The sequence below is a fragment of the Loxodonta africana genome, chromosome 16 (genome assembly GCF_030014295.1).
Source record: "Loxodonta africana isolate mLoxAfr1 chromosome 16, mLoxAfr1.hap2, whole genome shotgun sequence".
Taxonomy (NCBI): Eukaryota; Metazoa; Chordata; class Mammalia; order Proboscidea; family Elephantidae; genus Loxodonta; species Loxodonta africana.
In genome coordinates this window covers 68,843,274-68,987,452 of record NC_087357.1, presented here as the reverse complement: position 1 = coordinate 68,987,452, position 144,179 = coordinate 68,843,274, and the positions used below count along the sequence as shown (strand labels likewise).

Genomic DNA, 144,179 nt, shown 5'->3' with positions numbered 1-144,179 from the left:
TGCCACCAGGGCTTCATTTAATGAAGGCACAAAAAAAACCAAAACCTGTTGCCATCAAGTCAGTTCCGATTCGTGGTGGCCCCATGTGTTAGAGAGTAGGACTGGCTCCACAGGGTCTTCCTGGCTGTAATCTTCACAGAAGCAGACCACCAGGCCGTTCTTCCACAGCACTGCTGGCAGGTTAATAGTCAAGCGCAAACCTTGATCAGTGCTCTGATTGAGACAGGGCTGATGGAATTATTACCATTGTGCTGATAAAGGCACAGGGGCTCAGAGAACTAAAATGACTTACCCAAGGTCACACAGCAATGGCAGGGTGAGGACTTGAAGCCAGGTCTCTGGACAGCCAGTGCTCTAATCAGGGCTGCAGCTACCCTTATCTATCCCATAGCTGAGTTGGAATGGCTCTAGAAGCACTGAGATTCGGCCCAGTACCTACGGGAGGGAGACCTTATTCTGTTGTCAGGAAGAGACCTGGGTCCTGGCCCACTCCGCCACCAGTAGGCAGTGATCTTGGGGAAGCCTCTCACCCTCTCTGTGTTCTGTCTCCTCATCCATCCAGTGAGGGACTATCCCTAATATCCCTCTAGCCCTGAACCCAAAAAACAAAAAAAAAAACCTGTTGCCATTGAGTCGATTCTGATTTATAGTGACCCTGAGGAGGGCCCTAATCCCCTGTGGCTCCCAGGGGAGCAGCCTTCGCAATCTGGGCTGATTTGGGGCGTGCAGAGTCTGATGCAGACATCAATAAACGCTGATCACTGGATGTCCTCGAGAGGTTTCCCGGGGCTACAGAAAGGAGCCAATTATGTCGTGTTGGTCTTCCTTCAAAGGCGCTGGTCCCAGAGCTGCAGCCAGGGCACCCAGGCCTTGGGAGATGTGAATGGGGAGGCACTGGCAGCCCAAGTCCCTGCTTAATGAAGACAGATGGGCTTGCCTGGCATGCAGTGGGAGGCAGAGGGTGGACAGGGCTGGGGCCTAATGGGAACTGCTGAGTCGGCAGGAGCTGAAGGAGAAGAAGTGACTAATTATCAAGAAAGAGGAGGAGAGGGAGCTGACGTGGAGAGACGATCATAAGGCCTCCTCCTGGGAAATCCACCTGCGGGTTAACACAGGGTGGCAACTTTGTAGGGTCTCCAGTTGGATGGGGCCTATCCTGCCCTGTGCCCCTCTGCCTTTGGGGGAGGGAGCAGGAATAGACAATTTGATCTCAGACAAACGGTCCAGAAGCATTGGGGGAATAAAGCCAGCCACAGCATCCCCCAGCCCATCACTGGGCACAGCCCTTCAGAATTTACAAATCATTTTTACAGAACTGATCTCTCTGGAGTCTCATGGCCATAAGTGAGGCAAGTAATACCACCTTCATTTTAAAGATGACAAAACGCAGGCCCAGAGAGAGACAGGGGCTTGACCATGAACTTGTTGACCCCCTACCCAGAAAGCTGACCATACCTGATTCCGGATCTATAGTCTCAGCAAGCAGGAGGTCTGTGTGCCCACTGCAAATCCCTCCTCATTGCTGCTGGCCCATGGGGGCTCCCCCTGGAAGATTCCTGCCCCTGGAAGACCCCTGTCCCTGGAAGACCCCTGCCCCAGACAACTGGGCCAGGCCAGGCAGGCAAGCCCCGGGAAGAGGAGTGTTCTATCAAGTCCAGCAGGTCAGCCTCAATGTCCAAACCCTTTTGTCACCCACCCTATAACAGACATGTAATTTCTTGGGGGTGGTGAGAAGTGAGGCAAAGGATGGGACGAAGTGCAGTCTTTTTCTAAGGAAATATTATAACATCATACAAAAGTGACTGTGTTGACAACAGGGTTAACGATGCCAGTCGACTCTAAGTCAGATTCTGAACTCAGGATCTCGACCTGAGAGATGGCTGCAGTGCTGGTGGCCTCTGCCAATGAGTTGGGCATCAACCAACCTTGCTCGCTCCCCAGCTTACATGGAGAATGGGGGTGGGCCAGTTCTCTGGAACCTGGAGGTATCCGTGTGGGTCCCTGGTTTGCCCAGTCCATGGGAGAAATGGCGAAGCCTTGGATGGGTAGAGCCTGAGTTGGGGACCAGGAGAGGAAAGGCAGGGAAGGGGAGGTGCCATGAAGGCATGGAGAGTTGGTTGGATTCCTTGGTGTATGGCTGGCAAACCAGTTAGCTGGATGCCATCAAGCCGATTCTAACTCATGGCAGCCCCGTGTGTGTCAGAGGAGAACTGTGCTCCACAGGGTTTTAAATGGCTGATTTTTCAGAAACAGATCGCCAGGCCTTTCTTCTGAGGTGCCTCTGGATGGACTCAAACCTCCAGCCTCTCAGCAGCCGAGCATGTTAACAGTTTGCACCACCCAGGGGCTCCATGTTGCTGGCTATAGATTAGAAAAGGCGTACCCAGCCCCTCACCACCTTCTCCACTCCCCCATGGCCACCCATGGAATTTCCCCGGAGGCAAGCAGGAAATGCCAGGGCAGACAACCCCTCACTCCACACATCCAAGCAGGAACCAAGTTCTGCTGGTACCACCTCCTTAGCATCCGCTGCTCCCTGCCCTCCTCCCCATTCTGCTGCCTCCCCAGGCTGCCGGGAGGCTAGGTGCCGGGGCTTTGGGAACACACAGACCTGAATCTGAACCCTTGCTCTGAGACTTCATAGCTGTCACTCTGAGCACTTCAATCTCTCTGAGCCACAGTCTCCTCACCTGTAAAGCGGACGTGGTGCATTAAGACCAAGTCAAGATCAGTCAGGAATTCTTGAAACAATATCCAGATGTGAAAGAAATACTAGCAGCCTCAGGAACATGTGCCTTGCTTTGTTTGCATTTTCTAGCTTGCTTTAAACAAGAGTATAGTTCAGACCTGTTTGTTCATCAAATATTAAGTGATCAGCAACAAACTGTCAGCCACGATCTGTTTTTGCCTTACAGCTCCTGGGCCTTTCTCCTTGCTGTCTAGCTCTCTGTGATTCATGGTGTGAAATTAGTTCCGTGTTATTGTCAGTGGGAAACCCTGGTGGTGTAGTGGTTAAGAGCTACAGCTGTTAACCAAAAGGTCGGCAGTTCAATTCCATCAGGCACTCCTTGGAAACCCTATAGGGCAGTTCTACTCTGTCCTATAGGGTCACTATGAGTCAGAATCGACTCTACGGCAAGAGTTTGGTTTGGGAGAGCATCTGCAACTTGGTAAGCTTCCCACTTCTCCTATTTCCACAGTTTTGCCTTCAAAAAAAAAAAAACCTATTGCTGTCAAGTCGATTCCAACTCATAGTGACCCTATAGGACAGAGTAGAACTGCCCCACAGAGTTTCCAAAGAGCACCTGGCAGATTTGAACTGCAGACCTTTAGGTTACCAGCGGTAGCACTTAACCACTACACCACCACGGTTTCCCAGTTTGGCCTTAGCCAAGTTCAACGCCTATTGTTTTTCTCCCATACCCCAGTAAAAGTCTCCTGACTAATGCCCCTTCTCTCTATTTCCTCCTCTATACTCTTTGCCAGCGTGACCTTCCTCTAGGAAGCTGGTCCTGGTTCTCTGGCCTCCCCACAACAGAACTGAACACTGCCTCCTTGGCGTCCCCACAGCCCTGCAGGCTGGGACACTGAGGAGCCAGGCTGTGTGGGGTGGGGCTCGTCTTAGTGTGTACAGGGCCCAGGAAGGGGCCTGAAGCCCCAGAAACATCCACTGACTATTGAAAGGTCTCACCTGAATCTTGGCTACCTAAACCCCAAATTATGGGCCTCATTTCCCGAGGCCACCCTGCCCCCTGTTGGTGGAAAGAAGTATTGCGGGAAAGACTGCAAGCAAAAGGGGACCCTTCAGGCATTCTGTCCAAACCCACCATTCCCGCTCTTTATTGAGCAGAACTAGGCTTTACGGGCTGATCTGCCATAGACATCTGTCACCTGTCACCATCCACTTCTTCAGACCTCTCCAGTTCTAGCTCTGACAACGCCCCCATGCATGAACCTGGCAGCCTCATGGACAACTTGCCACAAACTCACACCTGCCTGATTTTGCTCAGGCCACCTTCACTGCCTGGAGTGCCCAGACCCCACATACTCCCAGTCTTGGCCAGGCCAACTCCTAGTGAATCTTCAAGGCATACATCAACCCTCACCTCCCATGTGAATGCTTCAGTGTCGCCCTCATGTAGAATCACACTTGTGTCACTATTACAGCCCGACACCACCCCCTCTATTGTAGCGCCTCTCACCCTGTCTCAGCTCAACACCGCCCCCTCTATTATAGCACTTCTCACCCTGTATCAGCCCAATACCTCCCCCTCTATTATAGCGCCTCTCACCCTGTATCACCCCAATAAAAAAAAACCCAGTGCCATTGAGTCCGACTCATAACGACCCTGTAGGACAGAGCAGAACTGCCCCATAGAGTTTCCAAGGAGCGCCTGGCGATTTCTAACTGCTGACCCTTTGGTTAGCAGCTGTAGCGCTTAACCACTACACCACCAGGGTTTCCCATCAGCCCAATACCAATGTATCCTCCATGCATCTGTCAGTTTGTCATACTGTGGGGGCCTGCGTGTTGGTGGAAGCTATGTCACCAGTATTCAAATACCAGCAGGATCACCCATGGTGGACAGGTTTCAGCTGAGCTTCCAGACTAAGACAGACTAGGAAGAAGGACTTGGCGGTCCACTTCTGAAAAAATGAGCCAGTAAAATAGTAGCAGAACATTGTCTGATATAGTGCTGGAAGATGAGACCCTCAGGTCGGAAGGCATTCAAAATATGACTGGGGAAGAGCTGCCTCCTCAAATTAGAGTCGACCTTAATGATGTGGATGGAATCGAGCTTTCAGGATCTTCATTTGCTGGTGCAGTATGACTCAAAATGAGAAGAAACAGCTGCAAACATTCATTAATAATAGGAACACAGTATGTATGAAGTACGAATCTAAGAAAATTAAAAATTGTCAAAAATGAAATGGAACACATAAACATCGATGTCGTAGTCATTACTGAGCTGAAAAGGACTGGTATTGGCCATTTTGAATCAGACAATCATATGGTCTACTATGCTGGGAATAACAAATTGAAGAGGAATGGCATTGCATTCATTCTCAAAAAAGAACGTTTCAAGGTCTATTCTGAAGTACAACACTATCAGTGATAGGATAATATCCATATACCTAGAAGTAAGGCCAGTTAATACGACTATTATTCAAATTTATGCAGCAAACACTAAGGCCAAAGATGAAGATGTTGAAAATTTTTATCAACTTCTGCAGTCTGAAATTGATAGGACATGCAGTCAAGATGGTACCGATAATTACTGATGACTGGAATGCGAAAGTTGGAAAAAAGAATTGGTAGTAGGTTAAACATGGCCTTAGTGATAGAAATGAGGCAAGGATCACATGTCAAAATTTTGCAAGACCAATGGCTTTTTCATTGCAAATACCTTTTTTCAACAACATAAATGGCAACAATACACGTGGATCTCACCAGATGGAATACACAAGAATCGAACTGACTACATCTACAGAAAGAGACGATGGAAAAGCTCGGTATCAGCCAGAACAAAGCCAGGGGCCGATGGGAGAACAGACCATCAATTGCTCATATGCAAGTTCAAGCTGAAGCTGAAGAAAATTAGAACAAGTCCACCAGAGCCAAAGTTATCCCACCTGAATTTAGAGACCATCTGGAGAATAGATTTGATGCATTCAACACTAATGAAGACCAGAAGAATTGTGGAAAGACATCATACATGAAAGAAACCAAGAGCCAATTAAAAAGAGAGGAAAGAAAAGACCAAAACGGATGTCAAAAGAGACTCTGAGACTTGATCTTGAACTTAGTGCAGCTAAAGCAAAAGGAAGAAATGATGAAGTAAAAGAGCTGAACAGAAGATTTCAAAGGGCAGCTCGAGAAGGTAAAGTATTATAATGAAATATCCAAAGACCTGGAGTTAGAAAGCCAAAAGGAAAGAACATGCTCAGTATTTCTCAAGCTAAAAGAACTGAAGAAAAAAATCAAGCCTTGAGTTACATTACTGAAGGATTCTATGGGCAAAATAGTGAATGATGCAGGAAACACTGAAAGAAGATGGAAGGAGTACACAGAGTCATTGTACCAAAAAGAACTGATCAACATTCAGTTATTTCAGGAGGTAGCATATGATCAAAAACTGATGGTACCGAAGGAAGAATTCCAAGTTGCACTGAAAACATTGGCAAAAAACAAGGCTCCAGGAATTGATGGAATACCAATTGAGATGTTTCAACAAATGGATGCAGCTTTGGAGGTGCTCACTCATCTATGCCAAGAAATTTGGAAGACAGCTATCTGGCCACCTGACTGGAAGAGATCCATATTTGTACCTATTCCAAAGAAGGGTGATCCAACAGAATGTAGAAATTATCGAATAATATCATTAAATCACACACAAGTAAAATTTTGCTGAAGATCATTCAAAGTCAGTTGCAGCAGGACATCGACAGGGAACTGCCAGAAATTCAAGCCGGATTCTGAAAAGGATGTGGAACAAAGGATACCACTGCTGATGTCAGATGGATCCTGGCTGAAAGCAGAGAATACCAGAAAGATGTTTACCTGTGTTTCACTGACTATGCAAAGGCATTAGACTGTGTGGATCATAACAAATTACGGATAACATTGTGAAGAATGGAAATTCCGGAACACTTAATTGTGCTCATGAGGAACCTGTACATAGACTAAGAGGCAGACGTTCGGAACCAGGGGGTACTTTGTGGTTTAAAGTCAGGAAAAGCGTACATCAGGGTTGTACTCTTTCACATGCTTATTCAATCTGTATGCTGAGCAAATAATCCAATAAGCTGGACTATGTGAAGAAGAACATGGCATTAGGATTGAAGGCTTATTAACAACCTGCATTATGCAGATGACACAACACTGCTTGCTGAAAGTGAAGAGGACTTGAAGGACTTGCTGATGAAGATCAAAGACCACAGCCTTGAGTATGAATTGCATCTCAACATAAAACAAAATCCTCACAACTGGACTAATAAGCAACATCATGACAAATGGAGAAAAGATTGAAGTTGTCAAGGACTTCATTTTACTTGGATCCACAATCAATGTCCATGGAAGCAACAGTCAAGAAATTAAATGACGCGTTGCATTGGGCAAATCTGCTGCAAAAGACCTCTTTAAAGTGTTAAAAAGCAAAGATGTCACGTTAAGGACTAAGGTGCACCTGACCCAAGCCATGGTGCTTTTAATTCCCTTGTATGTATGCTCTCTTAGTTACCTAGTGATACAATAATAGAAACACCACAAGTGGATGGCTTTATTTTTTTTTTCAATTGTACTTTAGGTGAAGGTTTACAGAACAAACTAGCTTCTCATTAAACAGTACACGTGTTGTTCTGTGACACTGGTTGCCAACCCCATGACTATGCCAACACTCTTCTCTTCTTGACCTTAAATTTCCTGTTACCAGCTTTCCTGTCCCCTCCTGCCTTCTCGTCCTTGGCCCTGGGCTGGTGTGCCCATTTAGTCTCATTTTGTTTTATGGGCCTGTCTGATCTTTGGCTGAAGGGTGAACCTCAGGAGTGATTTCATTACTGAGCTAAAAGGGTGTCCGGGCCAACTCTCAGGATTTCTGCAGTCTCTGTCAGGCCAGTAAGTCTGGTCTCTTTTTTGTGAGTTAGAATTATGTTCTACATTTTTCTCCAGCTCTGTCTGGGACCCTCTACTGTGATCCCTGTCAGAGCAGTTGGTGGTGGTAGCTGGGCACCATCTAGTTGTAGTGGACTCAGTCTGGTGGAGGCTGTGGTAGTTGTGGTCTATTAGTCCTTTGGACGAATCTTTCCCTTGCGTTTTTAGTTTTCTTCATTCCCCCTCGCTCCAGACAGGGTAGGACCAGTGGAGTATCTTAGATGACTGCTTACAGGCTTTTAAGACCCCAGATGCTCCTCGCCAAAGTAGAATGTAGAACATATTCTTTATAAACTATGCTATGCTAATTGAGCTAGATGTTCCCCAAGACCATAGTCCCCACAGCCCTCAGCCCAGTAATTTGGTCCCTCAGGGAGTTTTGATGTGTCTATGGAGCTTCCATGACCTTGTCTTGGACAAGTTGTGCTGGTTTCCCCAGTATTGTGTACTGTCTTACCCTTCAGCAAAGTTACCACTTATCTATTTAGTGTCTTTCCCTCCCCACCCATCCCTTCCCTCTTAACCATCAAAGATTGTTTTTGTGTGTAAACGTTTTCATGAGTTTTTATAGTAGTGGTCTCATACAATATTTGTTCTTTTGTGACTGACTTATTTCACTTGGCATAATGCCCTCCAGATCCATGCAAGTTTTGAGAGGCTTCACAATCATTGTTCTTTATTGTTCCCGTCTTAGTCATCTAGCACTGCTATAACAGAAATACCACAAGTGGATGGCTTTAACAAACTCACTCACTCTACTCACTGCCATTGAGTCAAGAAATTTATTTCCTCAGTAAAACAGGCTAAAAGTCCAAATTCAGGGCATCAGCTCCAGGGGAAGACATTCTCTCTCTGTCGGCCATCTCATTAACGTTCCCCAGGACTAGTAGCTTCTTCACTCAGGGACCCTGGGTCCAAAGAACAGACTCTGCTCCCAGTGCTTGTTCCTTGGTGGTATGAGGTCCCCTGTCTCTCTGCTTGCTTCTTTCTTTTATATCTCAAGAGATTGCCTCAAGACACAATCCAGTCTTGTAGGTTGAGTCCTGCCTCACTAATTGCCACCCATTGTCCCTCATTAACATCATAGAGGCAGGATTTACAACATACAGGAAAACACACAATATCAGGAATCACAGCCCAGCCAAACTGATACACACATTTTTGGGAGGACATAATTCAACCCATGACAGTTGCACAGTACTCCATTCTGTGTATGTGCCATAGTTTGTTCATCCGTTCATCTGTTGATGGACATCTAACTTGTTTCCATATTTTTGTTATTGTGAACAATGCTGCAGTGAACATGTGTGCATATGTCTACTCCTGCGATGGCTCTTAGTTCTCTAGGATATATTCCTAGGAGTGGGATTCCTGGATCATATAGTATTTCTATTTTTAGCTTTCTAAGGAAGTACGATATCATTTTCCAAAATGTTCATACATTTTGCATTCCCACCAGCAGTGCATAAGAGTTCCAATCTCCCCGCAGCCTCTCCAACATTTGTCATTTTCTGTTTTTTTTGATTCATGCCAGTAATACTGGAGTGAGATGGTATCTCATTGTGGTTTCAATTTACATTTCTCTAACGGCTAGTGATCTCAAGCTTTTCCTCATCTGTCTGTTAGCCACTTGAATATCTTCTTTGGTGATGTCTCTGTTCATTTGCCCATTTTTAAATTGGATTATTTGTCTTTTTGTTGTTGACATTTACAGATTAGCCTTTCTGGTTCCCTGTTGTAAATCTTTTAGTTTTGATTAATCCTTGAGAGTTCACTTCCCAGGTTAGTATCTGGTCGGTGCGGTCTTTCATCCTAGATTCAGGCTGTTGTCTGATGTTGTTTGTTCTCTAACCAAAGGACTCCCTTTAATAATTCTTGTAAGTTTGGTTTGGTTTTTACATATTCCCTTAATTTCTGTTTATCTAGAGATGTCCTAATTTCACCATCTTATTTGAATGAGTTTTACAGGGTATATTCTCCTTGGTTGGCAATTTTTTCTTTCAAGGTTTTATATATGTCATCCCATTGTCTTCTTGCCTGCATGGTTTCTGCTGAGTAATCAGACCTTAGTCTTATTGTTTCCCCTATGTATGTGGCTTTTCGTTTTTCTCAAGCTGCTCTCAGGATTCTTCCTTTGTCTTTGGTTTTAGCAAGTGTGATCATGATATACCTTGGTGATTTTCTTTTGAGGTCTATCCTATATGGGTTTGTTGAGTTTCTTTGATCAACAGTCTTTCATCTTTCATGATATTAGAGAAGTTTCCTGTCTGCAATTCTTCAATGATCCTCTCTGTGTTTTCCATCTTCTCCCCCTGTTCTGTAACTCTGATCATACACAAACTTTTGCTTTTGATTGTATCTGACATCATTCTCAGGGTTGCTTCATTTTTCTTCATTCTTTTTTCTGATTTTTCCTCAAACAAAGCAGTATACAAGTACTTGTCTTCAATTTTGCCGATCCTGTCTTCCATTGTTTTGAACCTGCTCCTCAGGCCTTCTTTGACAGTGTCTATTTCTGAAATCTTGTTATCTTTTAGCTTTCTAATTGTTGTTTTTGTAAGATTTCTAGTAGTGAATTTATTTTGACATTTTGTTCCCGTATTATTTTCCTGAATTCTTCCATTGTTTTTTCTGTCTTTTTCATGATTTTTTCTATTTTGTCCTCATTTTTGTCTGCTTTTTGCTTCAGCTCTTGAATACCTCTGAATATTAACATAACTGCTGCTAATTCCACCTCCTTAACATCATAGATACGGGATTTACAACACATAGGAAAATCACATCAGATGGCAAAATGGTGGACAATCACACAATACTGGGAATCATGGCCTAGCCAAATCGATATACATATTTTGGGAGGACACAATTCAATCCATGACACATGTGAAAGCTGGACAACGAATAAAGAAGACTAAGAAGAATTGATGCCTCTGAATTATGGTGTTGGTGAAGAATACTGAATATATCATGGACTGCCAGAAGAATGAACAAATCTGTCTTGGAAGAAGTACGACCAGAATACTCCTTTGAGGCAAGCATGGTGAGACTTTATCTCACATACTTTGGACCAATCCCTGGAGAAGGACATCATGCTTGGTAAAGTAGAGGGTCACCCTCAATGAGACGGATTGACGCAGCAGCTAAAACAATGGGCTTGAGCATAACAATTGTGAGGGTGGTGCAGGATTGGGCGGTGTTTCGTTCTGTTGTATGTGGGATCACTATGAGTTGGAACCTACTCCATGGCACCTAACAACAACAACTACAATGGGGCTGGTTGGACCCCATGGTGGTAGGGGCCAAGTGGCGGCACTCAACTGACAAAGACAAGGTGGGCATGGTAACCATAATGAACAGCAAAGTCAAAGCAGTAATCAGACTGGCCTGATTTGTATAGACTTATGGCATTGGCTACTTAGTCATGGTGTCCCTAGGAGTGAAATAAATGGGAAATCTACTATTCATTTGATCTGTACAAGTGAAAGAGTTTTAGGTCAAATGAACAGCAATCTAACTCAAACTGCCAGAATAGAGAGTCATGGCCTTCAATCAATTCTCAGACTTGAGCCAACCCCTTGATAGAAGAGGAGGCTGGGTCCCCTTGAGGAAGGACCTCACTACACTGCCAAAATTTTATACTGCTAATCATTCTCCCAGCCTTCCCCAAAGGGATCTACGGTCTTTTAAGAGTGACCGTTCATTGAGGAAAAGGAAATAATCAGACTTTCCAGGGATTACTGGATACTGGCTCTGAAGTGACACTAATTCCAGAAGACCCAAAACATCACTGTGGCCCACCAATCAGAGTAGGGGCATACGGAGATCAGGTGATTAATGGAGTCTTAGCTCATATCCATCTCACATGAGATGGACTCCACTGTTCCCAAACCCACCCTGTAGTGATTTCCCCAGTTCTAGAACTGTAATTGAAATAGATAGACTCAGCAACTGGCAGAGCCCCCACACTGAGGATCTCTGACAAATAGAGTAAGGGCTATTACGGTAGGAAAATCTAAGTGGAAGCCATTAGAACTGCCCCTACCTAGGAAAATAGTAAACCAAAAGCAATGTCGCATTCCTGGAGGGATTGCAGACACTACTGCCACCATTAGGACTTGAAAGATGCAGGGCTAATGATTCTCACCACATCCCCATTCAACTCACCCATCTGGCCTGTGCAAAAAACAGGTGGATCTTGGAGAGTGACAGCAGATTAGTGAAAGCTTAACCAGGGGGTGACTCCAATTGCAGCTGCTATTCCAGGTGTGGTTTTATTGCTTGAGCAAATTAATACATCTCCTGGTACTTGGTATGCAGCTATTGATCTGGCTAATGCCTTTTTCTCCATACCTGTTTTGAAGGACTACTGGAAGCAGTTTGCCTTCAGTTGGCAAGACCAGCAATACACCTTTACTGTACAATACACCTTTACTTTACAGGAATCTTGTTCGTTTTTCCCTTTCACAAGACATCACACTAATCCATTGCATTGATGACATCATGCTGATTGGACCTAGTAAGGAAGAAATGTCTATGACTCTGGACTTATTGGTAAAATATTTGCATGCTAAACCAAAAACCCATTGCCATCAAGTCAATTCTGACTTATAGAGGACAGAATAGAACTTCCTCATAGGGTTTCCAAGGAGCAGCAAGTGGACTTGAACTGCTGACCTTTTCTGGTTAGCAGTAGAGCTCTGAACCACTGTGCCACTAGTGGGAAATTAACCTGACAAAAATTCAGGCACCTTCCACCTCAGTGAAATTTCCAGGGGCCCAGTGATGTGGGGCATGATGAGATATTTCTTCAAAAGTGAAGGATAAGTTATTGCATCTAGCTGCTGCCACAACTAAAGAAGAGACACAGTGCCTAGTTGGCCTCTTTGGATTTTGGAGGCAAAATATCCTTCATTTGGGTGTGTTACTCTGGCCTATTTATTAAGTGATTCCAAAACTGCTCGTTTTGAGTGGGGCCCAGAACAAGAGAAGGCTCTGCAACAGGTTCAGGCTGTCATGCAAGCCACTCTGCCACTTCAGCCGTATGATCCAGCTGATCAAACGGTGCTTGAAGTGCCAGTGGCAGATAGAGATGCTGTTTAGGGTCTTTAGCAGGCCCCTACTGGTGAATCACAGAGCAGACTCAGGATTTTAGAGCAAAGCCCTGCCATCTTCCCCTTTTCAGGAACAGCTTTTGGCTTGTTAATGGGCTTTAGTAGAGATTGAATGCTTAACCATGGGGCACCAAGTCACCATGTGGCCTGAGCTGCCCATCATGAACTGGGTGTTGTCTGACCCACAGAGTCATAAAGTTGGACATGCACAGCAGCACTCCATCATTAAATGGCTCGAGCAGGACCTGAAGGCACAAATAATTGCATGAGCAAGAGGCTCAAATGCCCATGGCCTTCACTCCTATCACATTATCTGTCCTCTCCCACTCTGCACGTATGGCCTCATGGGGAGCTCCTTAGGATCAGATGACTGAGGAAGAGGAAACTCGTGCCTGGTTTTGAGACGGTTCTGTGTGATATGCAGGCACCACTTGAAAGTGGGCAGCAGCAGCACCACAGCCCCTTGCTGGGATCTCCCTGAAGGACAGCGGTGAAGGGAGATCCTCCCGGTGGGCAGAACTCGAGCAGTGCACCTGTTCACTCACTTTGCTTGGAAGGAGAAATGGCCACATGTGTGATTGTCTTCATGGGCTGTGGCCAGTGGTTTGGCTGGGTGGTCAGGGACTTGGAAGGATCATGATTGGAAAATTGATAACAAGCGGGTGTGGGGAAGAGATATGTATTCAGAACTCTTTGAATGGGCCGAAGAAGTGAAAGACATTTGTGTCTCATGTGAATGCTCACCAAAGAGTGACCTCAGCAGAGGAGGACTTTAACAATTAAGCAAATAGGATGAAGTATTCTGTAGAAACCAGTCATCCTCACATCATTGCCCAATGGGCTCATGAACAAAGTAGCCATTGTGGCAGAAACGGAGGTTGTGCACGGGCTCAGCAACATGGACTTCCACTCACCAAAGCCAACTTGGCTACAGCCACTGCTGAGTGTCCAGTCTGCCAGCAGCAGAGACCAACTCTGAGTCTCCAGTATGGCACCATTCCTTAAGGTGATCAGCCAGCAACCTGGTGGCGTGTTGATTACATTGGACCTCTTCCATCACAGAAAGCACATTTTGTTCTTACTGGAATAGACACTCTGGATACAGATTTGCCCTCCCTGCATGCAATGCTTCTGCCAGAACTACCATCCATGGACGTTTCACTGATTTCGCTTTTCTAGAGAACCCAGCCTAAGACGGCAGGCCACTCCCTGAGCTTTTCTAGCCATGGTTCTTTCATATTGGGAGGACAACATCCCCCCTCAATCATTTTACCAGTCTAAAAGTCATTAACGATTAGTCCTTCAGTGGAGCAAAGAGTCCTCAGGGTGAGGTGACTCAGATACCAACTATTCAGGTCTGCCGTAGGTATCCATCTGATCTAGTCAGGTTCTCCAAAAGCCGTCTCAGTTTTACCCTCTCTGGTCTCTGATAAAATTTAACTGAGAGAAGATTATTCCCTTGCTCTGAGTCTTACAAGGTATCAGCATAGCACAACATTTAAGGGACTTTAGGTTTGACCACTATTCTCCAGTCCAGCAGTGCCTCCCCCTTAACCTACTATTTCACAGTTACTGTTTCTACAATTATGACTTTTACAATCACTGTTAAGCCTGTTAACAATCAACACTCACAAATGAATCATATCATCTTCAGCATTGTCTTAGTTAGCTAGTGCTGTTATAACAGAAATACCACAAATGGATGGCTTTAACAAAGAGAAATTCATTCTTCCATGGTTTAGGAGCCTAGAATTCCAAATTCAGGGCACCCGTTCCAAGGAAAGGTTTTCTCTCTGTATTTGCTCTAGGGGCAGGTCTTTGTCATCAATCTTCCCCTGGTCTAAGAGATTCACATTGCAGTGACCCTGGATCTAAAGGACACACTCCACTCCTGGCTCTTCTTTCTTGATGGTATGGTATCTTGATATTGACTCAAGATACAACCTAATCCTATAGATTGAGTACTGACTCACTAACATAACTGCCTCTAATCCTGCCTCATTGACATCTTAGAGGTTAGGATTTACAACACATAGGATAATCACATCAGATCATAAAATGGTGGACAATCACACAATACTGGGAATCATGGCCTAATCAAGTTGACACATATTTTGAGGGAGATACAATTCAATCCATGATATTCTACCCTTTAAAACAAAACAAAACAAACTATTTGGTGTCAAGTCAATTCTGACTCATAGCGACCCTATTAGGACAAAGTAGAACTAACCCGCAGGGTTTCCAAGGAGCACCTGATGGATTCGAAGTGCCGACCTTTTGATTAGCAGCCATAGCTCTTAACCACTATGCCACCAGGGTTTCCATCTACCCTTTGGCCCCCCAAAATTCATGCCCTTGGCACATGTAAAACACTTTCACCCCCATCATATCATCCCAAAAGTCTTAAATCAACTCCAAGTCCAAATTTCATCCTGGGGCAAAATTATTCTTCATCTGTGAAGTCTTGAACAAAAGTTATCTGATTCCAAAGTGCAATGGTGGAACAGGCACAAGGTAGACATTTCCATTACAAATGGGAGAAGTTGGAAGGAAAGAAGGGATAACAGGCACCAAGAAAGTCAGCAGAACACATTACATTAGCTATCAAGGCTTGGAAACAATCCTCTGTTTTCTGAGACCATTTAGGCAGTGGCCCTGCCCTCCAGACTCTGAGTGTTGGCCACGCTCTCCAGATTCTGAGTGGGGCCCCCCTGCCCTGGGCTTTAGCTCTGTCTTCCAGTCCTACTAGGATAACAACTCTGTTCCTTCAGTTTTAGGTGGTCCTATTCTCCTAGTCCATTGAGTGGAGACCTAACCTCTTAGGCCCCGGCAGGCCCATTCTTCTGCCCCTTGGGCATGGTAGCCCCATTCCCTCAGTTTTGGGCAGGGGATTTGGATTCATCCCCCTGGTGCTCATGAACCAGCAACCCCTCACTCTGGAAACAAGTTGGTGAAAATTTGACTCTTTGAAACCCAGGAGGCTGTAGCCCCACCCTTGGAGACCCAGCAGGCCACCCTTTGATACTAGGCATCCCTGCTTCCCATCCTCCTTGTCTCTTTAGCTTCTGATTCCTGGTTCCTTGGTCTCCCGGTCCCTTGTGCCTCTTGGGCAGGCCCGGTCTCTATCCTGCTTGGGCAAGTGTTACAAAGCTCTTTAGCATTACCGATAAATGCATGGAGGCATCCCGCTGCGCCGGGAAGCCTCCTGCCTACAGGAACTCAGCTCTCTTGCTCTGAGGGTTGGCTCCTGTGCTGTCTCGTGATGGTTTCCTGGTCCTGCTGCTGTCATTTCTCTGTTGCTGCTTCTTACCACCTGTGCCATCTTTAGTGTTATCAAGACCCACTGCCGTCGAGTCGATTCCAACTCATAGAGACCCTATAGGACAGAGTAGAACTGCCCCATAGTTCCTTTAAGCCCTCACCAGAATTGTCTTTGATGTCCATAATTCCACCAATGGTCTCTTCAAGGCAATCTAGGATTTTACTATTAGCCACTTCAAAATTCTTCCAACCTCTACCCATTATTCCAAAACTGCTTCTACATTGTAGGTATCGGTTAGAGAGGCACCCCACTCTTGGTACCAAATTCTGTCTAAGTTAGCTAGTGCTGTTATAACAGAAATACCACAAGTAGATGGCTTTAACAAACAGAAATTTATTCTCACACTGTTTAGGAGGCTAGAATTCCAAAGTCAGGGTGCCAGTTCCAGGGGAAGGCTTTCTCTCTCTGTTTGCTCTGGGGGAAGATCTTGTCATCAATATTCCCCTGGTCTAGGAGATTCTCAGCACAGGGGCCCCAGGTCCAAAAGACATACTCCACTCCCAGTTTTTCTTTCTTGACAGTATGAGTTTCCTCTCCTCTTTGCTCACTTCTCTCCTCTGTATCTCAAAAGAGATTGACTCAAGATACAACCTAATCCTGTAGACTGGGTCCTGCCTCATTAATATAACTGCCTCTAATCCCCCCTCATTGACATCATGGAGGTTAGGATCTACAACACATAGGATAATCACATCAGATCACAAAATTGTGGACAACCACACAATACTGAGAATCATGGCCTAGCCACGTTCACATATATTTGTTGGGAGACACAGTTCAATCCGTGACAAGCATCTTCTCCCACTGTCTCTTCCCCAGATCCATTGAAAAAGAAAAAACTATTCAGTGGGGATCCTCTCTTGTTCCCACTGAATGGCTCATTTTTAGTGTAAGCACACCCATGAAAGTGTGTAAGCCAGCCACTTCATGCCTTTATGTCCTCTCTTTTTAGATAGCCAACTTTTAAATTGCCCATCTCTACCAAACTTTTTTTTTTTTTTTTTTTACCAAACCAGTACTCTGAGGAGACAAGCATGTTCCTTGATCTGAAGAATCTTCTGTTCCAGTTGGAAGTTTGAGCATCTGCATCCATAAGCAAAGTCCAGTCCATAGCAAGCCATAAAATTGCAGCAATTTATACCAGCTCACGGTGTCACACCACTTTCACTTCATTCAGTCGTGTTCTGATCAGCTCATCCCTAGCCATCCAAGCTAGGTCAATGGGTACCAGTCATTGGCTCAGGAGTCCACACACCTCCCTGCACTTCAGACCAACCAGCCCTTTCTCTCTCTCTCATCCCTAGCCTCTATGGCCTAAGTCAATGGGTGCCAATGGAACATGTCCAAACTCAGCCTGTCTCTTCACTGCTGTACCTCCCCTACTTCCACTCATCAAGTGGAACCAGACAGTCACAATTGAGAATAGTAGGCTGCTACTTGCTGGCTCCCTTTAACTTGCAGTCCTGGAAGGGTATTCTTCTAATGGGCACTGATTTTTCCTGCCTTGAAGCATCCTAAGGCAAACCTCTTGCTCAAAATTCAAAAAGCAAAACAGTAATTTTTTTTTGCTCTGCAAGTCGTTCCTTCAAATGCAAATTTCCTGGTCTCCCAGAAGTTCTGAGTGGGTCTGCATGTCTTTTCAAGTGCAAATTTACCGATCCTGAAGGTTCTGGGTAAGAATCAGGCTTTCGACCTAAGACTCCAATACTCTATACACCGGGCTACTGCATTCATACAAAAGCCTGTTTCTTTTGTGAAAATCCTAGTTCCTCTTTTAGCATATCCAGTCAATTATTGGCTAAAGGCACAGTTACACTCTTTCTGTTATCTATAATATCCAACAGTCATTTCCATCGTACATGTAGGTATGTTTTCCAACACCACGTAGGAGAAACATTCAACATCCATAATACATTTAAATAAACACATAACCCTTTTAAAAACATTCCGGTTTCATCTTCTCTTCTCCATACCTTGATTATCTTCCCATTCATATGCAAGTGCCCTTGGGCCTCTGGCCAGGTCCAACCAGAAAACCCTGACCTCCATCAATCATCTTGCTTAACCAGCCTGGCTTTTGCCCCAAGTCACTCCAGATGCGCTCTTCTGCCCTCAGCTGTAGCATAATATCTGTTACTCTCCTTGTGGCCATTACAGGTAACAACAAAGTAACCACAAAGTAACCATCTAAGAAGCAAAAGTTTCACTTCCCACATTCCTTCGTTCTTTTTCTTACAAAGTCCCATGCTTCCATGAGTCTGGAGCAACTGGAACAAATTCCGCTTCTGATGCCAACTGTAGAAATGAGGTAGTGGCAAGGGCATCTGACCTCCTCTAACTTCACAAGGGGGAAGGAGAATCAAGATCAACAGCCCAAGGCTGATTCCTATGAGGCAGAGGTCAGACATGCCTCCTCTCTGCAAAATTTTTACCAAGTCTGGCACCAGCCACCCCTCCCACCACACTCTCTACTTCTCTGCTGGGTCCAAAAATATGCTGCAATGGCCACACAGAACTCACAGACCATACTCATAGTTATGGAATTTATGAAAGTAACAGGTTACAATTCAGGATCAGAAACGACTCAGGGTACAGTTCTTCAATCAGGACAGCCTCTTCTCAGTCGTACCCGCTGAGAGGGCTCTCTCTGGCCCTTGGTCCCTCAGCCTGGCTTCCACCCTGCTCAGCCAAGTATTGCAAAGCTCCTTAGCTCCACCAATAAGTGCCCAGGGGCACCCTACTCCGTCAGTGAGCCTTGGCCCAAAGGCACTCAGCTGTCTTGCTCTGTGGGTCAGTGAGCCTAGTTCCACCAAATGCCCAGAGGCACCCCACTCCATAGCAAGCCTCCTGTCCAAAGGCACTTAGCCTTCTCACTCTGTGGGCTGAGAAACCCACTGCATCATCTCTAGCCAGTTTCCTGGTTCTGCTGCCTCTGCTGCTGCTGTTTCTCTGCTGTTGCTTCTCGCTGTCTCTGTCTCCAGTGTTACAGCTCTCTGTCTCCTGGGTCTAGGAGGTTCTCAGCATAGGGATCCTAAGGCCAAAGGGCACACTCCACTCCTAGCTCTTCTTTCTTGGTACTAGTGAAGCCCCCCTTTCTGCCTCTGGGATGGCTCATTTTAATGCCAGCATGATGCCAAAACTGACCGATCCCCTTGTTAGGGTTCCATATACCTTATTTGCACAGCCCTACACCCACAAGCATTCCATGCACCTTCTTTACATTATTAGCAAGCTGTCCAATTCCCTTAGTGGGTCCCAAGCATCTTATTTGCATAGTCCCACACAATCATGCGGTAGGAGTTACAAGACCATGGTGAGAAAGGCCATATAAAAGCAATCCGTTGTACCACACAGGTTTCTTTTTACCTTTTTTTAATGTGGCTACTAGAAAATATTAAATTGCATATGTGGCTCTATTTTATGATTCCCATTATATTTCTACTGGACAACATTGCACTACACCAATGTTGACTGGCTCAACATTCTTCTAATACACTAAAAAATATTAGAATTAAGTAGAAAGTTCATCAGCGTTTCTCAATCTGACATGTGGGGCCAGATAATTCTTTGTTTTGAGGGACTGTCCTGTGAATCGTATGCTGTTTAGCAGCATTCCTCGTCACTGCCCCTTAGATGTCAGTAGCATCCACCTCCCTGGTTGTGAGACCTCGAAATGTCTCCAGACATTGCCAACAGTCCCCTGGGAGACAAAATCACCACCCCCACCCCCATCTTCAGGATGAGAACCATGCTCTAGGCCCCTCTGAGAGGTAACCATGTTCTCCTGGGAGAGGTGCGTGGGGGGAGGAAAGCAGCAGCCCTCGTGGTGGTTCTGTGGGCCTAGGAAGGGGGCCAGAGGTGGCCATTTGAAGGTTTCACTGGGGACAGGCCTGACCTGCTGCCCCTGCCCACCAGCTCTGAGTCTGCGTGACCTTGGAAGAGAACTGCTGAGAGGGTTCCTAAGGAGCAGCCTTGGTTGCTGAAGGAAAGGAGCCCTCCTTGGAGTACTCTCAGAGAAGGCAGTTGTTCATGGAGCTGCTGCTTCCAGGCAGGAGTCTGGGGAAGACTCTCCTCGAGCAGAAGCATCCACCACGGAAGAGAGGTCCAGGGCCCTACAGCTGCACTGTGCAGAGGGGAGCAAAGACAAGGGCAGCAGCCTGGGAAAGGCGCCGGGGCTCTTGGCTAGGTAAGAAGGGAAGCCCTTCCTTTTGGGACTGTGTGAGTCCCAGGGTTTCCTGAAGGATCTAGAGAGGGGAGGTAGGGGAGGAACCCCAGAAATATATATTGTATTTCCAGCCAACTGGGGGCAGTGGTCTCTACCACATTTTAATTTAATTTGAGAATATTTAAAGTGACACTAGGATCCCTGGTGGCACAGTGGTTAAGCACTCAGCTGCTAACCGAAAGGTTAGTAGTTCAAGCTTGCCAGCTGCTTGAGGGGAGAAAGATGTGGCAGTCTGCCTCCATAAAGATTATAGCCTTGGAAACCCTATGGGGCAGTTCTACTCTGTCCTGTAGGGTTGCTATGAGTTGGAATCAGCTCGACGGCAATGGGTATAAAGCGACACTGCCTGCATCCCAAGCGTGTGAAACACTTATACCTCCAACTATCATCTCAATAACCTCCTTCTCTGCTTTGCCAGAGCTTGACACAGTGTTTGGCATGTAGAAATCAAACAAAGTGCAGCTGAAGAAGGAAAAGAGGGAAGGAGAGAAGGGAACTTGCTGTTGACATCTTGTAATTTGGGAGATAGTGCATGAAAATAGCCACAGGGACCAGAATTACCAACTCTTAGAAATCTAGAAGAGGAAGAGATCTAAGGGTCATCTGGTCTACCCGATGCAACAGTCCCTATGGCAGCCCTAGTAGAGGTCAGCGGATCCAAATACTGTCATCCAGGCCCAAAAGAGCTCTCTGCTCTTCAGGGCAGCCCATCCCATGTGGAACAGGCATACCTGGGTCTAATCCACTGAAAAATATCAGAACTAAATAGAGGGATCATCAGCATGACTAGAGAGAATATCGACACATCAAAATGCACACCTTTCCTATACACCCAGCGATAAGCAATTAGAAAATGTAATAGAAAAATACCCCTTGTACAACGGCCAGCCCAGACTATAAAATATCTAAGAATAAATTTAATGAGAAATGGCCAAGTCCTATATGAGGAACACAATAAAACTTTAGTGAAGGACATAAAAGAAGGTCTGAATAAATGGAGTGATATATCGTGCTCTGGGATGGGAAAACTCAGTACTATGAAGATGTCAATTCTCCTCAAATTAAATCTATAAATTCAATGCATTCCCAATCTGAATCCTAAAAGGATTTTTATAGAACTTGACAAGCTGATTTGAAAGCTCATCTAAAAGAGTAAACAAGCAAGAACAACCAAGAATGTTTTGAAAAAGAAGAAAAATGAGATGGGACTTGATTTACCAGATATCAAAATGAACTACAAAGCTAAAGTTATTAAAACAAGGTAGAGTTGGCGGATCAAAGGAACAGAACAAAGTATCCAGAAACCAAGCTATGGGAATTATGGGAATGTAACATATTGCAAAAGTGCCATTTCAAATCAGTGGGGAAAGGATGGACTATTCTATGTATTAAAAAAACAGTACAGTATGATTGTTTTATCTATTTGGAAAATAAAATAATAACAAAAATTTTATTTTTAATATTAAAAACATTAATTAATTTTATTATTATATCTCACATCTTGCTCAAAAGTAAATTCCAGATCGATTAATAATCTAAACATATTTTATCATTGAATATATTTTAATTTTGGGGTGAGGAATGCCTTCCTCAGCAAGATATGAAATCCAGAAACCATAAAGGGAAAGTCAGGTAGATTTCATTGTTTAAAACTAAATATTTTTCTATGTCACTTACCTAAAAAGCAAATGAAATTGTGAGATAATATTTACAGCACCTATTTTTTTATAGTAGATAGGAAACCCTGGTGGTGTAGTAGTTAAGTGCTACAGCTGCTAACCAAAAAGGTCGGGAGTTCGAATCCACCAGGCACTCCTTGGAAACTATGGGGCAGTTCCACTCTGTCCTGTAGGGTCGCTATGAGTCGGAATCGACTCAATGGCAATGGTTTTTGTATAGTAGATAAGCAGCTGTTATCTTACAGATCAGTAAGAAAAAGACAACCCAAAAAAAAAATGGGCAAAAGATATGAACAAGCAATTCAAACAAGATAAAGTACAAATAGAAACTTATGAAATCACAGCCAACGCCATTTATAATCAGAAAACGCAAATTAAAATGATAGTGGTATAGCCAGTATTGGGCAGATATGCAAAATAGGCACTCTCTGCTGGGCCTGATGTAAATTGTATAACAAATTTTAGGGCAATTTAAAAGAACATTCCTCCACCCAGCAATTTTGATTTTAGGAGCATTTCCCACACATGCACAAATGTCTATGCACAATCCCCATGACTCTTCCAGTGCTCTGGAAAAACTCAAATGTGTTGACTTCCTTCTTAAGGTGAGGAGTCCAGCAGGATTCCAGCTCTCCAGAGGTGGTCACGGCTGTGCAGAGCTCACTGAAATGCTCAACTCCTTTGGTTTGTACGTCATACTTCTAGTAACATAGCCTTCTATGAAGTGGCTGTCCCAACCTTCTGTCACAGCCGACAGGGTTTTTATACAGGATAATGGGTCAACTTGTGGCTGCCCATTCCGTGCCAAGATTCTGCCTCTGCAGGGTTACCCGTTTTCTACTGTTACTTCCAGTGCCTCAGTTCAGGCCCTCTTTACCTTGTTCTGGTCTACAGATATTGATCCTAGCAGGTTACCTCCAATCCACACCCTAGATGGCCCCCGTGGATATCCATCTAAAGCAAAACTGTGAATGTGTCCTTCCCATGCTCAAAGCCCTCAGGGGGCCCCCTCTGGGGAAATTCCAAACACTTCGGTGTGGCATTGAGAGGACATAGGTGGCAATCTCTTCCAGTTGGCTGGCCAGGTAGCTGTCTTTCAAATTTCTTGGCAGAGATGAGTGAGCACTGACTGGAAGAGATCCATATTTATGCTTATTCCAAAGAAAGGTGATCCTACCAAATACAGAAATTATCGAACAATATCATTAATATCACACGCAAATAAAATTTTGCTGAAGATCACTCAAAAGCAGATGCAGCAATATATCGGCAGGGAACTGCCAGAAATTCAAGCCAGATTCTGAAGAGGACATGGAACCAGGGATATCATTGCTGATGTCAGATAGATCCTGGCTATAAGCAGAGAATACCAGAAAGATGTTTACCTGTGTTTTATTGACTATGCAAAGGCGTTTGACTGTGTGGATGATAATAAATTATGGATAACATTGTGAAGAATGGGAATTCCAAAACATTTCATTGTGCTCATGAGGAAACTGTACATAGATCAAGAGGCAGTTGTTCAAACAGAAAAAGGGGATACTGCATGGTTTAAAGTCAGGAAAGATGTATGTCATGGACTGAAGCATGTCCCAAAAATATGTGTATTAACTTGGTTAGGCCATGATTCCCAGTATTCTGTGTTTGTCCTCCATTTTGTGATTATACGTTTATGTTAAGAGGATGAGGGTCAGATTGTAACACCACCCTGACTCTGGTCACCTCCCTGATCCAATGTAAAGTGAGTTTCCCTGGGGTGTGGCCTGCACCACCTTTCATCTCTCAAGAGATAAAAGGAAATGGAAGCAAGCAGAGAGTTGGGGACCTCATACCACCAAGAAAGCAGCACCAGAAGTAGAGAGCGTCCTTTGGATCTGGGATCCCTATGCCTGAGAAGCTCCTCAACCAGGGGAAGATTGATGACGAGAAAGACCTTCCTCCAGACCTGACAGAAAGAGCAAGCCTTCCGTGGAACTGACGCCCTGAATTTGGACTTCTAGCCTACTAGACTGTGAGAAAATAAATTTCGTTTTGTTAAAGCAATCCACCTGGTGGTATTTCTGTTAGAGTAGCACTAGATAGCCAAGACAGTGTGCATCAGGGTTGTATCATTTCACCATACCTATTCAATCTACATACTCAGCAAATAATCCAAGAAGCTGGACTATATGAAGAAGAACGCAGCATCAGGATTGCAGGAGGACTAATCAACAACCTGCGTTATACAGATGACACGACCTTGCTTGTCGAAAGCAAAGAGGGCTTGAAGCACTTACTGAGGAAGATCAAAGACCACAGCCTTCAGGATGGATTGCAGCTCAACATAAAGAAAACAAAAATCCTCACAACTGGACCAATAAGCAACATCATGATAAATGGAGAAAATACTGAAGTTGTCAAGGATTTCATTTTACTTGGATCCACAATCAACACCCATGGAAGCAGCAGACAAGAAATCAAAAGACGCATCACATTGAGCAAATCTGCTGCAAAGGACCTCTTTAAAGTGTTGAAAAGCAAAGATGTCACCTTGAAGACTAAGGTGTGCCTGACCCAGGCCATAGTATTTTCAATCATATCATATGCATGCGAAAGCTGGGTGATGAATAAGAAAGACCAAAGAAGAATTGACACCTTTGAATTGTGGTGTTGGCAAAGAATATTGAATATACCATGGACTGCCAAAAGGATGAACAAATCTGTCTTGGAGGAAGTACACCCAGAATTCTTCTTAGAAGTAAGGATGGTGAGACTCTGTCTCACATACTTTGAACACGTTGTCAGGAGGGATCAGTCCCTGGAGAAGGACATCATGCTTGGTAAAGTACAGGGTTAGCAGAAAAGAAGAAGACCCTCAATGAAATGGACTGACACAGTGGCTGCAATGATGGGCTCAATCATAACAACGACTGTGAGGATGGCGTAGGTCCAGGCAGTGTTTCGTTCTGTTGTACATAGGGTTGCTATGAGTCAGAACCAGCTCGACAGTACCAAACAACAACAGTGGCAATGCCAGGCCCTTTACATAGATTATCTCCTTTAATCATTACAATAATCCTACAAGGCAGGGATTATTATTATTATCCCCATTATAGAGTTGAGGAAACTGATGCTCCAAAAGTTAAGTAACTTGCTCAAGATTCCACAATTAAGAAAGTGAAGGAGCCAGGCTTTTAGAACAGGTGTTACTTCCATAGCCTATGGTGGCCCTGGACCATGTAGGCCTATGGTGACCCTGGACCATGTAGGCCTATGGAGACCCTGGACCATGTAGGCCTGTGGTGACCTTGGGTATACAGCAGGGTGGGGAAGGAGCTTTACCTTTCTTTTTATGCTCAACCACAGCGTCCCTGTTTTGTTTTGCTTGCTCACTATGAATATGTTGTCCTTTTAAATTAAAAAAAATCCTTTTTTTTTTTACATTTTAAATTCTTAGCACAGGACCTGACAAAATATCAGTAATTAGTACTATATAAATGTTCCACCACCCATCTGTCAGCTAGTCATACCGTGGTGGCTTGCGTGTTGCTATGATGCTGGAAGCTATGCCACCAGTATTTCAAATACTAGCAGGGTCACCCATGGTGGACAAGTTTCAGCAGAGCCTCCAGACTAACACAGGCTAGAAAGAAAGGCTTGGTGACCTACTCCCAAAAATTGGCCAGTGAAAACCCTGTGGATCACGACAGAATACGGTCCAATACTGTGCTCGAAGGTGAGCCCCCTAGGTTAGAAGGCACTCAAAACACACACTGGCCGCAACAGTAGACTCGACAATACCAACAAAGTGTTAAGATGGCACAGGACTGGGCAACATTTCATTCTGTTGTACATGGGTCTCCGTGAGTTGGAACCAACTCAATGGGAACTAACAACAACAATATAAACGGTAGAGTCTCAGAGCTGTCATTGTCAAACAGTGTTTCTTAAACATCGCTGATTTTGTTGCTCAGTAGCTATCTCAAACTACCAAAAAATAATATACAAACATGGATTTGGGAAACATTTGCTGAGAAGGTACTAAGTGTAAGGCAGAGGACCAGACACACTGGGAGATTCAGAGATGTACTATTTTTTATCCTTCAGGAGCAAGGGAAAGGAAATACTGAGACAATGGACCAAATAAAGAGTGGTTAGGAACTGAGTGGGGTTCCATAGCAAAGGCTCCTTGGCAGGGGTGGATTCACTGGGAAGCAAACAAAGCCTAAGCTTCAGGGTCCTTCACTTGAATGAAGAACCAGCACTCTCATGGTTAGATGTTTTGGCAAAATTTTCAAAAGAAATACATTTTAAGTGCAATAGATTGAGACCCTTGTCTTTCTTCAGACAAATTCTCTCCATTTCATACTCCCCTCACGTTGGGTTGCATAGGAACAGATGTGGGCATGTTTAGGGTCTGGGTAAAGGCAAGTTGAGTTGGGGATCCATTTAATTTAGGTGCAGTGATTCTTAGTCACTCTCACTCATAGATAAGTTATTGCTAGCCGTCCTGGTTATAGGAATGCCTTTCAGGAATACTCCTGTCTTTTATCATTATTTCTCATCATTATTAGTGTGGAAGCAATGCTCTCTCCGGCTTTTCACATCCTGGGTGGAAGTCGAAAGCCTTCCTTCTACCTTCTTCCCACCACCTGTACCCAAACTAGCACTACATGTTTCAGGCAGCACTCCACTTCAGGTGCGAATTTTTCTACTTGTTACCTACTGGTGCAAGGGGAATACCCCAAAACTTGGTGGCTTCAAACAAAAAATGTATTCTGATTTCTCTTGGTTCCATGGGTTGACTGGTCTCTGTTGGGCTGTTCTCGCTTGGGGTCTGGTGTATGATTGCACTCAGATGTCTGCTGAGGGCAGAGGTCATCTGAAGGTTTGACTGGCCTGGATGTCCAAGAGGGGGTTCGTTCACGTGGCCAGCAGATGATTCTGGCCGTGAGCTGGGAGCTTCACAGAGGCTGTGGACCAGAACAGTACATGTGGCCTCTCCATGTGACCTGGGCATCTCACCACATGACGGATGGTGAAGCACAGTGAGCTTCTCTTATATATGGTCTTTCTGGCTTTGGGTTTATAATTCCACCAAAATGATTGGCTAGGCCAAACTCTTGCAAAGGGATTGGTCAGTTTACTATGCAAATTCAGTGACTGTGGTCTACTGAAGGGACTGGTCAGTTCATGGTCTGGCTGGGAGGGACGTGCCTTGAAATTGAATATAAGAGCCAATCCCACAGAGGTTGGGGGGGACCTCACTACCATCAAGACATCAAGAAAAGCCTGGAGTGGAGCATGTTCTTTGGACCTGGGGTCCCTGCACCGAGAATGTGCTAGACACAGCATAGAGAGAGCTGTAATACTGAAGACAGTGTGAGATGAGGGGAGCTGGCAGCAAGCACAGCACAGCCCAGCAGCAGCGGTACCAGCGGGAACCAGGAGACCAGCACAAGGCGGTTGCAGTGTGCTTGACAACCCACTGAGTGAGAGGGAGCTGTAAGCCTTCAGGCAGGGGACTTGCTGGTGGAGCAGGGTATCTCCAGGCACTTGTTGGCAGAGCTAAAGAACTGTAACACTTGCCCACGCAGGACGGAGGTACAGAGAATGGACTTTGTACAGGCACAATCGAGAAGAATCTGAGCTATCTTGGCTGGAAGCTATCCTGATTACAGAACCATATCCTGTTTCCTGAGTTGTATCCTGTTACTTCCAATTTGATCCTGACCCCGAGTTGCAGCCTGTTATTTCCCAAACCGCATAATCATGAGTATGGTCTGTGAGTTCTATGTGGCCACTGTAATGAATTATGGAACCCTGCAGAGAAATAAAGGGTGCAGGGGCGGGGGTGGGGGTTGACGGCTGGTGTCAGAAATGGTGAAAAAGTTGGAGAGTGGAGGTATGTCTGACCTCCACTTCACAGGAACCAGCTTTGTGCTGACCTTGATTCTCATCTCTCCTCTTGAAGTTAGACGGCTTCTGATAGTTAGGTTACACATGGGTTCTGACAAGGAGCAGCTCAAAAGTGAGAATTCCAGGAGACAAAGCAGAATTGATAAGGTTTCTTTTGATTAAACACAGAAATCACATAGTGACACTTCTACCACATTTAAGTAGTTATACGGGCAGCCCAGATCCAGTATGGGAGAGAGCCACTCAGGGTGTGAATACTGGGAGTCAAGGCTCACTGGAGAGCCATCTTTGAAAACAAGCTAACATACTAACTTACAAAAGGGAATCTTCATATGGTGGTCTTAAATTAGGTCCCTAGCTGGTACAAACAGTTTGCGCTCAACTGTTATCCTAAAGGTTGGTGGTTCAAACCCACCCAGCGATACCATGGAAGAAAAGTTCCAGAAATCTGATTCCGTTAAGATTAAAGTCAAGAAAACCCCATGGAGCAGTTCTCTTCAGTAACGCACGGTGCTACGAGTCAGAATAGACTCAATGGCAACCAGTGATGACAACAGGTCTTAAATTTATCTAACTGTAAAGTTAAGGGAAGAAAAGGTAGAAGAATATTTTTGTGACAGGAGTGGGAAAGGACTTATCGAATAAAGCTTCAAAAGCACAAAATCACAGGGCAGAGGAAAAAAAAGATGGATCATATTATATCACAATACAATATTTCTGGCAACGAAGGAAATCATGGAGAAGTTAGCATACAGATGGCAGGATTGAGGAGATACCTGCAGTATCTAAAACTGAGAGGCAATTAATGTCTAAATATAAACTCCCACAAATCAACTAAAAAAAGAGAGCATTCTACATTTTTTTAAACGGGCAAAGATATTAAAAAGCAATTTACAAACAGTAACCCTCAATACTAACAAGCTTATGAAGAGGTGCTCAAAATCATTCGTAATCAGAAAGGTGCAAAGTAAAACAGCGAGCTATCATTTTATACCTATTAGCCTGGCAAAAATTAAAATGCTGGATAATACCAAGTGTGAGTATGTTTGCATGAGGAACGTAGGGAAATAGGAACCCTCACACACTGCAGGTGAGAAGAAGGACTGGTACAGCCATCTGGACAGAATATGAAACTATTCTGGGATATATGTACCCATAAGAGGAACTGCTGGATTTATAGAGATGTTTTTTTATATATATCTAAGTCGCCTAAGAAACACTCTCACAGGCCAGGTAGCTATTAAAGGAGGATGTCCACTGCAGCATCATTTCTTGGTTGTTTTACTTTGTATGTGTGTGTGCATGTATTCAAGGCCTTGGGTAGTAGCAGTGATAATGGCAGACCGTTGGGGGCCAAGCTGAGTGTCCATCACTGGTAGAATAATACACCATGGTGGATTCTCACTATGGAATACTAAGCACCAGTTAGAAGCCACAGATTAAGTACACATAGAGCAGCATGAATGAATCTTAATTTTCCACTAAGCATTCTGTTTTGTAATGAACAGAATGATATATGTAATGCAATACCATTTACATAAATTGAAAATACATACAGATGAAACAATATGCATTTTGCAAGGATATGTACAACAAAAACACACATTAACACATAAGAAAGGTTGCTACTGGGGGCAGAGGAATAACAGTACAAGGATAAAAAGCTAATAGAAAAAAAAGTTAAATATTAGAGGATTTATATTACCCAACTTCAAGACATAATAAAGCAACAGTAATCAGACAGTGTGGTATTGACGTCAAGATAGACAAATAGATCAATGAAACAGAATAGACAGCCCAGAAATAAACTCACATATAAAGGGTTAACTGACTTTTTTACAAAGGTACAAAGGCAACTCAGTGGAGAAACAATTGGATATTGATATACAAAAAGTGAATTTGGGTCCTTAACTCCCAGCATATAAAAAAATTAACTCAAAATGGATCATACACCTAAATGTAAAACTGAAAACTATAAAACTTCTAGAAGAAAACATAGGAGAAATGTGACCTTAGGTTAGGCAAAGATTTTTTAGCAACACCACCAAAATAGCAATTCACAAAAGAAACATTTGACAAATTGAAGTTTATCAGATAAAATTAAGAACTTTTGCTCTTTGAAAGGCACTGTAAGAAAATGCAAACAAAATATTTGCAAACCATATATCTGATGAAGTTCTCGTATCCCAAATAAAATACTCTCAAAATTCAAAAAGGAAACAATCCAGGTTTTTGTTTTTTTTTTTTAATGGGCGGGAAATTTGAACAGGCAATTCACCAAAGATTTACCTATGGCAAATAAGCACAGGAAAAGATGTTCAATATCATTAGTCCTTAAGGAAACTCAAAACCACTAGACACTAATTAGAGTGGCTAAAATGAAAGGAACAGACCATAGGAAGTGTTGACAAGGATGTGGAGGAACTGGAACTCTCCTATGCTGCTGCTGAGAATGTAAAATGATAGAACCACCTTGGAAAATAGCTTGGCAGTTTCCTAAAAAGTTACAAACAGACCTAGTCACAATTCCACTCCTAGATATTTAGCCAAGAGAAATGAAAGCATATACCCATACAATGACTTGTACACAAATGGTCAGAGCAGCTTGACTTGTAATAGCCCCAAACTGGAAACAATCCAAATGTCCATCAACAGATGAATGGATAAACAAATTGTAGCATATCCATAGCATGTAATACTATAAAATAATTTTTTAAAATTATTTACAATAAAAAGGAACTATTGACACATGCTGGCTTTCTGAATGGTGCAAATAGCTTGCACTTGACTACTAACTGTTGGAATCCACCCAGCGTTGCCCAGGAAGCCCTAAGATTACAGCCACTGAAAACCCTATGGAGCACACGGGGTTTCCACGAGTCGACTTGACCGTAAAAGGGTACTGAAAGATGCAACAACATGGACGAGCCTCAAAACAATCATGCTGAGTGAAAGAAGTCGGACCAAAAAAAGAGAGAGAGAGAGATTATATACTGTATGATTCCATTCACGTAAAATTATAGAATATAGAAAATACAAATTAATCTACAATGACGGAAAGTAGATCAGTCGATGCAGGTGCGGGAAGAAAGGGCCTACAAAGCGGCAGGAGGAACTTTTAGGGATGATGGATATGTTCATAATTTGATTGTGCTGATGGCTTGACGGTGGCATACATACCTCAAAACTTCTCAAATTGTGCCCTTTGAATATGCGCAGTTTAACATATGTCACTTACACCTCAAAGTGCTTGTAAAACGGAAAAGGCGAGGTCATCCTGTGTCTAGGATCACGCAGCTGCTAAGCGGCAGAGCACGGTTCAGACGCAGAAGTCTGCGTTTGAAGCCCGGGTTACCACTCCCCAAACTCCTTGGAGCAACCGCACCGACGGCGGCGCTAAGAGGAAAGGCAGGCGCTGCAGGGACGCCGAGCCCCGGCGGGTGCGCCGCTGTGAGCGTTAATCATCACCTGGGTCGGCCGCTCTGGCGCGAACGGAAAGGCGGGCCGCGGGCTCCACCCCGGTCGGGGGCGGGCCGGGGGCGGCCCGAGCGGGTTCCGCCCGCCCGCTCGCCTAGTGCGCCTGGCCGCGGCGCTCGCCTCTCGGCCGGCTGCCTGCTGCCTGCCCGCGTCCAGCGCGCTCCGACATGGTGAGGGAGGGCAGGGCGGGCCGCGGTAGGCCGGCTGCCGGGGCTCGGAGGAGAGGAGGAGGGCAGCCTGTCCTGGCCCAGGCCCGCCGCGAGGCCGGGAGCCGAGGGGCCCCGGGAGCGGAGGGGCCCCGGCAGCCGAGGGGCCCCGGCAGCCGAGGGGTCCCGGGAGCGGCCGGACCCGCCGCTCTCCGCGCTGCGAGGGTCGGCATTTCCGGGTCTCGGAGCGGCCGCCTGGAGTTCACGCCCCGCTCCCAGCTCCTGGGGGTGCACGAGGGGAAGCTGAGGCTCCCAGAGGGGCGGTGCAGGGCCGGGTAACCGCGAGCGGGAGCCCAGGCCTGGCTCTGACTTCCAGGCCAGGGCTCGCTCCGCGCCGCGGTGCTGGGGCGGGGCTGTGGGAGCAGGGAACGGGTGAGGCGAGGCGTCCTAGGGAGCCAGCAGTTGTCGTCCCCGTTAGTGGCACGTTTCTGTTCTCTTCTGGGGGGAGACTGAATTTGTGTGCTTTTTTGTGCGTGCGTGTGTACTGCCCCTTCTCGATTGCGCTTCTGACCTCACCTGGGTACAGCGTCTGTCTGGGACCAAGGCCCATCAGTGGAGGCATGATGGCCCAGGACCATTTATTCCGGGCTGAGCTGTCCGCCAGGAGGGTCTGGGCCCTTGACTCAGCGTCAGCACTCCCACCCTCAGCCAGGGAGGTGACGGTGAGCCTGTGGGGGCATCAAGGAAGCTTTACTAGACACAGCCTATTTCGGCCCCAACACATTCGGGGCAGTGAGGACTGCGGTGACAACAGGGAGGGCCTTTTGAAAACTGTGGCTTGGGGGTGGGTTTGGGGGGCAGTGAGTAAGGCTGTTGTGAACTGCAGGAGGCCCCAGACACAGGGGGCGGGTAATCAGTATCCCTCTGCACACCCGCTTAGGCTGGAGGCAGAGTTCAGGCCTGACGGTGAATTTACTAATCAAACATGGCCCCTTCCCCCTCCCTGATCCCACAGGCTGTGGGCTTTGGGGGGTTCCAGAAGACTCTGAGGAGAGAGGGCGTTCTCCCAGGAACTCATCAGTCCCACCCACCCCTCTCAGAGCCAAAGGAGTGAACAGTGGATTTGGGTGCCTGGGCTGACTTCCGGCCATCTGGTTGCCTGGATACATGGACCAGGCTTATTAGCACTGAGAAGGGCAAGCTTCGGAATAGAGAGAAGGTTGCGTGGATGACGCCGAGTAAGCACTGCCATCTCGGTAACCACTGAAGAGGAGGAGAGGGGCCAGATCAGATCAGTTTGGCGAGGGAGGGGGGACACCAGTCTTCAGGAGAGAGGAAAAGATTGATCTATCAGTGCCTGGCAGTGCCCCTCCAGGCCTACCCAAACCCTGCCAGGCCCATTGCCAGCCCACTTAACCCAAGAAGTCTTTAGGAAATGCAGTAACAGTGCACTTTATCAAATTGTCCTGTTAACTCCTCGTGCTGATCTGTGAAGTGGAAGTTTTTGTCCGTATTTTCCGCACGAGTCCAAGAGAGGTGAAGTGCCACATGGCCGACAAATGGCAGAACTGGGGCTTGAACCTCTCCTGCCAGTTCAGCCCAGGGCTGTCAGGCTGAGGGCTGCAGACCACTTAACACCCCTCACATTCTCTCTCCAGACTTAGTGATTTTTTTCAGTTTAGTACTTTATCAGTTTCTGCCCTTGGGTGATTCTCTCTCTGGATTCTACATTCTGGGATCCCTTAAGCTCCTAGACCTAGACAGTAGAACTGACCTTTGCTTCATTTATTCTCTGAGGGGTCAACTCCTGGCCTGAATGGTGCCAGTCTGAGCCACCTGAGGGCACTTTGCACAATAGGTACATATGACAGGACCTGGGGTTCCAGGGCCGTCTGTGATGGTGCCCATAGCCTCACGTCACCCCTCAGCATCCCATTACCCACCTGCCATACCCCACGCTCCAGGACCCAGGCCTGCAGTCAGCAACCAGCTGCTCCAGACTGTGTCCCATGCCTAAGGCTCTTCCCCCTCTGAGTAGCATGGCTCACCACCCCGTCAGTGTAGAGGGCAACTTCTTATCTTGGCTGAGCTTAAGAACTCCTTCCTCTAGGAAGCTGGTCCTGGTTTTCCTCTGGCCTCCCCACAACATAATTGAACACTGCCTCCTTGAAGTCCCCCACAGTCTTGCAGACAGACACTGGGGAGCCAGGCTGTGTGGGTAGGGGTTTATCTTGGCCTTTGGCCAAATGACTTCCATTTCGGGTCTGAACTCTGTGGCCCGGGCTTCAGAAGCTGCCAGAATAAAAAAAAAAAGAAAAAACCCGTTGCCCTCAAGTTGATTCCGACTCATAGCAACCCTGTAGGACAGAGAAGAACTGCCCCATAGAGTTTCCAAGGAGCTCCTGGTGGATTCAAACTGCTGACCTTTTGGTTAGCAACTATAGCACTTAACCTCTACACCACCAGGTTATTCCCAGAATAGAAAAAAAATTAAAAAAAGAAGATGGAAAATCTGAGAAACTGAAGCCCAGCAGCTTCGGACTAGAAGCTGCGAGGTGAGAGTGACAGAGAACCTACTAGATATAGTGCCAGTGGTTGTCAACTGCAGTGTGCTAAGAATCACCTGGGAAACTTGTTTGAAATGGCAGTTCCTTCACCAGGCCCCCAGGAATGCCAATTCAGTGGTCAGGAGCAGGACCTAGGAATCTGCATATTTCTGCTGCAAGTGGTCCACAGACCACCCTGAGAACACTGCCTGCGCTGTCACTGACTAGGGGTAGGGGTGGAGGGAACAGCAGACAAGCCATTTCCCCTCCCTAGGCCTCAGTTTCCTTTTCAATACACCTAACAATGAGTAATAGCCGGGCCATGGGGGTGAACTAGAAAAGAAAGATAATAGAAAGGAAAGCTGGAGAGTTGGGGGTACTCTTTTCCTAAAAGATTGTGTTGTAATAAATACACTTGCATCTGGGTTTGGTGTTGCTTTTACTTTCTTATTAATGTAACCTTAGTTTGGGAGGCGGAGGGGCCCCCCTCTAAGACTTTTGTGGGGTTGGGAGGAGTGTTTCTGGGTCAGATAGCTTCCCAGTGATTTGCATTATACTCATGGATTTTCCCTCTCTGGGTGGAGTGTAAAACCCCAAACCTAAGAACCTATCAGTGAATGAGGAAGGACCCCACCTCCTGGGCAGGGCCCACCCTCTAGACCTCCCAATCTATTGCTTAAAGATTAGCTGTTCTTTGACCTTTCACCCAGCATCCAGAGCAGCCAGGGGAGGCAACATTCCCCAAATGGTCTGAGCCTTCTCATTTGACCTGTAAAAATAAATGCCCTTTGGCCTGTTTTTTCCTCTCCCAGGCTGGCAAAGCACACAGGCTAAGCGCCGAGGAGAGGGACCAGCTGCTGCCAAACCTGAGGGCTGTGGGGTGGAATGAGGTGGAAGGCCGCGATGCCATCTTCAAGCAGTTCCATTTCAAAGACTTCAATAGGGTATGGGGCCAGGGTGGGACAGAATTTTGACACTAGGGCTGATGGGGTCATGCTCCAGAACTTGTTCTCTTCCTTAATGTCATGGTAGCATGACTATCAGATACGACTCTAACCTAGTTTATTTGGGCCCTGTGCCAGTGAGGAAATGAACTTCCCTAACTTACTTGGAAAGTGTCATCTTTGGGGGTTGGAGAGTGGGGAGATGGGTCTTGGGCTTTCCCTACCTGGAACTCTTAGGAAAGAGCCTCAGAGATTCTAGGGCCCTGCCTGGAAGCAGGGATGTAGGTCTGAGGACATGTTCGTAGATGGCCAGAGATTCACCAAGAACCAACCTCTTCTGGCATGTCCAACCTTGTTAGTGGTCCTGGTAACATGACTTTCTTCCTGCTGCAGAAAGACAACCTTAAACTCAAGCCTCAGAACAGTGACAGGATGCCAGGGGGAGGTGATGACAGCTCCAGGGGTCTCCCTGTAACAGGCTAGTCTGTCCTCCTGCACCAAGGCCTTAAGCTGCTCCTCTCTCTCAGAACACTAATCTAGGTCTCTCTTCATTCAATAGGCTTTTGGGTTCATGACAAGGGTGGCCCTGCAGGCTGAGAAACTGGACCACCATCCTGAGTGGTTTAATGTGTACAACAAGGTGAGTGACATCCAAATTATGAGAACTCCAACTCTGCGCTCCTAGGTTGTCTGTCCACTCATCCTGCCCCATCCATCTCTTCCTGATCTCAAGATTGCAGCACAGACACCCCTGGAAAATATTCAGTCTCGTTGCAAATGGAAGAAATGCAAATGAAATCACTGGTGAGATATTTGTGGCTAAAGTAGACATTAAACCAAACCCGTAGCCATCGAGTCGATTCCAACTCATAGTGACCCTATAGGACAAAATACAACTGACCAATAGGGTTTCCAAGGAGCAACTGGTGGATTTGAACTACCAACCTTTTGGTTAGCAGCTGGAAGGCAAGGCTGTGGGAGACAGGCACACTTACTCATTGTTAATCACCATAAATAGCTTAAGTCTTCCTGGAGGTATGAAAGAATGGAAAAGTAATAAACCTGAATTAAGAAACGCATGCAGAGCAACCATCATTAAGTGCCTACCATGTGCCAAGGGCTATGCTGGACTGTTTATACTAACATTAAGGCTTGGAAAAGGCTATGTGTAAATTGATAGTATTTAGGAGCTGGAGCTGGCTTTTGGTCTTATTTTTAGCTCTTAGGTGGCTCTTGAAAAACATTCAAGGAGAGATGGCGTAGAAGACAGTTCTGCACTGTTGTTAGACCTATCACCAGTTGTCTGGAAGGCAGCCTGTGGGAGAGCAGTGACCATCTACTCTTCTGGAACTCCTAGTGTGACAGCCTGACAGCTGGTGACACTCCTCTGCTCGTGAGTTACATCAGTGGAGTCAGCTGGCTGTGAATTTCTGGTTTTGTTTCAGGTCCACATCACCCTGAGCACCCATGAGTGTGCAGGCCTTTCAGAGCGGGACATAAACCTGGCCAGCTTCATCGAACAAGTAGCAGTGTCCATGACGTAGGAGGCCGTCCTTCCTCTTTAATTCCTCAGGGGGGAGGGGTGGTTGAATAGAGAATCCAGGGAGGGAGGTGGGGAGCCCTTGGTCCTGAGGCCTTGCTGAGTCACCATTGCCAAGTCCGCCCTGCTGCCCCTGTTTGGGGGTGAGTCCTTGCCGTGAACAGGAGAGGACCACTTCACTGACCTTTCCCCCATGCCACTCTCTTCATCCTTGGGGCTTTGTTACGCATACACTAACTTGAATAAACTCTTCCCTTTCTTTGCAACTTCCCAGCAAATCATGATTTTCTTTCCCAGCTGTACCCTTTCTGATTCATTTCTCTAGAAGCTGTGATAGATAGAGGGGGACATGAAGTCTTATCTTAGAAACCAGGACCCCAAAGTAAACCCCACCCTAAATGATGGAAACATGTGCTTTTAGGCCTCAAATAAAACTATTGTGTCACTGGCTTGGTCTCAGGCTCTGGAACCTTCTTTTCTACAGGTCAGTCCAGTTGGAGTCAATGGAACAGGCACTTAAAGCACTTACTCTGTGCAAGGTACTGTCCAAGGCACTGTCCAAGGCACTGGGGAAGAAGGGTGGGCTAGACCACCATGCCTTTCAATGAGTCCATTATCATCTGGAGGAATCAAGCAAGAAAATGGCTATTAACTAGGCCGGATGAACTGAAGTTAATGCTAGGTGTCAGGGCACGAAATGAACTATGGAAATACAAAGTAGTCATAGTAACTAATGTTGACAAGGGTGAATCAGGAGACTTACATTTGAGTTATACCTTGAAGATGTTAGTAGGATTCTTGAGAGACTGAGATGGCTGGGGAAGCGTTGTGAACAGGCTAAAGGCACGTGTACAGTATATATGGTGAGACCTACAACTAGAAGGGCCATCTGGGCCATACTGTCTTCTTCCTGTGCTATAACACCAGCTGAAGATTGCTAATCCTGATGGTTTCTGTAGTTTCCACTTAGAAAAGGTTTTGAGGCTTGGCTGCTTGTACACTGCAAGAGAGAGAAGGCACAGGCAGAGTTTAGGTGCCGACAGGCTGTTTGCCATCGGAGCAGCTGGTTTGAGGAGCTGGTTTGCACAGCTGTTTCCCAGCCCAGTAACGCTCTGTTGTTAGTGGCAGGTGCCACCAAGTCGATTTTGACTTATAGTGGCAGTAGAACTGCCCCACAGGGTTTTCTTGGCTGTAAAAAAATTTACAGAAGCAGATCACCATGCATTCTCCCATGGAGCCTCTGGGTAGGTTTGAACTGCCAACCTTCAGTTAGTAGCCAAGCACTTAACCATTTGCACCACCAGGGCTCCTTGGTAATGCTCTAGGACAGAGTAGTCCCACTGATGTCCCATGACTAGGATAAGGGGCACTAAGATATCAATCCTCTTAGCCCTTGGCAGAGCTGAGTGGAAGCTCGGAGCACTCTTGTCTATCCCAGGATGTGTGCCACGCAGATATTATTTCATGATGCAAAAAAGATGGAGAAGCCTTCCTCCAGGGTTCTCGCCTGACGCACTGCCTGGGTACTTAGCTGACTTGCATATGCCAAGGTCAGCTGCAGCAAGCATCTAACAATGTCATAATTCAAGTCACCCTGGGTGGGTCAGTCCACCAACAAGGCCAGAAAAGAGGCAGAGGTTGGTGGATGAGAAATAAACATGTGGTCAACAAGAGAGAACAGCAGGAGCCCCTTCCTAGCCTATATGTTAGTCAGAAAGGATTATCAACATACACATAGGGTCACCATGAGTAAGGTAACTTGAGCTTTTTTTTTTTTTTTTTTTAAATGTTGATAACAATTTCTCTGCAAAGCTTAACATTAAAACCAACAAGGATCAGATGGTAGTCTCCCATCTGCTCCACTGCTGACTGAATTTTTTCTAAGTGTGCTTTGATCCAATGGCCAAGGACTGGGGGACAGTGACCAAACAGGGAAGTATGGCCTCACCTTGCTACCTCAGCTTACGGTTATGGACCAAGGGTTGAAACAGGCACTGTTGTATGTGCTACCTTTATGTAAGACAAAACACAAGCAACACTTATTAGAAATAAATACATTTATTCTAAAATTAACCCACATAACTGAAATTACAAGGAGGATGTTAAGGATAGATTATGAAAAAGAAGAAAACTTTATAAGAGAAAGTAAGGCAATTAAGACTTCAAGGAAACGCTCCCAAAAACCTGACTTTGGGTTATTCAGGCTATAGATGGTGGCTATCAAATCACGCCTCAGTCATTACTTCTGTCACTGCTGGGTCTGGGGAAAAGCTGCTCATTGCTCCCAAGAGCCTACAGAGAAAGCAGAGCGACGTGTAGCTGTCAGAAGCAGCTATAAGCACGCCAGACACCACTTAAATAAGCCAGGGCTCTGAATCCGAGCACACGCTGGCCCCTCTTTCTCTAGTGTTTACCACAAAAGCAAGAAGGTGCTCAGGAAACCAAGCCATCTGGCAGAAAACCAGAGCAGGGACAGCACTCCTTGGCTTGGTTCTGGCAAAAGTCTGAATGAGCTGAAAGCCAGAATGAAAAGCCAGGTTACCTGAATGGCCGCCTTTGGATTCTGAGTACCCTCAGAAAACACTTCTCATTTCTCCTTCATAATGGACCATGATGCCCTGCACTTACGTGTGCCAGGATAACCTAAGGGGTTCTGTCAGCTTTCAAGCCAAATGCAGTGGCCTACTCGGCTGCTGTCCAAAAGGTTGGCAGTTCGAACCTACCAGCTGCTACTTAGAAACCCTATGGGGCAGTTCTACTCTGTCCTACAGGGTCATTATGAGTTGGAATTAACTGGATGGCAATGGGCTTACTATCCTCTAACCCTTTCATGACCCTGTTATTTTCTGCTTTGAATGTTTTTTTTTTGGATACCATGTGTTTTCCTTAATGGAAGCATGCTGAGTCACTGAGAGTGTTTAAATTTTTGATTGGTAATATGGATTTTGAGAAATACACGGTTACCACAGAACTTTTAGGGTTCTCGGGTGCCACGATTGGTGGGCACCCATCTTTTTCCCACCAGAGACCTTGATTGCTGAATGTACTGCTGGTTGCCTTCCATTAGGTTATATGAGAAACCTCTGGTTTCCCATACATATGATACACACAAAACAAAACCCACCAGGGCTCCCTAATTATAACACAGGAAACCAAAAATATGTTTACAAAACTCATCTAGGGGTACAAAAGCCAAAAGAGAAAATTTTTTACCCAATCACACTTCCTGGATACACTACCTCACTTTTAAGCCCCATACCCCAGGTATTTCGCTTCAATGAACGTTTCTTTCGCCTTTCACCGTTACACAAGTCCCCACTGGAGGGCAGCAAATACTTTTAGTGGGAGATGCAGGGTCCCAAAGACGCTGAGATGCAGGGAAAGTGGGTGGGCAACCCTATAACCCACAAGTCATGAAAGGTTAATTAGAGCCAACCTGCCCAGCTGGCTGGAGACCACCCCTGAGGCTAAATCCATCATGAAGGTGTAAGAAAACAGAAGTGGACAAGAAAGGTAACAGAAAACAAAAAGCAGGGCCCTGGTTCTAAGGAACCAAAGACCTGAGTTCCAAACAGGTATAAAACAGGTATGACCACAGCTCCTAGTATAAAGACCAATCAGCTTCCTGTTAAAGTGCTTGGAAATTAGCTGCAATGTAGCTTGGCTGTGTCTCTCTTAAAAAAAAAAAAAACCGTTACCACTGAGTCGATTCCAAATTATAGCGACCCTATAGGACAAAGCAGAACTGCCCCATAGGGTTTCCAAGGAGGAGCTGGTGGGTTTGAACTGCTGACCTCTCGGTGAGCAGCCGAGCTCTTAACCACTGTGCCACCAGGGCCCCTGGGTCTATGTAGTGGTCCTAATAGCAATGGTCACACATAACCACTTCACCACAAGGGGGTGATCTCTCACCAGCAGCCAATTCAAGCACTGCCACCACCCCATTTGTGACCTCCCATATGTGCCCAAGGAAACAAATGAATGCAACCATCCACAGTGATTGAGATCTGGGGCATTTAATTATTCTATAGCTTTTTAAGACATTATTGCTGCAACTGGGAAAGGAGCACTGAGCTGGGAAGGGGGCAGTTAGAGAAGACAAGAGGCAGGAAAGAATTAATAGAGTAAAGTACCGTTTTCCAAGTATAAAACCAATAACATTAAAGGTGGCATGGCAGTGTAGGCACACAACTACTTCTATGCAGGAACAAAACAGTACAGTTTTTGCAGAGGCCAATGTTGTGACATCTGCTAGCAACACAGTAAGATACTCCACTCCCACCTCTGCCACAGCCCACGTACTACACACATATGCACAGATACAAATAAAAATCTAAAAAAATGGTAAGTCAAACTTAGGCTCTTGATGATCAAATGACTGCAGTAGGTCCCTTTGAAAACACCACCACCCCTAGTAAGTACCCAGGCTCCGGCAGAGAGACTGTGAGTGGCTCGGGGTCTGGTCCCAGGGAGACAGACGCTGGAAGCATTAGCACACTCTGTGGGGCACATGCTTCTCCATTTCAGCAGCTCACAAAGAACAGCGTTGCCTGCTGGGTGGTTCTGGGTCCCCAGAGCCCCTGCAACAAAGCACTGGAGACCCAAGAACAATTAAAGTACAGTTCTGACTACATATACTTGCTCAAAAGGAGGTGCCCACCACTTCAACAACTGGGAATAAACATGTAACTGCTATGTCCAAAGGATCCCAGCCTCTCCCTCTGATATGCACACCAACACCAACCACTCTTAAAACCCACAATGCACTGCAGAGCAAACATGTTTAAACACATACACACCTACCACATGAGCCCTGCAATGAGACAGCCAGCTAGTCACAGATATTGTGTGGAAAGTAGAGTGCTAAAGAACACTTCAGACAAACTGGCTGGGAGCTGGAGGAGGAGTCTGGTAGCTTGGCTCCTGGCCAGCAGCCCAGTGAGGGAGGCTAGGGATATACCATCTGGAGAGGCTGAATATTCAGGAGTCCCTGAGAAGGGGAACGGAACAGAGGAACATTTATCCTATCTTGTCCTAAGAACTCCCCAACCCAAATAAAAACCTCAAAAACAGACCCATTTCCCCTGGGGCCTGGGTCAGGAAAAGCTCACTGCTCCCTGCTGAGAAGAAAGGCACACTACATGACGTCATTAGAGAACAGTGGCTCAACTGGGATTGGGGCCCCATACAGTGGGCAGGAGAGGGCAGGAAGTGGGTGCAGGGTTTGGTCCTGTCCCTGCACCACCCTGAGCAAAGAGTCTTATGAAGAATTCCAGGTCCTAGGCCACAATTGACACTGGCCATCAAGCTCTCCTAATCCAGAGAGCTTCTCTCATCTTGAGCTGCTCCCTGTTAGTCAGGGCTGAGAAATATCCAGTAGCTGACGCTAAACTGCCATAGTACCTTTGGGAGCTGAATAAAAGGGAAACAGGCAGGAAAAACACATCACGGGAGAGAGAAAATTTTCCTTGCCATGAGGGCTCTCTCTTACGCCCTCCTCACCTAGGTTAGTCAAGGCAACTCGTGAAGGTGCTTTGAATTGTTCCTTCAAGCAAACATAATGGAAAGATTATTACATGATAGCTTAAAGCAATGGGGAGGGAGTACCACCAACTTGGGTGACGTGTATTTGAACTTGGGTGTTCATCCTACCCTGACACTCAGAGTATAGGAAAGAGTCTGGTTTCTGATCACCACCACCCCAGGAGAGGGCTCAGGTCTGCTCTGACCACTGCCAATCAGGGAGGCAGCACCAGGTCCACAAAGTCCCAGAGTCTCTGGAAACCATGCTCTCTTCCTAGTCCATGGGAACAAGAACAAGGCAACGGGAACCTTATTTCACATGAGAATCTCCCAAGATGGTGGTAATCGAGTGTCAGATGGAGACTACAAGCCCAGAAGTGGACCAATGGGCCACCCCTTGCTAGACCGAGCAGACATGCTCAGCCACTCTAGTCCTGCATAGTGGGGAACAACGGCTGGACAATCATGTCCTGGAAATAGAAAATGGATTACAATAAAAGTGCCTCTAAGGAAGACAACTAACCTACTTAAGAGGAGGGCTGAAAAAGCCTCCTGCTTCGAGTACACATGAGATCCATGAAGGGAAACGTTATATAAATGCTTCTTATCTGACTAGCCCAAACATCTGCTTGAGACAGCAGAGAAACACTTTTGCTATCTCATAAACTGTACCCCAGCTTCCCTAAGGAATCAGGACAGGTCAGAGTAGTCGCCACACAATGACTAAGGTGAAAGCTAGAGAGGTTAGAGAGGGAAGTGGTTAGAATTCCTAGGGTAGCGCTTAAAACGAGGGCAAAATGATTAGGTGATGAAATCCTTTACGGGTCTTCAAATTAAAAACCATGAAAAGGATGATAAAAGGTAGAACAACAATCCTGAGGACCAAGCTGACTTTTCGTCTGTCTCATTGTGCTCTGTGAAGTAAGACCAGATGTCAAAGTTGTACGTGGTCTGTTTCATACCCCAAGAACCTTCTGAAGGCCGGAAGCCCCCTGAGGTTAGAAGGGGTCAAGGCTCAGCGGGGTTTGGGGGAGCCGTTCATCTGGCTGCCCGAGGTCACAGTGTCTGTGCTGTACAGGCTGTTCAAGAAGACTGAGGACAACTCTGCCACCAGATTCCTGTCAACTGTTGCCTGGGCCATGCCATAGATGGCACCCTACAAATCCAACCAAAAATATATTATTAGTGATGGTAGGTACAGAAAAGCAAGGATAAAGCTGTGGTTTGGATCCCCTTTTCCCCCAATCCTAGCTTTCCACATGTCCTCCTTATCCCCCACCGTGTAATTTTCATTCCCACCCTAGGCATCATTCTATCAGAAAGACAGCTGGCATAGTAAATTTTTCACAGGTATTGGCCAGCACACCTTTCTGCCCAAAAGAACTATCCTACGGGATTTGCTGTAGAAAATTCCACAGAAAACACATTTATTGACTCCCCTGTGTCAAAATTTTCTTTTCAAATGGACACAACCACCACCTGCTTTTGTATAGCATTTTCTAGTTTACAAGCTGCTTGACACAGAGTATCTGATTTGGGACTTCCAGTCACCCTGGGAATGAGTGAGGCAAAGATCCTCAGTTTCAGTGAACAAAAAAAAAGCCACAATGTCTGTGGCTAAGGAGCAAAGCCAGGAACAGACTCGAGGTCATCTGAATCTTTCAACCCAACCGCCAACACCTCAACCTCCAAGGGAAGTAGAAAAACCCGAGTGTCCTTACCATTCCTGTAGTCTTTGCTTTAGGGTTCTTCATGATTTGTGTGACAGACTCCCGGATGTCCTTTAGGAACTGTATGGCTACTCGATTCCGAGTGTGTAGTAATGTGACACAGAAATGAATACTACAAGAGAAGAAAAGACAGAGAGATGGACCTTGGGAAAAGAAAAAATGTTCTAAAACAGAGCATCCCAAATACAGGAATTCATTGGTTGCTTCCTCACATTATTTCTGACCAGTATGATCAGCCATGCTCTTCCTAATCCTGAGAACCAAGGCTCTCAGGTGCATGGGTTGTCAAGGCATAGGTTGGCAGCAGGCTGCTCAGCATGATCAACAACCACAGCTGGTTGTTGTCCTCCCTCACAAACCCAATCGCTGTTCCTTCAACCACGTGACCACCCATTAGATACTTTTAGATGAACCTTCCTGCAGACATATGGCTGAGCTCTTGAAGGACTTCAGAGCAAAGAAGAAACATACCCTCAGCCTGGAGGGAGGAAGGCGTATAAACTGTGAGAAGGGGCTGGCAGTGGCACCAACATGTGAAAGGATAAGGTGTACATGGAGCACTGAATAGACCTATTGATTTAGAGTGGATTATTTATTTAAAGGCATCATGGAAGGTTTAGAAAAGCATATTAAAGAAGATACTAGCAGGCTTTGCTAATCAGAGACCCATTGGAGGGTTTTAAGCTAAATATTACTCAGGTAATGAAGCATTTTACAAGTGCAATCTAATGGCTGTGTATAGGTGGACTAGAGAGCACAGAGGCTACAAAGAGTGGATGAAAAACCTCATGACCGACCACCAGTCTCAGGAGGCTGCACCTAAGTTTTCCCGGACACTCAGCATTTAAAGCTTACTTGTAAAGCTATAAAGGCCTCAGTCTTTATATCTAATAATGCCAGAGGGTGAGAGAGAAATCCTAGACATACTACAGTTGCCTCTGAAGTGTTAGGCTCTAGGAGTCAAAGTCTACTTTCCGGGTACCAGGTTCTTCGAAATTCATGGACCAAAGGAAGGCGAAGAGGGTTCTTCAAGCTTACCTGGGTGGGAACTGCAGCTGGTTCAAGTTCCACCCCTTAGCAGTCATCAGGTTAGACAGTCGGTAGATGTCAAAATCATGGGAGCCCAGAGCAATGACCGACAACTGGGGATTCCCCAAAACAAAGATGCCTTTGATATTTTCCAGTCTTAAAACAAAAAAGATGGAGAAGAAAAGAAATCCAGTCACATATTTCCCTCTGGTCATCATCGCTTTAATCACTCAAAGTCTCTAGAACACCAGTTCAGCCTTTTGGGCCTTTAGTCTTCTCATCTTCCAAAACAAGGAGGCTAGGCTGAGATCTACGGTTCTTTTGGAAGGTATGTGTCAGAATCACAGGTGGAATATTAGAAATATTTAGAGGCCCAAGCCCCATCTAGATCTAACGAATCGGAATCACCAGCTCCTAACCTGTCTGGCCTGCCCTGAAATCATGGCATGCCCTCAGGGACATCTGAGGCATGTGCTTTAAAAATAAAAGATGTACTTCAAATTCGGGAAAAATAATCCCTCCATCTCTACAATTTTGAAAAGTCACGTATGTAATCTCTAAAGCAAGAAATGGTACAGTGGTTCTAAACAGATGGGCATATCGGAATCCATGAGAACCTTTTTCAAATGATACATGGCTAGTGACCCCTTCACCCTCAAAACATCCTGAAAAAGTCTCCAAAATCCTGATGACACAGAGAGTGGGCAGGTAATACCTTAGACAAAGTGTGTGACCAATTCTAAACCCACTGCCGTCAAGATGATTCCGACTCACAGCGACCCTATAGGACAGAGTAGAACCGCCCGACAGAGTTTCCACGGAGCGCCTGGTGGATTCAAACTGCCGACCTCTTGGTTAGCAGCCGTAGCACTTAAACACTACGCCACCAGGGTTTCCGCGACCAATTCTAGCCTGAACTTAATCCCTGATTTCGTCATCCTCCCTTCCTCATTCCTTCTTCCCTGCTTCCCAAATTCTATTTTTATTCCAGTGATTCCCCACGTGTGATTCTCAGACCAGCAGCAGCTGTATCTCCTGGAAACTTTCTAGAAATCCAAATCCTCAGACCTCATCCCAGATCTAACAAAATTATCACAAATTCTGGAGTGGGGCACAGCCATGTGTTCTAACAAGCCCTCCAGGTGAAGTGGATGCATGGTCAAGTTTGAGAACCCCTCTGTCTAGCACTTGGTAAGAGCCGCCAGTTGGTAAGACATCTTTCGAGAAGAGGTGGCCTAAAAAGCAGCCCTGATTTCAGTGGCCTCTGGCTTTGAAGACCCTCCAAAGTCACCAATGAGGAAGGCAGCTGTCATGAACTGAATTATGTCCCCTCAAAAGTGTGTTTATCAATTTGGCTGGGCCATGATTCCTGGTACTGTGGGATTTTCCTGTATGTTGTAAATCCTGCCTCTATGATGTTAATTTTTTTTTTCCTCCACTGGGTGGGTATGATGTTAATGAGGGAGGATGGGGGGCAGTTGTGTTAGTGAGGCAGGACTCAATCTACAAGATTGGAATTTGACTTGAGGCAATCTCTTGAGATATAAAAGAGAGAATCAAACAGAGAGACAAGGGGGGACCTCATATCACCAAGAAAGCAGTGCTGGGAGCAGAGCACGTCCTTTGGACCCTGGGTCCCTGCGTGAAGAAGCTCCCAGTCCAGGGCAATATTGATGAGAAGGCTGACAGAGAAAGCCTTCCCCTGGAGTTAACGCCCTGAATTTAGACTTTTAGCCTACTTTACTGTGAGAAAATAAACTTCTCTTTGTTAAAGCCATCCACTTGCGGGATTTCTGTTATAGCAGCACTAGATAACTAAGACAGCAGCTATTCTCTCAGGCCGGCACCATACCCCTGAATGGCTGCCCTAAACCCCAAGGCTGAGAGTGCTTAAGCAGGCAGATGCCTTGAGCCTACTAGCAAAAAAAGGCAACAGACAAGGCAGAATCTCAGTCATCCACACATACTCTGATTTGAGGAAGCGAGTAGTTTTGATGATCTGTTTGGTAGCTTCAACATAGCCACTCTCACCAAAGTGCATCAAGGTGGCCCAACAGGCTGCACTAATGCCACCAGGCCGTGAGCCCGCGAGGGTGGGGGAAGCGTAGATGCCACCCTGCCAGTCTGTAGCAACGAAGAACTGGTAGTTCCTGTACTTCTTCTCGCTGTATAACACCACTGAGGAGCCTTTGGGGGCGTAGCCATACTGGGTGGGAAGAAGCAAACAGGTGAGAGTGCAGCTCTACATGGCAGACCTTGCTTCCAAGCGCACGACACACAACGTGACTCCCAGTGCCCTCGTCACTTTCGCTGCAGTATGTTTCCCAATCCTTTAGGGACTCAAACAATGTTAAAAGGTGAAAAGGACTTAAGGATGGCTTGATTTTTTCCCCTTTAGGGGTAAGGAATCTGAGGCCCAGAGAAAAGCAGTGTTGTGCCCAGTTAGTGGGTTTGCTTCCTTTCTCAGCCAGCATGGGGTTTTCCCTATTTAAAACATTTCTAAGGATGGTACATCAGGATGAAAGCAAGGATCAATTTTCACAGGAAAGTATGGAAATTAAATCTTGGAGTAACTAAAATCATAATCGTCATACCTGTTGCCTACAGGACACAGCAATCCCATAGGGTTTCCAAGGCCATAATCTTTACGGAAGCAGACTGCCACATCTTTCTCCCATGGAGCTGCTAGTGGGTTCCAACTACTGACCTTTTGGTTAACAGCCAAGAGCTTAACCACTGTGCCACCAGGGCTCCTTATAATCATCCTAAGACCATCCTTTTTGCTTAGTATTACATTTCCTTCTTATGACCACTGTGGTACGCAGAATCAAAAAGCAACTTAATCCAACTTTAAATTAAACTATGTGATCGGTTTCCTGACCAAAAAAAGGGCCCTCCTATTTAACTCTGACAATCACATGGAACTAAATTCATTCCTTGAATCAGAGAGAGAGAGATGGTAAGGAGAAAGGCCCAGGAGCTGTAAGGCAAAAACAGATCATGACAATTAGTTGCTGATCACTTAGGGTTTGATGAACAGGTCTTAGCTATAAAAAAAAAAAAAAATACTCTTGTTTAAAACAAGCTCAGAAAATGCAAACAAGGCAAGGCAAGTGTTCCTCAGGCTGCTAGTATTTCTTTCACATCTGGATATCGTTTCAAGAGTTCCCGACTGACCTTGACTTTGTCTTGGTCCACCACGGGTGGCATGCACAGATATTTCAAATATTACAAGCCAGGAATTCCTGAGCATGTAGGTTCTTCTCTTTTTCCCCAACATTCTTTCACCAACATACTCCTGTCACCCAGGTTCAGGAACCCCATGGCACGGGACCCCCAACATTAACATACACTCTCTTAGGAACTTCAGTATCAACTCTCACCCCTCTTCTCCCTTCCACCCCAAACAATCTCAAAGATTCAAGGACTATTTTTATAAGGGCCACTACACGAGTCACATACAGTAGGTCAGTGGATACCAATATTCTCTTAGCCAATATTCAGATAAAAGGTAATAGATTCCTTTTCACTGCAGCCTGTCACCGCTACCTCTTGTTCTGGTCACCTGAATCAGCTGCCCCGGTGACAGCAAAGGGCAAAATATATAATTTTATATTTTGAGGGTAAGTTAACGCTTTAGCCATTTAATTTTGTTTAGTCAAAATAATCAACCGGCTACTTCGTTAACATTTGGTCTCGTGCTTAGCTCACCTTGTGAGTATCAGCTGAAATGCTGGTCACACCTTTCACCCGGAAATCAAACGGCTGCTCAAGTGGGTATCCTGCTTTCTCCATGAAGACAATGAGGAAGCCTCCCAGACAAGCATCTACATGAAGAGGTATTTTGTATTTGACGGCCAGCTAGTTCCAAAAAACAAAGACCGTAAGAAGGTTTCATTTGTAGTATTATAACACGAACTTTACAAGACACAGGTGGAAAGGGTGGCTATCAAGTCAAGGCTAGTTTGTACTACGTCTCCCATGTCAGAAAAAACCTGGCTATTTTTTACATTCCTAATAAAGCTCATCTTTCAAGTGTACTAAGTCTCCAAAATAATTTATCTGGAATGTATGGTATCCATTTTACATTTAAATATGCATAGCCTCCAAGTCACTGCTGAATCAGGTAGCAAGTGGGCAGAGAGCTCTGCTGGAGGCTGCCTCTGGAGGAGAAGGTCCAGCTTCAGTAACTGCAGTGGGAGGAGGTGCTGTGGGGCAGCCTGCTGAATATCACCCTCTGGTGGGCAGGTTCCCGAGGGCAGACATTTCCTGATCTGACGCTAGTGTCAATACTATTTCAGGATAACCAGTTTAAACAAAGGCCTCTTCCTTGTATTATTCCTTCCCAAGAACAGAAGCTAGTGATATTCAGAAGTCCCAAAAGAGCGGCAGGGCTTACCACAGGGCTGAGGAAAGCTATTCATCATGACTGCGGTCAAACCTAAAATCAAAATTGCTCCTAACTTGCCAAGCACCGCACCAGTGGATTCTGTTTTACAATCCCAATCTAGCTGCCAGACTAGGCCATTTCCCTCGTGTACCTTGGCCACTTCAGGGACAGGATCTATCACACCATGAGGAAATTGTGGGGTAGAGCAGACGAGCATGGCAGTGTTCCGGGAAATGGCTCTTCTCATGGCCTAGGGATTCAAAAGTCAGAGGAAAATGAGAATCCGCATCGCTGCTGTGCTCCTCTTCTGCTGCCAAGAGCAATCTGGGCTACTAGCTTAGTGTTCCGCTTCCTTCACCTTTCCAGCCTGGGAGAAGCCCACCATGGTGGCCAATGCAAACACATCCCAATGCGTCCATTTGGGGAAAACTGAGAGCACAGTATAAGAAAAGCAAAATCACTGTGGGGATGGAAAGAGTATTGGGCTGGGAGGCAAAAGAGCCTAATCTAAGTCCCAGCCCACAACATACCAGCAGGAAAACCGTGAATTTAACTTCACCCAGTCTGTTTGCTCATCTGTGAACTGCAATAATACCAACAGCTTCAGCGACCTCCCTGGACTGCTGTAAGGCTCAAATTCATTCTGATAGCACTTCGAAAACTGAAAAGTTCTTCTACACAAATGCAAGGCATAAAAATAATTTCTTTATAATGAAAATGGCATTAATTCAGGCCAATCAAAACTGCAGTGAGAGTCTTGGGGCCAGTTGCTCCATGCTCATTTTTCTAATAAAGAAAGGAAAATGATGATTTCAAATGCAAAATCCAGGTCTTTAACACCCAGGTTAACAACTAGATCATCTCCCTGTTAGAATTCGTGAATCCATGAAAAGACTGAAGTTGCAATCAATCACCACCGTCAGTGACCGTTTTCGAATTTCTGGCTGCCACATCAAAGGCACTTAGAGCCTATCGAGTGTGCCATGGAAAAAGTTAGCCAGTTAGATGGACTTCCAGCCTCTCACAGCAGGAGAGAGGCAACAGTTCCTTCAGGGGAACTCACCCGCACATTCACCTCCATCATTTTGTTCAGGGGAACCCGTATAATCTTCATCCCGAAATAATTGGCTGCTTTATCAAACGCAGCATGGGCACTTTGGGGTGCCACACTAGACGAGAGAGAAGAAAACAATGAAATTCAGAACAAAACAGGAGTCAAGAGAGAACACAGCAGCAGATAATCTAAATCACCAGGAGTAAACTCCTGATTTTTTCCCCAAAATTTGTTTAAAGTGTTTATATTGTTTTTACTTTTCTTTTTAAGCAGATACAAAACGTGGTCAACTGAGTTTCCACAGAAGCCTTCTGCCAACTATTTGGGAAATCATTCTGGCAACTGGAAGGAGAACACAGAAGCAATCCCACATCGAGGGATCCCAAGGGCAAACTAGGACTAACAGGTGAATATTAAAGGACAGAGAATTTGGATCAGCTCAATCGAACGTACAGCTTTCAAATGCCTGGCTATCCAAAGACAGATGCCTTAAGGGAAAGCAGGCTTCCTGGCAAGACACATGTTCAAGGAGAAAGTGTAAGACTGCTTGGCAAGGAAGTTAAAGCAACAGTCAGCATCAGAGCCGAGGTTTCTTCCAACTCTGAAGGACCATGATCCTCTGATAATCTAAAACCTCCAGTTTTCCCATACATTTGGAAGTAGTATTTCAAATACTATTGAAAGAAGAAACTGAGTCATAGTTAAGTATTTGCTTTCAGGTTTCCCTCAATTACCCTACTCTTAAAATAAACCTATTTCCTTTAAGGGAGAAAAATCTCAATTACTGATAAGGGCCCAAGCACCGAAGATACATGTATGAAGAAAGTTTGTAGCTGATTTTACTCCCTTAGACTAAGTATGAATCACAGCATGAGATCATGTGCAACAAAATTTCTAGTCAATGACACTTGTGAGGAAGACATTAACCCAACAGATACAGTATAAACACAATGTACAAGGACAGGGTCTAGAGAACAAACACAACCGAACATCAAAATTACGTCCACGGGTTGGCAATAGAATCCATGCTAGCAAACTTCTAAAACTGAAGAACTTGGTATAATAAACCGCTGACCTGAGGTCTGAATCACAACTCCATTTTGTTGCGGGCTCCTGCTGCATTCCTGAGAATGCAACCTTGACTTCTCATTCATATGCATATGGCCTTGGGCCTCTAGCTGGATAGGACCAGAAGACCCTGGCCCCCTATCGGTCACCTTGTTTAACTAGCCTGGCACTTCCCCAAGTCACTCTTAGCAAATAAGAGGGGGGGTCAGGAATGTGGTTGAGACACTCTTAGTAAAGGAGGAGTCAGGCATTTCATTGTAGGAGAACAAGGTTACTCAAGATGTCCCAGGAAGAAGGTAGTCTGAGCTGATGATGTACCCACACTGCAACCATCACACACTCCCCTTCCCCATCCTGAATATAAAAGCACATCTCTCCTTTCAGGCTTCAGAGCACTTTTTAGATTTCTCGGTCCTGTGTTTCCCCAATTCGCTAATTGTTACTACCCTCAATAAATCTATTTGCTTTTACTTTAACAGAGTGAGTGTTCTTACTCTAGGGCATTTCTTGATGTCAAATACATGAGATTCAAAGGTGCATTATGTCTGGCGGCCACCTGGACATCATGGACTTCAGGCTCCTGGTACCAGGGGAGCCGCTTTGGCTCACTGTTCTCCCTGGATTCCAAGGAATTGCTCCAGGTAAAAGGCCTCTCAAATCAACCTTCGCTTCCTTTCGTTGATGCACTTTGAGGTTTATTGTTCGACTTCTCCACTTTCATTTTCAGTTTGTGCTCTAAACATTTTGACAAGTTAACTGCCATATTGTTTGGTGAGGCTGTCATCACAGTTCCCCCAGGTCTACTTTAGCTGATGTTGAGAGAATCAAGGTTTCAGCCCATTAAGTTTGAACTCACTTTTTTCTAAGACACACATTCAGGTCTCAGTGCACCATTCTGTTCTGGGTATATGTTAAGTCTCATAGCACAAACTGTTCACGTTTCAGTAGGATGGGTGATGCCAGTTCTGTTGCTGGCCCATGTTTACTAGAGACAGTTTAGAGTGGCGAGTGCACATTAAGGTCTCAGTGCACATTCAGGTTTCCGTGCACATTAAAGTATCCACTGCATGTGAAATTCACTATTTTAGTGAGATGGTGGCAGGATCTCACTAGAGACAGTTCTGAAAATCTGTGACCACTGTGGGGCTCTTTTAAACTACATAAACCAGTCTTCCTACACGGTAAATTCGAAAGAAAACTCCCAGATCCAGCAGTCACAATGGGACGGACACCTATTTTGAAGACTTCGAAAGGCATAAAAAAATAAACTAGTAAAATGGCCTCAATGCAAGAAAACATTTCTAAATTGACCAAACAACTAAAGGAAGTACAACGTCAGGTGCCTGCTCCTATCTCTCCTACGCCCATTCTTTCTGCCTCTCTGCCAGCTAACTCTACTAATACCCTTTCTGAACTCTGTTTCTACCCTGCAGAACTTACTAAAGAACAATTAGAGACACCAGTTGTTTCTGTTACAATCTATGAAATGGCTTTTCAGATAGGGTATCCAGAAGAAGTAAATAAACCTTCCCAGGTTACCTTTGCCTCTTGGTATAAAGCAGAAATTTGCATAATTGTAAAGGATTCTCCTAATCCTCGTGAAGATCCACAAAAGTTCATCCAGGAATTTAGGATTTTAGTAGAAACTATGAACCTGGCTCATCAAATCTATATCAATTAATAAATACACTGATATGACTAAGGAAAGCTCAAAGACGGATGGAGGCGGCCAATTGGAAAAATCCAGAAAAATCTTTTAACTCTAAGAGCCAATGTTCCCAGTATAGAATTATTAGACCAAGCCAAAGCCATCATTAAATTACTCATAGACTATTCCAAAAGTTTTCCCCGGGAAAATAACTTGTCAAAAGTTCAAGGCTGTAAGCAATAGAAAAGGACTGCTTGAGCCAACTTTTTCCTGAAAACTCAGGCTTAAATTTCACAGAGCCTAGAGCTGAAAGAACTTTCAACTCCATATCCCTAAACAAACTTCACCCTGAATTATCGGAGCTGGTTAACCCATTTGTGTTGTCTTTTCTTTGCTCTTCTTTGGAGAACTTTTGTTTGGTGCTCAGGGTTGTCAGAGGGTCTGGGATCCCTCCATGTGAGACTCTGGCAAGTTAATAAGTTTTATCTAGAACCTATTTTCTGTTGAATTCAGTTGATCTTACCAAAGAATTGCTGTATACATTTTAAAAACCTAGGCTGTTTATCCCCCACGTGTCAGTTTCTCGTACTGTGGGAGCTTGTGTGTTGCTGGGATACTAGAAGCTACGCCACCAGTATTCAGATACCAGCAGGGTCACCCATGGAGGACAGGTTTCAGCTGAGCTTCCAGACTAAGACAGACTAGAAAGAAGGACTGGGCAGTCTACTTCTGAAAAGCATTAGCCAATGAAAACCTTGTGAACAGCAGTAGAACACTGTCTGATATAGTGCTGGAAGATGAGCCCCCCAGGTTGGAAGGCTCTCGAAAGATGACTGGGGAAGAGCTGCCTCCTCAAAGTAGAGTTGACCTTAATGATGGGGATGGAATCAAGCTTTCGGAACCTTCATTTGCTGATCTGGCATGACTCAAAATGAGAAGAAACAGCTGCAAACATCCATTAATAATCAGAACCTGGAATGTATGCAGTATGAATCTAGGAAAGTTGGAAGTCATGAAAAACGAAATGGAACGCATAAACATCGATATCCTAGGCATTAGTGAGATGAAATGGACTGGTATTGGCCATTTTGAATCGGACAATCATATAGTCTACTATGCTGGGAATGACAACTCGAAGAGGAATAGTGTGGCATTCATTGTTGAAAAGAACGTTTTGAGATCTATCCTGAAACACGCTGTCAGTGATAGGATAATATCCATACGTCTATAAGGAGAAACAGTTAATACGACTATTATTCAAATTTACGCACCAACCACTAGGGCCAAAGATGAAGAAATAGGAGATTTTTATCAGCTGCTGCAGTCCGAAATTGATCGAACATGCAATCAAGATGCATTGATAATCACTGGCGATTGGAATGTGAAAGATGGAAACAAAGAAGAAGGATCAGTAGCTGGAAAATATGGCCTTGGTGATAGAAACAATGCCGGAGATCAAATGATAGATTTTTGCAAGACCAACGACTTCTTCACTGCAAATACCTTCTTTCACCAACATGAACAGCTACTCTACACATGGACCTTGCCAGATGGAACACACAGAAATCAAATTGACTACATCCGTGGAAAGAGACGATGGAAAAGCTCAATATCATCAGTCAGAACAAGGCCAGGGGCCGACTGTGGAACAGACCATCAACTGCTCATATGCAAGTTCAAGCTGAAACTGAAGAAAATCAGAGTAAGTCCACGAGAGCCAAAATATGACCTTGAATATATCCCACCTGAATTTAGAGACCATCTCAAGAATAGATTTGAAGCATTGAACACTAGTGACTGAAGGCCAGACGAGTTGTGGAATGACATCAAGGACATCATCCGTGAAGAAAGCAAGAGGTCACTGAAAAGACAGGGAAGACCAAGATGGATGTCAGAAGAGACTCTGAAACTTGCTCTTGAGTGTCGAGCAGCCACGGCAAAAGGAAGAATTGATGAAGTAAAAGAACTGAACAGAAGATTTCAAAGGGCCTCTCAAGAAGACAAAGTAAAGTATTACAATGACATGACGTGCAAAGATCTGGAGATGGAAAACCAAAAGGGAAGAACACGCTCAGCATTTCTCAAGCTGAAAGAACTGAAGAAAAAATTCAAGCCTCGACTTGCAACAGTGAAGGATTCCATGGGGAAAATATTAGACGACGCAGGACATATCAAAAGAAGATAGAAGGAATACTCAGAGTCATTATACCAAAAAGAATTAGTCGATATTCAACCATTTCAAGAGGTGGCATATGATCAGGAACCGATGGTACTGAAGAAAGAAGTCCAAGCTGCTCTGAAGGCACTGGCGAAAAACAAGGCTCCAGAAAATTGATGGAATATCAATTGAGATGTTTCAACAAACAGATGGAGCGCTGGAGGTGCTCACTCGTCTATGCCAAGAAATATGGAAGACAGCTTCCTGGCCAACTGACTGGAAGAGATCCATATTTATGCATATTCCCAAGAAAGGTGATCCAACCAAATGTGGAAATTGTAGAACAATATCATTAATATCACACGCAAGCAAAGTTTTGCTGAAGATCATTCAAAAATAGCTGCAGCAGTATATCGACAGGGAACTGCCAGAAATTCAGGCTGGTTTCAGAAGAGGACGTGGAACCAGAGATATCATTGCTGATGTCAGAAGGATCCTCGCTGAAAGCAGAGAATACCAGAAGGATGTTTACCTGTGTTTTATTGACTATGCAAAGGCATTTGACTGTGTGGATCATAACAGACAATGGATAACACTGTGGAGAATGGGAATTACAGAACACTTAATTTGTGCTCATGAGGAACCTTTACATAGATCAAGAGGCAGTTGTTCGGACTTAAAAAGGGGGTACTGATTGGTTTAAAGTCAGGAAAGGTGTGTGTCAGGGTTGTATTCTTTCACCATACCTATTTAATCCATATGCTGAACAAATAATCCGAAAAGCTGGACTATATGAAGAAGAACGGGGCATCAAGATTGGAGGAAGACTCATTAACAACTTGTGTTATGCAGATGACACAACCTTGCTTGCTGAAAGTGAAGAGGACTTGAAGCACTTAATAATGAAGATCAAAGACCACACCCTTCAGTATGGATTACACCTCAACATAAAGAAAACAAAAATCCTCACAACTGGTCCTATGAGCAACATCATGATAAACGGAGAAAAGACTGAAGTCGTCAAGGATTTCATTTTACTTGGATCCACAATCAACAGCCATGGAAGCAGCACTCAAGAAATCAAAAGACACATTGCATTGGGGAAATCTGCTGCAAAGGACCTCTTCAAAGTGTTGAAGAGCAAAGATGTCACCCTGAAGACTAAGGTGTGCCTGACCCAAGCCATGGTATTATTTTCAATCACATCATATGCATGTGAAAGCTGGACAATGAATAAGGAAGACAAAAGAAGAGTTGACACCTTTGAATTGTGGTGTTGGCGAAGAATATTGAATACACCATGGACTGCCAGAAGAAGGAACAAATCTGTCTTGGAAGAAGTGCAGCCAGAATGCTCCTTAGAGGCAAGGATGGCAAGACTGCATCTTAAATACTTTGGACATGTTGTCAGGAGGGATCAATCCCTGGAGAAGGACATCATGCTTGGCAGAGTACAGGGTCAGCGGAAAAGAGGAAGACCCTCAACAAGGTAGATTGACACAGTGGCTGCAACAATGAGCTCAAGCATAACGATTGTAAGGATGGCACAGGACCAGGCAGTGTTTCGTTCTGTTGTGCACAGGGTCGCTATGAGTCGGAACCGACTTGACAGCACGTAACAACAACAACAACAAGGCTGTTTATGTCATGTGGTACTGTATACACCTGGTCTCACAGACTATAAGTTTATGTGGTTTTCTGTCTCCTTCCATTGAGACTTTGCCTCTGGTCTAGAGAATAGTGTCTGAGTTTCTGTCTTGTATCAGGTTGAAGCCATGGCTGCTGCTTTTCATAGAGCTGTCTACAATATCAGTTCCTTTCTCTTCCAAGAAAAAACTGTGTTTTGCACCTGGGCTTTCAGTAGCTACTCTGAGAAAATTTTATACAAATTACTTCACTGAAAAGTGCACTGGGAAAAAAAAAAAGATTGGCATGATGAGGCCTCGGAAACATAAAAAAATTTTTCTGTATTTCTTCTCTAAAAGATCCTATAAAGCATGCAAGAGATAGTCATGCAAATGTAATAATTTTTTACCTCCAGATTGTACTATTAAATTAGAATTGGCTTAATGATAAATAAGCACTTAGGAAACCCTGATGGCATAGTGGTTAAGTGCTACAGCTGCTAATCAAAGGGTCGGCAGTTTGAATCCGCCCAGCTCTCCTTGGAAACTCTATGGGGCAGTTCTACTCTACTATGAGTCGGAATCGACTCGAGGGCACTGGGTTTGGTTTTTTTTGGTATATAACTTTGATAGTCCAAATATTTCCTGGAATTAATGAATGTGAATTTATTCTGACAAAGATTTTTTATGTTCTCTAGAATGTCAATCTTAAAAGCAAAACCTTTCTCAGTAACTTAGGCTAGGTATTATATGAAATGTGTTTTATTTAAGAAAACGAGGTAATTTCCAAGAATGGATACGTTCATCTTTGCTAAACAGCTTTGGTATTTACTGGGTAGAAAAAAGGTTGTGATAAATAGAACGCAAACTTTCTCACCAAGAGGATAGTAAAAGGGAAAGAATGTGGTTATCTTTTGTCTTTCAAAATACCTAGGCCAACTTAAACATATGTAAATGAATTGGGATGACTAATTCTTATCTTTGACCATGAGCCACAAGATGCAGAGGGTGGGGCAGGATCAGGCCTCCTTTGCCCCCCAACCTCAGAGGTCATATAGTTTCAGGGAAGCTATTGGAGGACCCCACCCAACTAGGTGCAGACATTTTAAGACAAAAGAAAATAAGGTGTTACCTTATTATAGTTATCAGAAATTAGGTGGATCCCTGTCATAAAAGAAATGTAAACAAGTTCTCCATATTGTAGAGGAATTCTAAGAAGCCAAGACAGACATCACAATGAGACACACTTCAAATGGCCTGAGGAAATGTTTCCAGCCCTAGACCAGACACTTAACATTTTAGTGTTATCAATGAATTGGTAAGAACAGAGATTTGTGATTTCCAAAACCAGTTGATAAAATCTTCAAGGGCTAAAGTCAGATTGAGGAAAATATGTGAACTGGTAAAAGTTTGAATGAAACTTAGAGTATTTAAACAAACTTTATTTCAATGTTGTTGTTAGGTGCTGTCAAGTGAGTTCTGACTCATAGCTACCCTACGTACAACAGAACAAAACACTGCCCGGTCTTGCGCTGTTAGGCTTGAGCCCATTGTTGCAGCCACTGTGTCAATCCATCTCATTGAGGGTCTTCCTCTTTTTCATTGGCTATTTTACCAAGCATGATGTCCTTCTCCAGGGACTGATTCTTTCTGATAACATGACCAAAGTATGTGAGATGTACTCTCACCATCCTTGCTTCCAAGGAGCATTCTGGTTGTACTTCTTCCAAGACAGATTTGCTCGTTCTTCTAGCAGTTCATGGTATATTCAATATTCTTTCCCAACAACACCACAGTTCAAGGGTATCAATTCTTTTTCAGTCTGCCCTATTCACTGTCCAGCTTTCAAATGCTTAGGAGGCAACTGAAAACACCAAGGCTTGCGTCAGGCACACCTTAGTATTCAAGGTGACATATATGCTTTTTAACATTTTAAAGGTCTTTTACAGCTAATTTGCCCAAAGCAATGCATCTTTTGATTTCTTGACTGTTGCTTCCATGAGTGTTGACTGTGGATCCAAGTAAAATGAAATCCTTGACAACTTCAATCTTTTCTCTGTTTCTCATGTTGCTTATTGGTCCATGGAGAGAATTTTTGTTTTCTTTATGTTGAAGTGTAATCCATACTGAAGGCTGTGGTCTTTGAACTTCATTATTAAGTGTTTCAAGTCCTTCTCACTTTCAGCAAGCAAGGTGGTATCATCTGCATAAAGTGGGTTGTTAATGAGTCTTCCTCCAATCCTCATGCCACATACTTCTTCATATAGTACAGCTCCTTGAGTTATCCATTTTGGTCCTCTCTTTCCTGTCTTTTTAATGACCTCTTGCTTTCTTCATGTACAATGTCCTTGATGTCATTCCACAACTCCCCCGGTCTTTGGTCATTAGTGCTCAACATGTCAAATCTATTGTTGAGATGGTCTCTAAATTCAGGTGGGATATACTCAAGGTCGTACTTTGGCTCTCGTGGACTTGTTTTAATTTTCTTCAGCCTCAACTTGAACTTGCATGTCAGCAACTTCTGTTCCACAGTCGGCCCCTGGCCTTGTTCTGACTGATGATATTGAGCTTTTCCATTGTCTCTGCACAGATGTAGTTGATTTGATTCCTGTGTATTCCATCTGGTGAAGTCCACGTGTATAGTCACTGTCTGTGTTGGTGAAAAAAGGTATTTGCAATGAAGAAGTCGTTGGTCTTGTAAAATTCTATCATGCAATCTCCGGCACTGTTTCTATCACGGAGGCCATATTTTCCAATTACCGATCCTTATTCTTTGTTTCCAACTTTTTCATTCCTATCACCAGTAATTATCGATGCATCATGACTACATATTTAATCAATTTCAGACTCAAGAAGTTGGTAAAAACTTCAGTTTCTTCATCATTAGCCTTAGTGGTTCGTGCGTAAATTTGAATAACAGTCGTATTAACTGGTTTTCCTTATAGATGTATGGATATTATCCTATCACTGACAGTGCTGTACTTCATATTAGACCTTGAAATGTTCTTTTTGACAATGAATGCAATGCCATTCCTCTTCAAGCTGTCATTCCCAGCATAGTAGACCATATGATTGTCTGATTCAAAATGTTCAAAACCGGTCCACTTCAGCTCACTAATGCCTAGGATATCGATGTTTACACATTCCATTTTTGACAACTTCTAATTTTCCTAGATTCATACTTTGAACATTCCACATTCTGGTAATTAATGGATGTTTGCAGCTGTTTCTTCTCATTTTGAGTCGTGCCACATCAGCAAATGAAGGTCCCGAAAGCTTGACTCCATCCATGTCAATAAGGTCAAATCTACTTTAAGGAGGCAGCTCTTCCCCAGTCATATTTTGAGTGCCTTCCAACCTGAGGGACTCACCTTCCAGCACTATATCAGGCAATGTTCCACTGCTATTCATAAGGTTTTCACTGGCTAATTCTTTTCAGAGGCTGACTGCCAAGTACTCCTTCCTAGTCTGTCTGCAAGCTCAGCTGAAACCTGTCCACTACAGGTGACCTTGCTGGTGTTTGAATACTGGTGGCATAGCTTCCAGCATCACATCAACATGCAAGCCCCCACAGTACAACAAACTGACAGACACATGGGGGCTATTTCAACAGTTATTATATTTTATGGTGTATAAAAAAGGCTTAAAATAATTTCCAAGATCTTTAGGTAATTTACTAATATTAATATATATTCATTATAATTTATGTTTATGTACTTTCGCTTCTTATGCCACATGTACGTATGTATATGTATATTTGGGTCTACTAATGACTGTGTTCATTTTTGCAACTTGAAAGAGTTATACTCTAAGAGATATGCAACAAAGACAATGTTTAAAAGGCTTATTGAAAGGGAATTTATTTGATATGTTCAAAGTTTTTATCTTTATCTTTCTAACACTTCATGGGTTAATTTATGCGATTTTTAAGAACTTTTAGTGTCAAATAACATAGAGCAAAGAAATGGGTTTCTCACTGTTATTTACTGAGTTGAAGAGTTCATTTATATTCTGTGTAATATGCCTCAAAGGCAAGAGTTGAGAGTCTCATCAAAATAAATTTCTAAATCAAAAACCAAACCAGATGACTTGGAGAAAAGCTGAAGTTTATACCTTTAAGATCTTTAAATAATTTAAGTCTGGTGACCCATGAGAAAAATGTTTATATAATGTTATAAATTACATGAAATGTGTTGTCAAATTAAAAAAAAAAAATTCTTTGGGTTAAAATTTTTATGAGTGTCAGTATCTTACCGTGATTTTTGCCTGGCACTAGACAATAAGATTTTTAATTGCTAACTTGGTCTCAACTTTGCATCTTTTGAATCTAGCATCATTGAAGCCAATGGTTTTAACTGGGGAATTCACATCATTTACCCACAGACTTTTTTTTTTTTTTTTATCCAGATGTTTAGAGACTTCATAATCTTGGTATATTCTCAGTCTTTCCTGACTATATGGTATTATGTCTCAAAATTATTATGTATTATATCTGACGCTCTTTTAAAATGAAGTTAATCATTATGCTTAAAGATATTTTTGGTCTAAAAATTGTTTTAATTTGGCTTTGCATTACTTTTATAGTTAATTCTCATCAGGTCTTTTTTTAAAAATCAATATTATATAAGGTAACCACAGCCATTTTTAGGTTTGTCATCTACAGGTAAGCTTTGCCTTGCTGATGCATTGAAAATGCCTGACCAAAATATTTCAACAAAAATGGACTATATCAGGCTTATAAAGAGGACTATAATATTTTGAACATGGATGCCATTGGACTAAATAGAACTCTTACGTAGAAACTAACAAGAGTTTTCAAGTTCATGCTGAACCAGAATGGCATCGAACCAAAATTAGCTACTTAGGATTGAGTAAATGAAAAGAATTACTATAACGTTTAAATAAGAATATTATTAATATTCAATGCTCTATTTTCTAGTATATCATTTTTTATTTTCTTTCTTTTTTAATATAAGAATCATCTATTTCAGGAACTAACAACACTATGCTGGTTACGGAATGTGCTATGAATTAAAAGACCTTTTTTTTTTTTTTTATGGCTCACGTCAAAGAGCTGACAAAAATACATTCAGAAGTGCCAGACTCCAAGAGATGAATACTGAAATGACTATGACGAGGGAAGCAGTTCTTCAAAACCAAATGGCCCTCCTTTATGTTGTTCATACCGACTCTAATATCGTTAAACCTGAATTATTGAAATACTGCCAATCTTTAATCAATTACTCTAAGGAATATTTTTCAGAGGTTAAAAAAGCCTTTGATGGTCAGAAACCAAAATCCCAAAATCTGCCTAGTATTTGATACCTGCCATGTCTGGTTCTCCCTTTTTGATATTTTAACTGGTCACCAGAAGGCGTTGCTTCTTGGTTATGCATCACTGGAATAATTATACTCCACTGCAACTCCCTTGCTATGAGCAACGGAGTAACTGATTTCACACCTTGAGTTAGCATTTCTGATTGCCAAGTTATTCCTCCAAATTTGGCCATTTACAACACTTACCCTGACCAAAGTCAGCTCACCCGGAAGATAAAACCTACCGATATGGCAAAGTGAAGAAGCTCAATACTTGGCATGCAACATACCCAAGAAGTTCTTGCAGAAGAAAGGTAACTCTATTGTGGGTGTTCAGCACCCCCTAGTAGAGGCTTGAACAAGAGAGGGGAATGTGCTAGCAAACCTCTAAAACTGAGGCACTTGGCATAATAAAATGGCTGGTATGAGGTATGAATCCCAACTCCATTTTATTGCAGGCTCCTGATTCTGCATTCCTTAGAATGTGATCTTGACCTCTTCCCATTCATATGCATATGGCCTTGGGCCTCTGGTTGGATGGGATGAGAAGACCCTGGGCCCCTATAATCATTTTGTTTCACCAGCTTGGCTCTTGCCCCAAGCCACTCTTAGCAAATAAAGGTAGGTGGGGGTCAGAAATGGGGTTTAGCTGCTCTTTGTAAATAAATGGAGGGGTTAGGCATGTGATTAGGAGAAACTTTACTCAGGATGTTCCAGGAAGAAGGTAGTTGAGCTGAGAGTGTACCCACATTGTGACCATACGACCATCACAGACTCCCTTCCCTGTCTTTACTATAAAAGCACTCCTCACTCTCCATGCTTCAGAGCACTTGGTAGATTCCTCTCTGCCCTGTGTTTCTCCAATTTGTAAACTGTATTACCCTCAAAAAATCTGCTTTTTTGGGGGGGCAAGGGGGAACAGGAAAGGCACCTTTGTTTCACTGTACAAGGAAAAGGAGTCAGTAGAAGCTGCTGCTGCCAAGTCTGCTTGCCAAGGGAGGGTAGGCAAGTTACTTTTCTTTTTTTTATTGTGCTTTAAGTGAAAGTTTACAGTTCAAGTCAGTCTCTCATACAAAAACTTATACACATTGTTATATGACCCTAGTTGCTTCCTACAATGCGACAGCACACTCCTTCTCTCCACCCTGTATTTCCTGTGTCCATTCAACCCACTCCTGTCCCCCTTTGCCTTCTCATCTCATCTCCAGACAGGAGCTGCCCACATAGTCTCATGTGTCTACTTGAGCAAAGAAGCTCACTCCTCACCAGTATCATTTTGTGTCTTATCGTCCAGTCTAATCTTTGTCTAAAGAGTTGGCTTCAGGAATGGTTTTAGTTTGGGACTAACAGAGAGTCTGGGGCCTATGACCTCCGGGGTCCCTCCAGTCTCAGTCTGGTCTTTTTAATAGAATTAGAGGGCTGCACCCCACTTTTCTCCTGTACCGTCAGGGATTCTCTGCTGTGTCCCCTGTCAGGGCAGTCATTGGTGGTAGCCGGGCACCATCTAGTTCTTCCTCTTTGCTTTTCTAATTCTAGGACGGATCTATCTCAAAAAGATTTTTTCATTCTTCCTCCTAGAAGTCAGCCCTCGAGCTGAAATTTTCCTAGGAAGCACTCTGGGGCAGCTTATTTAAGGAACTTTCACTGACCTAAGACAAGCAGAGCTTTCCTCTACAGGATAATTTATAATAAATAATCCAGGATTCACAAATGCAGCCCTCTAACTCTATGTCACTTTTGGAAAAAAAAATCTTATTATTGCTTGAAGTATAATCATTTATAAACTTTGGTTGGGAATAGGAATGATATCTAAACTTTGCTTGTTGGTCCATTTAGAATTTTGCTGAATGTGAAGGGATAAGGATTGAGGGGGCACAACATGGGGAAAAGAGGACTGAATGTTCCAAGAGGAAGAGAATAAGCAGGGAAATAGACTGTCAGGCTCATTTTCATATAGCAGTACCCCTGAACAGACACATCTACAGTGGGGGGAATAAACAGACACATACATACATTTCTGGATTTCTGATTCCCTTCTCCAAGGCCAGGTCCCGATAAGCTTTGCAGGCCATCAATATGCTTTCTGTCCCACCAGAGGTCACCTGTAAGAAAAAGGAGGTGCCACCTGAGGCCGGGAGTTAGGAAGAGCTACTAGCATGTACTTCCTGCCCTGATCTTGAAAATGTCTGATCCAGAAACAGAAAAGGTCTTAGATGCATGCTGCAGGGCAAACGCTGAAGGAAGAATGCAAAGGAGAATTTGGCTTTGTTGGCTAAATCCAATCTTGGCTCAGGGAAAGGGTAAAAATTACTAAACAAGGGCGAGCAGAAAGTCAGCACTGTCTGGACAAATGCACACCTGCCCAGGCCCCATCGGTATACAATCATTTCCATATTAATCAGTCCATCTGCAGACAGCACAGAGCATTCTACTCCATTCAAAAGCATCAAAATTCGTGGCCTTGATCTTAAATGTCAAAACCCTTTGAAAGTGTAATTATGGAGTTACCCACAATTCCCGTAAACAATGTAGCACATGAATGGTGCAAACAGGTTGCACCCGAACTGAGGAACAGAGTTTTTCATTCCAGTGGAATCCAGATGTCCATAGATACTGAGGTGACATACCCCTGCTACTGCCCTGAGATGATCTTTGAACCCTGAGCCTTGAGAAAACTGCTTTCCTAAAGTCACTTTTAAGTCATACCCCATGGAGCAGCTCTACTCTGTCACGTAAGTTTGCTATGAGTCAGGATCGACTTGACAGCACACAACAACAAGCTGCAAACTCCTAAGGGAAGGGGCCAATCTGCTCACCACAACACTCCCAGCACCTAGTACAGTAATGGAGTCCCTGGGTGGTGCAAGCTATTGATATGTCGAGCTGCTAATTGAAAGGCTGGAAGTCAACTCCACCCAGAGGTGCCGCAGAACAAAGCTGTGGTAATCTTCTGAAAAACCAGTCAGTGAAGGCCATATTAGCTGGGTGATCCATTCAGAATTGTGCCGAACGTGAAGGGATAAGGGTTGAGGCGCCCAGACACACCTGGGGTTGCCACAACTTGACCACAACTGGGTTTTTAGCATACAAGTAGTTGGCACCGAACAGACTCTTGGTTAACATTCCTTAATGCCTGGCTTGCCTTTCATTAAATCATGGTGAACACAGGCACTTTATACCCAACTGCCTATTTTTTGATAATTTCTAAGAATAAAAATTTTCAAAACAAACAGCCAGAAGCAATGAACTAGAAGGACTTCTTAGTTTTATCATCTCTGAAGAGTCACACAATCTTAGGTAGGAGCTAGGGTTTTATTTCACAAGCGCGAAAACTGAGCCCCTGAAAGATTAAAGCAATTCACCTAGGGTCATATATTAGCATCTACTGGTAAGTAAAACTGTCTAAATTTTGTTATTTAATGTGGCTTAATATGAGATAGAATGAGGGGGTAATTACTGAAATTTCCTAAAATAATACCCGCATATATACCACTGGATACAAGATCCCAGTAGTCAGGAGTTACATGGAAGATCAGCTGAGAAAAGTTAGTCATTCTCTGACTCAGGAAGTCTTCATGAAATATCAGCTGAGAAAAGTTAGTCATTTTCTGATTCAGGAAGTCTTCATGAAACATGTGACCACCTTCCACAAAGAAGTGCATTTAGCTGGGGCATGAGACACTCGCTCTGTAGGTCTGTGCATTCTAAGCTGGAAAAGACAAAGTGCTTTCAGATGAGGTCAGCACTACAAAGCAGCAGCATGTCCTGTGGTCTGGAATCCAACCTCAGAATGTCACATGAAGAGCCAAACCAATTGTGAAGAAAATCAGCAATCTTCAAGCCTCCAGTGCTTAGGTACTGACCTAAGCAAAAACAAACCTCAAGTGATGAATGAAGTTGTCAAATATTTCATTTTACTTGGATCCACAATCAATGCCCATGGAAGAAGCAGTAAAGAAATCAAAAGAAGACTACGTGGACAGCTCCTGTCTGGAGGGGAGATGTTGTACATAGGGTTGCTATAAGTCAGAACCGACTCGACGACACCTAACAACACCACCTCTAGTCACCTACTTCACATGTCTTATTTTTAGTCCAGTAACTAATCAAATCCATATCATCACTTATAGGCAAATACCAGTGTGCTTCTGACTACAAAAGCAGGAACACCTAAATTCTAGTTTTTATTTCTGACCCCACACATTCTCTGTTTAAATGTGCTGCTACTCTCCCACGTCCCTCTGTCCCACGCTCAAAGGAAAACCGAAATTCGTGAACTAAGAAAATAGAAGCCTCACTAACTAGTTGTTATGTTCTTCACAGACAGGGTTATTTGAGCATCAGTAAGAATAACAACTGCAATGGACTGAAGCACATACAATATTCTGCAATTTATTTATCCATCCAACTGTTGAACATCTGAATTCTTTTCAATTTTTTGCTATTATGAACAATGCTGCTATGAGCACCCATGTACATATATCCTGGTACACGTGTACACTAGTTTTTCTGTGGTACATCCCTAGGAGTGGAATTGCTGGGTCAAAAAACATGTGTATTGTCAACTTGACTAGGTAAGACCAAACTGTTTCATGGCTGTTTAACCTACAGCCTCTTAAAAGTTCATAAAGAGTCTTATGGCACCGGAGAATACCTACCTACTATGAGCATATCATCATCTCCCCTCTAGAATCACTCCGTTCATTTAACTGCCATAAGGGAAGCTGTTGCAGTATTATAGCTGGATCAGTTTTTAACAGCTTTGGAATTTTATTTTGAAAATGAATGCCAGGAACACCACTTTTGTTAGCTACTGAATATTTAAACATACTGATTTTCATGGTGCCGAGATAATAGTAAAAAACACTCTTGTTGAAAAAAATAGAAACTACCTATAAAATTTTCTTGTCCTTGCATGGGCCCCTCAATAATTACACTGGAAGACTTTCTAATGACTGTTAACATATCTGGTTGGATTAGCACCTCTAGGTTACCAGTACAGCGTACTGGATTAAGCCTATCCACCCTACACAAACCGAGATTTAGTTTTGTTCCTAGAAAAGGCAAGTCAGTTTGTAGTACCAAATCTAAACAGAGGTTATCCATCATAGTTTAGGAAAACTGAAAAATATCTACTTGAAAGAACAGTTGAAACAAGGAATTCTCATGTGTGTCTTTAAATCTAGATAATACCTGGCCCCCTTCCTATATTCCTAATAACTACTGAATGAGATTCACTTTACAGCAAAATAATAAAAGTAAACTGCCAGCTTAGGTAAAATGAGAAGTGTATCAAAAAGACTATTATGACACACGGACGAAGAGATAAGAGGGAGGGAGGGAGGGTGGGACCAGATGTGGCAAAATATTTCTATTTGGTAAATACACAGTGTTCTTTAGACAATTCTAGCAACTTCATGTGGAATTAAAATTTTTCAAAATAAAAAATTAAACAGAAAAATGTCTAGAAAAGTATACTCCGAAATGCTGATGGTCTATGGATTACAAAATCATAAGTAATATTTTAAAACTGTCATTAATCTGGATTCTTCCACAAGAATCACTATTACTTTGTAAAATATTTTTAATAAACTCCACCATTTTAAACTTAAAAAAAAGACAACTGGATGCTACCTGCATACACTTACAGTTCCACAGGAATCAGGTCCTCCGTTGAAAAGGGAACAAGCCATCCTGACAATTTCTGCTTCTATCTTACGGAGTCCTGGGAAGATATCTGGATGCAGTGGGTTACTCCATGCAAAATCTCCATAAGCCTGCAAAGAAATGCAAGCACCTATGATGTAAAAAGGTCACTACTCTGCAAAGAACAAAGAACCACACACTAAACAAAAATTTCTAGGCATTTGGGTTTTTTGAGGCACAACACTAGGAATTGGAAAAAAAGGGAAAGATAGGTTCCCCAATCCAAATAAATATAGTGTAGACAGCCATGTAGATAGTTTTTTACAATGTGGAAAGGGAGAAAAGAGAGATGTGGTTAAAAACACGGGCTCTGACACCGAAGAGACCCCACTCTGGAGTCTGAGTTTTGCCTACCATTTCTAGCTATGTGATCTTAGGTCAAATAACCTCTCTGAGGCTGTTTCCTCTTATGCAAAAGGGAATAGTTATGGTCATATCTACCCTCTCGGGATAATCAAATAACATACTGCATACAAAGCACTTAGTTGAGTGTTGTGATGAAATGAGTTACCTTTATGGAGCCTCTTGCCTTGGTTCTTTGGAAAAACAGCTTGCAAGATTTTTCCCCTAGTCCCTGAGGAGTTACCTCTGTCCCAGTTTTCTACCCCTGAGGGTTTGTTACTTTTGTCCAGGTCGACTGACATCACCTGGGCAAGCTGTGAAAAAACTTGATGATGTGATGCTTTCTGCCTGGGCCTGGGCTGCAACCTGCCCTGTGACTGGTCTATTTTATGACCTTGCAGGAATTGGTCAATATACTTAAGCAAATGAAATGACTACAGACTACTATGCAAATGAGGTGACTGTGGCCCACCTAGAAGGGATTGGTCAGTTCTGGTCAGTTCGTGGTCCTGATGCAAGGACTATGCCTTGAAACTAACCAGGAGTTTGCTTATATATGCAGCCAACCCCAGAGGGGTTTGTAGCCAGAAATAGAAAGAAGAAAGAAGCAAAATGGAGAAAAGGAGCAGCAAGAAGAAACAAATAGGAGGTAAGGAACCTCCTAAAAGCTGTAACAAAGGTCAAGGGCTATAACACTGAAGACAGCGAAAGGCCAGGAAGGGGCCCTACGGCAGAGCCGGTGGGAACAGGCCCAGAAGGAGCCCTGTGTCAGAGTCAGTGATGACAGCAGAAAACTGCTGGAAGGAATGCAGCTAAAAGGGCTGAACAAATCTGCAACACTGGCTATGAGCTGGATCAGTCAGCAGTGGAGAGGCCAAGGGCAGGGAAGCCAACTGCAGAGAGGCCTTTCCCCGGGAGGCCTGTCCTCAGGAAGCCGAGAATAGCCTGCACGGCTGAGAAGGGGCATGCACAGCAGAGAGAAGGGTCTGCTTGCTTGCAGGCCAAGAGGGGCCGAGAGCTGTCCTGCACTGAAGGGATATGCTCTTCACTTCGGGGGAGCCTTCCAGACCTTGCCTACATGCTTCCTGGCCCTGATTCTGAGTTGTAGCCTGTTACTTCCTTAATAAATCACTTAATTGTAAGTACCGTCTGTGAATTCTGTGAGACGTTGTGGTGAACTGCCAAACCTAAACATGTGAAGGAAGTGTGCAAACGGAAGGCAGAGCGGCCAGCATCAAAGATGGAAAATCTTTCAGCAGTTTGGAAAATGTGGAAGTCTGGGATATATTTGACCTCCACTTCATAGGAATCGGCTTTGTGCTGATTCTGACACTTGAAGTTATTCGTCCAGGTGTGTGGCACACAGCAGCTATGATGAAGTGCAACAGCAGGTTTGCATACAGAGTGCTAACAAACATCTTGAATGGTCAGGAGGTGTCTGCTGAGTAGGACCATGAGAGAATAGGAATTTGTTACTTGGAACAGGTAGATGAGGAAGGGGAAGGACAACACATGATAATAACACGATGTGTTCAGTAAGAAGCCCAGTGGCGCAGTGGTTAAGCATTTGGCTGTAACCAAAAGGTCAGCAGTTCAAATCCACCAACCGCTCCTTGGAAACCCTATGGAGCAGTTCTACTCTGTCCTGTAGGGTCGCTATAAGTTGGAACTGACTTGATGGCACCTAACAAAAACAACAACATTGCCTCTTCTCTTTAGTGAACACTCAAAACCAAACTCACTGCTGTCAAGTTGATTCCGACTCATAGCGACCCTGTAGGACAGAGTAGAACTGCCCCATAGAGTTTCCAATGAGCGGCTGGTGGATCTGAACTGCCAACTTTTTGGTTAGCAGCCAAGCTCTTAACCACTATGCCACCAGTGTTTATATGGGAAAGTAATAGGAGTGGCTGAAAAAAACAGGTGGGAACTAGCTCAGGAAGGGATTTCTATACTCTGCTGCGTAAGAAGCTTGGGTTCCATCTTACATATAATGGGAAGCCACTGGAAGATTTTTGAGCACAAAAGTTAAGATTAGCAAAATCTGTCATACTTAGTAAGGTGTGAGCAGTTTCAGAGTTACAATAATCAAACACAAAGGTCTTGAGGCTATTTCGTCCAACCCCTGTTTTACATGACAGAGTGGGTTTCAAAACTAAATTTGATTAGAGATGGAAGAAGCAGAAGGCCAATTCTGAACTCAACAAAGGGTGAAATTATCTGACTTACAAATGAGACCACTGTGCATCTCAGGCCGTTTGATTCTGAGACTCAGGTCGTTTAGGGAATAATGCCCAAGTTTCCCCGTCTCGTCTCTTCTCATCCTCCCTTACCATGAACAATCTCAGATGACAGCACCACCTTCCCTAGCCATCAGCCATTCTACGCGGGGTCTCCATAAACCCTGGAAACGGAAGTAACGTTGACTGTACTTTTTTACAGTTGAAGATGTCTTTGACAACTTGCGTATCTGCCTATGTTTAGGTGCAGAGAAATGTAAACTTCCTAAAGTTCTGTGGTTTTATTTTAACAATAAGTTTTCCTTAAGTAATTGTTTTTCATTACGAAAGTAAAAGGAAAAAATGAAGTCATCTACGCTGGCAAAGGCCACATACACTCTTAGCTTAGGCGGTTCCATCAGGCATTGACACTCACCTTGACGAGGAGCTCGGTGAGCTTCTCCTCCCCATTGTACACCGCTCCTGAGGCTCGCCCTTCTTGCCAGCAGACATCTGCAGAGTAAGTCAAGGCCATTAGGTCACAGGAACCTTTGGGAAGACTGTTAAGTTCTACTAAGAAATAGGAATAATCACTCTAGGTACTAAAGAAAAAAAAAGTTTGAATGGCACTCTTATGTTAAAAAAGACAAGAATTTCAAAAAAGTGCTATCACAGCAAAGTAAATTATAATCAACTATTGTCAACAATGGTATGAAAGATATTAATAGCATCTAGGTACAAGAAAGACAGTTCAATATAAGGCTGTCCTCATCCATTCTCAACTGCCTCCAACAGCAGAAACATTTTCCTTTGTCCATGTTTATTTTCCATTCTCTGGTGTAGCTTTACCTTGACCTTTTTCTGCAAAACCTTCCTTCTTCTCTCCCTTCCTATCCAATCATAGGAAGTGTGGGAACTGTTAAGAGCAGAAGAGGCAAGACAAAAGTACAAAATTCTACTATACGCTCATCAGGGTAGAAGCCAGAGAACAGAATCCAGGAGCAGACGAACCATGATGAGAGATGAACAATCAGCATCTTGGTTTCAGGGGCCCCTCCCTTCAGACAAGCCTGGAACCCACACCAGAATTAGCCACCTGCTTCCAGTGCTATAGGAGTCCTCGGGTGGTGCAAACAGTGAAGCACATGGCTATCAACTGAAAGGTTGGCAGTTCAAATCCACACAGAGGCATTGAAGAAGAAAGGCCCAGTGATCAATTTCCAAAACCCTATGGAGCACAGTTCTACTCCAAAACATACGAGGTCGCCATTGAGTCGGAATCAACTCCATGGCAACTGGTTTGTTGCTTCTGTTTTGTTTTGTTGCTTCTGTTTTGTTTTGTTGTCTTTTTTTTTCTTCCCCCACCAGCACTAAATAGTTCAGCACTCAAGATCAGGAACACGGTCAACACTGGGATAAAGTTCAGAGGGACGGTTCCTGGACACAAAATGAGGTCAGACTTCCTACTTCCTGTCTGAGGTGCTCTCCCAAGACTTACTACTTTACACCAACAAATCTGTAGATGTGGGTGTCTTGGGTCCTCTTGCTACAACATGGCTGCGCCCTACTGAAAGTTGGTAGTGAGAAAGCTATTTCTGAAACACACTGAGAACTGCACGTGGCCAGAGACTGTACAGGGCAAAGACCTCTGGCTCTCTGACAAGACAAGAGACGACTGAAGAGTAAATCTACAGGGCAATTCCTCACTACCACAGCTATGTGCCATGTTCTGGCTTGCGGCCAGCTGACTCTCACTCCTTCCTTAGAGGACACTGCTCTGTACTGAGCACATCTTCAACCAGGGGTTACCAGCCTTTCACGAACAGGATATGTGATTTCATTTCCTGCTCTTTTTCTGGTGCTAGAGAACATGGCAATGGACAGTGACTTAAAGGCTGAAGGGAAAGAAGAATGGTGGCAGCAACCGGCCCTCACAATCATAGAAATCTTTAGTATATAAGCCTTAGGGAGATCACCCCAGCTTTGTATCATGAATATCTACACTCTGGACTATATCTAATTTTGTACTCTCAAAACATGCCAACCAGAAATTTAAAATCTGTTTGTCTAAATGCAATGTGGTATCCCAGATGAGATCCTAGAATGGAAAAAAGGACACTAGTGAAAAAACTAGGGAGGTGCAGGCAGAATTTGTAGTTTAGTTAACAGTAAAGTACCAAAGTTAATTTCTTAGTTTTGACAAATGTGCCAGGGTTATGTAAAGATGTTAATATCAGGGGAAGGTTGGTAAAGGGGTATATGAGAACTCTCTGTACCACCTCCACAACTCTTCTATAAATCTAAAATTATTCCAAATGAAAAAGCTTTTTTTAAGAAGTATTTTAAATGTGATCTTAATTTGTAATAAACATGCATCTACTTGTGTTAATAATAGTAATAATAATAGTTAACCTATATTAAGCACTTACTATACACGTGCTACTGTAAGACACTTACACATATGATCTCATTTAACCCAATAATCATCCTTTCAGATAAGTACTATTATTATTATCTCCATTGTAGAGACGTAGAAACCGATATATATAAACCAAAAAACCCATTGCTGCTGAGTCAATTCCAATTCGTAGTAGCTCTATAGGACAGAGGAGAACTGCCCCCATGGGGTTTCCAAAGAGCAGCCATTGGATTTGAACTGCTGACCTTTTGGCTAGCAGCTAAACAGGTAACCACTGCACCACCACGGCCCCATGTCTGAGTGTGTGTGTGTGCGCACGCGCATGTGTGTGTGTGTGTGTGTGTGTGTATCTCAACTGTTTATCTTTTGATGATGGAACTAGAGGGAGTTTTTATTTTCCTCTGTGCTTTTATGTAAGTTTCACAATTCCTACAACGACTCGGTATTTGATTTGTACTACATATATTCACTTTTTAAAAACACAAATGGATCTTTTTATTCATGCTTAATAAAGAAATGCAGCTGAGTTCCACTGTCTGTGAGATTTGCTTGTTTTATGGATGAGGATGAATCTAAATATATTTTTTAAAATACGAGACGCAGCCTTTGATACAGAACGTGAGCCCCTGAATGCTTAAGTACCAGGTGTCAGCCACTCTGAACCCAGGCCAACGTTAAATGACAACACAGCCTGCCGTTTTAAGGAAGCAGGTACCACGCGCACGGTGAGAACATACCCATCGAGCTGTACTCCTTCAGCTTCTCCAGCACAGTGGACGAGCTCAGACCCTGGGATGGCAGAGCTTTCACATAGTCCTTATCCACTTTCAGGAATGACATATTCTTAATGATATCATCCTTAGCCTTGTTCAATTTCACTTGGATCTCCAAAGGCAAGAAAGACAAAGTTAACAAGGAGATGGCAGAGTACAGTATGGTGAGCAGAAGAACCATATGATACCCGGCAAGTGCTCAACACCGGGCACAGCACAGGGGCTGCAGAGCTAAGAGGGTATTTTTGCTTAGAGAGCTGTGGTGGTATTTGACTATTCACCTATTTTCTTGCATATGCAACAGCCCCTTAGAAGCTGGAAAAGCCAACTTCCCCTTCGAAGGTCAAAGATGTACTCAATTTCCCCACATCCCTTTTCTCTGCCACGTTGACATCACCACTGTGTTACTGGGTTTGCGTGTGCTGACGTCAGCACCTCTCAGAGGGCAGTATTTGGACCTTGTTCCTGCCCTGGCAGCAGCTACAGTGTGCTGAAGAAATGAGTCAGTAGCCAGCAAACAGGCCAAGCTACAGAAAAAGGGATTCTGATTCTTGTGCAAGTGATGAGCTCCTTCAATGCCAAGATTTTGGAAGGCCTACACAACTTATACAAGCATAAGACATTTTAAGAACTGTCAGGAAGACTGCATTATATCTCAAGTTGCTCACAGCTTGAGCTGTCTGACACCAAAATGCTTGGCAGAACTAAGGTCCTTTCTGCTATGGAATTTATCAATTATGATTATTTACTTAACATCCTCATAGTCACTGCTTCTAAGCCATTTCCTTTCTTTCATTCACTCACTCCCTCATTCACTCATTCACCAAATATTTGCTGAGCAACTACTAAGGACCAGGAATACACAGTGAACAAAACACACAGGACGCTTACTCTCATGAACCATATTTTTAGCAAGGGAGACAGAAAATAAATATTAAGTATAGACAGTCTCTGGATTATGAACAAGTTTCATTCCTAAGTCTGTCTTTAACTCGAATTTGTACGTAAGTCAGAATAGTCATAGTTCATATCTAACGTCAGTTAGTCAAATGTCTGTCTCCGTATATAATATACACCCATTCCACAACTTATCGACATGTCATTAAAAAACAGGTCATTATGCAAAAATCGCCATTATGTAAAAATGGAGGATGACCACATCAGATCACAAAATATTATGTGGGACACATATTTCCCTCTGGACCAGAGAGGCAGAAAATGTACGTGGATGCTGTATGTCTCACCGGTTGTGAAAGGGTTACTGCCAGATGTATGTCGTTAATGCACAAAACAGACAGTAGATATTTTACTACTGTCATAAATGTGAGATGTTGGATACTGAGATAGTGGATAAGTGAGGAGGAGGTGTATAGTGTAACTTTCTATGCAAAAAAACATTACAGAAACACTTCCAGATACACTAAAACATCTTTAATGTAATATTACAGTAATAATGATGTTTCGACGCACATTGCAAAGAAGCACCCTTTGTTGTTACAAACCACTGTATATACCTCAAATTTTTAATACAATAGGCTTTGCAAAGATTGGCTCATAACTACAGTCCGTACGTAAGTCAGATGTTCATAACCCAGGGACTGCCTGTAAGGAAAAGCACTGAGGGAAAAAAAAAAAAAAAACAGAGCGAGGTAAAGACGAAGAATGGCAGGGGCTGCTATCTTTGATAAAAGAAATTCTGAGGGGTAGGTTTGAAAATTTGGCTACATGTTACAGTTTGTGCCTGTCACAGTGATATGTTTCCAGCAATATATTTACTAAAGTTTGATGCCCAAGAACTCACTCCCGACTGTGCAATTATCTCATCCCCAGCGCTGGGCGATCAGAATACAAGAAGGTCTTCTGAGATCCGGTTCCCAATAAAACCACAGGGAAACCTGCTGCTTTAAAAATGTCTGCAAGAGTCAGGATGACAGCGACACCAAGGCACGCTACAGATACAGTGATATTTTTAAAGTTGTGAATAAAGGATTATGCCACATAAGCTGCAACCGTACAACAGGAACAAACTGTGAAAGCTGGGCGTCCATGCATAGATCATGCTGTTGTAATAAAACAAAACAAACAAAAATGATAATAAGGTGTATGAAAAAGCCCAGCACTGCACTTCTCCACTCCCAATCCTTGCCTCACAGTCTCTACCACATTATCCAATTCTAGTTTCCTCATAGCACTGATTTCAAAATGAAATCCTTACGTATTTGTCTACTTCTTTTCTGTCTTTCCTACTAAAACATATGTTCCATGAGAGGAAGGACTTGGTTTTGTTCACCACGATATCCCCAGCGCCCAGAGAGTCCCCAACACTGAGCAGGTGCTCAGTAAATGTGCTGAATAAATAAGCGAATGAATGAATGAGAGGAACACGTGCACACGCACGCACACACACACGCCCCAAATGACTTTTGTCTCTGAGCCTCAGAATCTGCTTCTAAAAACTGAAGAGTGATAAGATAGCTCTAGGGACCTTCTAATTCTGTTACTTCATAAATTTAGGAACGGGCTGTGGAACCCTACCACTTATTTATCTCAAACCTGGGAACTGCAGGAAAAACGTGGGAGGGATGAGGGCAGAAAGATGTGGAATAATACAGAGAAATTGTCCTGTCCTTTGGGATACGGTCCATTCTCTATAATGCCTTCTCTGTCCCCAACTCTTACCCTAGAAGGATGAAAGTAGATTTACTTCTAGGGGTTAATATGATTTGGGGAGCAAACCGAAGCCTATCCACTCCCGTTCCCCCCCTCCAACCCTACCTTCCCACAGGAAACGGATCTGAAAATACATATTTCAGGCAAAGTTAGCAAAGTCATTTTATTCAAAGGCTAAAGGTAACTGCCATCTTTTCTGGTTTGGCCAGGAAAGGGAATTGGAAGCCTAAAGTGAAAGCAATCCGGAAGGCCGGACAAAAGAGGCTGGGAAAGACCAGAGGAAAGCTGAGGGGCTGCCAGGGTAGGGGAAACGGAGACAACAAGGACTCACGCGCCCTCTTCAGAATTTGCAAAAGGCTTGCCCTGGTTATCTTCATCTGACATAAAGACTTGAGGGTACAAAAGTGAACATCTTATCCTCAGCATGCGTGCAGGGTAGAGGGGATCCAGTGAAGGGGACGTACCACAGACAGGTGCAAAGAGCAAGAGACTGGCTCTGTTATCTAAGTTTCTACACCTGGAATCAGCAAGCTACAGCCCAAGAGCCGCATCTGGTCAGCAGATCGTTGTCTGCATAAAAAAGTTTCAATGGAACACAGCCAGATCAGCCCTTTCCCTAATATCTATGGCTGCTTTCCCTCGACTAAGGCAGGGTTAAAAGCCGTGACACAGACAGTATGGGCCCCAAAGCCTAAGATGTTTCATATCTGGCCCTTACAGAAAAGCCTGCCAGCCCCTGCTCTAAACCACGTAAGCACCCGATCCCTCGGTAAGTATCTAAGTTCAGTCCAGCCAAATACCCCTGCAAAACATCATGTCACTTCTGTCACGGCTTCTGACTCCAAATTTTCAGTCCTTAACAGACTTCGCATCTCTCCTTTGGCAAAATACATTTGCTGGAGAAGGAGTCAGAGTTTCTCAGCCTCGGCGCTGTTGACATTTTGAAGCAGATAAATCCCTGTTGTGGGTGGCTGTCTTGTTACATTACTGGATGTACAGCAACATTCCTGGCTACTGTCTACCCCCCACGTGTGACAACCAAAAATGCCTCCAAACACTGTAAAATATTCCCTGGAGGTGGGGAGAACATTGTTTTGGATAAATAGAAGGAAGAAAGTATCACAATCACCATTAACTGATCACCAAGGGGGGAAAAAGGGTCTACGCAGATTCCGCTCACCTTGCGGCCGATGAAAGGCATCTTCCTGGTGAGCTTAAAACACTTCTTTTTAAACCTTGACCATAAACCTGAAAGAAACAAATGGCCAATTAGCCAAACAAATTTCCAAGGATATGACCAGCTAATCATAATGTACGAACTAGTCAGAGTCCCCCGCAACCTCATCTGCCTTCAGGATACAAATGGAGGGTTTCTTTCCTCTTTTTTTTAAAATATCTGTAATTTTTTTTTATTGTGGTAACTATATAGGTAAGAAAATACTTGGCACTTCAACAAGCTTCACATGTACAGTTGAGTGACATTAATTATGTTCATGATGTTCAACAATCACCATTAACTGTTTCTGAATTTTTCCATCACCCTTCAAAGAAGCTCAGTGTCACCTAAGCATTGTGTCTTCCTTTCCCCCTCCCTCCCTCCCACCCACCCCTGGAAACCACTAATAAACTTCGATCTCTATATACTTCTCTACTCCAGAAAGTATCTTTCCTTTTTTAAGAAACCTTTTGAACTTAATTTTTTGAGTAAATATTAACATGGTTCAAAAATACATACACAAAAAATGAAAAGTCTTCCTTTCTGTAATCTACTCCTCCCCTCCCAACCCATCACACTGTGTTAGGCTGTTGTTGTTAGGTACCATCTACTCACTTCTAACTCACAGCAACCCTATGTACAACAGAACCAAGCACTGCCCACGCCTGTGCCATCCTCACAATCGTGTCAATCCATCTTGTTGAGGGTCTTCCTCTTTTTCGCTGATCTTCTACTTTACCAAGTATGATGTCCTTCTCCAGGACTTGTCCCTCCTGATAAAATGTCCAAAGTATGTGAGACGAAGTCTCGCCATCTTGTACTTCTTCCAAGACAGATTTGTTTGTTCTTCTGCCAAACCAAAACCAAACCCACTGCTGTCGAGTAGATTCCGACTCATAACGACCTTATAGGACAGAGCAGAACTGCCTCATAGAGTTTCCAAGGAGCACCTGGCGGATTTGAACTGCTGACCTCTTGGTTAACAGCCATACCACTTAACCACTACGCCACCAGGGTTTCCGTTCTTCTGCCAGTCTATGGTATATATTCAATATTCTTCACAGATACCGTAATTCAAAACCATCAATTCTTCTTTGGTCTTCCTTACTCATTGTCCAGTTTTTGCATGCACGTGAGGCAACTGAAAATGTCATGGCTTGGGTCAGGTGCACCTTAGTCCTTTATGTGACACCTTTGCTTTTCAACACTTTAAAGAGATCTTTTGCAGCACATTTTCCCAATGCAATGTGACATTGATTTCTCGACTGCTGCTTCAATGGCCATTGATTGTGGATCTAAGTAAAATGAAATCTTTTGTCCATACGATGCTTCCATATTGCAACTCAAGGCTTGAATTTCTTCTTCAGTTCTTTCAGCTTGAGAATTGTTGAATGTATTCTTCCCTTTTGGTTTTCTAACTCCAGTTCTTTGCACATGTCATCATAATACTTTGTCTTCTGGAGCCACCCTTTGAAATCTGTTCAGCTCTTTTACTTCATCATTTCTTCTGTTCACGTTAGCTACTCTACATTCAACAGCAAGTTTCAGAGTCTCTTCAGATATCCACTTTGGCCTTTTTCTTTCTTCTCTGTCTTTTTAATGACCTGCCACTTTCTTCATGTATGATATCCTTGATCTCATCCCACAACTCATCTGGTCTTCAGTCATTAGTGTTCAGTGCATCAAATCTTTTCTTGATATGGTCTCTAAATTCAGGTGGGATATACTCAAGGTCCTACTTAGGCTCTCATGGACTTGTTTTAATTTTCTTCCGCCTCAACTTGAACTTGCATATGAGCAAGTGATGGTCTGTTCCGCAGTTGGCCCCTGGCCTTATTCTGACTGAAGATACCGAGCTTTTCCATTGTCTGTTTCCAAAGATATAGTCGATTTGATTCCTATGTATTCCATCAGGCAAGGTCCACATGCCTAGTTATTGTTTATGTTTTTGAAAAAAACGTATTTCTGATGAACAAGTCGTCGGTCTTGCAAAATTCTATTGTGGAACCTCTGGCGTCGTTTCTATCACCAAGGCCATATTTTCCAGCTACCGATCTTTCTTCTTTGTTTCCAATGGTCACATTCCAATCACCAGTAATTACCAATGCACCTTACTGCATGTTTGACCAATTTGAGACTGTAGACATTAGTAAAAGTCTTCAATTTCTTCATCTTTGGCATTAGTGATGGTTACGTAAATTTGAATAATAGTTGTATTAACTGGTCTTCCTTGTAGATTTATGGATATCGTCTTATCACTGACAGCGCTGTACTTCAGGAAAGATCTTGAAATGTTCTTTTTGACAATTTATGTGATACCATTCCTCTTCAATTTGTCACCCTCAGCATGGTAGGCCATATGATTTTCTGATTCAAAAAGGCCTATACCAGTCCTTTTCAGCTAACCCTTGGGATACTGATTTTTACGTGTCCCATTTCATTTTTGATGACTTTCAGTTTTCTTGATTCATATTTCGTACATCACATGTTCCCCTTACTAATGGCTGTATGCAGCTGTTTCTTTTCATTGAGTTGTGTCACATCAGCACATGAAGGTTCCAGAAGCTCTACTCCATCCACATCATTAAGGTCGACAATACTTTGAGGAGGCAGCTCTTCCCTAGTCATATTTTGAGTGCTTTCCAACCTGAGGGGCTCATCTTCCAGCACTATGTCAGACAATGTTCCACTGCTATCCATAAGGTTCTTCGGCAGTAGACTGCCAGGTCCTTCTTACTAGTCTATCTTCTTCTGGAAGCTCCACTGAAAACTGTCCACCACGGGTAACCCTACTGGTTTCTGAAATACTGGTGGCAGAACTTTCAGTATCACAGCAACACGTAAATCACCACAGTATGAAAAACTGAATGACAATGGTGGCCCACCACACCACCCCCATGTGAACACTACTATCAGTTTCAAGTATACCCTTCCAGTGTCTCTTTATGCCCATACAAGCAACAATAAAAATATTCTTTTTTTTTTTTTTGGTAATAATTGTGCTTTAGGCGAAAGTTTACAGCTCAAGTTAATTTCTTATACAAAAATGTATACACAAATTGTTATGTGACCTTAGTTGCAATCCCTATAATGTGACAGAACACTCCCCCTTTCCACCCAGCGTTTCCCATGTCCATTCAACCAGCTCCTATCCACTTCTACCTTCTTATCCCCCCTCCAGACAGGAGCTGTCCATTTAGTCTCGTGTATCCACTTGAACTAAGGAGCACACTCTTCACGAGTATCATTTTATGTTTATAAACCCGAAAAAAAACCTGCTGCCGTCAAGTTGATTCCAACTCATAGCAACTAGTCCAGTCTAATCTTTGAAGAGTTGGCTTCGGGAACGGTTTTATTTCTGGATTAACAGAGAGTCCAGGGGTCATGTCTTCTGGGGTTCTTCTATTCTCAGTCAGACGATTAAGACTGGTCTTTTTACTAGAATTTGAGTTCTGCACCCCACATTTTTCCCTTTTGTGTTCCCTGTCAGGGTGATCATTGGTGGCAGCTGGGCACCATCTAGTTCTTCTGGCCTCAGGCTGATGGAGACTCTGGGCTAATACTTTCCTTGAGTCTTTGGTGTTCTCCACTCTCCTTTGCTCCAGGCGGGTTGGGACCAATCGATGTATCTTAGGTGGCCACTCGCAAGGTTTTAAGACCCCAGACACCACTCACCAAAGTGGGATGCAGAACATTTTCTTAATAAACTTTGTTATGCCAATTGACCTAGATGTTACCTGAAACCATGGTCCCCAGACCTCCACCCCTGCTACTCTGTCCCTCAAAGTGTTTGGTTGTATTCAGGAAACATCTTAGTTTTTGGTTTAGTCCACTTGTGCTGACTTCCCCTGTATTGTGTATTGTCCTTCCCTTCACCTAAGATAACTCTTGTCTACTAATAAAGATAATTCTTAATTGTTTCGCTATTTATACAAAAGATAACATATTCTAGCACTGTACAAGACCTTGCTTTCCACGCAGGAATATTATCTTAAAAATGAGTGCTTCTGCTTAGCTGCAGAATATTCCATTATATAGTTGTACAATGATTTTATTTAACCTACTGATGGATTTTTAAGTTATTTCCAATATTTGCTATTACAAATCATGCTGAAACAACCTTGTAACACACATCATACTGCACACCTGCAAGAATATCTACAGGATAAATTTCCAGAAATAGAATTGCTGAGTCTAATGACATATTCATTTGAGTTCTTTACCTTTCCAAAGTTTCCAGATGCCCAATATTTCTACTCTTCCTCCTCTCAAAACAAACAACCAACCCATGCTTTTTCCCCAAGATCTACGCTCTAGTCCCTCATCCAATACGTGTCCTAGCAACATTTTCTGGACCTAAAAGACCTCTGAAATCGACTGGCATTGATCAGAGTCCACTCTGTCAGGAAGTACACAGGACAAATATGGATATGCTTCTCAGTGCATTCACATTCAGTATGTCTCAACTGACACAATATTTGAGGTTAGTATAGAAAGCATTGTTCCTGGATAAAAATCTAACTTCGGTCCTTTGGCCAAAAAGAAGTAACAATGACAAAAAAAGGCAACTGAGGATCATAGCATCCAATGGATTGCTTGAGGTCATAGATCAAATCAATGCTGCAGCTACGATTTAACTCAAGTCTTCATCTTTCTAGTCTAAGAAGCCCAGTAGTCTACACTACTTCAAATGAACAGTGGCAATTTGCTGTTATCCCAAATGAGTCCATACAGAATCTAGACCTAAGCTTTTATCCCAACATGAACTGAGTAGGAACCTGATCTGGGCATTCTCACCTACCTGGCCCAAATGGAGATCTCTCTCCCCCAACCACTACGGCATCTGTCTGCACCATTCTTTTGGTATTTATTTTATGATGCCTTGCATGTTTGAGAGGTTCTGGTGGTGCAGTGGTTAAGTGCTCAGGCTGCTAACTAAAAAGTCAGCACTGTGAATCCACCAGCTACTCCTTGGAAACCCTATCAGGCAGCTCTACTCTGACCTATAGGGTCGCTTTGAGTCGGAATCCACTCAACGGCAATGGATTTAGTTTTGTTTTTTACATATTTGGTGTCCCTGAGTGGCAAACAGTTAACATGGTAGGCTGCTAATCAAAAAGCTGGAGGTTTGAGTCTACCAGAGGTGCCTCAGAAGAAAGGCCCAGTGAACTACTTATGAAAAATCAGCCACTGAAAACCCTGCGGAGCACAGTTCTACTTTGATACACATGGCGGGGGGGTCCCCATGAGTTAGACTCAACTCAACAGCAGTTGGTACTGGCCTTGCATCTTTACTAGTTTTGTTTTGCCAAGGTCTCTGCCTTCCCATCTCACCCTGCAGTGCCTAGCACTGGAGTCAACACTCTGAAAATGTCCAGGACAAAACCAGAGAACTAAGACACACTGTAATACATAGCTGAGATCTTACTGTATGTACAATACTGAAGCCTCTTCTCACTTACAATGTTTTTCTACATTATAAAAGATTATTCCTAAATAAATTTTAAGTGGTATCATAACAGCCCATCAAATGAATACAGCCTAATGTTAGATATTTAATGGGCTTCTTATTACACCATTTCTAACAAAGTTAAAGCTGAAAAGATTCAGAATCACTTTCTTATTTAACAGATGAAGTAATTAATAAATGAGATTAAAAGAGGTCTAAACATCAGCAAACGGTACCACGGGTCAAAAGTACTGGAATGTGGTAAGATGGAGGAGAGCGATTAATTTTATGAAGTTGTGAGACAAAATGGTGCAGGGCAAAAAGAACAGACTGCAGGATCAAAGATAGAGAAATTAGAAATAAAAAGATCATGGGGTGGAGCCAACATGGCACAACAGATACAAGCACCATGTCATCCCCTCCACAGCAAAGACCAAAAAAAACTAAGTAAAACAGAGACAAATGTTAATCCTGGAAACTTAAGCATGAAACAAAGAGATGAAGAACTCAACCAAACACTGAACAGAAGAAGAAACTAACAGAGAACAGAGAGCAAGGAGGGCCACAGAGGGGAGGTCCCCTATCAGCTAACAGAGCACAAATTCACCATCTTGGACTCCTTGGCCACCAAGAAAAGCAGACAGAGAATATGGGAAGGCGGCTTCCTGGAGCTCCCAGCAGGAGACAGAGCACCTGGTGATACATGCTTTTCCACCCCGCACTTTCCAGCAGGCTGCGGTCACTTGGCCAGGGAGACACCGGCTCCTTGCCGCTTGGATTTGCCCCACTCATACCAGCCAGCTCCTTCAGTGCCATTTTTCTTTTGTTGCTGTTGTTGCTTTTTTTTTTTTTTCTGGCTTCTTTTGGTTTCTTCTCTCTGTCTTACCTCCTTCCTTTCCTTTCTCTCGATCACCTGGTTCCATGTGCCATCTCCACTCTTTCTTGACAAGCTGCGCAGCACCATTCAGCTGGGAAGCCACTTCCGTGCCGCCATTGCCAGTGGGTTCCCTGGGAGCATTTTTTTTCTCTTTCTGGTTTTTCTTCGTTTCTCAGTTTGTCTTTCTCTACCTTCCTTCTTTTCCTTTCTCTCGAATACCTGGCACCGTGTGCCATCTCTGCTCCTTCGAGACAGGCTATGCACACTGCTCAGCTGGGGAGCCACTTCCCTGGTTCACACCGTCAAGCCAGTGGGCTTCCTTGGGGCTTTTATTTCTTTTCTGGGCTTTCTGCTTCTCTCTACCATCCTTCCTTTCTTTTTTCTCGACCACCTGGTTCTGTGTGCCACCTCTGTTCCTTCTAGACAGGTTGTGTAGCCACCAAGCCATAGGGCTCCCTCGAAGCATTTTTTTTTTTCTTTCTTCAGTTTCTTGTCTCTACCTCCTTTCCTTTCTCCCAGACACCCGGCGCCATGTGTCATCTCTGCTCCTTATTGATAGGCTGTGCAGCACTGCTCAGCTACGGAGCCTCTTCCCTGGTCCGTACCACCATGCCAGTGAGCTCCCTTGGGGAATTTTTTCTTTCTTCTCTCCTTTTCTCAGTTTGTTTCTCTGTACCTGCCTTCCTCGCCCTTATCCTGAACATCTGGCACCATGTGCCATCTTTGCTCCTTGACGGACTGTGTAGCACTACTCAGCTGTGGATCCACTTCTTGTGGGCTCCCCTGGGACTTTTTTTTTCTGTTTTTTCTCAGTTTCTTGTCTCTCTCTACCTTCCTTTCTTTCCCTCCTCCCAACCACCTAGCATATTCCCCCACTCCTTTGGTTTCTTATCTCTCTCTACCTTTCTGCCTTTCCTTACTCTCGACCACCTCGTCATATGTGGCTTTCTCTCTTTTTTTTTAAATCTAGTTTCTTATTTCTCTCTCCCTTTCTTCCTTTCCTTTCTCCTGCCCACCTTGCTGTATGTGTCTTATCTCTCCTTTCTTGATGGGTTATGCCACACCACCTAGCAAAAAAGCCACTGGCACATGGCTTCCCTGGCTCCATGCCACTCCAACAGCAGGCTCCTTCAGGACTTTTTTTTTTCACTTCTGTTTCCTTCTCCTCTTTCTCTTCTTTCCCACACCCACTTAGCTCCACATATCACAACCTTCCCATTCCCTCCTGCCTATTGACACCATATGCTGACTATCACACCCTCAAATGGCACAGGCATGGTCTACCGGAACATGCCCTGCACTGCCCCCTGGACCTGCCCTGTTGGCCCCAGTGCATGCTACAAATGACCCATCTCAGTCCCTCCCCCTCCACTGGACCTCCCCTGCTGCATCACGGCTGAGCTACTAGCCCTGCCCATTACACAAGGTGGTGAGAAGTATCATTCCCACAGACAAGCAAACAACAAAGAATGCCCAGCCCGCCTGCTCAGGCATAACCAAAAAAAAAAAAAAAGCAGGACAAAATAAAGAAATCTATAATCAATAAATGAAGACAATAATTATTGAATGTCCCGAAGACAGCAGATAATACCAAAACATTAAAAAAAAAAAAAGACAGGATGGTTCCAGTTGTCATCCAAAATAAAACACCAGATGACCTTCCAGTAGAAGAAAAGGTACTGGAACTACCTGAAAAAAATTAAAATCTCTAATATGCAGAGTTATGCAAGAGATAAAGGAAAAAGCAGACAAAAATGAGGAGAAAATTGACAAAACCATGGAGAAAACAACAGAAGAATTCGAGAAAATAATGCAGGAACAAAATGTCAAAATAAACTCACAACTGGAAATAGTATAGAAACAGCAATTACAAATCCAAAAGATAAACAACAAGATTTCAGAAATGGATAGTGTCATAGAAGGTTTGAGTAGCAGGCGTGAAAACAATGGAAGACAGGATCAGCAAAACTGAAAACAAATCCTTTAATACCACTTTGAGGAAAAAATCAGAGAAAACAATGAAAACAAATGAAGAAACCCTGAGAACAATGTGGGTTCAATCAAAAGCAAAAATTTTCAAGTGATCGGAGTTCCAGAACAGGGGCAGAAAATGGAAAACACAGAGAGGCTCATTGAAGAACTGCTGACAGAAAACTTCCCTGATATCATGAAAGATGAAAAGCTCACCATCCTAGAGGCTAAACAAATGCCATATAACATAGACCCCAAAAGAAAATCACTAAGGCATATCATAACCACACTTGCTAAAACCAAAGACAAAGAAAGAATCCTGACAGCAGCTCAAGAAAAGTGAAAAGTCACATACAACAAGAAAACAAGAAGACTAAGTTCTGATTACTCAGCAGAAACCATGCAAACAAGAAGGCAATGGGATGATATATATAAAGCCTTGAGAGAAAAAAACTGCCAACCAAGAATAATATATCCTGCAAAACCCTCACTCAAATATGATGGTGAAATAAGGATATTTCCAGATAAACAGTTATTAAGGAAATACGTAAAAACTAAACAAAAATTATTAAAGTCCCTCGCTTAGAGAACCAACAACATCAGACAACAGCCTGAATCTAGGACACAAGACCACATCAGCCAGATACCAACCTAGGTAATGAATTCACAAGGATAAAACAAAACTAGAAGATTCACAACAAGGAACCAAAGAGGTTAATCTGTAAATGACAACGTCAAAACGATAAAAGAGGGAATAAATGGTGTAGGTTACCAACCAAAAACCAAATCCATTGCCGTCAAGTTGATTTTCACTCACAGAGACCCTATAGGGCAGAGCAGAACTACTCTATACAGTTTCCAAAGAGTGCCTGGTGGATTCGAACCACCAACCTTTTGGTTAGCAGCCGTAGCTCATAACCAGGGTTTCCAGTGGAGGTACAGAACTTTCAAATGGACAGGAAGGCAAGGTGATACACCAAGTAATAGAAGACTGGTTCAAATGTAGGAAGATAAGGGGAAATTTCAAGGTAACCACAAAGAAAGTTAACAAACCTACTCATCAAAATAATAAAAAATAAAGTCTCAGTAAACATAAAATCTACAAAAATAAAAAGAACAACGACAACAAAAAATCCAGAAACAAAAGGAAGGGAAACGAAGAAAACATCAGCACCACAAAAAAAAAAAAAGCCCTGCGAAATGACAGGAATAAACTTACACCTATAAATAATTACAATGAATGTAAACAGCAACCATAAAGAGACAGAGAGTGACAGAACGGATAAAAAAAACAGGATCCATCAATATGCTGTCCACAAGAAACACAACTTAGAAAAACAGACATAAATTTATTAAAAAATCAAAGGATGGAAAAGACTGCATCGAGCAAACAGCTATCCAAAAAAAAGTAGGAGTGGCAATACTAACCTCAGATAACAGAGACTTTAAAACAAAAGACACCATAAAAGACAAAGAAGGGCATTATATAATGATCAAAGGGATAAGTCATCATGAAGACATAACCATAATAAATATCTATGCACCCGGTGACAAGGCTCCAAAATACATAAAACAAACTCTAATAGCACTGAAAAGAGAAATTGACAGTTCCACAATAATAGTAGGAGACTTCAACACACCATTCTCGGTAAAGGAAAGAACAACTAGAAAGAAACACAACAAAGATACAGAAGACCAAAAGGCCACAATCACCCAACTTGACCTCATAGACATATACAGAACACTCTACCCAACAGCTGCAAAGCACACATTCTTTTCCAATGCACACAGAACGTTCTCTAGAATAGATCACATCTTAGGCCAGAAAGCAACCCTGGACAAAATCAAAAACACTGAGATAACACAAAGTATCTTCTCTGGGCACAATCTCCATCAAAGTAGAAATTAACAACAGGAAAAGCAAGGAAAAAAAATCAAATGGAAACCAAATAACACCCTGTTTAAAAACTACTGGGTAATAGAAGAAATCAAAGATGGAAGCAAAAAATTCCTAGAATCAAGCGAGAATGAAAACACACCACACCAAAACCTCTGGGAAACAACAAAGACACTGCTCAGAGGTCAATTTATACCAATAGATGCACACACCAAAAAGGAATAAAGGGACAAAAATCAGAACATTAGTTACACAACCTGAACAAACAGAAAGAGAAGAGGGAAAGAAGCCCACAGCCACCAGAAGAAAGAAAATGATAAAAGATCAGAGCAGAAATAAATGAACCAGAGAACAGAAAATCAACAGAAAAAAATAACAAAACTGAAAGTTGGTACTTTGAAATGGTCAACAAAATCAACAAACCACTGGCCAAACTAACAAAAGAAAAACACGAGAGGATGCAAATAACCCAAATAAGAAATGAAATGGAGGACACTGTAACAGACCAAAGTGGAATAAAAATGCTCATAACAGGGTACTATGAAAAAGTATACTCCAGCAAATTTGAAAAGCTAGACAAAAGGGACAAATTCTAGAAACACACTACCTACCCAAACTAACAGAAACTGAAGTTGAAAATCTAAACAGACCAATAACAAGAGATTGGAAAGCTTATTTAAAAAAAAAAAAAAAAAAACCTCACAACAACAACAACAAAAAGACCCTGGCCAATATGGCTTCACTGGAGAATTCTACCAAAAATCCAGAGATGAGCTTACACCAGTACTACTCAAACGATTTCAAAACACAGAAAAAGAAGGCATACTTCCAAATTCATTTTGTGAAGCCACATAAACCCGATACCAAAACCAGGCAAAGACATCACAAAAAAGAAAATTATACACCAATACCTCTCATGGATATAGATGCAAAAATTCTCAACAAAATTCTACCCAACAGAATTCAGCACCATATTACAAATATATATATATATATATATATATATATATATATATATATACCACAACCAAGTGGGATTCATACCAGGTAACCAAGGGTGTTTCAACATTAGAACACCAATCAACATAATCTACCACATAAATAAAAGGATCACATGATCATCTCAATCGATGCAGAAAAGGCATTTAACAGTCCTACACCCATTTCTGATAAAAACTTTCAATAAAAAAGGTATAAGAAGGGAAATTCCTCAACATAATAAAGGGCATCTATACAAAACCGAAAGCCGACATCATTCGTAATGGAGAGACGCTGAAAAAATTCTCAAGAACAGGAACAAGACAAGGATAACTTTTATCACCACTCCTTTTTAACACTGTGCCGGAAGTCCTAGCTAGAGCAATAAGTCAAGAAAAAGAAATGAACAGCATCCAAATTGGTGACGAAGAAGCAAAACTGTCCCTATTTGTGGATGATACAATACTATACACAGAAAATCCAAAAGACTCCACGAGAAAAGTACTGGAACTAATAAAAGATTCAGCAGAGTGCAGAATATAAGATAAACATATAAAAATCAGTTGGATCCCTATATACCAATAAAGAACAACAAAAAGGAAATCAGGAAAAGAGTAACATTTATAATAGCCGCTAAAAAATAAAATACTTAGGAATAAATCTAACCAGGTATGTAAAAGACCTACACAAAGAAAACTATAAAACACTACTGCAAAAAGACAAAAGAGAACTACATCAATGGAAAAATATACCATGCTCATGGATAGGTAGACTCAACACATTGTGAAAATGTCAATTATACCCAAAGCAATTTACAAATACAATGCAATCCCAATTGAAATACCAACAGCATTCTTTAAAGAGATGGAAAAACTAATCATTAACTTTACATAGAAAGGGAAGAGGCCCCAGATAAGTAAAGCACTCCTGATGAAGAATAATAAAGTAGGAGGACTCCCGTTATCTGACCTCAGAACCCACTAGACAGCTACAATAGTCAAAACAGCCTGGTACTGGTACAACAACAGATACACTGACCAATGGAACCGAATTGAGAACCCAGATGTAAATGCATCCGCCTATGGTCACCTCATCTTTGAGAAGCGCCCAAAGTCTATCAAACGGGGAAAAGACCGTCTTTTTAACAAACAATGCTGGCAAAAATGGTTGTCCATCTGCAAAAAAAAAAAATGAAAGAGGACCCATACCTCACATCATATGCAAAAACTAATTTAACATGGATCAAAGAGCTAAATACAAAACCAAAATCTATAAAGATCATAGAAGAAAAAATAGGGTCAATGCTAGAGGCCCTAATACATGGCATTAACAAAATACAAACTATAACTAACAACACACAAACTCCAGAAGATAAGCTAGATAACTGGGATCTTCTAAAAATAAGACACTTATGCTCATCAAAAGACTTTACCAAAAGAGAACCTAAAGACTGGGAAAAAAATTCTGACTATGACAAATCCAACAAAGGTCTAACCTCTAAAATCTATAGGAAAATCTAACACCTCTACAACAAAAAGACAAATAATCCAATTAAAAAATGGGCAAAGGATATGAATACACACTTCACCAAAGAAGACATTCAAGTGGCTAACAGACACATGAGGAAATGCTCGAGATAACTAGCCATTTAAAAAAACACAAATCAAAACCATAATGAGATAGATACCATCTCACCACGACGTTACTGGCACTGATCAAAACAACAGAAAATAACAAATGTTGGAGACGCTGTGAGGAGATTTGAACTCTTATGCACTGCTGGTGGGAATGTAAAATGGCATAACCATTTTGGAAAATGATACAGTGCTTCCTTAAAGTTAGAAATAGAAATACAATATGATGCAGCAATCCCACTCCTAGAAATATATCCTAGAGAAATAAGAGCAGTCACATGAGCGGACATATGTACACCCATATTCACTGCAGCATTGTTCACAATAGCAAAAAGATGGAAATAACCTAGACGCCCATCAACACATGAATGGATAAACCAGCTATGGTACCTACACACAGTGGAATACTATGCAACAATAAAGAACAATAATGAAGCTCTGAAGCATCTCACAACACGGATGAATCTGGAGGGTATTATGCTGAGTAAAACAAGCCAATCGCAAAATGAAAAATACTGTACAAGACCACTAAAAACTCAAGAAAAAGTTTACACACAAAAAGAAACAATCTTTGATGGTTATAAGGGAGGGGAGAAAAGGGGGGGAAAACACTAAATAGACAATAGACAAGTGGTAACTTCAGTGAAGGGTAAGATAGTACACAATACTGCGGAAGCCAGCACAACTTGTCCAAGGCAAGGTCGTGGAAGCTCAGTAGACACATCCAAACTTCCTAAGGGACTGAATTACTGGGCTGAGGGCTGTGCAGACCATGGTCTCAGGTAACATCTAGCTCAACTGGCATAACATATTTTAAAAAGAAAATATTCTACATCTTAGATGTAGCCATCTAAGATACTCCACTGGTCTTACCCCATCTGGAGCAAGGAAAAATTAAGTAAGCCAAAGACTAAAGGGAAAGATTAGTCCAAAGGACTAATGAACCACAGGTCCTACAGCCTCCACCAGACTGAGTCCAGCACAACCAGGAGGTGCCCGGCTACCACCACCAACTGTTCTGACAGGGATCACAACAGAGGTCCCAGACAGAGCTAGAGAAAACTGCAGAACAAAACTCTAACTCACAAAAAAAAAAGACCGGACTTATTGCTCTGAGACTGGAGAAATCCTGAGAGTATGGCCCCCCGGCACTCTTTTAGCTCAGTACTGAAGTCACTCCTGAGGTTCAACCTTCAGCCAAAGATTAGACAGGACCATAAAACAAAATGAGACTAAATGGGCACACCAGCCCAGGGGGGAGGACAAGAGGGTAGGAGGTAACAAGAAAGCTGGTAACAGGGAACCCAGAGTTGAGAAGGGGAGAGTGTCAACATGTCATGGGGCTGGCAATCAATGTCACAAAACAATATGTGTACTAATTGTTTAATGAGAAGTGAGTTTGTTCTATTAAACCTTCAAAAAAATAAAAAGACCATGTAGTCATGACTTGAAAAGATTATCTCAAAAGCCTAAGTCTCCAGAGGAACAGAAAGAAAGTACCTTAGAAGTGTTTAAGGCAGGCTTCAAACCAGTTTGAACCAGTTCAGTCATGGCCAACAAAGCGAAACCAGTACAGACCCGAATTTTACAATTTGGGTAATCCAGAATGGGTAACGGGTACCGGAAGAATTACAGGTCAAATCCCTGGAGCGGGAGACTCAGAAGAGGTGTACTGAGCCCTTTTAGGAGTCTGATTCTTAAGAAATGTACTGTTGGCAGGACACACGTTCAAAGCAGCGTGGTCAGCCACCATCTTTGATATGGGCACCACTGTTTCCAACTGCTCAAAATCTGACAGACAGGATATCTGGGTGTTATGCGATGCATATGCTATCCTTGTCTTCTGAGAGGAACGTTAGGTTTCTAGCAGGGCTTCCACCTGTATTCTTTCCCGTTCTGGTTATCACCCAAATTTTAAAAATTTTAAAAACTTGGGTCTGTTCCTGTTTTGCTTCCTCAACCATGACAAAACTAGGCAGAACCAGTTCAAAGCCCTGGTTTAAGGTAACAATTAGGAAGTTCCAGTAAGAACAACAGCACATCAATATTTACAGTTTACAAATTCCTGTCACAAGAATTATGCCATGATCCTCATTTACCCCTGTGACGAGGTCTGGCTGGTGTTGTTATGCGCACTGTGTTGTGTAGAAACAGGCTAAGAGAGTTTAAGAGTATTGTGTAAGATGGCACAGCTAGAAGCTGGGAGTGTTTACCACTTCATCCCACATAAAACTGATTTCTATCAGTAGATGTATTATGGACATTCCCCCAACAGTCAAAATCAATAGGAGAACAATATCAGCTGGTAATCACAGAGAAGCATTAAGGAAAAGATAACGACTTAAGGGGACAACTAAGCACCGCTCGGACCACTCCACCTGCCCATCCTCCGGAGACTTCCCAGTTCCTATTTGCCATAGCATCCATCCTTGTTCCAAAATTACCCTACCCATTTAGATTTACAGTTTGAAGATCAGAAAAGGTTATCACTACTCCAGACTTTAGACTACTCTTGGGTTTTAGAGCAATATATTGAAAATAACTTGACTGATCAGCAATATTAGAATACTTCTACATGAGCAAGGTACTGGGAAAAAAAAGTCAATTCTATCAAAATCATCCCCAATCTCTGGAGGGAAGACATTCTTATCTTTGCTAAAATTCTAGCTGGAGATTACAAAATAAAAAGTGTGGTTGCCAGTATCAACTTCTGACCTACGAAAACTACATTCTGGGAAGCCAAGGTGGCGGCTTAGCCGCACGCACCACAAACCTAAAAAACCAAGCAAAAAAGAAACAGACAACAATCAAGGGACCTGAACATCAAAAAAGAAGGTCTAAGAATTGAACCAAACAGTGACTGGAAAGAAAAAGTGGGTGAATGCAGCAAACAAGGAGTAACACGGAACCGAGGCCCACCATCTCGGCCTGATGAAGCCGTCTTACGACAAAGCTAACAGCAACCCCAGGTGAAGAACACACAGGAAAACTCTATAGACACACAGAGAAGAAGAGGCAGGGAGAGAGCCAGGATCCAGAACCAGAGGAACACAGGAGTGGCAGCTCCTGACCTCAGGCATGAGTGGCACATACAAGCCAGTGGACCCGTGGAGTGTTAGCAGGAAGTCTCCCACCCAACTGAACTGGGGAAGCCTCCCTCCTCACACGCAGGTGGGGACAGGTCCTGCTCATTGTCTGCAGTGGACACAAGGTGCCTCGGCACCTGTGTATCCTAGCCAGAGGGATGCGCTCCCCCTCATCTCATCCTCCTGCACGGAGGCATCAGAGGATCTCATACTGGGACAGCCTTGCCTGAATAGGGGACAACACGAGCCTCTCTTCTTCTCCCCTACCCCACCCAACCCCGTCCACTACCCTTCCTTGCCCACCCAATGAGTGGGTCTAGGCACGGCCTTGGGTGCACGCACACCCACCACCCACACCCCCCAAGGGCCTAATGGGGGGGCCAAAAACAATGAGACAGCAAGAGAACCCACCTGTCACCTCCTCCTTTTTACCCCCACCCAGCAAGAGGCAGAGGAGACACAGCTGCGCACGCATACGACTGTTCATGCATCCACCCGTCACCCCCATATCCTTCCCCCTGCCCAGTGTAAGGCGGAGGCTTTGTGTCTCCACACACATATCCCACTGTCCCCTCCTCTCTCCCCTCACCTGGTGTGAGAAAGAGGCAGCATGACATCACACGCACCTGCCCTGCATGCCTCCCTCCCTCGCCCCACCCAGCAAGGGGCAGAGACACCTCCACGACCCCTCCCTCCTTCCCCCTGACCAGCACAAGGCAGCAGCAGTGCAAGGGCACCCGCATTCATCCACTGCACCTTCCTCCTTCAGCCTGTGTGGTGCAAGGTGGAAGTGGCACCAGTGCGTGTGTATCCACCTGCTGCATCTTCCTCCCTCTCCTGGTCCACCAACAGGGGGATACAGCAGGACTGAGCACACATCCACCTCCCCCAAACCCAGGAAGAGGTGGAAGTAGCATGACTGCCTGCACATCCACCTGTCACCCCCCACCGCACACACCTCCCCCTCAACGGGTGAAAGGTAATGACCACAACCCCACTTGCCTGCCACACCCACCACACCAGTCGCTGAACCTGCACAGACAGCACCACTCCCCACTCCTGTGCCACTGAACCAAAAACAGGTAGACGCCAAAGCCCAACCAACCCACCCTCAGCTGACCAGAAAACAAAGATCCAAGCTTCCACACCTACCTGCTGCCCCACTCGCTGACAGGCAGGGAAAGCTCCAGCAGAACCAGTCTGGGAACCAGAACAGTATGCCAGCCACACCTGCCAGAAATCACCCAAACAAAAAAACAAGACCCAGCAAACAACTACACAATTAAAAATAAATACAATAACCCCTTAATGTCCAGAAGACAAGAGATAACAGCAAATAAGAACCAGGGCAAGATGGCCCCAACAAGTGACCAAAATAATCAGAAAACCTCCCTGAGGAAGAAAAAATAATGCCGCTACTTGATAAGGAATACAAAAGACATATGAATGGAGTCCTCAAAGGAATCAACGGAAACACAGACCAAACTAAGGAAAACGGAGACAACACTAAGGAAGGCACAAAGTGCTGGAAGAATTCAGGAAAACAACGCAAGAACAAAATGACAAAATAGACAACTGGAAATCATACAAAAAGAGCAACCAGAAATTCAGAAGTTTAACAGTAAAATTTCAGAAATGGGCAACTCAATGGAAAGTCACAGGAGTAGAATCAAAACAACGGAAGACAGGATCAGTGGAATATGAGACAAATCCCTCCACACTAATGTCTTCAAGAAAAAAAAAAAAAAGAATGAAGAAAGCCTAAAAGTTATATGGGACATTATCAAGAGGAATAAATTACATGTGATCGGAATCCCAGAAGGCGAGGAGACAACAAAAAGCACAGAGAGAACTGCTGAAGATTTGCTGACAACAGACTTGCCTAATATCATGAAAGAAGAGGAGATAACCATACGAGAAGCATAACAAACCCCACACAGGATAGATGCCAAAAGAAGAACACTAGAACATATCATAATCAAACTTTCCAAAACCAAAGACAAAGAAAGAATCCTGAAAGCAGCCCAGGAAAAACAAAAGACCTACAGAGGGGCATCGATAAGGCTAAGTTCTGATTATTTGGCAGAAACCATACAGGATAATGTACATAAAACTTTGAAAGAAAAAAACTGCCAACTGAGAATTATATAACCAAAAAAACCCAAACCCGTTGCCATCAAGTCGATTCCAACTCATAGTTACCCTACAGCACAGAGTGGAACTGCTCCATAGGGTTTCCAAGGGGTGCCTGGTGGATTCGAACTGCCAAGCTTTTGGTTATTAGCCATAGCTCTTAACCACTACGCCACAAGGGTTTCCAAGAATTATATATGCAGCAAAATTATCTCTCAAATATGATGGTGAAATCAGGACATTTGCAAATAAACAGAAATTGAAAGAATTTGTAAAAAACAGACCAACTTTACAAGAAACGTTACAGGGAGTCCTTCAGAAAAAAACTCAACAACACCAGACAATAACCTGAGGTTAAAATACATGGCAACATCAGCCAGATATCAACCCAAAGAACTCTAAAAAATAAAATAAGCTAAAATATGGAAAACAGGGAACCAGAGCTGTCAATCTGTAACTGATGAACACTTCAAAACATAAAGGGGGAATAAAGGGTCCAGACCTTCCATATGGAGAGGAAGTCAAAGCGATATCAAGAATAAACGAGTCACAAGAGGGGGAGAGCAAGTGGGAGTAGGGAGTGAGATGTATGTAAACTTATATGTGACAGACTGATTGGATTTGTAAACATTCACTTGAAGCTTAATAAAAGTTAATAAAATAAAATAAAATAAAATGCTGGGAAAGCAATACAATGTGATATTTTGGAAACATAATTATGAAATAAACAAATTTGAAAAAAAAATTAAAAAAAGAATAAACGAGTCAAAGCGTCAAGGTCTTAAAGCTTGTGAGCAGCCATCTAAGATACTCCACTGGTCTCACCCCATCCAGAGCAAAGGAGAATAAAGAAAACTAAAGACACAAGGGAAAGATTAGTCCAAATGACTAATGGACCACAAGTACTAGAGCCTCCGCCAGAGTGAGTCCAGCGTAACTAGATGGTCCCCAACTACCACCACCGGCTACTCTGACTAGAATCACAAAAGAGGGTATCAGATAGAGCTGGAGAAAATTGTAGAAAAAAATTCTTCCCCCCCCCCAAAAAAAACAGACTTACTGTCTGACAGAGACTGGAGAAATCCTGAGAATATGGCCCTCAGACACTCTTTTAGCTCAGTAATAAAGTCACTCCTGAGGTTCACCCTTCAGCCAAAGATTAAACAGGTCCATAAAACAAAATGAGACTAAATGGGCACACCAGCCCAGGGCCAAGGACGAGAAGGCAGGAGGGGACAGGAAAGCTGGTAATAGGGAACCCTAGGTCAAGAAGGGGAGAGTATTGACATGTCATGGGGTCGGCAACCAATGTAACAAACAATCTGTATACTAATTGTTTAATGAGAGCTAGTCTGCTCTGTAAAACTTCATCTAAAGTACAATTTAGAAAAAATATCTAACACAAAAAAATAAATAAATGACTCAACTGCTCTGACAGGGATCACAACAGAGGTTCCATGACAGAACAGGAGAAAAGTGTAGAACAAAATTTGCAAAAAAGACCAGACTTACTAGTCTGACAGAGACTAGAGGAGCCTAATACTAGGGCCCCCAGACACCCTGCAAATAACTCAGAACAGAAGCCCACTCATGAAGTCCACCTTTCAGCAAGAGATTTAATACAGGCCCATAAAACAAACAATAACACACAGGAGGAATGTGCTTCTCAGTTCAATCAAGTACACAAGACCAAATGGGCAACACCTGCCAAAAGCAAAATCGAGAAGGCAGGAAGGGACAGGAAAACTGGACAAATGGACATGTAGAACCAAAGGTGGAATGGGAAAGGGGTAGAGTGCTGATTCATTGTGGGGATTGCAACCAATGTCACAAAACAATTTGTATATAAATTTTTGAATGAAAAACTAATTTGTGTTGTAAACTTTCACCTAAAACACAATAAAATGAAAAGAAATAAATAACTGCTTTAAACTTAGGAAGACAGAGGTAAATTTCAGGGTAACCACAAAGAAAGTTAACAAACCTATGAAAGAAATATATGAAAATCAACATATGAAAGAAGAAAATCATAAAGAGTCAGTACAGGAAGGGAGTGCAGGGGAAATCACTAACTAGATAGTAGACAAGGGTCAATTTTGGTGACGGGAAGGACAACACACAATACGGGAAGTCAGCACAACTGGACCAAACCAAAAACAAACCAAACCTGTTGCCGTCGAGTCGATTCCGACTCATAGGGACCCTACAGGACAGGGTAGAACTGCCCCATAGAGTTTCCAAGGAGCACCTGGTGGATCTGAACTACTGACCTTTTGGTTAGCAGCTGTAGCACTTAACCACTATGCCACCAGGGTTTCCCAACTGGACCAAGGCAAAAACAAAAATGTTTCCTAGACACAGCCAAACATTTTGAGGGACAGAGTAGCCGGGGCTGGGTCCTGGGGAGCACAGTTTTGGGGGACATCTATCAATTGGCATAGCATAGTTTATAAAGAAAATGTTCTATATCCCACTTTGGTGAGTAGCATCTGGAGTCTTAAAAGCTTGCGAGTGGCCATCTAAGATAAATCTACTGGTCCCATCCCACTAGGAGCTAAGGAGAATGAAGAAAACCAAAGACACAAGGAAAATACCAGCCCAAAGGACTAAAGAACCAAATGAACCAGAGACTCCACCAGCCTGAGACCAGAAGAACTAGATGGTGCCAGGTTATCACAATGACTGCCCAAACAGGGAATACAAGAAAGTCCTGGACAGAGCAGTAGAAAAATGTAGAGCAGAATTCAAATTCATGTACAAAGACCAGACTTAATGGTCTGGTAGAAACTACAGGAACTCCCGAAACTATGGTTCCCAGGCCGTCTGTTAATCCAGAACTGAAACAATTCCCAAAGCCCACTTTTTAGACAAAGATTAGGCCGGCCTATAAAACAAAAAATAATACAGATGAGGAACATGCTTTTTAGTTCAATCAAATATACGAGACCAAATGGGCAGCCTCTGTCCAAAAGCAAGAAGAGAAGGCAGGAAGGGACAGAATTGGAAGCATGGACATGGGGAACCTGGAGTGGAAAGGGGGAGCGTGCTGTCACATTGTGGGGATTGCAATCAATGTCACAAAACAATATGTGTATATATGTTTGAATGAGAAACTAACTTGAGCTGTAAACCTGCAACTAAAGCACAAGGAAAAAAAAAAAAAAGATCTGAACTATAAAGGTACATTTTGAGCATTCTATTTTAAATTAAAAAATAATAATAATTTATTATGTTCTGCTTTGTAAGAGCCATAAATAGTTGCATCAAATTTACAGTGGCTTCAGAATATCTAATAAAATATGTAATATTAGTTTTAGCAAAAAGAGAAAGGAAATTAGATCATGTTGATTTCAGTTTATTACCATAAATAATCATAATGGTGGACGTAGAATGTGTATATGACATTTATGATACAGAAAAGAATATATCAAGCACCTAAGAAAATACCACCTATGATCACATTTAAATTAAAAGTTATCTGTATTCTAAGTAGTTTTTTCTTTTGTGAATGTATCTTGAATACTCCTTGTACAAAATGGAGAGAAGTTTCTGTGATTTCCTTGATGACCACTCTTCCAGAAATTACAAAGTGAATTCTTCTGAAATGCCAACTATCTGCTTTCTGATGTTACCTCCTGTCATCAAGGACTGGAATGCAGCTGAAAGGGAAAAAACTAGGCTATCTTAAAAGATCAATGTCGATATCATACATGGTTATCAGGAGGTCGGACTTATATAGTTAGTTTGAGTTATTTCTTCAATGATTTTAATATTAATATAGGTCACTGTCAAGAAAGAAGCCTCAAATAAAACACTGACCAAGTTACAGCACAAGTTAATCCAATTAACATCTTAAAATATTGTTCAATAAAAACTATTTGTTTTCTACATCTGTACTATACCACAGAGTCTGAAGACTGGAGGAAAATAAGTCCAGTAAGAAAATGTCGGCAAAAGCAATGTTTAAATAACTGTCAAATATATTAGAAACCTTACCACAAAGTTTTACCAGGTAAATAAGTGAAATACACATTTGGTATACCAGACAAATGAGTGAAATCCATATTTCTGTTTAGTAAACATATTAAGCAAATATATTAAAATTTTTTCTGAAAAAGGATAAAAGAACAAGACTTAAAAGACCAGACTTACTGGTCTGACAGAGACTGCAGGAACCCCAAGAGTATGGCCCCTGGACAACCTTTCAACTCAGTACTGAAGTCACTCCCAAGGTTCAACCTTCAGCCAAAGATTACCCAAAGATTAGACAGGCCCGTAAAACAAGAATAAATGGGCACATCAGCCCAGGGGCAAGGACAAGAAGGCAGGAAAGGTGGTATAGGGGAACCCAAGGTTGAGAAGCGGAGTGGTGACATGCCATGGAGTTGGCAACTAATGTCACAAAACAATATATGTATTAATTGCTCAATGAGAAACTAGTTTGCTCTGTAAACCTTCATCCAAAGCACTAAATATTTTTTTTTTTAATTATTAAATTGGGAGTTACAAAATGGTGATTTTCTAATTCCAACATTCTTTCTAAGGAAAAAAAACTACATGCAAAACCAACAACAACAAAGGAAATGAAAAGAAAATCCACAGTCAAAAAGAATTCAGCACAGAAAATTAAGCAGAACAAAGAAACCATCAATACCACAAAAAAGTGTAACAAAATGACAGCAATAAACTCGTATCCATTAATAATCACACTGAATGTAAATGGCCTAAATGCACCAGTAAAGAGACAGAGAATGGCAGAATGAATAAAAAAACATGAACCATCGATAGATGGGCTGTTTGCAAGAGACACACATTAGACCAAAGATATAAATAAACTAAAACTTAAAAGATAGAAAAAGATATATCAAGCAAAAAATAACCAAAAAAGAGCAGGAGTGGCAATATTAATCTCTGATAAAACAGACTTTAGGGCAAAAAATCCACCATAAAAGACAAGGAGTAACATTATACAGGCATATCTTAGAGATTCAGTGGGTTCAGTTCCAGACCACCACGATAAAGCAAATATCTCAATAAAGCAAGTCACACGAATTTTTTGGTTTCCCAGTACATAAAAAACTTTTGTTCACACTGTACTGTAGTCTATTAAGTGTGCAATAGTATTATGTCTGAAAAACAATTTATGTTTCAAAAAACAATGTACATACCTTAATTAAAAAATACTTTATTGCTAAAAAATGTTAAACATCATCTGAGCCTCCAGCGAGTCATAATTTTTTTCTGGAGGAGGGTCTTCCCTTGACGTTGATGACTGCTGATCAATCAGGATGGTGGCTGCTGAAGGTTGGGGTGGCTGTGGCGGCTGTGACAATTTCTTAAAATAAGACAACAATGAAGTCTGCCGCATCAATTGACTCTATCTTTCACAAAAGATTTCTCTGTAGCATGCAACGCTGTCTGATAGTACTTTACCCACAGTAGAACTTCTTTCGAAACTGCAGTAAATCCTCTCAAACCCTGCAGCTACTTTATCAACTAAGTTTATGCGATATTCTAAATCCTTTGTTGTCATTTCAACAATGTTCACAGTACTAGGAGTAGATTCCATCTCAAGAAACCACTTTCTTTGCTCATCCAAAAGAAGCAATTTCTCATCTGTTAAAGTTTTACCGTGAGATTTCAGCAATTCAGTCACATCTTCAGGCTCCAATTTAATTGCAGTTCTCTTGCTATTTCTATATCTGCAGCTACTTTGTCCACTGAAGTCCTGAACCCCTCAAAGTCATCCATGTGGGTTGGAATCATCTTCTTCCAAACTCCTGTTAATGTTGATATTTTGACCTCCTCCCATGAATCACGAATGTTCTTAATGGCATCTAGAATGGTGAATTCTTTCCAGAAGGTTTTCAATTTACTTTGCCCAGATCCATCAGAGGAATCACTATCTATGGCAGCTATAGCCTTATAAAATGTATTTTTTAAATAATAAGACTTGAAAGTTGAAATTACTCCTTGATCCATGGGATGAAGAACAGATGTTGTGTGAGCAGGCATGAAAACATTAATCTCTTTGTGCATCTCCACTGGAGCTCGTAAGTGACCAGGTACATTGTCAGTGAGCAGTAATATTCTGAAAGGAATATTTTTTTTCTGAGCAGTAGGTCTCAATAGTGGGCTTAAAATATTCAGTAAACCATGTTGTAAACAGACATGCTATTACCTAGGCTTTGTTCTTCCATTTATAGAGCACAGATAGAGTAGATTTAGCCTAATTCTTAAGGGACCTAGGATTTTCAGATGGTAAATGAGCAGTGGCTTCAACTTATAGTCACCAGCTGGATTAGCCCCTAATAAGAGAGTCAGCTTGTTCCCTGAAGCTTTGAAGCCAGGCATTGACTTCCCCTCTCCAGCTATGAAAGTCCTAGATGGCATCTTCTTCCAATATAAAGGCTGTTTCATCTATGCTGGAAATCTGTTGTTTAGTGTACAGCAGGAATAATGAAACAGAGAACAGAAAAACAATAAAAGAATCAATAAGACTAAAAGCTGGTTCTTTGAAAAGATCAATAAAATTGACAAACCACTGGCCAAACTGACAAAACAGAAAAAGGAGAAGATGCAAAACATCCAAACAAGAAATGAGATGGGTAACATTACAAAAGAACCAACTGAAATGAAAAGGATCATAACAGAATACTACAGAAAAATTGTACTCCCGATGAATTTGAAAACCTAGAGGAAATGGACAAATTTCTAGAAACACAGTATTTACCAAAAATAATACAAACTGAGGTAGAAAAACTGAACAGAACCATAACAATAGAAATTGAAGGGGTCATAAAAAAAACCTCCCATCAAAAAAAGGCCCCCGCCCAGACAGCTTCGCTCGAGAACTCTACCAAACATGAAAGGAAGAGCCGACACCAATCCTACTCAAACTATTCCAGAACATAACACTCCCAAATTCATTATATAAAGCCAGCATAACCCTGATACCAAAGCCAGGCAACGACATCACGAAAAAAGAAAACTCTACTCCTCATGAGCAGAGATGCAAAAATTCTCAGCAAAATCCTAGCCAATAGAATTCAACGATATAACAAATAATACATCGCGACCAAGTGGGAGTCACACCAGGCATGCAAGGATGATTTAACATTAGAAAATCCATCAACATAATCCACCACATAAATAAAACAAATCACGTGATCATCTCTAAACATGACTGCAAGAAACCAAAGAGACCTACATAAACGGAAAAAATACCACACTCCTGAATTAGAAAAGTTAATGTTGTGAAAATGCCAATACCACCCGAAGCGGTCTATAGATATAATGCAAACCAGATCCAAACCCCAACAGCCTTCCTCAACAAGATGGAAAAACTAATCACTAACTTAATACGGAAGGGAACGAGTCCCCGAGTAAGTAAAGCATTATTAAAGAAAACAAAGCAGAAGGCTTCACGCTACGTGATACTATACAGCCACGGTAGTCAAAACAGCCTAGTCCTGGTACAAAGACAGAGACACAGACCAACGGAACAGAATTAAGAACTCTGACATAGATCCATCCACCCATGGACAGCTGATCTTTGACAAAAGGCCAAAGCCTATTAAATGGGAAAAAGACAGTCTCTTCAACAAATGGTGCTGGCAAAACTAGATATCTATCTGTAGAAAAATAAAACAGCCACCATACACAAAAACTAAAACTAATTCAAAATGGATCAAAGACATAAATATAAAACCTAAAACTATAAAGATCATGGAGGAAAAAAATGGGACTTTGCTACCCAGTACTTAGGGGTCCTAATATATGGCATAAATAGAATATCAAACAAGTAAAAATGCACACACAGCAGAAGGTGAATTAGATAAATAGGACCTCCTAAAAATTAAACACTTATGCTCAACAAAAGGGAACCTACAGATTGGGGAAAAAGTTTGGCTACGACATACCCAACAAGGGTCTAATCTCTAAAATTTATACACAACTTGAACACCTCAACAACAAAAAGAATACTACACACGATAAAGCATAATGACAAATCTGAGAGACATCTCACAACATGCGTGAATCTGGAGGACATTATGCTGAGTGAAATAAGCCAATCACCTGAGACCACTATTATAAAGTAGCAACAAAGTGTTTACGTACAGTAAAGAAAAAAAAAAAAAAACTCTTTGATGGTTCCTGGGATGCGAGGAAGAGGGAGGGAAAATTACCAAATAGATAGGAAACACATGTGAATACTGGTGAAGGGAAAGGCAATACACAATATGGTAGAAGTCAGCACAACATGACCGAGGCAAGAGAGGACACTGAGAGGAATGCCAAGAATAAAGGGCAACTAATCCTGCAACAATAGTATTAAAATGGATACACAGGTAGACAGATTTACCAAGAGGTATGGGTGGGTGTAAAGGACACACCCACTGGCCGATATACAGGTTTGGTGGTGGATATTTCTATATATACAACTGTAGTTGCTCATCATATATTAATACAGACAATAGAGCAAACCCCTTAGACATAACCAAACACCTCATGGGGTGAAGTTCCGAGGCTCAAAGGCAAAGGACCATAGACTAAGGGGACATCTATGTCAACTGACGCAACATAATTTATAAAGACAATGTTCTATACGTGACTTCGGTGAGTAGCATCTGGGGTCTTAAAAGCTTGTGAGCAGCCATCTAAGGTACAGCCATCGCTCTCTTCGCATCCGAAGCAAAGGAGTGTGAGGAAAACCAAAGACTCAAGGGAGCAATCAGTACAAAGGACTAACGGACCACATGAACCACAGCCTACATGATCCCAAGCTCCAAAGAACTACATGGTGTTCGGATACCACTACTGATCACTCTGAGTGGATCACAACAGAGGGTTCTGGACAAAGCAGGAGGAAATTGTAGAATAAAAAATTAAAATCACAAAAAAGACCAGACTTACTGGTCTGACAGAAACTGGAGAAACCCCGAGACTACGCCCTAAGGCATCCTACAGATGTGGAACTGACGCCATTTGCGGAGATCACCTTCCAGCCAAACAACAGACAAACCCATCAAATAAACAATAACACTGGACAGGAATGTGTTCCTTAGAGCAATCAATTACAAGAGATCAAAAGGGCAATATTTGCCCAAACGCAAAGATGAGAAGGCAGGAAGGAGTAGAAAATCAGGACAAAAGGTAACAGGGGAACCCAGGCCAGAACCCAGAGTGCTGACACATTGTGAGGAATGAGACCAAAGCCATGAAACACTCTACGTACAAATTATGGAATAGGAATCTAATTCGCTCTGTGAACCTTCACCTAATGAACATAAAAAACAAAACAAAACCTTCCTGGCGCGCAGTTCTGCTCTGACACACATGGGCTGCCGTGAATTGGAGCTGACTCAACAGAAAAAAAAACTATACTCTGTATGGTTCAGCCTGATTCAGATACAGAAACAGATAGATACATACACAGTGGTTATCTCTTCGTAGCAGGACTTCAGTTTGGGTCTTATATCTCATTTTGTATTGTCTAAATTCCCTATGATGAATATGTATTGCTTTTATAACCAGAAAATTATATATTATAAAAAAAAAGAAACCAAAAATGGCTTGGAGGCCAGCCCACAAAGATTTAAATGTAATTTCCCATTAATATGCTGCTACTAATAATTTTCTCATGGACTGCTCAGGGGTCAGCACATTCCTATTTGAACACTAGCAGCCTCTTCTACCAGTTAAGCAAAATGCATAGGCACAGGAAGCTGCAGAACTAAAAACAGAAGTGAACACTTAGAGATAGGACATAATCACAGCAAAGAAATATAAATCTCAAGACCTTAAACTTGGTTTCACAAATATACCTTCTTAAAAAGAAAAGTACATTTACAGCTATTCCTCAGAGTCCTTTGGAATCAGTCACTTCTCTTTGCAAGATGATGGGCACCTTACTCACCAAATGAAATGCTCCCTGTGAAAGGAATAAGCCTGAACAGAAAGACATGGGTTTCATCCGTATCCAAAGCGTTCAGGAGATGCAGCAGAAAGCTGCAGCCATTCTAATTTTCAGTTTATGAGAAGATCTTGGAAAGAGTAGGAACGGAAACTTGAGGACACGGTTTAAGTTGCAGTGAACAAAAAAAAATTTAATAGATCAGTCATGTCTCATTTTCACTTTAGTTCAAAAGCTCTAAGCATTGAAACTTGCTTCTTGGCTTCATCATGTTTTTGCAATATTTAGTAGGCCTTGAACAGCTCACTGGCTATCTGGATGGTAAAGAGATAAACACAGAATCTGGCTTCTAAGTTGATGTTACTGAAGGAAGAAGAAAAACAGAAAACGTACAGTTAAAGAGCCCCTTCAAACCGATCAGGTTCTTATCCCAAGGACGTTAACTCAGACACCCTACTAAGAATAAAGGAAGAGGAGCAGGGAGAACACTACAGAAGACCCACACCGCTCCTACCTTTTGTATTTAGGTGAAATCAAGCAAAAGCTACAAAGCACAGCCTAGCGGGGGGAAATAAGTCACAAAGTGGCACCATGCAGCAGGTTTCTAGGTGGGGAAGAGAGAGGTGGGCAGGAGAGGGGCTTAAACCTTAGGGAGAATGGAGGATTTACAAGCTGACCACTGATACAATTCTCATCTTCCTCTGTACTCTCTGAGAAGCACCTCCTTGTTCCCCGTATTGATCTGGCTCCCTGAGTCACTGCCCAAGAAGCCCAAAGGGCATCGCCCCGTCATAAAAGTCCAACTCCAAGAGGACAGGGACCATGTATTACTCGTATGGGTATCCCAGGAGCCTAGCACAGTGCCTGGCACATAATGGACACACATATGGTTGCTGCATGAGTGCTGTTCTAATTTCACCTAACCTTTACTGAGAAGGATGACCCAAAATGAAAGCAATAAATTTCTGCTTTAGTAATTTCAGGTGACACAATTAGGCTCCAGGCAAGAAACGGAATTCAAGAAGGTTTAAGCCATACTCTGAGGTATCTGTGGATCCTTATAATGACTAATTTCTGAGGAGTTTTTACACAAGCTGTAAATCCAGAAAAACCAACATAAATAGCATTCGTACTAGTGTAATGGTTCTGTTATAACTTTACCAACCAGAAGACACTGCACAGCTTTCAATTTAAAGACATTTTAAAAATCAGTGCCAAACCAGAAGGCAAAAAGTCCAATTTGTCAGTTGTGAGTTTCAAGGCTAGTGAAACTCCCCTGTGCCTTTACAGAGGGGACAGTATACTTACTCTCTGGCTGGAAGACAAAATGATATGCCCAGATGACTAGCAGAGTCCACACGACACTCCACGTAATTAGCTGCCAGGGCTCATACTTGGTGCAGTGCCCATTCACGTAATTCTTGGCTTTTGTGGAATATACTTCCAAAATCTCAAAGTAGGGCTCAAAGGCCTTCTGGAAATACAAGAGAAAAAAAGAAACATTACATTTAGAAAAAGAAACAAAGAACTTTGTTCCTCAACTCTCATTTTCCATGGTCAAGGCCATTAGACCTACCAAGCAATAACCTTATCCTCTAGATCCCTCCAGCTCATGCTCTAGTCACACCAGTGCACACTGCCACTTAAGAGTTTCATGGACTTGACAAGGTTTTTTAATCTTCTGCCTATTCTATAAAATAAAAGGGTTGAAAATAAAAAGGATCATAACAGAGTTCTATGAAACACTATATTCCAACAAATTTGAAAACCTAGAGGAAATGGACAAATTTCTTAAAACATGCTACCTACCTAAACTAACACAAACTATGGTTGAAACTGTGAACAGATCCATAAAAAAAGAGGCTGAAAAGGTAATTTAAAAACTCCCAACAAAAAAAAAAAAGCCCTGTCCCAAATGACTTCACTGGAGAATTCTACCAAACATTCAGAGAAGAGCTTGCACCAGTACTAATCAGACGACTTCAGAACACAGAAAAGGAAGAGATACTTCCGAATTCATTCTATGAAGCTAGCATAATCCAGACTCCAAACAAAGACACCACAAAAAAAGAAAATTACAGACCGATATCTCTCAGCAATATAGATGCAAAAATTCTCAACAAAATTCTAGCCAACGGAACTCAGCATCATATTAAAAATAATAATAATAATACACCACAACCAAGTGGGATTCATACCAGGTATGTAAGGATGTTTCAACATCAGAAAATCAATCAACATAATCCACCACATAAATAAAACAAAATAATCACACGATGATCTCAATCAACAGAGAAAAGGCATTTGATAAAGTCCAACACCCATTCCTGATAAAAACTCTCAATAAAATAGGTATAGAAGTGAACTTCTTCAACATAATAAAGGGCATCTAAAATAAAAAAAGAAAGAAAGAAACCAACTGGAAACCTTGGTGGCGTAGTGGTTCAGAGCTACGGCCACTAACCATAAGGATGACAGTTTGAATCCGCCAGGCACTCCTTGGAAACTCTATGGGGCAGTTCTACTCTATCCTATAGAATTGCTATGAGTTGGAATCAACTAGACAGCAACAGGTTTGGGTTTTTTAATACAAAACCAACAGCCAATGTTATTAATGGAGAGAGGCTGAGAACAATTCCCCTGTGAACAGTAACAAGACAAGGGGGTTCTTCATCACCACTCCTATTTAATACTGTGCTGGAAGTTATAGCTAGAGCAATGTCCTAGTCCTCAAGTGCTGTTAAAACAGAAATACCACAAGTGGACTGATTTAACAAAGAAAACTTTATTCTCTCATAGTCTAGAAGTCTGAATTCAGGGTACCAGCTTCAGAGGAAGGCTTTCTCTCTCTGTCAGCTCTGGGGGAAGGTCCTTGTCATCAATCTTCCCTGGCTGAGGAACTTCTCAGCGCAGGGACCCCAGGTCCAAAGGACACGCTATTCTCCTGGCTCTGCTTTCTTGGTGGTATGAGACCCCCATGTCTCTCTGCTCGCTCCTCTCTTTTATATCTCAAAAGAGACTGACTTAAGACACAACATGGTCTTGTAGATTGAGTCCTGCCTCGTTAACATAACTGACACTGATCCCGCCTCATTAACATCACAAAGTTAGGATTGACAACACAAAGGAAATTCACATCAGATGACAAAAGGGTGGACAATCACACAATTGGGAATCACGGCCTAGCCAAATTGATACGCAATTCTGGGGGACACAATTCAATCCATAACAAGCAATAAGGCAAGAAAAAGAAACAAAGGGCACTGAAATTCATAAGGAAGAAGTAAAACTGTCCCTATTTGCGGGTGATAGGATACTATATGTAAAGAACCCAAAGGACTCCGCAAGAAAACTACTGGAACTAATAGAAAGATTCAGCAGAGAGGCGGGATACACGATAAACATACAAAAATGAGCTGGATCCTACACACCAATAAAGAAAATGACAAAAAGGAAATCAGGAAAGTAATACCATTTATAATAGCCCCTAAAAAAATAAAATACAAATAAATCTAATCAGGGACATAAAAGACCTACACAAAGAAAACTACAAAACACTACTGCAAGAAATCAAACGACACCTATGTAACTGGAAAGGCATACCATGCTCATGGATAAGTATACGCAACATTGTGAAAATGTCAATTCCACCCAAAGCAATCTACAAACAATGCAATCTCGACCCAAATACTAACAGCATTCTTTAAAGAGATGGAAAAACTAATCATTAACTTTATATGGAAAGGAAAGAGGATTTGGATAAGCAAAGCAGTATTCAAGAAAAAGAATAAAGTAGGAGGACTTTCACCGTCTGATCTCAGAACCTACTGCACAACTACAGCAGTCCAAACACGTGGTACACCGGTACAACAACAGACACACTGACCAACAGAACAGAATTGAAAATCCAGATGTAAATTCATTTACGGTCACCTGATCTTCAACAAAGGTCCAAAGTACATTAAATGGGAAAAAGACAGTCATTTTAAAAAATAGTGCTGGCAAAACTGGATGTCCATCTGCAAAAAAAAATGAAAAAAGACCCATACCTCACACCATATACAAAAACTAATGCAAAATGGATCAAAGACCTAAATATAAAACCTAAAACTATAGAGAGTACAGAAGAAAGAACAGGGTCAATGCTAGAGGTCCTAATACACAGCATAAATAAGATATAACACCAGAATACAAGCCAGATAATGGGGATCTTCTAAAAATTAAACACTCAAGTTCATAAAAAGACTTCAGCAAAAGAGTAAAAAGAGAACCTACAGACTGGAAAAAAATTTTTGATTATGACGAATCCAACAAATATCTAATCTCTAAAATCTATAGGAAAATCCAACACTTCTACAACAAAAAGACAATTCAATTAAAAAATGGGCAAAAGATATGGACACTTCACCAAAGAAGACATTCAGGCAGCTAACAAACACATGATGAAATGCTCGTGATCGCTAGCCATTAGAAAAATGCACATCGAAACCACAATGAGATACCATCTCACTCCAACATTACTGGCACAAATCAAAAAAACAGAAAATAACAAATGTTGAAGAGGCTGCAGGGAGACTGGAATTCTTATGTGCTGCTGGTGGGTACGCAAAACGGTAAAACCACTATGGAAAATGAAATGGCACTTCCTTAAAAAACTAGAAAAATAAATACCATATGATCCAGTAATCCCACTCTAGGAATATATCCTAGAGAAACAAGAACTGTCACACCAGTAGACATATGCACACCCATGTTCACTGCAACAGCACAAAGATGAAAACACCCTAAGTGCCCATCAGCAGACAAATGGTTAAACAAACTATGGTACACACACACAACAGAATACTACGCAACAATAAAGAACAATGATGAATCTGCAAAACATCTCACAATATGGATGAATCTGGGGGGCACTATGCTGAGTGAAATAAGTCAATTACAAAAGGACAAATACTGTATGTGACCACTATTATAAAAACTCATGAAAAGGTTTACACACAAGAAACAATCTTTAATGGTTACTAGGGAGGAGAGGGGTGGGAGGGAAAAACACTAACTAGACAACACATAAGTAGTAACTCTAATGAAGGGTAAGACAGTACACAATACTGGGGAAGTGAGCACAACCTGACCAAGACAAAGTCATGGAAGCTTCACAGATACATCCAAACTCCCTGAGGGACTGAATTACTGGGCTGAGGGCTAGGGACCATGGTCCTGGGGCACATCTAGCTCAACTGGCATAACGTAGTTTATAAAGAAAATGTTCTACATCCTACTTTGGTAAGTAGTGTCTGGGATCTTAAAACCTGTGAGTGGCTATCTAATATACTCCACTGGTCTTACCCCATCTGAAGCAAGGGAGAATGAAGAAAACCAAAGACACAAAGGAAAGATTAGTTCAAAGGACTAATGGACCACAACTACCATAACCTCCACCAGACTGAGTGCAGCACAACTAGATGGTCCCCGGCTACCACCACTAACTTCTCTGACAGAGATCACAATAGAGGGCCCTGGACAGAGCTGGAGAAAAATGCAGAACAAAATTCTAACTCACACACACAATAAAAGACCAGATTCACTGGTCTGACAGAGACTGGAGAAACTCCAAGAATATGGCTCCCCCAGACACCCTTTTAACTCAATACTGAAATCACTCCTGAGGTATACCCTTCGAGCCAAAGATTAGACAGGCCCATAAAACAAAACTAGGCTAAATGAGCATACCAACTCAGGGGCAAGGACAAAAAGGCAGAAGGGGACAGGAAAGCTGGTAACGGGGAACCCAAGTCGAGAAGGGGAAAGTGTTCACATGTCGTGGGGTTTGCAACCAATGTCACAAAACAATATGTGTATTAATTGTTTAACAAAAAACTAATTCGCTCTGTAAACCTTGCGGAAATTACAATAAAAAATAATAAAGTAGAATAAATAAATGAGTTGAGCTAGATCATCCTTTCAGCTCTCAAACTCTCATATGGCTTCCAGTATTCACCGTTCCACCCTCTCAGCTGAAACTGATCCTCTCAACATGAATGTCGTTTTTCTTCTTCACTTCATTTGAATCTTGCCCATCCTTGAACCCAGGGGTCGGCAAACGTTTTTCTGTAAAGGGCCAGATAGTAAATACATTTATGTTTTGTGGGCCACACTGTTAAAACTAAACTGTGCGAAAGCCGTCACAGACACTGTATGAACAAACCAGAGAAGCTGTGTTCCAATAAAATTTATGGACGCTGAAATTTAAATTTCATATCATTTTGACGTGTCACAAAATCATCTCTCTTTTTTTGGTTTTTTAATTTTAAAAATGCAAAAGCCATTCTTAGCTCATGGGCTGTACAAAAACAGGTGATGGTTGGATTTGCCTAAGGCTGTAGTTTGCCAACCATCGCCATAAGGCCTTATTTTACTGTAAGATTCTTAAGGTTAGGAGCTGTATCTTATCGTTTTACTTGTATCCCTCACGATACCTGGCACAACAACAAGGGGGAAAAATCCACTCATCCATAAACTAACCACAATTATCCCATTCGTGAGAATTAATCTCTCCCTTTAAGTTTTTCTTAAGACTTCACTTGTGCCTCTACTACACAGAGCTACCACAACCCGCCCTGCAGTCTACTCATCTGTCTCTTATCTCCCTGACTCATTCCTTGAGGATAGTCCCCTATCTCAGTGCCCTGCACAAAATAAGTTCATGGGATTGCTTGTTATTCATTCACTTATTCAACATTTATTGAATAAACAAGACTTAAGGCATTAGGCTAGAGGAAATATCATAGGTCCCTTGCCCTTAACAGAAACCTTGGTGGCATAGTGGTTAAAAGCTACTGCTGACCAAAAGGTCAGCAGTTCAAATTCACCAGGTGCTCCTTGGAAACTCTATGGAGCAGATCTACTCTGTCTGATAGGGTCGCTATCAGTTGGAATCAACTCAACGGCAATGGGTTTTTTGGTTTTGCCCTAACTGGGTTTACAATCTAATGGGAGAAGCACGTGTGTGTACACGTGTACGGATGGTATAGGAAGGATGCAAGTAAAATGCTGTGAGAGAGCACTGAGCAAGGCCTGTAGAATTCTACCTGACAGGAAATGGGGAAGATACGCCAGAAGGTAAGATTTAACCTGGCTAAAAGGATAAAAGAATGATAAAAGAAAATTCTCTAGGCAGAAAAATTAAAAGAAAGAAAAAAAAAAAAGGCGGTACCAACAAGAGAGAATGGCGGCGTGTATAAAAAGAATCTGGCACATTCAGGGAACGGCAACAAGTTCTACACGGTTAGAGTGTAAGCTACACAAGGGCAGGGACCATACCTATCTCATCTGAAGCTAAATCCCCAACATACAGCAGAGTGCCTGGTGTCCAGTCTGTACTGGAGAAAAACATGGACAGCGGCTGACAGTGACCAGGTAAACAAGCAGATGTATCAATCAGAGACCTGAGACTACAGATAAGCAGTGGTCCTAAAAATACATTTCAAAAAGTCTGGAGAGAGGGAGCATAAATTGGTAGGAACTTTTTGTAAAGTCACTTGTCATTATCTATTAGCATTTTAAATGTATACTGTCCGTATTCATTTTGACCAAAAAATTCCACTTTTTGGTATCCACCTACTTGCACATATGTACAAAGAGACATGTTCAAGGGCATTCATTCTGGTATTCTTTCTACATCGAAGAAAAAAAATGTAAATAACAGAAATGCCCATCAACAGGTGAAAGGTGAAATAAATGGCGGTAACACGTTTTACGCACCCATACTGTGCAACAATCAAAAGAAGACAGATCCACTGTCAATCACATGGAAAAATTTCTAGGACATAATGTGAAGTTTAAAAAAACAAATTATAGAACAGTAACAAAACTAACACAAAAGCATGGACTGTGAATCAGGAGAGGTTTTGTTTTGTTTTTATTTTTGTTTCAAGGTGGTTTGGGGGGAGATTGAGTAGAAGGCAGAGAGGTTAGAGATAAAAATTTTGGTTAAGAAATAGCTGAAATAGTCAATAAACTGGGTCTGACTTTAAGCAATATAACATTACAGATTAAAAAGTAGTATAGATATGAAAAGGTCCCCTGGTTTGCTGTTAAGCTCTTGGCTTAACAGCACAGGATGGGTACATAACACATGTGTACTGCCATGTATTTCCCCTTTCCCCGTTGATGGACATTTCTGTTGCTTATATTTTTTTCTTTGCTCTTAGAAAGAATATCAAAACGAATGTCCTTGAACATGTCTCTTCAAAAGGTCGGCAGTTCGAACCCACCAGTGGGAGAAAAGACATAGCAATCTACTTCTGTAAAGATTGTTGTTGTGAGCTATCAAGCTGATTCTGACTCACAGCCTAGAAAATCCTATGGGGCAGTTCTACTCTGTCCTATATGGTCGCCATGAGTTGGAATTGAATCAATGCCACACAACAACAACAACAACAGCATGGATTTGAAAGACAGTTTTGGAAATGGTACAAGCAGGGTTTGGTAACTTACTAGATATGGGAAGTATGGAGTTAAGAAGTGGGAAGAATCAGATAATTCCAAATTTTAAAGTTTGAGAGAATAGGTAAGTGGTGTTACCATTAGCCACAGTAAAACTAGAAGAGATAGGAAAGATGAAGAAAGTAGAAGAGATTTTGAGAAAAAAGATACTTGATATTGGTTTATGTTTCTATGGGATATCCACATGCAATGTTCCAGCAGGAATGTGAAAGCTTAGAAGCGGGACAGGTGTTCGACAAATGTTCGTTGAAAACATTTATACCCTTAGCAATCATACTGTGTTATATAAGGTAATTAACATTAGGCAAGTATTGGGTTCCCTAGAGGCCATCCATGGAAACACAGCTTATCTGCAACCCCACCACAGTTCTTGGTGGACATTCCCCAGAGCCCATTGTTGCTATCAACAACCTCAATCCTGCAGAACAGCAGCAGTACCAATCAAGATCTGGGAAAAAACAGAGAAGTCTATCATCATCAAAGGTGTTTCATGATTTCCATTATAAAGAATCTTCTAGTGTTAAAGCTGTGATCAAGCCATACAGTTAACGACTGGTGTAAGAATGGGGTAACAGAAGGGCAATCATTCAGGTCAGCTTTTCTTCTGATGATAATATTGTTGTTGCTATCTGCTGTCTCCAACTCATAGTGATTCTATAGGACAGAGTGGAACTTCCCCGTGGGATTTACCGCTGATGATACTAGTTCCCAGTATACCCAGAAAACAGAGGCTACCAATGTCAAAAGATAACTGTAGCTATATATCAAGTCTTCACAGCACTGAACAAGAAAATAATGTAACTGGCGAAGAATCAGCAAATGCAAACTAATTTAATTTTTTTAAGCCTTAGTATTAGGATATAAAGACATTCCTCAATGCTACTTATAAAATTATATTCAGTAAAAATGTATTTTCTTGGTAATTACTATGGTAAGAAGATAATGGGAGTCCTGGAACTCAAAAATGATACTTTTTAAGAGGAGGTCTATTTTCATATTCTCTTACGCCAAAGACAAAATGATACTGTATCGGATAGGTCCTGGCAAGCTTTTTTAGTAGGTGACTAGGGTCATAGAAATTAGATCTCCTGGCTTCATTCCAAGGTCCTTCACCAGCTCTAGGTTACTACAAACAACCTAGGCTCAGTCCCCAGTGATAAAGCACCTCGGGCCCTGCCTGCTCACTGCATTATTGGGCTCCGTGGGGTAATGTATCTTATCTCCTTGGAAAAAAAGGATGAGGCAGTCCCTTGGGGCCTTAAAAACAGCACAAACCCCAGGCTGGGCCCTGATGCAATACTACCACCCTTGGGAAGCACGGAGCCTAAGGGCTGAAGGGAACCCTAGAGATCAAGCCCAGCATTTTCCCTTTACAAGCAGAGGTCCCCAAGTGAAATGGCAAGCCTAAGCTCAAGACTAGGAGCCCAAGCCTTTTGACTCAGTATTCAGTCCTCCTTCAAGTCCTGATTGTCAGTGTCCATCCGCACAGGATCACTCAAAATACAATAACCCAACGGCATCCCAAGAGCTTTCTCTTCACAATCTATGTTCTTGGCAGAATCCATCCTGGATATACGGTGTGGTTCATAACAGACTAAAATTATACAGCTAGGTCATGACTACAGATAACCAATGAGATAGAGATGGCACAAGAACTTAATATAATTATAATTACTATTTCAGACCATATCTTTTTACTTATAGCAATACGTTTTTTTTGTCTATATACACCTGCATATGTAAGTACAATACTTAAGCTTCTATTTATTTCAACTTACTCTACGTATTGTACCCATCTGGAAATACAAGAACTATAAATGGTCACCTGTGAAGGTTACTAACTTATTATGCAACTCCTGGCAAATATTTCACAGATCTGTGCTTCTATTTCTTTAGAAGAACAGACAAAAGACTAACACATTCACAAAACAGTGTGTGTCTGTCTGTCTGTCTGTCTGTCTGTCTGTGTCTCCAGCCCTTACTTAACAGTAGTGTCTGGGTAAAGTTTCTGTAAGTAAAGCAACTCTTCTTTCATGTTTGCTATAAAACTGGAAATATATTCCTCTAGAGGGAAAAAAAAAGCACTTTGGCCAATGGATGCATGTAAAATGACAGTAAAGAAGAGTATAAATCTTTTTTAAAGTACAATATTAAAGGAAAAAACAAACTTTGATAAACCTTAATAGTATTAACATTCAAGAAGCTATTGTCAAATAATGATGAGTGAATTAACCAGCTTTTCTCATCAAGCTCATTCCAACCCCAACCTAATGATATGGGTTTTAGCTGGTACCCAAAATCAAATAGTACTCAGTAAACCTAATCATTATTAGACAATAAACAGCTATTAGAACTTATGGGAGCTTAGCAGCCCACTATCTTCGGTGATAATGAACTCTTTCAGGCCTCAATTCACTCCCAGGGAACAAGACACTCTAGTTTGCAAATTTTTTTTGCAAATTCTGTTTGCAAATTTTAGCCTGCAAATAGTCTGTGAATTGAGTTTCAAACTTTCCAACAGACCCACAGAAATACATTTTACAACACAATCTAGTACACATGGAAACACAAAGATATAAAAACTAAAAGTTTCAAAATAATACCTGTGATGCACTCATATTTCTTTCCCATTTATTCCTTTTTATCAAAATTATTTTATTGTAGCAAAAATACACGTAACAAAATATTTGCCAACTGAACATTTCTTGCATACAATTCAGTGACACTGATGATCTTCCCTTTTTTTTTTTTTTTTAAATGTTTGACCCACTAAACTGATTCTGTGTCCCTCTGAATGAATCACGACCTTCAGTTCCAAAAGCAAGGTCATGGAGTGATTTTACTCCCGGCTTCCGGAAATGCTGACTGTGGACGTGCAATGCAGTGAAAGGAAACGACACCACCATTATTTTCCACTCCATCCGATCTCAGTGCTTTTCATACTTAGGATTTGTTCCCTTAACATTTTTGTTAGGCTAGGACTATGATCTGAGACAGTCACCAAGCCTGGGAGACCTGGCGTTCTATTCTGTCCAGTCACAAGTTACTTTCCTATCACTCCTAGCTCTCCCCAGTATGCTGAACTCTTTCAGGCCCCAATTCACTTCAAGAGAGCAAAAGATGCTGCAAGCAAACTTCCCACAGTGACATCACCCACCCTGCATTGCCCCGCCCCTCACATCAAAGAAAAACCTTTGAGAACTGGTGCTGCTCTGGACCAAGTACCAATCAGGCAGTGATTTTTTTTCCAATAAATTTCTTAATTGCCAACGGATCCCAGAAGAAACACTCTAAAAGTGAATGTGACTAAAAGACAAAAGCTACCTGGCAGACATTTCCAGACCTGCACTAGATGTTGCTTCTGCCTTGGCCTTGGAGCTAACGCAAATGGCAACAACAGATAGCTAACCCTCTGTATTTGTTTCATTCAAGAGCAATCGCTCAGACGGCCCCTTAAGAGCTATGCATGCCAACCTAGGAAGACGCCTGCCCTGCCACCCTGGTGCTGCCCTTGACACGCTGACTGCTGTGAGACAGTTTCATTCATTCAACAGTGACTTTCACTCTGTGCATGGCACTATTCTACAGGAATCGGAGTTCACCCACTGGTTTCACTTAAAACTTTCTCTTCCCTTTAAATCCCAAAGATTAGGTGGCCACCTGACCATAGAGGGAACAGAACTAATTTAGAAGGAGGCCCAAAGGCGCTGTGACAACCTGCACAGAAAAGGATGAAGTACTTAAAAAGCGTTAACTTATCTGTTGAGAATACCTGGTAATATTTACACAACTCATGGTTTTAAAAGGCTTTCACAGTATTTTATTTGTACTTTATAACCTTATGAAGCTCTCAGGTTAAGAATGCACAGTTTCACCTTATAGACAGGGGAATCTTACCCAAGAAAGGTTAAGAGACTTGCTCTACATCACATTTATAGTAAGTGGCAAAGCCAGAATTAAAACCCATGACTCGACTCAGACAATGAATTCAGAACCTATGAATTCACTCAGAACCCATGAATTCAACTCAGAGTTGAATTCCAAGAGACACCGGAAGCATTCCTCGGGGCTTCAAAACATTATAAATATCTAAACATTAACTAGAATGAGCCTGGGTCACACAAAAGGTTTGCCATCAGCTGCTAACATAAAGGTTGGCAGTTTGAACCCACCCAGTGGCTGCATAAGAAAAGCCTGGCAAACTGCTTCCATAAGATTATAGTCAAGAAAACTCTATGGAGCAGTTCTACTCTGTAACACATACAATCATCATGAGTTGGGGGCCGACTTGAAGGAACCTTAGAGACCACCTAGGACCATCCCATTTCAATGATGGAAAAGTTGAGGTTCAAAGACTAATAATATGTGACAATAATATGGGTCAAACAAGAGGCTAAGCTCCAATTAGAATCTGACCTGCTGTCCAATACTCTTTCCACTCAACCAGTAGGGTACATCAACATCACCCAAGAAGCTTTCTCCATACACCCCACCCAGACCTTCAGTGAGAGTGGGGTGGAGCCCCAGAAAGTGTATCTGAAACACCACTCTGTGATACGCATCTCGGGTGAAGAACGACTTCTCTATAATGGGCTCCCTTCTCTCCCCTTCTTTTATAAAAGAACCACCTGATAGCTGACTTGACATTACTACTGGGACCCAATCATCAAGCTTAGTGGCTATCTATCTCTCAAGAGAGGAAAAAAGGTTTCCACCAACCTTCTTGGGAAGTACTAAGGTCAGGGCCTAGCCATGCCAATCCAGATCTATCAGGACTTTGACAAAGGAGCAACTAACTGTTCCTGGCTAATATTCATTCCCTGGCCAGGTATTAATAAAATCAAAATCTTCCATCCAGCAATCCCACAGAGAAGAAAGGTTTATTTTCCTTCCCCTTCCATTTTCTTCACTTCCAATACAATTGCACAATTCAAAACCAGCAGTTTTGCCAGAAGAGCCAGAAAATTCGAGCTTCAAAGCAGGAATAGATTATTGAGGAAAAGAAAAACCTGTTTTAGCTGGTTAATCCACTGCGTTAAACGTCTTAAGATCAAATGGTACTCTAAGGACTGAGGCTCAGGTTAGGGAGTAAGGTTAAAATACAGAAAAGACCCAAACAGCCTATTTATTCTCATAACGTGGAAAACAAAGCTAAATGAATCTTACTTATATCACAATCTGCAGAACTTCAAAGTGTAAACAGGTAAGGAAACACTATTGTCTTTACAGCCTCAAAAGGCATTAAAGTTTTCAGCAATAACAGATCACAAGCCCAAAGGGAAAATTCCCTCGGGTCATTAAAGTAAGAATCGAGCAACAGGACCAAACAGCCACTCCAAGCAACTAAAAGTGATTGTGATACAGAAATGTCTGAAGACACTGACTCATCATTTGTTAGGAGATAAAGAACAAACCACATATTTCCCCAAAATTCCACCATGTGAGTCAAGAGACCCAGAATCTGGCAAGTTGATCTCAAAAGGAAGCCTCGCCTCATAAAAGGGACAGACATGCAATGTTCCCAATTCAGTCAGAAGTACTCCTGGAAAAACGAAGCCTCTAAACTCATCACAGCTGATGGCTAAACACTGTCAGTCATTTTATTTATTTACTTGTGGTCAGGACAAGGCCTCAAGTGAAGACAGATCTGATTCTGTCAAGTAGCAATTCAGGGCGCCTCTCTTCTAAAATACATCAAACAAGGCATGAAAACAAACATAAAAACCCAGACTCACTGTCAAATTGATTCCAACTCATGGCGCCCCCATGTGTTATAGAGCAGAACTGCTCCTAAAGGTTTTCTTGGCTGTGATCTTTATGGAAGCAGACTGCCGGGCCTTTCCAATGTGGTGCTGCTGGGTGGGTTCAAATCACCAGCCTTTTAGATTAGTAGCTGGGCGTAAAACTAGTAGAGACAACTAAAGATGCATAAAAGTAAATTCAATCTACAAAGGAACAAGTTGAGGGATGTAGAGGTTTAAGAGTAATTATGTATTCAGTCTGTAAATCCACTCTCAGACTAGGGCAAGGAGGTAAAATGTTGGGAAAAGAGTACTATGCAAACTTGCAGATGGTATGTTGCCAAACATGCTACGAGCTCCTAGAGTACACTTAACCAAAAACCAGTTGCCAATGAGTCGACTCCAACTCATGGAGACTCCATGTGTTGCAGAGTGGAACTGTGCTCCATAGGGTTTTCAAGGCTGTGACCTTTCAGAAACAGATCGCCAAGGTTTTGATCAATTGGCATAATAAAGCCTATCAAGGAGGACAAAAAAAAAAATCTTCTTTTGATGTGCCTCTTGTTGGGTTCCAACTGCCAGCCTTTCGGTTAGTAGCCCAGTGCTTAAAGGTTTGGGCCACCCAGGGACTCTTAGGCTAACTAAATGACTTACTGCGTCCAAGCACAGAGGTTACCTTTCAAAGTACAAAAAGAAGAAGAACACTGGCATTAATTACTCATTATCCTTTGGAGACTAGAAATGAGAATTCCTTGGATACTGGCAAGATCATCACACAAGAAGGAGAAGCTGGGACCTCCCTAAGCACACCGCAATTGGGGAAGAAGTTATCTGCGCTTCTCTCTCTTCCTACACCTATCTTACTGATAGGATTTTCTATTTTTGTCACTGAGACTGCTGAAGGCTAAGGCTTTCCAAGTTTATAACCATTTGTAGAAATCCCCTCCCTTCAACAATCATGCTGCTATTAGAGATGGGAAACACTGAATATGTGCTGAGAAGCATAACCTAAGAAAGTTGCAAAAGCTACTTCTCTGGAAATTTCTAACACACAATTCTATTCAAAACACCCTCTGAAAAGTCTGCCTTCAAAATCCAATGAACAAAGAGCGACTTTTTGGAACTGAAGGAAGCAGGTGAAGGGATCTAAATTTAAAACTAAAATTTGGACTTTTTTGATAAACTGTTAAAAGTACAGGCAAAAATGTGTACTTCCAATGGAAAATTGTCTAGGACACCCCTCTGGGTTATCTGGCTCTGATTCTATAGAAGTTATTTTACAGCTCTGAAGCCTGCAGATAATTGACAGCAATGCAAAATCACCTTTACCTGTAAACATGCAAATTCTGTTCTTTCTGGTAGGTAAAGGTTCAGCTGACTTCCCTCCCTCACTATGGAAGAAACTAGTTTTGCCTCCATTTGCATATTCATTTCAGTATTTCTGATCTGTAAATGTGTCTATTTTTTGGACTTTACCTTTGAACCGATTATAAAACCTGCCTGATTTTCTTACTAGAGTAAAATAGAATCTTTAACACGTGCTCATCTTATATTTGTATGAGAGCTATGATTTTACTTTTTGAAAATTATCTTTTACAAAAGCTACAGATCTTCTCTCTCCCCCACACACAGAACTGCTTGTGAAATAAAATCTTGCAAAGAATTACAAAGGGTTCAGAGTATTCTGAAGGCCAATTATTGAGGTCCATATCCCCCAAGTGGAAACCCTGGTGGCGGAGTGGTTAAGAGCTACCGCTGCTAACCAAAAGGTCAGCAGCTCGAATCCACCATGCGCTCCTTGGAACCTCTATGAGCAGATCTGATCTGTCCTAGAGGGTCTCTGTGAGTCAGAATCAACTCGACAGCAACGTGTTTGGTTTTTTGCTTTTTGTTTTTTTTTTAGGTCACATAGGGGCCTCAATGACACTGTGTCTATGATTCATTTTAGAGCAGGGGTTACTAACTTGGGGGATGCCATTAAAAAAAAAAAACAAAACATTGCCATCGAGTCAATTCCGACTCATAGTGACCCTATAGGACAGAGTGGAACTGCCCCATAGAGTTTCCAAGAAGTGCCTGGTGGACTCAAACTGCCTACCTTTTGGTTAGCAGCCGTAGCTCTTAACCACTTCACCACCAGGGTTTCCGTGTGACCTTAAAAAAAAAAAAGTAAGTACAAAATAGAAACCCTGTTGGATATAGTCATTGTTTAAAATTCTCCAGAAAGTCTTATGGTTGCAGTAAAAAGGAATCAAGTACTTACTGATTCATGCTACAGTACGAATAAACCTTGAAAATATTATTCTGAGTAAAAGAAGTTAGTCAAAAAAGACCACGTGCTGTATGGTTCACTTATATAAAATGTCCAGAATAGACAAATGTATAGAGACAGAATGTAGATTAGTGGTTGCCTAGGGCCAGGTGGTTGGTGGGGGGGGGCAGGGGATGGAATGAGGAAGTGGCTGTTAGAAAACGGGGTTTCTTTTGAAAATGTTCTAATATTGATGAGGTGATGGCTGCACTGGAAACCCTGGTAGCGTAATGGGTAACTGCCACTGGCTGCTAACCAAAGGGTCGGCAGTTCAAAATCGCCAGGCGCTCCTTGGAAACACTATGGGGCAGTTCTACTCTGTCCTACAGGGTCGCTATGAGTCAGAATCGACTCGACAGCACTGGGTTTGGGTTTTTGGTTTGCATGGTTGCACAACTCTGTAAATATTCTAAAAAAACATTAAGTTGTACACTTAAACAAAAAGTCTCATGACCCAGCAATTCCATTTACGTTCACCAAATGTTCTCTCAGCTAACACCAACCATCTAAGATTCCTCGGATTCACAAGACCAACTACCTAAGACTCTTTGGATTCATGGGCTTTCTTAAAAAGAGGGTCCTTCTGAAAAAGTTAACAAACAGACCAAAGATAAAAGAAACTTTACAATTCCAGAAATAGAGTGTAAAGCTCTGGACTCCAATGAAAACAAGTTTAAGTATCTATGAAAAACTCAAGAAATTTGTAGAGCAATTTTTGTATAAGCTAGGCAAAGTGAGTGGTCATTGTCTAAAAACATTTTTTTTTTTAAGGGTCTATAAACAGAAATACTACCTACTACCTACTAAAATGATGACACTTTTTTTAAAAACTATTTTTTCTTTGGCAGTTCACAAGCACACACCCTGGCTGTCTGAAAAAGATGTCCTCCTCCCTGCTGTGGGGCTCTTAAAAGTCATGTTCACAGTAGTCTCCAAAAGACCACTGTGCTGGGGTGGAAAGTCCGGACTAGTAATCAAAAGCTTCCATTACACTGGAAGTATAATAGTTAAGCTATTGTACAATTCAGCAAACAGTTGTTGAATATTAAATGAAGTAATAAGCAAATGACTGCACACAATAAACAGGAAATATGTGATGAATCTGAATTCTCTGATGAGAAACATCTTCCTTTTAAAGCAGCAAAAGGAAGCAACTTTCACAGGGTCCCAAGCAAAGACCCAAGCTGCGAGCAGCTGTAAGTAGTCTGACTTCCACGTCGGCGCTAAGGTAATAAAACACAATAGTGTTTGTAGGACAAATGTTATGTCAACTCTTAGCCTGCAGCAATCTCCAAATTCAGTCAGAAAGTTCCAAGTGCCTCCCTACCTACCTATAAAAGTGGGTTAAATCTGTTCCTTGCAAATGTTCACAGATCATAAACCTGATTTCAGCCATCCCGACTGCTGTAGTCACCGTGTTGAGAAAGCACTTGAAATTTTAAGGTGACTGCATCCTGGCTGCCACAAAGCTAGACACGGAGCAGGTCCACCACAGCATTCTCGTCTTAGCCAAGATTCCCTATTATAATCTGAAAACAGAACTTTCTATTTGCCTCAAGTGTCTCAAAGCTTCGATCTATTCCTTTTTAGACCCATCTGTCAAAAGGCATTTCAAAAGAGTGAATTTAAATGCCTCTGGAAAAAGGCTCCAGAGAATATGGTCTCCCCAGTACTGAGTGTAAATAAACCACAACAGAAAATTAGACTCCAAAGAGTTCCAGAGATTATGATTTTAACTTTGGAATTAACTACTACAAATAGCGTTTTACAAATCTAAGCTCTGCCCTTCACGTGGCCTTTTTAATACTTAAAAAGGATCAAGGTTGCTTTGCTCCCACAAAATGTTTACAAATATTTATATACTTGATAAACAAGAATACAGTAGGTTTTTACTCTCCAGAGAAATTATACAAAAGGGCATTTCACGTTTACAAAGTGCCTAGACTACATCAAAAAAGAGTTCTCGGAGCTATCTCTAATACTGAACGTACGGGTTACAGAAGTTTAAGTTATTTGGCCCAAAGCTAAATCCAAAAGTTCTATATTAAGAAAAGCCTACAGGATCATAAACTGGTACACCCACTTCAGAGATTAGTTTGGCAGTTCACCTTATGACGACCCAGCAATCTCACTTACGTTCACCAAAAGATGAGCACAGGCATGCAGCGGCATCACACACAACAGCCAAAAACTGGAAACATAAGATACATGAGACTAAACGGGCAGCTCCTGTCCAGAGGCGAGACGAGAAGGCAGAAAGGGACAGGAGCCAGGTGGATGGACACGGGAGATCTGGGGTGGAAAGGGGGAGTGTGCTGTCACATTACAGAGATAGCAACCAGGGTCACGTATTAATGTGTGTATAAATTTCTGTGTATGAGAAACTAACTTACGCTGTAAACTTACACCTAGAGCGCAATTAAAAAAAAAAAAGGAGGAGGGAAAAAGGAATACTTTCTAACTCATCGGGTTGCTATGAATGAAAGCAGTCACATAAGGAAGTAATCAGAGCCTGATGTATAGTAAGCTCTGTAAAACGTGTCTAGTACTACTTATGAAAGTCGATATTCATTCAATCACAAAAAACAAAAAAAAAACTGGAAACAAATACTGATCAACCATGTTGCTGCTGTTATCACTTGCTGTCAAGTTGATTCCAACTCATTACGATCCTTTATGTGCAGAGTAGAACTGCTCCAGAAGGTTTTCAAGGCTATAACCTTTCAGAAGCAGACTGCCAGGCCTATCTTCCGAGGTGCCTCTGGGTGAGTTTGAACTACCAACCTCTCAACTAGGAGTCAAGCACTTAACTGTTTGCACCACCTGGGACTCTTGATCAACTATAGAATGACTAAATAAATTGCAGTATTTTTCTACATTGTAAATGCTACACAAAGGAGCCCTGGTGGTGTGATGGCTAAGCACTTGGCTCTTAACCTAAAGGTAAGTGGTTCAAATCCACCAGCCGCTCCATAGGAGAAAAGACATGGCAATCTGCTCCCATAAAAATCACAGCCTATGTGGAGATATTGGAACACTTCCACACTGCTGGTGGGAATGTCAAATGGTACAACCACTTTGGAAACGTATTTGGCGCTTCCTTAAAAAGTTAGAAATAGAACTACCATACAATCCAGCAATCCCACTCCTTGGAATATATCCTAGACAAATAAGAGCCTTTACACGAACAGATACATGCACACCCATGTTTACTGCAGCACTGTTTACAGTAGCAAAAACATGGAAGCAACCAAGGTGCCCATCAACGGATGAATGGATAAATAAATTATGGTATATTCACACAATGGAATACTGCGCATCGATAAAGAACACTGAGGAATCTGTGAGACATTTCATAACATGGAGGAACCTGGAAGGCATTATGCTGAGTAAAATTAGTCAGTTGCAAAAGGACAAATATTGTGTAAGACCACTATTATAAGAACTTGAGAAATAGTTTAAACTGAGAAGAAAACATTCTTTCGTGGTTATGAGACGGGGCAGGGAGGGAGGGTGGGAGAAGGGCATTCATTAATTAAATAGTAGATAAGAACTACTTTAGGTGAAGGGAAAGACAGCACACAATACAGGCGAGGTCAGCACAACTGGACTAAACCAAAAGCAAAGAAGTTTCTTGAATAAACTGAATGCTTCGAAGGTCAGCGTAGCAGGGGCAGGAGTCTGGAGACCATGGTTTCAGGGGACATCTACGTCAACTGGCATAATAAAATCTATTAACAAAACATTCTGCATCCCACTTTGAAGAGTGGCGTCTGGGGTCTTAAACGCTAGCAAGCAGCCATCTAAAATGCATCAACTGGTCTCAACCCACCTGGATCAAAGGAGAATGAAGAACACAAAGGACACGAGGCAATTACGAGCCCAAGAGACAGAAAGGGCCACATGAACCAGAGACTACATCATCCTGAGACCAGAAGAACTAGATGGTCCCTGGCTACAACCAATGACTGCCCTGACAGGGACCACAACAGAGGGCCCCTGAGGGAGCAGGAGAGCAGTGGGATGCAGACCCCAAATTCTCATAAGACCAAACTTAATGGTCAGACTGAGACTGGAAGGGCCCTGGTGGTCATGACCCCCAGACCTTCTGTTGGCCCAGGACAGGAACCATTCCCAAACCCAACTCTTCAGACATGGATTGGACTGGACAATGGGTTGGAGAGGGATGCTGGTGAGGAGTAAGCTTCTTGGATAAGGTGGACACTTGAGACTACGTTGGCATCTCCTGCCTGGAGGGGAGATGAGAGGGTGGAGGGGGTTAGAAGCTGGCGAAAAGGACATGAAAAGAGAGAGTGGAGGGAGAGAGCAGGCTGCCTCATTAGGGGGAGAGTAATTGGGAGTGTGTAGCAAGGTATATATGGGTTTTTGTGTGAGAGACTGACTTGATTTGTAAACTTTCACTTAAAGCACAATAAAAATTATTTAAAAAAAAATGAGACTAAATGGGCACACCACACCCGAGGCAAGGACAAGAAGGCAGGAGGGGACAGGAAGGCTGGTAATGGGGAACCCAACGTCAACAGCGGGCGAGTGTTAACATGTTGTGCGGCTGGCCAACGTCACAAAAAAATATGTGTATTAACTGTGCTAACGAGGAACTAATTTTCTCCGTAAACCTGCATCTAAAGTACAATAAAAGAAAAAAAAATTACAGCCTAGGAAATCCCATGGGGCAGTTCTGCTCTGTCCTAGAGGGTCACTATTGGTAGGGCACCTGGCAACAACAACACTACAAACAATAAGAGAAAAATAAACTACTGCTACATAACAGCACGGCTGAATCTCACAAACTGCTGAGCAAAAAAAGACAAAAGAGAATATACTCCCTGATTCCACTTACATAAAGTTTGAAAATCAGCAAAATTAATCTATGGTGAGAATATTAGGGAGATATCAACTGAGAAGGGACACGAGGAACTGCTGGGTGCTGGAAATTTTTTTTACCTTGCTCTGGGTGGTTGCAGTGCCCACATATGTAAATATTCACTGCACAATTAAGATGAGTGCCCCTTACCATATGGAAGTTATGCCTCAGAAAAGAATACTGGACACTTTTATTCAAAAGTTATTTATTCACTTCATGGTTTACCACCACGCATAAATGACAATATGCCAGAAGAATGGGCTGAGAGGACTGATCTGCAGTTCCTACCTGTACAGCAGACCTTTCATTCATCAAATATGTGCACTTTGCCCGTTTCATAATAAAAAGCTGATATAGCCATATTATATTAAGGTAAATGGCATTATTACATAAAAACCTCTATTCAAAAGGTAAGATGTTAACAATGCTAAGTCTGCATGTACCTAGTAATAAAATCTCAGACAACGAAATCTAACAGAACTACCAGGAAAAAGAGACAAATGAGAGCTAAAGCATAAGACTTGAAGCCAAACAAAACCAAATCCATCATTGCCATCGAGTCAATTCCGACGCATAGCGACCTTACAGGAGAGAACAGAACTACCCCAGAGGGTTTCCAAGGAGTGGCTAGTGGATCTGAATTGCCGACCTCCTGGTCAGCAGCCAAGCTGTTAACCACCGCACTACCAGGGCTCCGCAAAACTTGAAGAGGCACTTCCAAAACAGGAAATCCAAACGGTCAATAAACATTTAAAAGGGCACTCAACTTCATTAGTAATCAGGGAAATGCATACTGAAGCCGTAATTAGATTTACACACCTCACTGGCAAAAAGTAACAAGCCTGATAAATATCAAGTTTGTCAAGCTGTACAAGAACACTAATTCTCACATACTGTTGATGGGAGTATAATTGTATAAATCTCTTTAAAAAGTTTGGCATTATCTAGTGAGGTTAAAAAGGTACTCCCTGTACCTCCAGCAACTCCACTCCTAGGTATGAATTCTAGAAAAATTCTTGCACTTGTGATCATTTGACACATACAAGGAAGTTCACTAACAGTGATGTTCTAAAAAAGCCCCAAATTGGCAACTACCCAAATGTCCACCATCAGTTGAATGGATAAACAATGGTTTAGTCATACAATTAGATTCTACACAACAATGAAAACAAATGAACTAGGCTACACACAACAATGTGATTGGATCTCAAAAATATTGAGCAATATAGAAAATCATCAAAAAACACATGGTATTCATAAATGGTATAAATCCATTTGCTCCAATTTCAAAAACAAAATTAAACTTAGGGATGCATACATAGGTGGTAACACTGTTTAACAACAACAACAACAAAAAATTGTAAAGGAATAATTATTCCAAAAATCAAGATAGTATTAACCCTAAAGGGGAGGGAAGGGGACATAATCAAGGTGGTGGGTACATGGGGTTGGGGTCAAATGTCCTACTTTTTAACATGGATGGTAGACATATCATTGTTTTCTTTATTATTAGTCTTTAAAATGTAAATACCTGCTTTATACATGTTGTATAAAAACATTTTTAATTAAAATGGTTGCTTCATCTATTATGAAAACATTCTGCATTCCACTTTGGAGAGACGCATCTGGGGTCTTAAACGCTAACAAGCAGCCATCTAAGATGCATCAATTGGTCTCAACCCACCTGGATCAAAGGAGAATGAAGAACACAAAGGACACAAGGCGATTACGAGCCCAAGAGACAGAAAGGGCCACATGAACCAGCAACTACATCATCCTGAGACCAGAAGAACTAGATGGTGCCCGGCTACAACCAATGACTGCCCTGACAGGGAACACCAGAGAACCCCTGAGGAAGCAGGAGAGCAGTGGGATGCAGATCCCTAATTCTCGTAAAAAAGACCAGACTTAATGGTCAGACTGGAGATTAGCAGGACCTCAGAGGTCATGGTCCCCAGACCTTCTGTTAGCCCAAGACAGGAACCATACCCAAAGCCAACTCTTCAGACAGGGGTCGGACCGGACTATGGGATAGAAAATAATACTGGTGAAGAACGAGCTTCTTGGACAAGTAGACACATGAGACTATGTTGGCATCTCCTGTCTAGAAGGGAGATGCGTGGAGGGAGGGAGTGTGCTGTCTCATCAGAGAGACAGCAGTTAGGAGTGTAAAGCAAGGTGTACCTAAGTTTTTGTACGAGAGACTGACTTGATTTATAAACTTTCACTTAAGGCACAATAAAAATTAATTAAAAAAAAAAAAGGGTTGCTTCTGCTTCCCTTGCTCAACCCAATGAACGAAACATGTCATAATAGCTGGAGCTCAAAGCAGCTACATTGGTCCAGGAGTGAGCGCACTAAGGATGACGGGAGACTGCAAGACAGAATAGCCTGGAACCCTGGTGATCAAGGAGTTGGCATACCAGACAGGAACTGTCTACCTCCCCAGATTTCTTTTACTTTAGGAGAATATTATTTCTAGCTTTTTAAAATCTACATTACTTTATATTTTTCTGTCATATACAGACAAACTTAATTCTAACTGAAGCATTCAGTGACTGGGACAATGAGCAACTCTAACAATTAAAGCTGTCCGACAATGGATGGGACTCCCTGAGAAAGTATCCACTTCCACCATTGGCAGAGTATTGTGGAGGGAATCCCTACACAGTAAGAGAAGCTGAATTACTGGATTTCCAAAGGCCCTACAGGCAATTAAGATTCCAAGGATTGTGCTAGCAGAAACTCAAATCTAGAGGCGTTCAGAGCAAGCTTTCAATTAGAGGTTAATCCACACAGCTCTTGGGTAAACAGAGGAAGGGTTCAAGAAATGGTTGTTCTCAGAAAATATATGCCAAGAGTGTTGCAAGGAATGTGATTAAAATGTTCTTAAAATTGTTTGTACAGACTGTTCTCAGGAAATGTATGCTTGAAAATAGATTAATTGATATGAAGAAAGAGTTGTTTATGAAATGTTTACAGTTTGAACTCATATATAAAAACTCTGCCTTTTCTTCTGCTTGGTGGAGCACTTTGTAATGTTGCTTAGTGCTGCCCAACACAAGTTGTTATTCCTCAGTAAAACTCCCTTCTTTTACTCCTAACAGAGTACGAGAATTTTTTTGATAATTCTGGCATCAGAAGTGGTATTTCAAACGTGCACTGCCTTCAGCAACCCCAAGGTATTGAGGACTCCGGCTTTGGTACCAGCCGAACTGCTTGGACTCTCCACCTCTGCAAACTCTCAGGAGTCACCTCAAGGTAAATAACCTCTCAAATCCAAGCTCCACTGTCTCTGCATTCACAACTTTTTGAGTTTTACTATGGGATTTGTTTTGTTTGTTGTTTTTGCAAGAAAGACTTTTACTATCTTTTGAAATGATGGGAAATATCAGATCCAGGGATAAATCAGAGCCACTCTCTGGGACTCTGGCCTACTACATTAACAAGCACTGTGGTCCTTTAACGTGCACATTTTTGTCCAATTGGCATGACCTCACTAAAGATAGTTTAGAAAATCAGTGGCCACTTTAAGATTCTTTTGACCTTTGTGAATTGGTTTTTCTGCACAATAGGTTAGAAATAAAGGACTCCCAAACCACTTCAATAGGATGCCTATTTTGATTGGCATCTAGAGGCCTCCAAGAAACATCCAAAACCTGTTGCCATCAAGTCGATTCCAACTCATAGCAACCCAAGAAACATCAGGACAATAAAACTGCTTCTCTGCAGGATACTGTTTCCAAATTAGCTAAACAAAATAAGGAGCTACAATGTCAAAACCCTGCTCCTACTCTATCTGCCCCTTTGCCAGCTATCTCTCCTTTGTTCCATTCTTTGCCTTCCTAGCCTTCCAATAATACTCTATCTGAACTTCCTTTCTTTCCTAAGAAACCAACTAATAAAACCCTACTTTCAAAATGCCCTTTAAAATCCAGCCCAGTATGGATGCTGAGGATCTTACCCCTTGGATGTGCTCAGAATTGAGTAGCATTATGAAAGATTTCCCAAAATTTCTACAGTAGTTTTACAAATTTGCTAAGGAATTTAAGACCCTGGTTGAGGCTAACCAACCTGGACTCCCTGCTTTATATCAACTAGTCCATATGATGGAAACCCTGGTGGCATAGTGGATAAGAGCTACAGCTGCTAACCAAAAGGTCAGCAGTTTGAATCCACCAGGCACTCCCTGGAAACCCTAGGGGGCAGTTCTACTCTGTCCCACAGGGTCGCTATGAGTTGGAAACAACTCAACAACAACAGGTTTGGGTTTTTTGGTTTAGTCCATATGATAATGGGACAAGGGGAATCTTAACTGTGGATAGAGCAGGCTGAGTGGCAAAATCCCAAAGATAATTTAGCTTTAAATATAGATAAAATAGCTGCTAGAAGAATCTCAAGTCATGAGTAAAAGATTATTTGAGGTCATTCCAAAAGCCCTTTCTCCACTGATTGACTGGACAAAACTTCACTCTTATAAACAGAATAGGGATGAGAGTGTTCATGATGATCAAACCTAATTATTTCAAAAGTTTTCTGAACACTCTGTCCTTACCTTAAGCGCTCCAGGCGCAACCAGAACTTTTAATGCTCTTTCTATGCCTGGACTGAAACCTGAAATTCCAGCCTTGAAACAACATCAACTCAACTGAGAAACAGCTCCTATCGCAGAATTAACAAATCTGATTTATAAACTTTCCCAAACTCTTGAGGCCGAAAGGGTCTCTAAGACTAATAAATTGATGGCTCTCCAGTTATAATTGTTACAGTCCCCAAATCAAAAGAAAACTAAATCCCTATAATGGCCCTAAGACTGGCATCTGCCACTACTGCAACAAAAAACCTGACCATTAGAAAAATGAATGTTATAAATTAAAAAATGAAGCCAGAGCTCCTGAACAAAATACCTTTCAGCCGGATATAGAATGAAGGGACTCAGAGGACATAACAGTGACTTTTCCTATGATGGCTCTTAATCAGCAAGAAAAAACTACACTACTTATTAATGGAGAAACTAGTCAATTTTTAATTGACAGTGGAACCACTCTGTCTGCTATTAACCCTACCTATTTAAAAAAGCCCCCACCCTGGAGTACTACGTTCCCAAAAGTCGTGGGGGTCATCAACCAAGAACAAATGATGATTCATTCTCTTGGTCCTATTGAAGACTTGCATCCTTTTTACTCAGTTCTGATACCCTTGTCAATTTATTAAGGACAGAACTTTTATCTAAACAGAATTGTCACTTACAATTACTGAAAAAGGGGAGATATTAATGAGTCTGCATGACATTCCTAAACCAATAGAAATGGGTCCTGAATTAGAATACATTCAGGAAGAAGAGGCTGCTTGCCATATGCAAACGCTCATTATGCATGTTGATAGTTCAGCCCAATCTAATCCTCTTTCCCCTTGACATTCTTCCATTAATCCCTAAAACCTTATGGGCTACTAAGTCCATGGATGTAGACCAAACCTTGTCAGCTGAAATGATTAAGACTGAGATAAAAATAGATCTATGTAAACCTTTGCCGAAGATTTCCCAGTAACCCCTTAAATGGTAGAGAAAGATTAACTCCTACTATATAATGTTTCTTTTCCAAATGTTTAATTGTTCCTTGCACCAGCCCTTCTAATATCCCTGCTCTTCTAGTCAAAAATAATAAGGTCTGGAGATTTGTTCAGGGTTTGCATGCAATTAATCACACTCTAATTCCTAGATTTCCAGTAGTCCCATACTCACATTTACAGCTGTCTTATGTTCCTCCCAATGCAACCCATTTCACAGTTAAAGACCTCTGCAGTGCCTTTTTCAGTATTCCTGTACATCCAGAAAGCCAATATTTGTTTGTTTCACTTAGGAAAAAAATTTACCTGGACTGTAATGTCCCAGGGATTCACTGAATCTCCCACTTACTTTTCTCAGATTCTCATTTGCAGCCTTTGTAATTCATGAATGAATACAACTTACTGCAGTATGTTGATGATTTCCTAGTATGTTCCACATCCCAGCAAACTTGCATTGATGACAGTGCAGCCTTGCTCAAACATTTGGCTGCTGGTGTACATAAAGTTTCTAAAGAAAAGCTGCAATTCTCCTAACCTTCTGTCAAATATTTAGGCCACCTAATTTCTGCAGAAGGTATCTTTGTCAACCTTAATTGGAAGGAAGCCATTTTTACTTTCCTTATACCTGAAACGAAAAAGCAACTGTTTAAGAATTTCTCTGGCTTTGTGGCTATTCTAGAACTTTAATTCCCATTTTTCTTTATTAGTTCAACCCTATATAAATATTTAAAGGCCTATGAACCAGATCCATTCCATTTACAGCCAAAGATCAGGAGGCTGTAAACAAACTAAAAGAGGCTTCAACAAAAACATCAGCTCTAGGTTTTCCAAACTACCACCCTGATTCTTCCTTATTCGTGCACAAGGTATCTAGAAATGCTCTAGGCATATTAACCTAGAGACATGGAGGGTATCAGAAACCTGTAGGCCATTATAGCCTGCAACTTGATGCTGTAGCCAGATGATACCCTGTCTCCAGGCTGACAGACCTTTTAGATACTTTATTGCTCCCTTCTGAAATTGCTATGATAAAGATACAAGCTCACCAGCCAAAAGGAATACCCCAGACAAAGGAAATTAAAGAGAACAATCTTGCAGACAAGGCAGCCAAAGAGGCTGTTTCTTAAGTTACTCTTGACCTCATGATGGATAAGAAAAGAGACTCCCCAAACTTGTTTATTGATGGCTCCAGCCTTCATAAGTTAACTTTAGAAAAACTTTTAAAGCACCAATGATTAGCCCAACAGAGGAGAGTATGGAAGAAGGTAGGTTGCTACCAAGGTCCTGTCACTAAATTATGGATAATTAATCAGAAACCCATCCTACCTAATTTCTTACATATTCGTACAATGCGTACCCTGCATGAAGGTTCCCACCTGGGATGGGATAAGATGATTGAAACCTTAAAAAAATATTGATGGGGAAAGTTTTTTGAAGCCGCAATGTGTATTACTTCCCACTGCCCTATCTGCCCTTACTATAATTCCAAAAAAATATCTTAAAAGTTTTATCTGGACATTACCCTTTACCCTCTGGGCCTATGCTTGAATGACAATTAGATTTTATTCAGCTCCTACTTTCTAATGGTTATAAACACGTACTAGTAATGATTTATAGATTTTCACACTGGGTAGAAGCTTTCCCCTGCCATCATGCAATGGCAGCCTTTGTAGCTAAGAAACTTCTTGAAAACATTACCCCTACCTGGGGAGCACCAAGGATTCTTTGTAGTGATAGGAGGACACATTTTTCTGATCAAGTTATCCATGAAATGTGTCAAATCTTCTTTATTTTTCAAAGATTGCATTGTCCCTACCACCTTCAATCATCTAGTCTAGTAGAACGAACAAATGAAATAATAAAAACTCAAACAGCCAACCTTTGTGAAGCTCTAAATTTATTTTGGACCCAGGTCCTTCCCTTGGTTCTCTTGAATTTAAGATCTACCCTGGTTAGATCCCATAAACTTATTCCATACGAAATAATCACCAGAAGGCCCGTGATCCTCCCTTACGTTGCTCATACTGATTCTAATATTGTTCAACCTGAATTACTTAAGTACTGCCACTCTTTAATCCAATACATTAACAAATATTTCTCACAGGCTAAAGAAGGCTTTGATGACCAGAAGTTCGAATTCCACAATCTGCCTGACACTGTCCCAGAATATGTATATCAGAAAAGAAATCAATTAAAAGACTCCTTAGAGCCTCTCTAGAAGGGATCATATCTAGTTCTCCTCATCAATTCATGTGCTGCCAAGCTAAAAGGAGTCAAATCTTGGATTCATTCATCACAGCTAAAAAGGACTAAGACACCTCTATGGATCAGTCAGCCCTCTGGAGAATTAAAAATCACTTTAGATGCCCCTGTAACCAGAAGCAGGTGACATCTAAGGTAGACAGCCAGGCCCAAGATCACGGAATGAGACTCCACGCATCCTGCTGAATTTTGTGGATTTTACCTCATAAGCATACCTATTCTCATGTTATTAACCTTACTTCATGTTTATGGTCTTCCTCCTTCATAAATCAACATAAAGGTTCGTTTAGGTTTCATTCTTTTTTCCAGCAATCTCTTTTGACACATAGGAAAGGAACGCATTTGTTAAACTAACCTGATCAGTAGCTAATGCCAGCAACTTGACTGAATGCTGGATTTGCCACTCCCAGCCACTATCTGGACACAAAAATTCAGATCCATTAGCTTTTCCCATATCGAATTACAGTCTTGTACCTATTACTACTGTTAGTAATAACATTACCTTTAAATGAGCCACACGCATTAGACTTTGGTACCTCCCCGAATTAACGGCCCGGTCTCAAGCACCATGCTTTAATTTAACCTGGATTACGGAATGAAAACTGAAGTGCTCTAATATAAAATTATCCAGCTTTTCTTCTTTCCAAAGAATTTTAAGACATTGCAAAAATGACCTTCCAATCCAATATGCAGACTTCCCTAGATACTTCACTTTATCAAGTACTGCAACTGAACTACCTAGTTGCTTAAAAAGACGTGATTCTTCCCTCCTTTATAGCAGGTTTTGGAGCCCACTGAGAACAGAGTAACTGTCCATTTGTAATAATTCTCTAACAGAAGATTGGCTCTAACAGCAATCAAACTATCCCTTCTCCTTACAACTGTACTGGAAACAACATGATTTGTGCCCTTCATGGTTATGTGTTTTTATGTAGAGGATCTAATTATGGTATAATAAGGGATCTATATCCCAGTAATAAGTCCTATGCCCAGGCATTACCCTGCTTGGAGGGTTGGCATATGCCAGGTCAATACACGTTAGGCTCCTATAAGTTCCCCTTGATATCTACTCTTATAATGGAAGTATTCATTGGACTAGTAATCTAAAGATCCTTAACCAAAATAAAAGAGAATATATGCCTTCACATAATCCAGTAGCTGAGAAACCTGGATTAGGATGGGTATTCCTTCATGCCCTTTTACCTAATGATAGTATTCTCCAATTTAAGAAATGCATTCATAATCTGCTACAATGGTTCAAATAGATGATGAGGTTGCAAATAAAAGTTGCTCAACAAGACCTTCAGAATCTCTTACTAGGTTGAATTAGACGACAGAATAGCTCTTGATTTCCTTGCTGCACATCAAAGAGTTTGCACCATTGCTAATACCTCCCCCTGTGTTTACGTAAACACCACAGGAGAAATAGAACAAGACTTCAGGGAAATTCACCAAAAGGCTACTTGACTACATTCAATACCTCCTGGGATTGTTAAGGTTGTGTGTCAACTTGGCTGGCCAATGATTCTCAGTGGTTTGGCAGTTATGTAATGACTTAACTACCTCCATGACGAGATCTGATATAATGTAATCTCCTCCATGATGAGATGCACTGTGAGCAACCAATCAGTTGAAAGGGAGTTTCCATGGGGATATGGCCTGCATCCAACTCGCTGGCTTTTGCTCGGCTCTGGATCCTGCGTTCAGCTTGTCATCATCCGAACGCCCATTCTGGGGACCTGAGCCAGCAGCCCGCCATTTTACCTACCGACCTTGGATATGTCAGCTTCCACAGCCTGTGAGCCACCAGCCTGCTATCTGACCTGCCAATCCTGGGTTCATCAGCCCCCACAGCCACATGAGATAAGAGAGGCCTCAAGCCTGATACGATTCACGGCTTGGGATTTTCCAGTCTCTACAACCATGTGAGCCATTTCCTTGATATAAATCTTTTTCTCTCTCTCACTCTATATATGTACTTATTTAATATATGTATATATATATATATATATATATATATATACACGTACATATATATCCCAAAAATCCATTGCTGTCAAGTCGATTCCAACTCATAGCAACCCTTCATGACAGGGTGGAACTGCCCCATAGGGTTTCCAAGGAGCAACTGGTGGATTCGAACTGACAACCTTTTGGTTAGTAGCCAATCTCTTAACCACTGCACCACAAGGGCTCCTATGTATATGTATGTATACGTATACATACATATATACACACGCACACATATACAGAGAAAGAGAAAGCTAGCTTTGCTTCTCTAGAGAACCCAGCCTAAGACACCTCCTATGCCTGCCTCTCCTTTTCTAGATATCTTCGGTTAGTTACCAATTGATATCAGTTCCTGTCTATGCTCTGTATTACAAACTGGCTTAATTCTTTTAATTTCTTTACTAATTACTGTAGGACTTATCAAACGTTACATGAAATGTTTGTCTAATGCCTATAACCAGACTGAAATTTCCCTAACCATGTATTTCTCAAAGAAACTGAGTCCTCAGAAGAAAATTAATTTTGCATCTTGATTCTGATCCTGTCACTTCAGTGTTCTGCTATTCTCCACTTGTTCCTCCAGATCCACTATCCAACTGTCTCCAACTCTGCTGTGTACCACAAGGCTGCCCGCTATGAATTAAATCAACCAGTGTCTTTAATCCTCTGGTTTCCTGGTGGACTGGACCAATGGGAGGGTCCAGAAGGAGATCAGAGGGTGTGAGAAGAAGGGGTTTGCGTAATTTCTTCCCCTTGACCCTTTTCCTGCTGGGCTAATAGTTGGTCCAGGTCAGTCTCTCCAACAGGGACAGACAGCAGCAGCTAAGCTCTCCATGGGTTCCAGTCACTTCTCCTTCCTTGCCTCTCAGGCCTAGGGGTATTAATGGGTCTATGCTGGTGCTAGCCCTAAGTGTTTCATGATCCTCTGTTGGTTTTCCTTAACCTTACCCAACCTAAGTAGTTCCGTTCAATTCCTCAATCACACTGTTGAACTGGGCCAGGAGATGACTGACATATCCAACAAACTACTGTTAGCCTTCACACTTCCACCTTCCTAGGTGGCTCCAATCACCCCTTATCCCACAGCATGGGTTTTCTCTCAGTAACTGGGTTCTGTATAATTGACACATATGAAGTGATTCACCTGCAAATCAATTGCCTGGGGAAAATTTTTAATCCCAGGCTGATTCCCAATCGTGTCACCAATGTGTACAAACTGTATGTAATATGAGACTGGGCAAAGCCTAATTAAGAAGGTAAATGTTACTAAAAATTCCTAATGCAAGATCAAGCAAATGCTAGAATTTGGAGTTTATCTATTTGTAACTCCCCTTTCCAGTCTCCACAGGCTAAAGAAATCATACCTCTTGTTACAGTTCCATTTCACTTATAAGACCGGAACAATGCCAAATGGAGTGTTCCCCCTACAATGATCACGCAAATGTTAAATTTTTAAATGTTCCATCTACCAGTTCCCTGTTTTCTAGCTAATCTTACAAACAAGACACCAGACTTAAAGAACACAAATGAGCTTTTAGCGTGGATATTTCATTTTATTGCTTAACTCCCATTTAAGGATTCAGAAAGCAAACATCCCTGAAAAAGACCCAAGCATCAAAGATAAAGCTCACGGCCTGGAAAGATCTGATTTTTAAATCCCAAAATCAAAACTGTGAGAGGTTTCCTATTTCCAAATTAAGAAAAGAGTGCTGCAGAAATATTGCAAAGAAAGCATTCAAGAATTGTACTCTGCGGTCCTAAGATACCCTTTTGAACTGGAACTGAAGCCATTCCCAGATACTGCCTTTCAGCCAAACCAAAGACAGGCCCATAAAATAAACAACACCCAAGAGAAACATGTTTCTTAGAACAATCAATTATACGAGATCAAAAGGGCAACATTTGCCCAAAAGCAAAGATAAGAAGGCAGGAAAAGGTAGAAAATCAAGATGAAAGGAAACGGGGAGCCTAGAGCAGAAATGGGGAGAGTGCTGACACATTGTGGGGAATTAAATCAATGTTATGGAACACTGTGTACAAAACTATCGAATGAGAAACTAACCTGCTCTGTAAACTCTCACCTAACGCACAATAAAAATTTATTAAAAAAAAAAGGATTTTACTCTGCTACAAAAGATCATGCTATACGCTCTCCAATGTATATTCCAAAAAAGTGGGGCACGATCCATGAGCCAAATAATCTCAAGTAACACAATAACAAATCCATTAAATTGTAAAAGACTCATTTCCCCAGCCATACAGTACACAGACACCTGATCACCTGTGGTTAGGAAGCCCAGACCAGGGTTTCTCAACCTCAGCACTACTGACATTTTAGGCTGGACATTTCTTTGTTGTGGGAACTATATGCACTATAGGCTGTTCGGTTGCTTCCCTGATCTCTACCTACTACATGCCAGTATCATTCTTTAGGTGTGACAACCAAAACTGTTTCTGTTATTGCTAGTTGTGGGGCGACCCCATGTGCACAGAGTAGAACCATTTCATGGGGTTTTCAAGGCTGTGACCTTTCAGAAGCAGATCACCACGCCTGTCTTCTGAGGCACCTCTGGGTGTGTTCGAACCACCAACCTTTTATCTAGTAGTCAAGCACTTAACTATCTGCACCATGCAGCGACTTCCAAAATTGTCCCTAGACATTGCCAAAGGTCCCTGGAGGGCTAGAGGGAGACGGGCACAAAAATCCACCCGTGGTTGAAAGCCACTGCCCTAGACAAACAATTATCACTCAAACCCACCCAGCACTACCAGGCCACACGCGCTAAAATTGATTCCCTTATGAATACCAGCTAGCTTTCTTTGGATGGAAAAAAGGACATGCCACGGAAGAAACAGGCTTAGTTCAAGTGACTTCTTCCTTAAAAACTACAAGTCTCTGGCAATTTGCAAAGTGATACGACCCCCTGGCACTCAGGAGGGGGTGGATACGGAAAAGGATGGTTGCCAAATTAGAGAAAGGTTGCTACAAAACTGCATGAATTCCCTCTGAAAGCATCGCAATTCTCAGCAGATGAATACAACTCTTTTATTTTGGTCTCTCTGAGACATGAGTGGAAAGTATTGCAGTCCATGACTCGTCATATATGAGCAAATGGAAAAAAGGCAGGGAAAACAGCCTAATCAAATCAGGGCAAAATTAAGCGAGGGGCAGTGGAGTTCAAGGTCTGTCATGTATGGACTCCAGCTGACCAGGTTTTATATCATATTAGACTATTCGCAGAAGTGGTTTTCAATCTGATTAGACCCAATGTCCTCTTTTTATAATAAACATTTGTAATCCCACTGTACGACTCTAAAATGAAGTTCAAAGATTACAACATTATACTCACAGACACAATTTTTTTCATTTCATAAAGTACCCTAACTATCGTAAAGGAAAATAAGCAAGAAGATTCTATAATGAAAAAAGTATTTTCAGACAATACTATCCTAGAAGACAAAACAACCCCATACACGCACATTTCCAAATGCCCCTATAAGGTGGAGCTATTGCTACCAGTTTCCCTCTCCACAAACTCTGCCCATTGGACACAACGGTCAGCAATAGCTGTCCCTTACAGTGTCACATGTAGTGATCTGAAGTCAGATCAACTGGGGTTAAAATGTGGTTCCACCATTTAATTGCTATACTACCCAAGGCAAGTTACTTACCTCTAAGTTACCTACTCCAAGTCTATTGTTTTTCAAAAGGAGGATATCAACATATTTTTCTAAGGGTTTTTGTAAAAATTAAATAAGTATATAGAATAACTATTCCTGCACCCAACACATAATAAATGCTATGTAAGCTATCAGATTTTTTTTTAAGCTATCAGATTTATATTATTATTCTTTAATCTATCTTGTACTGCTTCCTAGTGTATTCTCACTTTCTTCCCCTAGCAGAAAGCAGAAAGGATAGGTGACTGAATACCCCTTTATCAGGGTATTCTAAAAAGGATTCTTGCAAAAAAGAAGTTGCATCGCAGGACTTCTGGAGTTGTTTCTATTTCTGATATTCTGTGAAATGCACTGAGGTTTTTTTTTTATTCATTTGGGTCTTTTCTTTCCAGTTAGAGGGCAAAGAACATGTCTTGTACATCACATAACGTATCCAGAGACGGATCCTGAACTCGGATCATGATGGTCTAGCGCCCCATCGAAAACCCAGCACTGATCATTTGTTCTTTACCATCAGTCACAAATACCACAGCACAGTTCAAGGAAGGGATGACAACTTTTTCAAAGAAAGCACCTCATGTAACAAGTATGCTGTCATCAGACAGTGATGACTTCAAGGACGGGTCATATCTATGTGAATTCTTTACAGCAACAAGCGAAGCCACACCCCTAAACATTCTAGATTATCAGGTAAGGAAGTGAATGGTAGTGGTGGCCACTACTTCAAAACAAAACTGATTCCACAGTTAATATTCTGAATAAAAGCAATCACTGCTCTGACTGGTAACACAGGTAACACAGTCCCAGGAAGTAATAAGCATATCTCCGTACATGGAGAGTTTTCCTAACTACATATAGAAATCTGTGGTTTACATACATATACTGATCTATAAAAGGAAAAACAGAAATTGCTGATTATTATAAATCGAAATGCATTAGCCCTCCAAGCTACCAAAAGTGGTTCTCCTCTCTGAGTGATGGAATTATGCGGAGTGGGGAGGTCCTTCCTTTTGCTTATAGTTTCAATATTCCCAATATAAACATACATTACTCTTGTAATAAGAATTAAAAATTGGTATTTATGATCTGGAGACCTGGTTGCACAGTGGTTAAGAGCTCAGCTGCTAACCCAAAGGCTGGCAGTTTGAATTCACCAGCCACTCCTTGGAAACCCTATGGGGGCAGTTCTAGTCTGTCCTACAGGGTCGCTGTGAGTTGGAACCAACTCGACGGCAACAAGTTTGGTTTTGGTTGATTTATTGTCTACTGAAAATCCATGAAATTTGGGGCAGGAAACTCTTTCAGCTGACTTCTTTGCTAGGATCTGTGCATAATCCAAGTATTTACCTGTATATCATCTCACACACAACCTAAAATCACCACTGCTCCCCATCTCAGACCAGAACTAAACGCAACTTCCTTTCCCTTTTTTCTCTCACAGACCTAACAAGTTTTGCCACAATAGGAAATCAGCACCAAGTATAAGAAAACCTCACTGTTAGTTTTTGCCAATTTTCCAGTGTCGCCAGCCAATTCTTCCAGATAGCTGGATAAAGTGAAGGAAGGGAATTGTTTCTAAATCACGTATCTTGCACAAAAAGATACCAGGCTCTGAAAAGTGGCTTTATTAACAAAAACTAAATGCTTATGTGAAAGCTGGAAACCCTGGTGGCACAGTCGTTAAGTGCCACGTCTGCTAACCAGAGGGTCAGCAGTTCAAATCCACCAGGTGTTCCTTGGAAACTCTATGGGGCAGCTCTACTCTGTCCTATATGGTCGCTGTAAGTCATAAGTCGGAATCAACTCAATGGCAATGGGTTAACAGGTTTATCTGAAGGCTACGGCCTCCCCATAATTCTCACCCTAAAAAGCCTTTACAGGATCACCAATGTCCCAAAAATAAAATGCCATTTTAGTAAACACTCATTTGTCAATACCATTCTCCCAGCTCGATTTGAAGAAAAAATAAACCAGCACAGAAGGAGAAAAGAAAACAGCATCTACCACAGCAACCATCTTGGCCCAACAAAAAACCACACATGCAGATTAGTTCAATTCGAGAAGCATTTGTTAAGCACCTACTATACAGAGCACTACGGCAGGTGCTCATCCATCCATACACAAGAGATGAGATCTACCTTTCAGGGAATCGTACGTCCAGTCTGAGAAACACAAACTACGGCAGGCTTATAAAATGTTATAACACAGGTTTTTAAAAATCCGCTCTGGTAGTAGGATTAAAACAAACAGCAAGGATTGTGAAAAAGATTCTTTAAGAATTTTGAAATTCTCCATATGCTCATGCCTTTAGTTTGGTCATCTGTCCATCCTGATTATTAAACCTAAAATAAAAGGTGGCAGGAATGCTCAACTACCCCGAAACAAGTATCCGCGGGAAAGTTCACACACACATCCTTTGGACTAAAATAAACATTAAGAGACAAGCGCCTTACAACAAGGAGGGTGTCTGGAAACGACTCACCAACATCAGAAGGTCCGTACTAGGCATCTTCCTCTTCTATCTGTAAAAGGGAACCAGGTTTGTTTACTTCTAAAGCTTTAAACTGTGGCCTCTGCCCGCCGAGATCTCCCAAAGCAGTCACGAAATCGTACTCTGCCTCCTTAGAGAGCTCAGATTTCACGTCCAGAAATCACACTCCACCCCTACAGCCCCAAGCCAGCGAACGAGGATCCGGCTGGACCTGCGCTCCCGCCCACAGGCGACCAGACGAATCCAGACCCAGGTTTCCAAAACCGTTCCACCCAGGTAGTCACTCAGAGAACGCCCTGCCCGCCCCGGGTCCCGGAGCCCAGAAGCCCGGCCCATTCAACCGAAGCCGCGCTGAGGACCGGGTGCTGAAGGCAGCCCCAGCCCCAGGGGCCAGCCCCCACTTCAGCCCCTGCAGCAGTAAGCTGACCCCGCAGTCGAACTCGTGCATCCCTCCCTATAAGCCTCTCCTTACGTAGGGAGGATCGGTGAAGCTCAGCCGCCCCAAGCCCACTCCCACCCCGGCGCCGGGGCAGTTCTCCCAGAATCAGCTCCACCCCAGCCCGGCGTCCTCCCACCATTCACCCACTCGGCCCTCGGGGGAGTCGGCGCCCTCGCCCCCTCCCCAGCCAGGCTTCTGCTGCCCCGGCTCAGCCGCCCGCCCTGCATCTGCTCCCCAGTCCCGCCCGGACCCTTCCCTGTGCCCCGACCGGGACCCCTCGGTCCCCAGCCGGGTGCCCCCCGACCTCAGCCCGGATCCTCCCGGTCCTGGACCCTGCCCCCTCTTCCCTCCCCAGCCAGGACCCTCCCCCCCAAAGCAGGACCCACCCCCCCAGCCAGGACCCTCCCCCCCAGCCAGGACCCTCCCCCCCAGCCAGGACCCTCCCCCCAAGCAGGACCCTCCCCCCAAGCAGGACCCTCCCCCCCAAGCAGGACCCTCCCCCGACTGAGCCTGGATCCTCCTCATTCCCGACCCTCCTCCCCCTGCCCAGCACGGACCCTACCCCGTCCGCCTTCTCAGCCTGGAACCAGCTTCTCCGCTCCCTGCCCCAGACACTCTCCCCGGCCGGCCCGGCTCCACCTCCCACGTCTCTTCCTCGCCGCGCGACCGGCTCGGGGCCGCCGGGCTCGGGCTCCCCCTGCCGCCGCTGCCTCCGCCGTAGCGGAGATTGGAGGTCCGGCCGCCACTGCGGGCCCCGCCCCTGCCCGCCCTGCCCGGAAATGGCTCCCGCGGCGCCGGTCCTGATGTCTGAGCCCTCGGCGTGCGCGGCCCCGCCGCCGGCCGCGTGCACGCCGCCACCGGGGCGCGACGCCGCCTCCCCTCCAGGCGCTGGCTGTGCGTGCGCGCCTCCTGCTGGC

At 42.5% G+C, this 144,179-nt stretch overlaps 2 protein-coding genes across 3 annotated transcripts; one reads left to right on the top strand and one right to left on the bottom strand.

The window, feature by feature from the left end:
* Positions 1-31,428: 31,428 nt before the first annotated feature.
* On the top strand, positions 31,429-36,990 carry PCBD1 (pterin-4 alpha-carbinolamine dehydratase 1). Its single transcript, XM_010589201.3, has 4 exons — positions 31,429-31,536; positions 34,871-35,002; positions 35,562-35,642; positions 36,448-36,990. The coding sequence occupies exons 1-4, from the start codon at positions 31,534-31,536 to the stop codon at positions 36,544-36,546; spliced, it is 315 nt and encodes a 104-aa protein (XP_010587503.1). The 5' UTR covers positions 31,429-31,533; the 3' UTR covers positions 36,547-36,990.
* A 3,221-nt stretch (positions 36,991-40,211) lies between these two features.
* Positions 40,212-143,964, bottom strand: SGPL1 (sphingosine-1-phosphate lyase 1). 2 transcript variants are annotated; one of them, XM_064269670.1, is made up of 15 exons: positions 143,820-143,964; positions 142,815-142,854; positions 106,678-106,843; positions 77,393-77,460; positions 73,507-73,654; positions 70,787-70,863; positions 67,732-67,860; positions 64,097-64,185; positions 50,278-50,383; positions 49,366-49,464; positions 48,536-48,685; positions 46,792-47,030; positions 44,834-44,980; positions 43,787-43,907; positions 40,212-43,221 (listed from the first exon to the last, which is right to left on the bottom strand). In XM_064269670.1, exons 2-15 carry the CDS (start codon positions 142,839-142,841, stop codon positions 43,081-43,083), a joined length of 1,707 nt encoding a protein of 568 aa, XP_064125740.1. In that variant the 5' UTR covers positions 142,842-142,854; positions 143,820-143,964; the 3' UTR covers positions 40,212-43,080. The 2 variants fall into 2 exon arrangements, with proteins under 2 accessions (XP_064125740.1, XP_064125739.1); XM_064269669.1 differs by having other exon boundaries at positions 143,825-143,964.
* Between the last annotated feature and the right edge of the window lie 215 nt (positions 143,965-144,179).

Coding starts and splice junctions, on each gene's coding strand:
- PCBD1 (XM_010589201.3), top strand. Junction 35,003..35,561: donor ATTTCAAAGACTTCAATAGG/GTATGGGGCCAG, acceptor TTCATTCAATAG/GCTTTTGGGTTCATGACAAG. Junction 35,643..36,447: donor GGTTTAATGTGTACAACAAG/GTGAGTGACATC, acceptor GTTTTGTTTCAG/GTCCACATCACCCTGAGCAC.
- SGPL1 (XM_064269670.1), bottom strand. CDS start 142,841: ATGCCTAGTACGGACCTTCTGATGTTG. Junction 73,655..77,392: donor TGCCTTTCATCGGCCGCAAG/GTGAGCGGAATC, acceptor TTGCCTTTGGAG/ATCCAAGTGAAATTGAACAA. Junction 43,908..44,833: donor CAGCTGCAGTTCCCACCCAG/GTAAGCTTGAAG, acceptor CTTCTCTTGTAG/TATTCATTTCTGTGTCACAT.